A 144,179-nucleotide genomic window follows, 5' to 3' on the forward strand; every position below is an offset into this window, starting at 1 on the left:
TAATATAATTTTATTTCTCAAACATAATACGTAACTGTTTCAATATGTATAGTATAAATATTTTAGTTATTGATGCAATCCGAATAAAAGATCAATTCGAGTCAAAAAATATCAATAAAATCTACTATTTTAGTTTTGTAATTTGTTTGTTTTTTAAAAAAATTAATTTAAGTTTAAACCTTAAAATCCCTACTCAATTTGGTTGGATTTGAAAAAATACACCTCTCTAAAAATTCAGACAGAAATGAACAAACAATATCAATTAGTCATCACATGTTTCATATGATATATATATATAACTTATAATTTCAAAATTGAAAGTGTTTGTTAGGCATGGGATTTATTTTTTAAATTCTAATTAAATTAATAGTTAATTATTAGTAAGAAAACGTAAATATTAATGCAAATAATCAACAGAATGTCTTTTCTGGAAAAAATAATATTGGAAGAATGTTTAGATATTGCACCAACGCTTGGCCAACCATTTTTGAAGAAGCAAGTAAATGCCGAAAATAATGATGGGCATGAAAAGGAAAAATGAAACACAATTTTACGTGTCCGAATGTAAACGTTGAGTGCATGTGGTGGAACCAAATTTTTATTTTCATCATATTCAAAAGATTGTCACAAAAGATTGTGTGGCCTGCAATCTAGTTATACATCTCTTTCAGAATTGACATTTTCTATTATATGTTTATGTGATCAGTTGATGTAGTATTTTTTTTTTTGAGAATAAATCAAATATTATTCAAATAGGAAAAATCTAAATTCTTTACATTCATAACAAAATAAAAAGAAAATTTACATTTTCTAACCAACCACTAAATAATACACACATAACACACTTAAAGTAAAAGAAAAGTTAAGAAAATGTGATAAACAGCTATCAAACAGCTGTAAAAACGCGTCAGTAACGCGTGCCAGAAAAGCGTGCCAGCCACGCGTGTCAGCGTGTCGGAATTTTTTAAACAGATATCATTTATGTACTTTTTATATATCATTTATGTATCAAAACTTATTTAAAACTCAATTTCAGTTTTTATAATTTTATTTAGTTAATTAATCAACCAATTTCACTAATTAGATAATTTTACTGAATTTTTATTATTGGATGAATCTGTCTTACAAAAGAGAGTGACCATAAAGGTCAAAACTGGAATGCGACATATGGTCACGAAAGAGGGTGACACAGAAAGGTCAAAAGCTGGAATGTGACTTAAGGTCACGAAAGAGGGTGATCCTAAAAGTCAAAAGCTGGGATGTGACTTATGATAAAAAAAAAGTAGCTTTAAAGGTCAAAATAATTGAGCCTTATGGGATGATCAGGTAAATGGACTTTACCTAATTGAAGCTGGATAATTTTTGAAAACTTGGTGTTTTTGAAAGGGGTGTTGAACGAAAATTTTGAAATTCTTGATTGAAAACTGGATGGGGATTTGTTTTGGGTTGAAATATAGATGAAGATTTTGAAAATTTGATGATTGAAAACTAAAGATTAGGATTTATTTTGGATTGAAAACTAAAAATTTGAATTTATATTGAAAAGGTGCTTTTCAAAATATTGGATTTTAAAAAACGGGCATTGGGCCCTTAAACTGATATGCCTCAAACAGAAACATTATATCAGATATTTCCTTATAGGGAAGTAACTAGGCTAGAATGCATGTCGGCTGAGTCAAAAGGTATGGTAGTAACCGGCTTAGGTCCTCACAACAAATATATCTTTATGGGTCTTGTCAATCACGGGTACAAACAACTAAGGTACGAGACTCTGAGTGATGTTACTCCGTATAAGATGCTCTGGGCATTGGAGAGAATGCTAGCACATGAGATCAGCTATGAGCATCAAGACTAATAAAAAAGTACTCAGAGAGAGTAAGATGATAAGAGAAGTTCTAATGCAATGCAACATGTGCGGGATATATCTAGTAAATTGATAGGATCAATAAGTCGCAAGTCATGTGATCTTGTCCATAGAAAAACAGTTTAAAAATATTTTTTGGTTCTATATGTTTAAAAACAATTTTAATTATCCCGAGTGGAGTCACCAATATGAGTAGAGCAGGGGTCAAGCTGACCTAGACTTATGACGACTTCGGTCTGATTTAGTTTGAAAAAATGGAATCTCTACCTAGCATAGCTAGGAAGTACCTTTTCTACTGACTAAACAATCTCACGTGCATATGGCTTGCATGCAATTTCAAAAAAGTGCATTAACTGGATGTCTTCTTTATTGAGTCTTCTCAGCTATCAATTTCGGTTAATGGCTCTCCGACAAAGAATTTCCACATGGAAAAGGGGGGTCAAACAGGGAGATCCGCTTTCTCCAATGTTGTTTATTATGGCAGTTGAAGGGCTAAAAGCATTGATAGCTGAGGCATCTAATCAGCATCTTGTGAGTAAAATACATATTTAGGGATAATGCTGAACCGGTTTCTACCCTACAATTTGCTGATGATACGCTTTTTTAGTCCCCAACAATTTGAGCATACTTCAAAACATTTTGCGTCTCTTGAAATGTTTTTAATTAGTTTAAGGTCTATAGATCAATTACATAAATAGTTCCATTAACGGGAGAAATATTTTGAACCCTTCCCAGCAGGCAACTTAAGAAATTTTGAATTGTTTTATTGCCCAGTTTCCTATCACTTAGCTTGGCTTACCTCTTTCTCCTAATCTAGTCAAAGCCTCCTTATGGAAACCTACTGTCTCTAATTTCAATGCACATCATTCTTCTTGGAAAGGTAACCTTCTTTCTCATGTTGGGAGGTTGATTTTGATTAAGTCAGGTTTATGCATTTTGCTAGTTTATTTTATGGGTTCCCTAGTCATGCCTAATTCCATTATTGTTTCTCTCGATCGTTCTATGAAACACTTTCTTTGGTGTGGTTCTCATACAATGAAAGGTTTAAGTAAGGTGGCATGGTCCAAAGTTTGCACTTCTTATACTCATAGTGGTTTGGGCATCTCTGCTCTACGGACTAAAAACAAGTGCTTACTCCATCAGTGGATTTGGAAACTAATGGTTGAAAACAACAGTCTTTGGTTCTATGTTGTTGCTCAAAGTGGATCTTTTGGGGATTAACATGATTTTCAGTTTGCTATTGTTGCAAATTTATCTCATATTTGGAAAAATATTTTTAACTTGTGCATTAAAATCAAGTGTCTAGAATCTTTTTATTGATGCAATCTCTTTGCTGATGGATGTGGTATTCAGGTGAAATTTTTGGAGGATTTGTGGTTAGGCAATGTGATTTTCAAAGAGAGATTTCTAGCTTTGTACAGTTTCTCTACTAGTCTTTTGGGGTTTGTGGCTGCATACTGCTCTAATAAGACCGTAGTCTCTATTCGTTTGGCTGGAAACGGAGGTTGCGGTTGGGTGAACAGTTCAGCTTGCAGCAACTTCATCGGTCCTGTCATTAGTTCTCCTCAACCAAAACCATGACGGTGTGAAATGGGTGGGTAAACATCAACTGTGTGCCTTTTGTTAAATGACAGCTATCTTATTTCCTTCTACGGCGGAGCCTCATCTGACTAACAACCTCCTTGTCTCGACTATTTGGAAGATTAATCTGCCTCCCCACATCAAATTTTTCGGGTGGTTATTAGTACGCTACTTTGGTTGGAGAACTTGGTGTTTTATCTTTGTAAAATGTGATATCACTTGGGTCTCATCACCTTCGATAGTAAGTTTTTTTCCTTTTCTGGAATGATTGAGCTGTATTTGAATATAGATAATTATGGAGGATAATTTGATTTTTTTGTCTGTGAGAACTTTGGAAAGCTCGTAAGAGGAGAATTTTCAAGAATGAGTCAACTATAATTGAGTTCTTGGTTTATTACAGTATTTGTAAGTCGGTTTTGTACTATTCTTCTTTCCACTCCCAATCCCCTAATACTGGGAGTGAAGTTTTCAGATGCTCATATTGTTTCATTAAATCACATTGATTTGTTGTAACCTTTGGTTATTTCCCTTTCTCTTCCTGTGGTTGAAATTAACATCAATCTTTAATCTAAAAATTTAAATTTAAGATTTTATATTAATAGTAAAATTAATAGATTTTTATAAAATTAAATAATTATAGAAACTAATTTTTAATTAAAATTAACATAATTATAAGAATAAAGATCCAATCCAAATAATATATATTTATAAATATATGAATAAAAAAAATTGAAAGTTCATCATACACTATATTTTCAAATTTATTTACAAAAATTCTGTGAATTTTTAAAATTATATTTCATACTTGACCATCTAAACATCTTTATTTACTTTTAATTTTTATTTATAAAAATACTACATATTAAAAAAAAACACCAAAAAAATATTAAAATTACATTGCCAGACTCTGGTGATTGGTTGCTGGAATTTTAGCCAGACTAAAGTCTAACCGCGACGGTCAACACATGGTACGCACTATTTGCTATTGGATTATTGATTTTTGTTGATTTTTATGTATGATTGTTTTTTTTAAGTATTTAAAGGTGTATTTTAAGAGTTTTTTTGGTATTTTTTGGCATCAATATTTTTTTAATGGATTTTCGGCATACTATGGCCGAAAATATGTTGATAGTATAACTAAAGTAAACCGCAAAAGCTTAGTTAATCTCAGTTTCTTAAATATAAACCGAAAGTAAACAAAAAAACCGATTTAGCTTTATTTTTCTTTAGGTTTTTTCCTGTATTTTTTAATCTAAAAAATTATATATATTTTTTTTCAGTATTTCTGGAATATTTTTTCTTGCAAATATTTTTTTTCGGGTTGTTTTGAAAAGATCCCATAAATAATTTTTTTTTTTGAGAATCAATAGATAACGCTTTATTAATGATTAGAAACGGTTACAAGTTCATTAACCGGATACGGCAAACGACCATCAAAAACGCAATTCCTACCGAAAAAAATACCCCATTTGGCTAATGCATGAGCCATTTGGTTACAAGAACGGTTTGCATACTGAAAACTCACTTCACGACCTTCAGCTTTAGCCACACAGTCTTCCACCACAACCTGGATATAGTCAACAGCATCACTAGGTTTGCTAAGCCTATTTGCAACATTCAACGCATCCATTTCACACACAACCCTACCGAAGGTCAGCTCCTTTGACAAGCAAAGTCCAAAATGGACAGCTTTAATTTCGGCTACCTCTGCATTAACACAACCAGGTAATACGGACACACCACTGCGTAACACCGCACCTTCTGAATCCCTACAAACAGCACTCAGCACAGCTAACTTCCTATCCACCGAAATCGCTGCATCAGAATTGATTTTTAGTACTGACACCGGTGGGGGAATCCAATCATGAACTTCTCTGGTACTCTCTGACTGTGTATGCTTCACACTATTTCCAGTTTCCAACATAGAGGGGATGCCTCTAAATAATAATGCCAACGGGAGTCTGTTATTCTCAAAGACGATGTTATTACGATCATTCCAGATCGTCCATAAAGACATGATAAACAGCTGCAACTCATCACCCTTCAGCGAATTGCACATGATCAGAATCCATTCTACCAACGATTCACACTGATACCTATCAACTCTCAGGCTAAGTGGCGAACAGAGCCATATACCTCTCACCACCTCACAGTCCTTTAGACAGTGAATATCCGTTTCCACCTCGCCAAGGCATCGAGGGCATAAATCTGACAACGGAATCTGTTTCTTTACCAAGTTCGCATTGCAAGCCAGCGTGTTGTGAGAGATCCGCCACAAGAAATGTTTTACTTTTGGAGGAATAGAGACTTTCCAAATGTGTTTCCATATATCTGAATTATCAACCCCTCTTGAAGAGCCCGCTTCATCCCTTCTACTCATTTTAGCCGCAATATAGTAAGCAGACTTAACATTAAAGCACCCCGTTTTAGTATGAGGCCAAAACAATTTGTCCGGCGGCAGTTGATAGCTTATAGGAATCTGCAAAATATTATGAGCATCATCCTCTGAGAAAGCTTGCCTCACCCTATTCACATCCCAACTCCTACTTCCAGCGTCAATGAACGAACTAACTCGACACTCATCAGAAACATTCACAGCTCCAATCGGTTTCATAAAGCAAGAATTAGTAATCCATTTGTCATTTTTAACCAACACAGAATGGCCATTTCCTATACGCCAGGCGAGCCCCTCCATCAGCACCTTCCTTCCTTCAACAAAACTCTGCCAAACAAAACTTGCTCTCCGAGAAACCGGCGAATGGAGCACATCCACATTAGGATAATACTTGGCTTTAAAAACTTTTCCACATAACGAATCAGGAAATTGAAACAAACGCCATACTTGCTTAGCTAACATAGCTAGGTTGAAACCGGCGAACGAAATCTTCCTTTTATCCTCCACACCATTCCAATAAAATCTTGTAGTAGAACTTTGCAAATCATTGCAAACCGAAATTGGTAAAGCAAAACAACTCATCATGTACGTAGGAATAGATTGAATAACCGACTTAATTAACACTTCATGCCCCGCTTTTGATAAAAAGGACTCTTTCCATCCATCCATTCTTTTATGAATTCTATCGCGCAAGAATGCAAATATAGGCTTTTTCGATCTCCCAATCATCGTAGGCATTCCCAAATACCTTTGAAAATGCCCTACTTCATGCACCTCCAAAATATTGCCTATTTCAGCACGCACCCCTTGTTGGGTACCCGAGCTAAAGAACATTTCAGATTTTTCGAAATTAACTACCTGACTCGAGGCCCTTTCGAACAACCTGATAACATCCTTAATGTATTTGCATTCTTGCACCGTAGCCTTGGCAAAAAGAATACTATCATCCGCGAAAAATAGATGATTAATATTCGGACCTCCTCTACACACCTTCCCTCCCGTCAACATTCCACTCACCTCGCCCTTCCGAAGCAAAGCTGAAAAACCCTCCATACAGAACAAAAACAAATACGGCGACAGAGGGTCCCCCTGACGCAATCCACGCTGAGGCCGAATAAATCCATTCGGTTGTCCGTTTATCATGACCGAAAAGGATACAGATTCAACACACGCCATAATTAAACGGATAAAATGGTCCGGAAACCTCATCTTTCTCATCACTCCTTCAACAAATGACCACTCTACTCTATCGTAAGCCTTGCTCATGTCGAGCTTAACCGCAACCGACCCTCTTTTGCTCCTCGACCTCTTTGACATGTAATGGAACATTTCAAATGCAACCAAGGCATTATCCGTGATAAGTCTTCCAGGAACAAAAGCGCTCTGCGACTCATGGATAACGGAGGACAACACGTGCTTCAATCAGTTTGCCAAAGTCTTTGAAATCAGTTTGTAAATGACATTACACAGACTAATAGGCCGAAAATCTTTCATAGACGATGGCTTAGCAACCTTTGGAATTAAAACAATATTTGTATGATTCATGTTATTCGGCATAACACCATTCACGAAGAATTTTTTAACACAAGAGACCACATCTGAACCCACAACATTCCAATACTTGCTATAAAACAAAGCCGACATACCATCCGGACCCGGAGCCTTCGTCGGACCCATTTGCTTAAGCACCTGAACAATCTCTTCCGAACTAAATGGACTGATTAGCTCAGCTGCCTGGACTTCAGAGATATTCGAATCAATACAGTCATACACTTCCTCTTGATCCGTAGGGATAGACGAAACGAAAATCTTCTGGAAATAGTTAATAGCCACTCTCTTCACACCCTCTCCACTCTTCCATACATCCATCTCATCTTTAATTCGATAAATCGAATTATTTTTCTTTCTATTTGATGCTTTTTGGTGGAAGAATTTGGTATTTTTATCACCGCTCTGAAGCCAGTCCGCTCTTGATCGCTGTTTCCATATCATCTCCTCCCTTAGAAGCAGCTCGTTAATCTCCGCCTGAAGTTCAATGACCACTCCATTATGAGCCTCCTCACTGTCACTAACCTGTAATGCTTTAAGAGCTGCCATTTTCGTTTTTAACTGCTTCCGGATACTGCCAATGTTTATGTAAGCCCAATCTTTTAAGCAATTCCCACAATCTTTAAGTTTAGCCATAATATCAACATTGCCACGGTCCCCGTACCCCCACGCTTGCACAACACAATCATCGAATCCGTCTTGACGCAGCCACATTGGTTCGAATCGAAAAGGTTTCGAGGCCATTCTTTGGTTTTCCACCTTAGTACATAAAATGATAGGGCAATGGTCTGATTGTTGCCGAGCAAGATGAGAAACCTGCCAGTCCAAGAACAATTCCTGCCATTTAGAGTTAGCCAGAAACCGATCAAATCTTATTTGAATAAGTTGATCCCCCGCTCTCCTATTTGTCCAGGTGAAAGAATGACCTTCAAACCCCATATCCGCCACCCCACAGTCATCAACAGTTGAACGAAACTCATCCATTTCTCTCTGGTCTCTAATCACTCCCCCTTGTTTCTCATAATTGTACAGAAATAAGTTAAAATCACCAAACACCACCGTAGGACAACTCCTATCTTCACATAATCGTTTTAAAAGAGAACAAGTAAGATGTTTGTTTTGTCCTTCAGGCCAACCATACACGCCCACTCCCTTCCATCTGTAATCCCTCATAACATCTAGAACCGAAAACACAATATGGTTCTCAGAAAAGTCATCAACTGTAACATCAAGATTTTTGCTCCAGAATAACGCCAGACCACCCCTCCTCCCATAAGAATCAACAATAAAAGAATCGTACGAACCAAAACTTCTACAAATGTAGCCGAACTCACCCCGGGTAAGCTTGGTTTCCATTAAAAAGAAAATATTTGGGGAATTAGATTGAATAAAAAATTTGAGCGCCCGAACTGTCCAAGGATTCCCCAAACCTTGGAGGTTCCAACTGAAAATTTTCATTGCTTCCGGCGAGACTGCCTCGCAGTCTCCGCCGATATCTCGATGTTTCCAAACTGATCAGATAACCCATCTCTGACTTTCTTAGAGAAAAGATTAGCCGAAACATGACTCTCCTGGATCATAGCGTGATTTCGTTTGGAAGAAACCACTATACCCTCTCCACTTTTATTCACCTTCGCCCCTTCTCGCATGGATTTATTTCTGTTCCAGGTTTTCTTCTTACCACTACTCCCTTGTTCAATAATTTTAGATGAACTACCACCAGTTGGCTGTCCCTCCGTTAGGAGTTCCACACTTCCCTGACATATGTTAACCTCCACAAAACCGTCCATCTCACCCACCGAACTATCGCCTACTGCATGCAACTCCTGGACAACAGTGCCATGCAATACGTCCTCCCCTCCCACACCATCAGTAACATTATTCGCTGCTCCACCCTGATCACAAACTTCGACCTCATTAAATAAATTACGGCGAATATTCTCCCTATTTGAATTATCTGATGAGGTTGCACTTGGATATCCCTCTTGCCCTCTACTACCAGATCCTGTTGAGAATTTGCTACCCATCAACTTCCTTCGCCGTGGTGTTGCTCGAAGGCTAGGACCATATGGCCATTCTGACACCTCTATCTGCTCCGGCTTACCTTCACACTCTACTTCCATATGATCTAACATACCACACCAATAGCAAAAATTTTGAATTCGTTCATATTTGAAGGAAATCCAGCATTTATCGCCTAATGGATTGATAACTGTCGTACCCCGCATAAGAGGCTTCGTCGTATCAATTGCAACACGAATCCTGCTATAACGACTCCACTCAATTCCCTCATCTCCATCTCGTTCCACAACCTTGCCAATCTTAGCCCCAATTTTTCCCACTGCCGCCTTTCCCCTACAATTTAAAGGTAGGTCATATATACGGACCCAAATCGAACATTCATTCAGGAGAACCAAATTGGGCTTCATATTGCCTTGTACAGGTTCGAAGAGTATTAGCTGTTTATCAAAATGCCATGGCCCTTCCCGAATAATCCTTGCCCTATCTGGCCTTGAGAAGAATTCACAAATAAACAGATTGTCGCCGACATCCTTAATGTTAAACCCCTTTGCAAGCCGCCAAGCACTCAACAATGCGTTCTTCATATGGTTTAGATTATAGGGTTTATTCGTCAACAATCTCCCTACTACACAAAAGTCAGCCTTCTCTTCGATCACCTTATCCACCACGTCTTCAAGATTCAGAGCTGTTAGCTCCTCCTCTGTAAGTCTCAATTGGGCACACGCTTCCACCAAACCCTCGTCCATCCTTAACCTCCAACCACTAACCAAGCCTAAGATAATACTCACAGACGTACTCAGACGTAAAGATTAACGGAAAAACCGCAGCAAACTCCAGCAAAGGAGAGAAAACCCTAACCCTAGGAAGCCCTAGAATAGGAGAGAGAAAACTCCACAAAAACGGGAGAATTTTTATCCCATAAATAAATTAATAATGAAGTAACACATAAAATTTCTATATGAAAATTATCTTTTAATTTATGTATGATTAATAAAATAAATAAACAACACTCATGGTATATTATGTATGGATAATAAAATAAATAAACAATAGTTACAATACTCATGGCATATAAGAAAAATAGTATTTGTCAGGCGGTTTACTATTCTTCTTTCCACTCTAAGTTCCCATACTGGGAGTGAAGTGTCTCAGATTGTTTCATTAATTCATATTAATTTATCATAACCTTTCGGTTTTCTGTCTTTCACTCCTTGTGGTTGAGATAAACATCGATCTTCTATCTACAAATAACTTTAAGATTTTTTATTAAACTAATATATTTTTATGAATAAATAATTATAAAAAGTAAATTTAATTAAAATTAATATAATTATAAGAATAGAGGTTCAATCCAAATAATAAATACTTAAAAAAAAATGAAAGTTCATCATTTATTATCTTTTCAAATTTATTTTCAAAAATTCTGTAAATTTTTAGAATTATAGTTCATATTTGACCATCTAAACATCATTGTTTACTTTTAGTTTTTCTAATTTTGCCATTACATGCTACGCACGTGACTCGTAATATAACTCATCAATTTAATTATTAATTTATTTTGTTTATAATCAATGAAAAATTAATCAAAATTTTATTGGAATTAAAAATATAATACTTTAATTTATTATTTTAAATATTAATTGATGTTAATAATGTTTTTATAGCTTTTTTTTTTATAATTTGGGGAGGAGGGAGCGCTTGTGGGAGAAATCGAACCCACGATCTAGCAGTTTGCTGCTTAGCGCTTATACCATTTGAACTATAACTCATTGGTTAATGTTGTTTATAGCTTATTATAACCATACTAATGTATTGTATGTATAATTAGTATCAAACCGATAAAGTGAAAATATCTTTATGATTATATCAATGGGCAGAGATAAATTTTTATTTAGACTCAGTAAATTGCACCATCCGTATACTTAGCTTATCACAAAATAACACATCATTAAAATAATTGCAATCTTGTAAATTCGTTTGTTACTTATTTACATAGGAATAGTAATATTACAAGATTGTCATTATTTTAATGACGTGTCTACGGATAACGTGGTGGACTGAATTACCTAAAAATTTCTCATAAGCATAATATTATTGATATATTATACTTATGTTGTATTGAGTTCTGGTTTAAAATTTAGGTTAAATTAATAATTCCAGTTCCGTATATTTGCTCCATCATAACACTTTTAATTGGTGCTTAAAATAATAAGGATGATGTGTGTAATTTCTGTGATCTTATTTTTAATTTTTACTAATTAAATAGATGTGAGAAAATTATAATTTTTTTTACTAAATTGTTAAAATGAAGATAAGTTCCTTAAAAGTACTCTTACGTTTATTCTTTCATAAAACGATAGTATAGATTACCAAAAGCCTATAAAATAGTTAATTGGTTTGCAGAATATATTTTTTAAAAAATCAGTCAAATTTTATTTGTTTTCTTGGATTTATCTTCTTTAAGTCCTTATCCAATCAAATTCTTTGATTCTTCATCCCGATCAAAATCTAAGTTTCAGTTAGATCTATCTTTAATAATTAAACTAATATTTTTATTTATAATTAATTAATTAAGGGTTAATTTCATATAATTAAAATCACCATATTTAAACTTATTTTTATTTTTATCACATCCTTTAATTAATAATATAAAATTTATAATTACGTAATTGCTTACATAAATTTTATAGTTATTTAGAATTAAATGTTCTAATCAGACTAATGTCTAAATTAACACAAAAAATACCTTATGCTTACTTTTGTCTTATTGATTCCGATTGCCGAGTCAATAAATATTCACCGAATTTTCACATTCCTGATAAATTTGCAAAACAATAAAAGGTGGTGATTTTATTTGATACTTTTTAAAAAATGTGATCAAAATGAAAAAACGTATAAAGATTATAATTTTATATGAAATTAGCCCATTAATTAATAACTATAAAGTTTATAATTACATAATAGCTAAATTAGTTTAATTTGATTTGTTTTATTGAATTCAAATTTATGTTTTTATACAAGATAAATTCTTTCATGCTTTATCCAAACCAATTTCAATTTCAATTAATACTCTATCTTTAATAATTAGAACAAAATTTTAATCACTCCTAATGGCATCATGAGTCTCCAGCTCACTGCATTCAGCACACCCTTCACCATCCGTACTTTTATATAAAACTAGTATTGTCTTACGTGCTACGCACGTGGCTCGTAATGTGACACGCGAACGCTTGTTTAACTTTTATTTAAAAATAATATAAATAATTAAAGTTTATTAGTAGACTAATTAAAATTTTCAAGGGACCAATTATTATATTGAAGTAGTAAATAAAAAAACTTTTTAAAAAAAATATTATTCAATATAATAAGAGAATATACAAATAAAATTATATTTTATTAATTAAAATATCTAAAACATTTAACTTAAAAGAGATAGTAATGAATAACTTAAAAAAGTATGTAGTCTAAGCAAACAATAAAAATTATGAAAAATAGACAAATTTACACAAAGTATAAATGGTTTATATAGTGTTTGTCGATTATATTATTATACATTAATTATAGGAAATTATAGATAATCAAGAATGTACGTATTACATTTATTATAATTATATTAATACATTCTATATATAATTAATATTAAATTAATTAAAGTTTTTATTAAATTAAATTCTAACTTTAATTATCAAATGACAGCAATCCTAAATTTGCATCAAACACAAAAGCAAATTATTTATATGACCTAATAACTAAATATGAAATTATAATGTTGACATTGCTATTATTAGTGGTTAAATAATTGTTTTTCAGTATGTTTATAATTTTACTACGTAAACCAATAAAGCAATGAAAGTTAAATACCTTTCAAATACTTAAAACTTAAAAGCATGTGTTTACATGTTGTACGGTTTATATAATCTAATTAGCATTATTAATTAATTATATTAGGATTAGTTTAACCTAGTTAGTATTTTAGATATATTACAGGTAGTTTAACTTGGTTAGTTTTCTAGATATATTAGGAGTACTCTAATTAGTTTTACATGTTGTCCGGTTTATATAATCTAATTTTAATTAGTATTATCAATTAATCATATTAGAATTAGTTAGATATATTAGAGGTAGTTTAACTTAGTTAGTGTTCTAGATATATTAGAAGTACTCTAATTTAGTTAATATTTTAATTAATTAATTTTAAGGACGTTAGCGTAAATTTGCCTGTCCCCCCCCCATCCGTGCTTTTATATATAGTATAGATAGATAGATATAAATTTATAAAAATACTACATTTTAAAAAAATCAAAAAATAAAACACCAGAAAAACATCAAAATTACATCACCGGCTCTGGTGATTGGTTGTTGGAATTTTGGCCGGAAAATGTCTAACCGCGTCGGTCAACACAGGTATGAACTGTTTACCATCAGATTGTTGATATTTGTTGATTTTTATGTATGACTTTTTTAAAAGTATTTAAAAGTGTATTTTAAGAGTATTTTTGGCATCAGTATTTTTTAGTGGATTTTCAACATACTACAACCGAAAATATGCTGAAATTACAACAAAAGTAAATTAAGAATGAAGTAACACATAAAAATCGTATATAATTTTAAAAAAAAAATGCAAATTATCTTTTAATTTATGTATGGATAATAAAATAAATAAACAATACTCATGGTATATTAAAATTCCTTTAGTGCCCCTATTTATATAGTCAAAGAAGTCCAACCAATTATATCTTATGATTCGCATCTATTCTCGTTAAAAAAAACTACTGTATAAATCTCGGATTCTTCTCAACAAAAATCTACTAAGATACTCTATGACTTGGTATTATGGATAATGATTCTTAGGCTAAAAACTAGTAATTAACCTTCTAAGTAAACCTTATAAATATTTACATGTTTAGCATTAAAAAAACTGTATTTATTAATTGAAGTGTTTTTTTCGTTCTATTTTTTGCTATTTTGGACTTATAAGTAGCGTACTTACAAAAACCACTATTATAATTGAATTTGTTTTCATGCAGAGAGACAGACATTAGAGGGAAACCTTGAACGTGTGGCTTAAACTCTTACGCATGTAACTCATCTCAGATCTACAAAGCCACCATTAAACCAAGTTTTTAACTCTGTTTTTATATTTTTTAATTTTGTTTGAGTGATCAGAATGGAGAAGAACAGTGAAATAATGAGTGAATTTGAGGCACCAAAGAACATAACCATCAAAGGCATTTTGAGCCTGTTAATGGAGAGTATTGATGAGGAAGATGATAAAAGTGTAATTTCACTTGGGATTGGTGACCCTTCTGCTTACTCTTGTTTTCGTACTACTCCTGTTGCTCAGCAGGCTGTTATTCATGCTCTGCAGTCTGATAATTTTAATGGCTATGCTCCCACTGTTGGCCTTCCTCAAACTAGAAGGTATTCTTTAAATTTTTTTAATTTTTTTTTGAACTTTAAATTTGTTTTTGGTGATATTCAATTTGGTTTCTGGTGTTGCATGTTAATTTGGGCTTCTGGTTTAATGAATTCAAATAACTGTATTTGTTTTGCTTTTGTTTAATTGTCCAGTTTTTTGATATTTAGAGTTGAGATTATGATTAATTAAGGATTTTTATGATGTGGGTTTCTTTAGTTTAGCAATAATTCAATTTGGAATTGCTGTTAAAGTTTGTTTTAATATGTAGTTTATTTGCAGTTAAACTACTTGCTTCAATTTGTTTGTTTGTTTTTTCCTTTTTTTTTTATTTGTCAAATTGAAGTTTTAAAGTACTAAGAAATATTGTATCTTAGATTCTACATTCTCAGGTAGTGGCTGTGATTTTGTATCTGCATTTGGGAATTATATTGAAATTTACAGTTTATAGCTGATCGGATTTACTGTATCTATGTAGCACGGAATGAAAACGCCGAAACAGAAATGGTGAAATGATATTGTTATAAGAATAGCTTAAATATAGAGTTTTAGTGGATGAATTAACATTTTTTTTATTAAAAATTGGATATCAATAGAGAGTTTTAGAAGCTTTCCGGAAATGGAATTGAAATTCCGAATCTATGATTTAAGAAGTTTTCGTGTAATATAGAGTATATCCTTCAGTATATGACATTTTAAGTTGATTAATATGATTCTCTTATACAGGGCAGTTGCAGATTACCTATCTGGTGATCTTCCTTACAAGTTAACAGCTGATGATGTTTTCATTACATCTGGTTGCACGCAAGCCATCGATGTTGCTTTGTCGATGCTTGCTCGTCCTGGTGCGAATATCTTGTTTCCAAGGCCATGCTTCCCTATTTATGAACTTTGTGCCGCATTCAGGGGTCTTGAAGTTCGGCACTTTAATCTTCTCCCAGAGAAAGGTTGGGTGGTTGATATTGATGCTGTTAAAGCGCTTGCCGATCATAATACTGTTGGAATGGTTATCATAAATCCTGGAAATCCTTGCGGAAATGTATACTCTTACCAACATTTAAAAGAGGTTTGTTGTCTAGGACTTGGCATCAACTGTGATGCAAATAGATACTGAGACAGATTGTTGTATGGTCTTTTCACTTCCGCTTATCTTCATTAACGAACCTAATTTACTTGCAAATGGTTGCAGATAGCGGAAACAGCTGAAGAGCTTAAAATTCCTGTTATTGCTGATGAAGTTTACGGGCACCTTGCTTTTGGTAATAATCCGTTTGTACCGATGGGAGTTTTTGGATATATCGCTCCTGTTCTGACTCTGGGTTCTATATCAAAGAGATGGATAGTACCTGGATGGCGGCTTGGTTGGTTTGTTACGACTGATCCATCTGGAATGTTCCGGAATCCCAAGGTTGGCTCTCTTACATAATCACAGTTGCAATGAAACTGGAATGATGCATCTATTCACGAGATAGAACCTTTCTCTCTATTTGTCGGATGGCATGACATATACCGTTGTCTGCATCTGATATTTTCTGTTTGAATTTACTGAATATGCTCAAGCTGATTCTTCTATTGTGGCAGTAAACAAAATGTTACAAGGTTCCCTTGAAATTCTGATCTGTTTGCATTGTGCGGAAAGATATAATATATCGACTCATCCATTCTTCAATTCTTATATTCAGATGATTGAGCGCATTAAGAAGTACTTTGACATTCTGGGAGGACCAGCGACTTTCATTCAGGTATATAAATTCGCATATTTGTTCCATTTCACTCTCTCAGAATATTATCCTTTTGAATTTATTAAGTTGAAGTACGATTTCCTAGTAGATCAAACGGAAAGCAATCGAAAATACACAGAAGTTTTAGTATCTAGACATGCACTTTCTGGTTAAGCAGTTAACGGAATAGAGGCATTGGTGGAGAACCCCAAATCGTATTCCTCGACCTAATGCCTATGTAGTACATAAACACAAATGCTGATTCGTACAAGAATACAAGCAATAGATTATAAATATAGAGTCTTAAGAGTTACACAAGTGTTTCCGGAATCTGAATTGCAGGACTCGAGAAGTTATCATGCAACATAGCTCGTTAAAGATAAAATTTGGATAAATGGAGGATGATGCGTAGAATTAATAAATGCTGTAATTGAGTATCATCAGCTGTTTCTTATTCCATGCTTAGCCTTGTTATTAGTTGTTCAACCGAAGCATTTAGTGAAATTTAAATGCTTTTATTCAAGATGATAAGATCACAATATGCAACAAGATTTTATACACTCCATGATTCGTATACAATTCTTCTGATTTCATTTTAATTACATATTGGTCTCTTAGGCAGCTGTACCTTCTATTCTCGAGCGAACCGATCAAGCTTTCTACAAGAAAACCCTCAATATTTTGAAGCAATCTTCCGAGATTTGTTACGAAAAGGTTACAGAGATCCCTTGCGTCACTTGCCCGCACAAGCCTCAAGGATCTATGGCTGTAATGGTACGAGAAATGTACATTTTGTAATTTGAATTCATGTGATTACAAATTTTGTTTCTGATTATTGAATGGTTAATGCAATGCAGATAAAACTGAATCTTTCTCTATTAGATGATATATCTGATGATATTGATTTCTGCTTCAAATTGGCGAAAGAGGAATCTGTTATCATTCTTCCGGGTAAACAAATGATTATCTTATGGTTGATCCTACTTTATAAATTTTTCACACGTTTCAGATTTTGGTAGTTAATTTTGCCAATGTTGCACAGAAACTCCTCGAGTCCTACATTTAGACATTTTTCTTTTTCTCAAAACGCTTCTGAAACACCAAAACTCAATATTATAACATTTCTTGTAAAAAAAAAGTAGTTTTTCTGTTCTAGTTTCGGTGTTTCTTGTTTCAGCTATTATGTTTCGGTGCTGTATACTAAATCGTTATAATCGTTTGCAGGAACTGCAGTGGGGCTAAAGAATTGGTTGCGCATAACATTTGCGGTTGATCCAGTATCGCTTGAAGAAGCTCTAGGAAGGTTACAATCTTTCTGCGAAAGGCACATCAAGCGCATATACTAAATTTCTACATCATCAAATTCCGCTAGCAGTCTAAGCGATTTATCAATCGTTGCATTCCTATTTCGACAGCAATCAGATAGAAAATTTAGACCGTTAAACATGGATCCTAACCGGACACTGGCAGACAAGCACACAGAACAACTAGTTCACACAGTTTTTTTTTCTTTTTCTTATGTTTACTGATAGAACATTTTTCATCTGTTTTCTAATAAAGCAAGTCTGTTCCGAACATTGGAAGATATATAAATAAAACCTAATGCATGCTTTAAAGAATTTCAGTTTATAGCCATCAATGTAGCTAGTATAAATGCATGTAAGAGTATTCCAGTGCAGTACTATTTTAATACTAAATTTAGTATGAAGTAATAGTAAAATTTAATGTTTATTATAATATTCCAATTTTGACCGATGCACAATGTTAAAAAAGTGTTATAATTAGTATTAAACCACTAGACCAAACCCGTGTGGTCAATTTGTATTCATTTTTTGGGTTGGATTTTTTTGACATTTAGAAAATGTTCAATTATGTTGTATATATTTAACACTACGGGTGTAAATAATTTGGTTTCACTTGTTTAACTCTAATATTTTAGTCCTAAAACCAATAATACTGGTTTGAAATTTTTTGAAACCAAAACCAAACTATATAAATAACAAACCAACAAGTTTGTTTTGATTTGATAATTTTTTTTAAAACTTGTTCAAATCATAATCAAATAATTATTTTATTTATTTATCATAATGAATAAAAATTTATAATTTTTTAAAATTATTTATTAATCATAAAAATAATATATTTATTTATATAAGAATTATTATAATAGTGACTAATAAATAAAAAAAATATAATATTTTACACTTTATAAATTTTTTATATTTTATTAATATGATATCCTAATATCATAAAAATTAGCATTTATGATTATAAATTTAACATATTAAAATTATATATAAAAAATGTTTATCACATACTAAAATATGTTATTTTATAGAGTATAATAAAAAAAGTGCTAGTTTTTTTTATTTTTTAAGTTATAATATATACATTTTTAATATATAAATATGTATATATATTGGTTTGGTTTATTTTGGTTTATAATTTTGAAAACTGCAAATCAAAACGATAATTAATTCATTTTTCTAAACCAAAATCAAACCATTAGTTATTCAAACTTTAATTTTTAGTTTGATTTGATTGAATTGGTTTTACTTGATTGGTTTGAATTTTTTTTATACAGCCTATTTAATACATAGTCTGAAGTTTTACTACTTTTAAAATTTATTAAAGGCTTTTTTAAACTATGTATCAAAATATAAAGTACATATTCCAAGGATTAATTTTAATAAAATACCAAACGTTTGCGAATTTTATTACTTATAACCAAATCTTTTAAAATCGACTAGTGTAGCCCGTTTTGGGATATTTGAAACCTTTTTTAGCCATTCGTGAATCAAACCGAAAAATTTATCATTCGTGAATTGGCTAAACTAGCCGATTTTGAATAATATGGAATATTTGAAACCTTCTCAAGCTAAATCAACCAAAATCGGCTAGTTTGACCCGTTCTCGAATGACAATATTTTGATTTTTTTTACGAATGGCTAGAAAAAGTTTCAAATATTTTAAAATGGGCTAAACTAGCTGATTTTGAAAAGTTTGATTATAACCGACAAACTCTGCAAACGTTAGGTATTTTATGGGGATTAACCATATTTTAAATTTGTTTAAGAATAAACAAATTACAAAATTGAAAAAGTGGGTAAAATATAAATTGAAAAATAAAAAGTAGAATAAGTTTGACGATTTTGAATGCATGCTTGGGATATAAACTAAAAAGGCGGAAAAATGTAGTGGTATTTTTGAATAATTAATCCTTTTTTTTCCGTCATATATTTAACTTTCTTTCTACGTCTAATGTGATGCTGACACAGCAAAAACAAATCCATATTTGGTAAGAAAAGGAACAGAAAGAAAAACAATGCCGTTCTACCTGATGCCATGTGCACTCTCTTTGTACCAAACTCCAAAAACTGCAAGACAAACTGCTACAGGTTAGCTAAAATCACCTCTCACTCCAATTCAACACACACATATTATACTAGAGAGATTCTTAAATAGATTCAGTTCAGCACGTTATCTGTGGACTAAATCTATCATATAATGGCACGTCATTAAAATGATGACAATCTTGTAAATTCATTTATTATTTATTTACACTTTTGAGTAGTAATATTACAAGATTGCTATCATTTTAATGACGTGTTATTATGTAATAGACTTAGTCCATAGATGACGTGGTGGACTGAGTCTACCTAAAAATTTCTCACTATACTAACCATTGTTTTTAAATGGCCAATGAGAGCCTGTCCTGAATGATTAAGACGTTTTTAAGTGTATCAAAAAATTGTGGATTCGATCCACGTCTCGGTAACTAACATCTAACATGAGATCCTAAAGAGTCGACTTCCATCTTTCATAAAAAAATTTGCCTTTAAATTAAGCTCACTTCATACCACCAAATTATTTCTTAATTTCCACTCTTTGAAGACTTTTGTCTGTATTGTTCTTAACCCATCATCATTCATGGAGCATCAAGAATCAGGTAACTTTTTTCTTGTCATGGAGTAATAAATTTAGTTGTTTTCTTGATGAATTATGGTGCTAATTTAGTGTTTTCTGTCTCGAAGATGAAAATAGCAGCAGTGACTTTAAGGTTCATGTGTTCTCGTCATCTTCCGAGGTTCAAAAACACTATACTTTCTCTATATACTTGGTCATTAAATGTGCTAAAATTATAAATTTATTGTCTGTTTTGCTGCCTCATTTTTATTTAGAAAAAGAATCCAATTTTTAAACTTTCCAATTACCAAATTAGGTTTCTGGGTATTGCAATATCTAGCTGTAAATGAATTTGATCAACCTAAATGTCTAAAACCTCTCAAGAAAATATTGTATTTACAGAGATAAGTGAGTGTGATCTCAATTAATACTAATTCCAATATGGTTATGTGAATTCGTTGTGCTTGAATTGCTATGCAAGACAACCAATTTTTAGCTAGGTAGCACGGGCACATACACGGAAAACGGAATACTTGGACACGGAAAACAGGATATTTGGACACGGAAAACGGGATACTTGGACACGGATATATGAAAAAATAGTTATTTTAAGGTTTTCTATGTTAAAATTAGAGTTTCGTATCCGAAAAGTTTTCAATATGTTTCCGAAACGGAAAATGTTTGATTGAATGAAATGTCCGTGCTACCAAGATTTTTAGTGACCTTAATGTGGAGGAATAGTCTTTAAAGAGTCGTAACTTTTAATTAGGTTGAATTATGAGCCCGTTATTTATATGTTAAATCGAAACTGATTAAGAGATCTATATTAGTTACTGGATTTACCATAATCGGTTGATTTTTTCCGGAAAGTCTATCGTTTAAGGCACCTTGGCCATTAACTATTTGTTATTAATGTCTTCTTTTGTTAATTTGATCAAGTAAAGTTATATTGGATTATCTCTCAAATTCTATTTTATAGTTTTCTGTTTCGCTGCATTATGTCTACCTTTTTGAAATACCAAATCTGGATTAGTAGTTCTTCTTTAACATTGTTTTCGTATTTATTGTTTATTAATCACAGTTGCTTGAAAGCCTACATGAGAAGTTGAGTTCAGTGAAGAAACAGCCTTACCCTGCAATGTATTCCAGTGTATATGGTGGAATTATTCTTGACCCTGCAATGATGGTAATTCCAATAGATGATCATATGGTTCATCGAGGGCATGGCGTTTTCGATACATCCATTATTTTTGATGGGTACGATAAATGAGATCTTCCTGTCAATTTTGCATGCCATTGTTATTCTTTATCCAATTTGTGAAATAATCATCTCTGCATATCATTAATGCAGATATCTATATGAGTTGGATGCTCATTTGGACCGCTTTCTACGATCAGCGTCACAGGCAAGGGTATCCTCTCCCTTCCCTCGCTCGACACTTCGAAGCATTCTAATTCAAATGACATCGGTATCTAAATGCAAGAAAGGAACTTTGAGATTTTGGTTAAGTGCAGGCCCCGGAGACTTCTTGCTGTCACCTGCAAAATGCCCGCGTCCTGCATTCTATGCTGTAGTTATCGATGATGACTTCTCTCAGTGCAAAGAAGGTGTTAAAGCGATAACATCCACAATTCCGATGAAGTCCTCTCTCTTTGCAACGATGAAGAATGTGAACTATCTACCAAATGTCCTGTCCGTAATGGAAGCCGAAGATAATGGCGCATTTTCTTCAATTTGGGTCGATGATGAAGGCTATATCGCTGAGGGTCCAAATGTTAACGTTGCTTTCATAACTCATGATAAGGAGCTTATCTTGCCTGTTTTCGATAAGATTCTCAGTGGCTGCACCGCATTAAGACTTCTTCAATTAGCAACTAAATTGGTGGAACAAGGGCGGTTGAATCACATTACAACCGGTAATATTACTGCGGAGAAGGCTAAAGGAGCAGCTGAAATGATGTATGTTGGAAGTACCCTTCCCCTGTTGCCCATTATTATGTGGGATGAGCAACCCATTGGAGATGGTAATTACTATCTATCCTTCAATCAATATTTTGTGGTTATTAGGTTTTAGTTAGATGACCCTTTTGTATGACAGAGTAGCACATAAACATATGAATATAGATGTGCAAAAATCACACCAAACTGAATAGTCAACTTTGGTTTGAAAATATAAAATAATTTTGGTTTTTCGGTATCGGACATAGAAACAAATCAACTGAACCAGCTTAGTTGGTTGGAATTTCTGTCCTTATAAATTTGTTTTGGTTCGGCTTTGATGAAAACAAAATTTTAGTTTGATTTGATTCTGTCCGAACCAAATGCACAACCCTACAAATGACCATTGCTAAAGATGATGAGTTTTATATATGGTTATGCGTAAAGCTTCTCGCTATTATCTAAAATATTAGCGGTTTCTTGATAACAGGTAAGGTGGGGGAGCTGACAATGGCACTCTCTGATCTGCTATGGGACGATATGGTTACAGGTACCGGAATGCAGAGGGTGGCTGTTCCTTATGAGTAAGAGACTATAAACCAAAGAGTTCAGCTCTAACTTATCTTCCAATGTAACTTGTTGAACAACTCATGTTGTTTCTTCATTCTTCATTCAATAAATCAATTGAAGCTTTGCTGTGTGTGTGTGTTATCAATTATGATTTCTCAAAGAAAATAGAAGGGTCTTTTTTGTTTTGACATTCTGTCTTGAACTTACGCGGCACGGCCATTTAATTAACACTTGATTATTTTGATCAATAAGTGACGATAATTAGAGATAATATTTTTTATTTTTATGTCAATTAAATTCCGAATTCGGTTATGGTGATTCATGAATCGTTCATTTTTCAAAATTTAAAAATTAATTGACTTAAAAATAGATTTCATTAATTAAAAATGACTAAATATGAATTATTTGACTTTGACACAAATTTTGCGATGACTCTGTGATCATCATGACTTAAATTAGAATACTCATGCACATTATCATTTCGTGTTACCTTATTAAATTTTAGAAGATTCTTAGGTACAGTGGACGTGAATTTAAGATATAATTTAAGTGGTTATATATAAATATATATATATATAATCAATTTACCCCCTTAATTTAGCATAAATTATAATTCTCAGCATAAAAGTTAAAAAGACCCACAATTTTACCGTTTTGAATCGTTTAAGCCCCGCATTAGTTGCTTCACAACGTGTAAAATATACACATAATTAAAATCTTAGAAATAAGTTCAAAAATAACCTTAAAATTATTTTATTTTTCAAATTGCCATTTATGATTTTTAAGTCTTAGTTATAACCACATCTGTTTAAATCTAAAATTTAGACCCTTCATTTAAAAGGTTCGTACCATCAATTATGGCTGACTTTTTGGATAATTATGGTTTGAAAAATTTAAAAGTGCAAGAACGGCAGAGTTTTTTCAAAACAAGGCTGTTGATAAAAGTGCAATTATTTTCAACTGCTTCTCCAAGACGGCTTGGTTGTTTAAAGATTGTAATAAGAATTTTTTTATTCATGATTGGATTATTTAGAAATCCAAATTATATACTTTTTTCAGATTTTTAATGTTTTCCTTTATTTAAGTCGTAGTCTCTAATGTGCCGTCCTGATTGTGCCATTTTTTGTACGGAATCTTAAGTTTTGGTTTTCAGCCAGTTTTTGTGCCTTTTAATATACAAATTAGAGAAAATTACGCTTATGGGCTGAATGCGGGCTTATTTTACAAAAATGCTAAGACTTCTATATTCTTTCACCTATGCTAATTTATTTATTACATTAAAGTGCTGAAAACGGGATTATTTTATATGTTTTACGTGAATCATTTCTACCCTACACCTGTCACCTTTCTTTCTATTTCTCCTTCTCTTTTCCCTCTACTCACCCTACTCTCTCATCTCATTCCTCTGCTCATCTATTCATTCTTCTCTTGATCCATGGTGTGGTGCAAAAAAAAAAAATAACACCCATTAACCTAAATTGATTCATTATTGGTTCACAAATTCAAAGTTTCACGGCGACCACTTCGTCGTGTAAGATAGATTTTGCCAAATCCGCCTTCGCCTAGTAAATTAGTCTCAGAGAAACGATTTGTTTCTCTCTCTAGTTCTTCATAAGGCATATCTCTCGGCTCGGCGCTTTTGAGCTTTTTTATGACTGTCAGCGGAATTGCAGCGAGCTTCGCCGGAATAACCGCGGTGGCCTGAATCTTCTTTTATGTTTTGACAGTCATGTTTAGAAGGAACAACTTCATGGCCATTTTCTTTATATACAAAGAAAAGAAATAAAATTATAACAAATGGTAAAACATTAACTAACTAACTATATTAAGAAAAAATTGATCTTGAGAGATGAGTTTTGTTCAGTAAGCTGAATAATGAATAGGGTTCTCCTTAATTTTGATAAATATTGGAGTTTCTTTTGTACTGGTTATGAGAAATGGGAGAGAATGCAATTGAAAGTTTGTGTTCAGATGCTATGTATTGACTATAGGTATTCCCTATCAGATGTGTGTATAAATGATTAGAAAGAAAGAAAAGAGAAAAAAAAATTTGGCTCATTTTGCTTGATCTATAACAAAACACGGAAAAAGAGAACTCTCAATTCATAAAAGCCAATTTTTTCTCACGCGAGCAATTAAAAGATTCGTACTTTATTTTTTCATAAAGTTGTTTTTAGTTGATATTTGCATTTAAAGAAATATTTTTCCAGTTCTTAAAAATCTGTTTCAAAATTTTATATTATATATATATATATATATATATATATATATATATATATATATATATATATATATATATATATATATATATATTTATGATACATATTTAATACATTAAAAAAATTAAACCAACCGACTAATTCGATCCGTTCGTTTTTATATTTTGAAGATTTATTATAAATAGATTGTTGTCAAAAATTTATATTATGGATATATTTTCGATACATTTAATACATTTATTGTAGTTAATATGATAGGGTCATCTTCACAAAATATAAATAATGGCGGTGGTAGGGTTTGATTTATTGGTGTGTTATATTTATTTTATACTTGGAAATCTAAAATATGTTACTTTGTATTTTAAATATAATTCAGATCTCGTAATTAGATAATGGATACATCTCCAATACGTATTCGATACATTTTCGATACATATGCTATACATGTTTTTTAGTTGTATTTGCTAATATTAATTTTTAATATATAATTTATACATGATAGATATATCCTTAATAGTATACGCGTCATCTCGTCAATGGTGGTACCTCAATGCTTTCGAGATACATTTTTGATACATATCTGATACATCTAGGATACATCATCAATACATAGCAGAAACAACTTAAAAAATATTTATATATATATTATAAATAAATATATATGTCTTATAGATATATTTGTTAGATACATTTTTCATATACAATTAAAATATGATAAATATATCCTTAATACGTATTATTGATAAATATTTTATACAATTTACAAAGCATGTGGCATATTTTTATTTTAATATATGTTATAAATATATTTCAACTACCCGTAAATTATATATTCAACGCGTTATATATACAACTCACATACAAATACTATACATATACAATACATCGTTTATACGTATAAGAAATAGTTGAGACGCATAATGAGAAATTGTTGCAAATAAAAAGAAATTTTTTTTTTGATTTTCTAGGACTACACGAGACCAATATTCTAATTTTAATGCTAATGAAGTGGATAATATTGCTATGAGTTCTTTTTTGTGTGTATATATCATGTATATTAAAGATATTTATATCGAGTAACATATAAAGATGTTATTGATGCGTGAATTTCAATTAAAGTATGTGATAGGTGTATCTTTAATTAAAAATATATTATATATACACCTCAAAGACAATAAAATATCAAATAATATCAATAACATTTTGATATTATATATACACCTCATAACTTATTATTTTTATGCTTTAATTTATAGTGAATAGTAACATATTAAAATGTTATTGATATTATTTGATACGTGAATTTTAATTAAAGCACGTGATACATATATATTTTAATTTAAAATATATTATAAATACACCTTAGAGACACATAAATAATACATATTAATAATATATTTATTTATTTATAAATTTATGTTTGTTTTAGAAATATGAAAAAGTAATAATCAGGTATGTCCTTAATTCATATCTGATACATATCAGATACATAAATGATACATGTTTGAATAGTTTGACGAACTGACGCGTGACTGACGCCGGTTATGATGCGCGTGTCAGACGCATGTCAGACACGTTTCTGACGCGTTTTTGACCTATTCTGACGCGTTTTTGACTTTTTTCTACCCTACTCTCCTTGCAACGTGTCAGCTTCTTGTGGAGTATGTATTTGATGTAATTTTTTAGATTTAGTATGTACTGATGTAATTATTTGCCTGATTAAGTAATGTTGTTATTTTCTTTCTTTTTTTTATATAGTTTTGTCATTTTCTCTACAAATTATGCATAAAAAAATCTAAAATGGTCAACTAATAAACCTACATGGATTTAAATTTATTTAATTTTGGAATGATCAGTCAATAAAATTAAAAGTGAAAAAGATATATTAATTTAAAAATAAAAATTAGGGATTTGTTTGCACCTTTTTATTGTTTTAATCAAGTTTAGTTTTTTGTTAATTTGATTTGTTTATAAAAAAACAATTTGGAAAATTTGGGTTAATTAGGTTTGGTTTAATATTTGAGGCCAAATTTATAAATTAATCAAATCCACCGAATTAATCGAAATATATATAATATTATTTTTAAAATTTCAAGATTTAAGATCTATTTTACAGTTTTTATTGTGCTAACTTGATTGATAGTTGCAGTTTTTTTTTCTGGCTTGTCTTGGCAAGAATAATTGCTTTACATATTTCAATTTCAGTTTCAGTTTCATTTTCAAAGGATGCTTTTGGATAATTTAATTGTAAACAAAGGATCAATTCACCCCCTCAACTTGGCACAAAATATCAAATAAGTCATTATTGCCGTTTTTGGTCAACAAACTCAAAACTTGCAATTTCATATCAAAAAGCCCCTCCCCCAGTCTCACCCAAACAAGTGAACTACACTCTTCGTAAAAAAAGTGGAAAATTTTAAAAAGACCCTCAATCTTTTATTTATCTTTTAAATTAATCCTTAATAATTTTTAATTTTCATTTATATTTTTATAATTTTAAAAGTTTAATAATTAATTTAATTTTTAATAAAAATTAAATCATATTTTTCCCTTTTCTCCCCTTTCTCCCTCTTCCCAGCAGATCTTCTTTCTTCTTCTTTTTCTTTCTGGCCACCATTCGTTCTTCACCCGCCATACGCCTCCCCTATGAACGGATGAACTTCATCCCTCAAAGGGATTTGTTCATCCCTTTGAGCGATGAACAACGTAATTGTTCATCCATTTTAAGGGATGTACAGTTCATCCGTTCATCCCTTTTAAGGATGAACAACAGATCTGGTGTTCATCCCTCACAGGGATGAACACACATCTGGTGTTCATCCCTTTGAGGGATGAACACAGATCAATTTACCCCTAAAAGGGATGAAAAAACGACTGAGGATTTCAGTCTGGCGGCGGTAGTCGGCAGGATGGAGGCGGCGGCGGTAGTTTCCGATGAGATTAGGTTTAATTTTAATTAAGTTTAATTAGTGTTATATAGATTTTTAATTGTATTTAATTAATGTTAAATTGAGACTAATTAGGTTTAAAATTTGTAATTAGTTAATCCACTCTCTTTTTTATGTCAGAGGAGCTTTGTTGATACGAAAATGCAAGTTGTGAGTTCTTTTGATACGAAAATGTAAGTTTTTGGTCTGTTTGTACTAAAAGCGGCGAAATTGATTCATTTGGTATTTTGTGCCAAGTTGAGGGGGCGATTTGATCCTTTGTTTATTTAATTGCACTATATTTGAAACCTACATTTGTGTAATACCCCAAAATGTTTAATTATCTAATTGGACCACGTGTACAGTTTAGAGTCGCCAAAGTGGCGATATTGGAAAGTTTTCCAAGAATTTAAAGATAAATATATTTTAAGAAGGGCGGTTTTAGGAGAGTAATTATGTGGAATTTAATATTATATTTGAGTTATAAGTTGAATTGAAATTAAAAGAAAAAATATCAAGAAAAGCCCCAAAATGAAGTTCAGGGACTAAAGTGGTAATTTATACACTACGTCTCAAAAATGGAAATTTTAGGTTTTGATGGGAAAATATTAATGTCGGGATTCACATTATTTATTGGATATAAATGATACGTATAGTTATAATTAAAGTGTTTTGATTTAGCTATGGACTAAATCGAACAAAAGAAAAGTTTAACGGACATTTTGTAACAAATGAAGAAAGGAGGGATCAAAGTGGAATTTTTACCAAAATATATATATACACATCACATTTATCAGATAGAGAAGGAGAAGGATCCAAAAACGTTGAAAGTTCATCAATTATCTTCGGTCGTTCGCTGTTTTGTCGTTCGACGTTCGTTTCGGACGATTTTCGTGGCAATCTCTTCGGAATTGGAAGCTTTATCAATCCTAAGCTTCAAATCAAGGTAAATATCTCGAGATTTGGTGTTAAACTTGAAGAAGAGGGGCTGTTTTGGCAAAAATGTTACACTTGATTCGTATATGTCGGAATTGAAACGTTTATGATTGATTTCAAAGTGAAAAAGTGTGTATAATGTGTTTAAATGAATTGGGTATTAATTGGTATGATTTTTGGAGCCCCGGAAATTGTCTGAAGACGCCGGAAAACGTCGCACCCGATTGATGCATGACGTGCTGCACTTCAGCACGTCGTGCTGGTGCGCGACGTGTGCCACAAGGGTGCACGATGTGCACCACAGGAGTGCACGACGTGCACCAGTGAAAGGCACGATGTGCCAAGCTGGCACGACGTGCCCTACTTCGACCCCGATCTCCGTGGGACTTCCGTGAGTGAAAATTAGCTTTTGATAGCTTGATTTGGGTATGAAACTCAGTCAAATGTTTTGAAATGGATATAAAACATTATAGAAATGAATGTTAATATGATAAGTAAGAATTCAGTTAAGAAAGTTATATAATTCTCGAATACGAGGAGTAGTATTCGTTAAGTCGTAAGTGCGACTAAGGATCATCGAGTTTACGAGCAAACTAGAAGTGGAATCTAATCAACTTTAACTTAGAACTTAAAAGTATTATACATATAAACATGAAAATCCACGTCTAACTATTAAACGTTTTATCAAACACGTCACCGAGCAGTGGGGTCAGCAGAAGTAGATTAGTACGAGCATATCATCATATCGACTTCATTATAGAGTGGATAGCGGTCACAGTGAGTTGCACTTTACTTTTGCGTATTATATATTAAAGCTATTTTATATATACATGTATTGTTATACGCATCGCATTATATATGATTTGATTAAATGTTATATGTTTCTATCAAGTTTATATACAAGAACTAGTATGCGATCCGAAAAAACTAGCTACCTATTGGATGTCAATAGGCTGTGTGATCACCAGTATCGAGTCAGTCTAGTGTGTCTGCATATGAGAAATGATATGATATGACATGATGAATTTGATACGAGTGAGCACTCGGCTACGGTGTATTCTGGAGTCCCCGTATCTAGTGAGTTGGACTCACACTTTGGGATTAAGAGATAGGTCGCGATCGACGAGGCAGAGTGTGAACACTCCCGGGTCGGACCATTTGGATTAATATGATTTGAATATATATTCGTAAGTTGTGTTGCATGCTAGGATATTAGTTTCGAGCGGATCAAATACATGTTATATGTATTACTTTCATATTATTGTTTTATTTGAAATCAATGATATGTTTTATAATAATACCGTTAGTAAAATGCCAACTCACTCAGTATTTTTCCAAAGACTGGCCCCTCACTTTTGATGTCTTTCAGGTGCTTAGTGTCTGGACCTAGCTAGACGCCAGTTTTGGGATTCGGAAGTCAGCTACGTATGTATAGTTCATTGACTTCCGTAGTGCTGCAGTAGTGGTCCTGTGTCGACAGAGTGGTAGCCTAGACAGCAGTACATTTTGATTGTATATATTACTTGTTGTCCTGTTATATACTTTTGTAGGCTACGTATATGATATGTTTGTTCACGGCGCCAGATGCCGGTGATATGTCTGATACACTAACTTATGTATATAGTACCGCGAGGCCAGTTTGTACAGGGTACGGTAACTAGAGCCCGCGAAGTTATCCGAACAGTTAGTGTAAATATTTGATTATATGTTATATGTATATATTAGCTTCCTTATGTGAATGTATTGTATTATATTTGCGAAAAATTGATAGTGGTTTTAGGCTTGCTACGGGTTCCGGAGCTATCACTCCCGTTTCCTAGCGTCGGTCTCGGCTCAATAATTTGGGTCGTGACAATTTGGTAATATTATTATGAGGAAATTACAAGTGATACCTCTTTTTTCTTAAACTTTATAAAGATATGCTTAATAAAGTTGTGTTTGCAACCGTATGTGAATTGTAATTGTTATTTCAGATTTAAGCTTTTCTATGCATATCTTGACCATCCTCTCTTATTTCTTTAACAATATTAATTTCTTTTTTTTAATAATTATCAATTAAATTATTATTTTTCTTGTTTTTTTATCACTTGATTTAAATTTATTAGAATCTCAACATAACACACTGATATATGTTTTGGATTGGGTTCAAGAAAAATGGTCTTTATAGTTTTTTGTTTAATTGTTTTTTTATTTAACTTTTATAAAAAAAATTATCTATAAAAGTGTATATTATTATTTTTCATAAACAATTATCATTTTATTTTTGACATGTATCTTTTTATTATGAAACACTTGTTATTTTAGTTTATTATTTAAAAATAATTACAATATCATTTTTAATTATAAGAATTCTTATATTGTATCATTTATCATTAAACTGATTCCAATTCAGTTTTGATTACTAGATAATTAATTTTATTTGTTGGTTGCTCATTAGTTTTCGTTTGGTTTCTGTTGTGTTGCTTGATAGTTGTTTATTATAGATATTACTTACTTTATTTTATTGGTTGTTATTACCAAATAACACTATAAGTCCATTTAAACAATAGCAAAAATGTGATTAAAAGAGCAAACAATTGAAAATCTATAAAAGAGCAATCTAATAGTAGCAAACTGAAAGATAAAAGATCATGTCAAAAAGAGTTACCTTGCTTTAAAAATCAAATATGATTCTATATTTATATTTTCATTGTACATATATATATATAACGTAAATAAATAGTACATATTATGAAAATATTATTTATATCTTTTATTTGGTAAGAATATTTAATTAAATAAAATAAATAATATTTATAAATAAGAAAAGATAAAAAGAACTATATTATTAACAAGTGTAAAATTAGATGAAAAGTATTAGTAATATATAGTGATTTAATAAAATAATAATAAAATATAAATTAAAAAAAAGTTAAAGAATTAGAATGATAAATGTTTTAATGCATAGGACAAATGTTCACATATAAAAATAGATGAACAAGTTATAATAACAAACATAGTTAAAAAAATAATAACACTTTGGTAATTTCTTCGTGTGTGCAAAAGGTGAGTTTAGAATTCAAGACATATATCACATGTTAGCCACTATATCTTCAAATGGAGTATAAATGCAAATAACTTTTAGAAAAAAGCGTATGTATGTAACTTTTATGTGTTTAGCGTACAAATGCAAGCACATGAATCAAACTATGTGTTTATGTAAGGATCTCAAATAAATAAAGTGACTAAAATAAAATAACTCTAAAAGAAAGCCTAAAATAGAAACCTTCTTTTCATTATTTAGTCGAACTTGCAATTCAGTATATATAAATATTTATATATAGATTTCTTACTTTATATTAATGCGAAAATAAAATAACCAAGTTCTTCCAAAATATGAGGGATAAAAATAACAAAAAACGAGACAATATAAAGAATAAAAACAACATAAACTTACAATTGCTAAATACAAATCTTAAAAAGAATTGAGTTTTCTTTATCCTGCTCTCTCCCGGCGCATGTTAGTCTGACTAACGAACGTCGTTTCCAATGGCGAAGAAACAAGGGAAGAAAGCTAACCCTAGCAAGAGTAATACCAAAGAAACAGTAATAAGCGAGACTAGTGAAGAAGGAAAGCTTGAATCAGTAATAACTGATTTTGAGATTGAACCAGTAACTGATTCTGAAATTGCAGTACCCAAAAGGTGAAAGCCTGATTATATTGACACCCGAGTCCTTGAGATTCGCCAAGCTTGAAGATTAAAGAGAGATTCGTCTGAATCCTTAAAAATGCCAATTTCATGAGGACTCGGTGAAAGCGCGTTGCCAAAGCGTATCGCTAGAAATCTAAATATACGAAGAATCGTATCTAGAAGATTGAATATATGGATCTCTTTCCTATTCTGATACAAACTCCAATCTAGGAAGATAAGCTTATTCAGGAAGATATTCCTGAATAAGACTTCCTTTTGAATAAGAAATCTCTTTTCTTTTCAAACACAATCGTACTAAATAGGAATCACTTTCCTATTTGAAGTCTACTAGGTATTCTCTCAACTACTATATAAAGAGTTTGAGGTATACCTGAAAACACAATTACATTGATATACACAAAACGCTGCTCAAGCTTAAACTAACTTTAGCATCAGATAGTTAATCAGACAACCACCATCCGATTAGTTTCTACCCTTTTTTGCAAGTTTACTCATCGGATCAGAAGCCATACTCCATCAATTGGCGTCGTTTGTGGGAAAAAGCTTGAAAACTTCAAACTAAAAGGAGCTTTTTCCGAACTCATAAACAAAATTCTCATTGAAGGAATGACTTTTGACGGATCAAACCTCAAAAATAAGCAACCAATGGATCCAAAAAGCCAATACTAGACGCCTCGCAAGGTATAAACATCACTAAAACATCCAACATCACCAGAAACGATGGCCCAAACACTGCTAGAATATCCAATATCACTGGGAACGATGGTCCAAATATCACCTGAGAAAACAACACTAGGAACTTCATACTCCACATCCCAGTCCTAGACGCAACACGTTGGAGGAAGCAATCCCATAATCTTCCTAAATTTGGGAGGAAATAACGAACAAACCCCAAATGTGATATCCCCGAAAGTCTATTGTTGAGCAAAAAGCACAACTTGTAATAATCCGGAAGTCGGAATCGATCCCACGAGGAGTGAATCTAGAGCGATTGATGAGAATGAACTTTAGTTGCGATTCAATTCGTTTAGCAAAATAGACAATGGTTGAAGATCAAGTAAGATAAACCCTAAATGGGCACTAAACAACTAAACAATTCAAGCAACTAAAATAAGAACGAGTTTAATCAATAAGTAAAAGATGTCTAGGGGTTGAAATCATTCCTAGGTCATGCATACATGGTAATGGATGAATTGGTATCTAGCAAGGGCCGAGTTGTGCCTAGCGCACCGTTCCCGCTCTCTCGAGCCTCTAAGAACGACAAAATCAATCATCAAGTAATCAATTAATGCCTAACTCACTCTCGTGATACTAAACAAAACCAATTACCCAACATCAATTAATCAACAAACTCAAGGTCACCTAAATCCTAATCCACTCTCGTGGTATTACAATCTAGGCTTCTAATTCCAAAGTCTATTCACCTAACCATTTCTCAATGAGTCAAGCAAACACTAAATCAAGCATTAGATAGCTAGGCTAACACAAGCATTAGGAACTAGAATTAGAACAAGCATTTAACCAATCAAACATACCCTTTAACATAACAAGAAGGAAATCATCTCAACCCCCAAACATGGGGGATTAGTTACACATACCAAGAGCTAAATTAACAAAATGATAAATGGAAGGCATGGTTAAAGAGTACTTACAAGGAAATGAAAAACCCACAAATAATAGTTGTAATAGAAAATAAAACTTGTTCATATAATGAAGCTTCAAAGATCTCAACAATGATGGAAATATAAAAATCTGGAAATTCTATTGAAGAAGAAGACTAAAATTTAGAGATTTCTAAAATTAGGAGAAGATTCAAAAGTACACTAATGGAATAAAGTCTAGGAAAATCTTCTATACCTAAAATAGAGATAAGGCCCCTTATATAGTACTTACAAAAGAAGGAAAACGACAAACATTCATTTACACATGTGTTGGGCCCAAAATAGCAAATTAATAAAGCCTTGTTGCATCTTGAACTAAGATTTCCCCATTCCAGCAAGCCCAATCTCGAATAGAGCTCCTTGGGCTAAATGAGGAGCCCGATTCGAGCTGCCATTTTCTGCTCCGGATCTCGATCTTCAAACCTTCTTAACTCGGTGTAGAAATGTCTGATTAAGTCGATTCTTGAACCGTTGGAAAGCTTAGGACGTCTACTTTAACTTTCATGAAGATCACGAGTTCATTTGAGGCTTCTAGCTAGTCCAAATAGGTCAATTAGTGCCCAGGGGTCAGCTTTTCAGATTTGCAAATGAGCTTCCGCATCGCTTTTGTCGTCTTTTTCAACTTTTGCACCAAAATGCTTCCGCAATGCTCCTAAGTACCTGAAATACTAAAACACGTAATAAGGCATACGAAATACCATAAAACCGTGATAAAACGTTAATAAAGCATGCGGAAACGACGCTAAAGATAGGAGTAAAATACTCCTATCAAACCTCCTCACACTAAATCTTTGCTTGTCCCCAAGCAAGAAATGAACTTAGGCAAATAAAACGGTAACTAACCATGGCGATCTTGAACAAGTATCAACAAATGAACTCCTATTCAACAATGGCTCAAATGATATTGTCTAAAGTTAACAACCGCTAATGATGCACACAAGAGTTGAATGCACTTTTAATGACAAAATGAGATGACAATTAGACTACACTTGCATTGGCTTAAGGTTCTTGTTGAACAAATCAAGTCATTAAGGTCATCTAAGGGACATGCAATACTTGGTCAAGTGATAAGAGGGCAATCAAGGCATAGCAAACATAGGCATCAATTAAAAGCATATTAATTCTCACAAGATTCACTCTAACACACAAGTGTTTGGGGTGCACACAATTAAGCTCAAGAAAAAAAATGCTAATTCACCATAGGCTTGCTTTTAGTCCGATTCTCCCCTACTTAGTTCGGTAATCAATTGCTATCATATGGTCTTTTGAATGGGTTGTAACTTGGCTAGGGGTTAGGGGGTAGGTAGAGAAGGATAAATTGGCTACAAAAATTTGACTTGATAACTAGATATTTATTCACATTTATTTGTCTAACTTGGAATTTTCTTGCACATTTGAACTTCAACTTGATTTTCATGCCTTTTATTCAACTTTTCTTTTTACTCTTTTTTTTTTTGATCTTTTTTTTATTCTTTCTTTCTTTTGCTTTTCTTATTCGTCAAGTTAGACAAACTTCTTAATAGTTAAGAGTCATTCAAGTCACATTTTTGGGGTATTTTCAAAGGGTGAATTGTTGAAGGGATGGTGTGTTAACATGTGTTGCAATTTGAAAGAAATGGTTTAAGGCTCAAAGGGGTGACCTAGTGGTAAGGGTAGGCTTTTTAAGTGGTCTTAAACAAAATGGTGATCCTAATGCCATTAATCATTTAGCAATTGACACTCAACTATATAGTCTTAAATGGACACCAAGCAAGTTCTAGGAATATAGCTACACAACACACAAGAACTATAATCAAGGCTCAACATTTTAGAAAAGAATGTGGTGTTATGCACTAATTTAATTCCTATGTTCTCATGCCAATCATGCCCAATTTTATTCACAAATGACCAAAATTTTTCAAAAATTTGCACATCATGCATCCATATCCCAAAACAACTATCATGCTCACAATTGTTTTCACCAAAGAACATTTTCACCCAATTTCCATCAAAATTTGTCACATAAAAGTATTTTCGTCAATCAATCATCCTTGGAAGTTGCTCAAATTAGAAAAAAACACATTCATGCCATTAAGGATCGGGAGATGTCACAAGTTGATAAATTTCCAAATTCCGCCACAATCACAAACATTCAAAACATTCACTATCATGCTTAGAACAAAGATTCAGTGGAGGTGACTCAATAACTAGACTACTAACACAAACTAAAACAACAAAGTAAAATAAAACACACTAAAGCATAAAACAAGATAAATTTCAACTAACGACATACAATTGACTAACCCTCCTCACACTATTTTGAACTTAGTCCCTAAGTAAGAAATATAAAGCAAAATTGTATGAGTTGAGTTAGAGAAATGCAAATCTTGTTTTAGTCGAATTCCGGTGGTTCGGGCGATGGAGTTGGAGATGGATAAGCCGGCGCCCCCGGGGCATTGAAATAGTCACGTAATTTCTCCTCGTGGCGCCTTTGTCGATCATGAAGCCTCGTCATGCGATATTCCATACGTGCCCACATCTTGCGTTGATCCTCCATGAATTGGAGTTGGGCGGCTTCAAAGTCATTCCTTGTATCCACATTAGGAGCGGGAGGCTCCCATTGCACGCCCTCCGGTATTGCTCCTCCTTCGGCGCTTGTTCCGGCCGCATTTTTGTCTTTCCGTCGCACCGGATCTTTAGGTTGCCTTGGCTCTACTTCTTGTCTTGGTGATGCGCGCAACCTAGGCGGAATTGGCTCGCCGGGATGTGCTTCCACCCAATTATCATGCTTGTACTTTCCCACAACTCTTTCCTTCCGCACATACCCTCTGATGCTCAAGTGATCCATGTCTATCATTCGTGGCGGTTGAAGTTGATACTTGCTTTCATCAAACTCCGGATCTTTTCGTGCCAAAAACAACACCAACCATCCAAATCCTTTCTTCTTTTGAGCTTTAGGCTCCTCTTGAAGCAACTTTATCAACCGATACGCCAAATGCACTTGCTTCTCTCGTTCCGTTGAGTGATTCAAAGCTTGCAAAAGGAACAAATCCGACCGTGCTATTTTGTGATGCTCATGGCGTCCATAGAAGGTGTAGCCGTACCACTTAAGCAAGATTATGGTGGCAATATCCCGAACCTCTTTCAACTTGGAAAAGTGTGAGTCGTAGCTTGGTTTCCCCGATGCCATGTTCCATATCACGTTTGCATCAAAATCACCTTTATGCGACAATTCTTTCATCCCTAAGTCAGTTAACCCAAAATCTTGATACAAGTTGATCATGGAATATTCCCGCTCCTTGCCATCCAACCGAAAGGTTATAGAAGTGTCGGTGGTGGACTCAATTGTAGTGAAGAATTCGTATGTGAGTGCTTTGCATTGCTCATGCGGTATCCTTATCAACTTTTCAAGAAAAAGGAATTGAATGAGATCATCCAACTTCTCATGAATGCCCAATTTTTCCATAGTCATCCAACAAATTTCATACGCATCGGTGACACCAAATTCCTTAAGCTTCTCATAGCGTTCACCCTCACTAACCGATCGGATTTCGAAGGGTACCTTGTATTTCCGTGAGAGAGCCCCGAAATTGGTTGTTTTCCTCGATGAACGGATAGGTTGTGGTGGTAGTTCAACTTGAAATTCTTGCTCACTAGGAGGTATGGATTTTTGCTTGGAGGCTCGGCTTGCTCTTGTATTTTGAGACATTGTAGAGGAGGGAAAAGGGTGTTTGGAAGTGTGTTTAGTTTTGAGTTTGACTTGAGAATGGTGGAGATTATATCTGATCCTAGAATTGTGTAGCTCGAATCGAGCTGGTGTAGCTCGATTCGAGCTACATAATTCTGAGATCAGAATTATGTAGCTCGAATCGAGCCTGTGTAGCTCGATTCGAGCTACACAATTCTGAGAATCAGAATTGTGTAGCTCGAATCGAGCAAGCTTGCTCGATTCGAGCTCCTTCTTCAAGGGGAGTTCGACTTCTTTTTTTTGGTTTTTTTTCATTTTTCGCCACACCTACGCACCAAAACCAAACACACCGGACGTTATCTTGAACAAAAAGACATAAAATTAACAAACAACAACAAAACAAAACAACGCAAAAACAAAACAATATCTAAAAAATCTAAAGAAGGTAAAACAACAACCAACAAAAACATTAAATCGAACCTCTTGGGAATGCCTCCCAAGTGCGCTTGTTTAAAGTCGAAAGCTCGACCGTCTCACGGTGGACTCATGTAGGATTTGTGAAAGATATCTCATCTTCCACCCGATTCGTCAAGGGTCCAAGATATGGTTTGCACCGGTGGCCATTAACCTTGAAAGTTTCACCCTTGGAATTCTCCAATTCCACCGCACCGTGATTCGCCACATTCCGGATTTTGAATGGGCCACTCCAACGAGATTTCAATTTTCCCGGAAACAACCGCAAGCGTGAATTGTAAAGAAGTACAAACGAACCAACCTCTAAAACCTTTGGGGTGATGTGAGCATCATGCCATCGCTTCGTTTTCTCCTTATAGAGCTTGGCATTCTCATATGCCATGAATCGAAATTCATCTAACTCATTCAATTGAAGCAATCTCTTTCCCCCGCCTTCTTGAAGTCAAAGTTCAACTTCTTAATAGCCCAATACGCTCTATGCTCAAGTTCTAGAGGAAGATGACACGCCTTCCCATAAACAATACGGAATGGTGACATACCGAGTGGAGTTTTGTAGGCCGTCCTATACGCCCACAATGCATCATCCAATTTCAAAGACCAATCTTTCCGGGATCCATTCACCGTCTTCTCGAGAATTCTTTTCAATTCACGGTTCGAAACCTCAACTTGGCCACTCGTTTGGGGGTGATAGGGTGTGGCGACCCGGTGATGCACATTGTACTTCCTCATAAGAGCTTGAAATTGCCGATTGCAAAAATGCGAACCACCGTCACTAATAACCACTCTAGGAGTCCCAAACCGATTCACTAGCCGCTTAAGAAAACTCAACACCACTTTAGCATCATTAGTGGGCAAAGCCTCCGCTTCTACCCATTTCGAAACATAATCCACACATACCAAAATGTATTGGTTTTTGAATGAAACCGGAAAAGGCCCCATGAAATCTATACCCCATACATCAAATATTTCCACTTCTTGAACCGAAGTCAACGGCATCTCGTCTCTTTTTGAGATGTTGCCTACACGTTGGCACCGATCACAATGGTCAACAAACTCTTTGGCATCACGAAATAAAGTTGGCCAAAAGAACCCGCTCTCAAGCACTCTAGCGGCGGTTCTAGCCGAACCATAATGTCCGGTCTCATGACATGAACTCAAAATGGGCATCATTTCCCCCAAGGACACACATCGTCTCAACATTCCATCACCACATATTTTAAACAAGAAAGGTTCATCCCACAAGTACCTTTTAACATCGGATAAGAACTTCTTCCTTTTGTGGGATGTCAAGTCCGGAGGCATGACTCCCGATGAGAGGTAATTTGCAAAATCGGCATACCATGGTGTCTCCACTTCCCGAATCACCATAAGCGTTTCGTCCGGAAACCGCTCATTAATCTCCACACCAATAGGAATTGGTTCCGGATTCTCGAATCTCGAAAGGTGATCCGCCACCACATTCTCCGTACCCTTCTTGTCTCGGATTTCTACATCGAACTCTTGCATGAGAAGAATCCAGCGAATGAGCCTTGGCTTTGCATCTTGCTTAGTGAATAGATACCGTAAAGCGGCATGATCGGTGTATATGATGCATTTCGACCCAAGCAAATATTGTCTAAACTTGTCGAGAGCAAAGACAACCGCCAACATCTCCTTTTCGGTAGTGGTATAGTTGAGTTGTGCTCCCGCCATAGTTCTACTAGCGTAGTAGATCACATGCACCCGCTTGTCCTTTCTTTGCCCCAACACGCAACCCAATGCTTGGTCACTAGCATCACACATTAGCTCAAAAGGCAAACTCCAATCCGGAGATGAAATAATGGGAGCGGTCACAAGTGCCAACTTTAGCTTCTCAAAAGCATCTTGACAATCCCTTGTGAAGTCAAACGACGCATCTTTTACTAGCAAACTTGTCAAAGGTCGAGCAATCGACGAAAAATCCTTAATGAATCGCCGGTAAAAACCCGCGTGGCCCAAAAATGCCCGAACTCCTTTGACCGTAGTCGGAGCGACTAGTTTTTCAATAACCGCCGTTTTTGCCCTATCCACTTCAATTCCCGCCTCCGATATCCTATGCCCGAGTACAATGCCTTCATCCACCATGAAGTGGCACTTTTCCCAATTTAGCACTAAATTTGTCTCCACACATCGTGCTAAAACCCGCCTTAGATTCGCTAAACACCCATCGAACGAATCGCCAAACACGGAGAAGTCATCCATGAACACCTCCATAATGTCTTCAATCATATCGTTGAAGATTGAGGTCATACATCTTTGAAATGTGGCGGGTGCGTTAAATAGTCCGAAGGGCATTCGCCGGTATGCAAAGGTACCGTAGGGGCATGTGAAGGTTGTCTTCTCTTGATCTTCCGGGAGGATTAATATTTGATTGTAACCGGAGTACCCATCAAGGAAACAATAAAACTTGTGTCCCGCTACCCTTTCTAACATTTGATCGATAAATGGTAGCGGAAAATGATCTTTTCGGGTTACCTCATTGAGCTTCCGATAATCGATGCATACTCGCCAACCGGTTACCGTCCTTGTGGAGATTTGCTCTCCTTTTTCACTCTCCACCATTGTCATACCGCCCTTTTTAGGAACACATTGAATGGGGCTAACCCACTCACTATCCGAAATCGGATAGATTATTCCGGCATCGAGGAGCTTGACGATCTCTTTGTGCACTACCTCCTTTATTTTCGGATTCAATCTTCGTTGCCTTTGAGCCGACTTCTTTGACTCGTCTTCGAGATTAATCTTATGCATCACAATTTGAGGACTTATTCCTCGAATGTCGGAGATTTGCCAACCCATTGCTAACATGTGCTCTTTCACCACTTGCACAACCTTCCTTTCTTGATCCTTAGAGAGCTTGTTTGAGATGATTATCGGCAAGGTCTCATTCTCCCCAACAAAAGTATAACGGTGGTGTGGAGGAAGCGGCTTCATTTCAACTTTCGGGGGCAACTCCGAAGATGGTGGAGTCACACCATTGCTCTTATTTAAACTTTCCGGCTTCGGTTCATCCTCGCTAGTATATTCATCTTCTCCCAACTCGGAATGAAACGAAACTTGAGAGATTTGTTGAGGACGAATTTCTACCCTCTTTGCTTCGTTCAACAATTGCACATTCTCCCTGAGTTGCTCTTCCACAATCTCATCAATCACATCAATTCTCATGCAATCCTCCTCCTCGATGGCATTCCGCATCACTCTCTTCATATCAAACTCCACACTTTCCTCATCAATTCTCAAGGTGAGCTTGCCGGCATGAACATCAATGAGAGCACGCCCGGTGTTCATAAAAGGGCGACCAAGAATCATAGGACATTCTTTATCTACCGCATAGTCTAGGATCACAAAATCCACCGGAAAGATGAATTTATCCACTTTAACGAGCACGTCTTCCACTATCCCATACGGCTTTTTGAGAGAGTGATCGGCAAGTTGCAATACCATCGAGGTGCGCTTTACCGGTTGATCACCAAACAAAGACCTAAAAAGAAACAATGGCATCAAGTTAATACTTGCCCCAAGATCACACAAGCAATTTATAGCATTCATATTTCCTATAGTGCAAGGTATAGAAAAACTCCCTGGATCCTTAAGCTTTATCGGTAAGTTGCTTTTGATTATGGAACTACAATGCTCCGTGAGCGGTATTGTCCCACCTTGCTCCCAACTACGCTTGTTCATAATTATATCTTTCAAGAATTTTGCATATTGGGGCATCTCCCGAAGTGCATCCGCCAAGCTTAGATTGATTTGCAATTTCTTGAAAATCTCAAGGAACTTGTGAAATTTTTCGTTCCCTTGAGCTTTCCTTAACCGGCTTGTGAATGGAACCGGTGGTACAAACGGTGGCGGCGGCGGTGGCCTCACATAGGGCTCTTCAACCTCGATAACCACTTCCTCACATTCTATTGGTAGTTCTTGGCTTGAGCTTGCTACATCAACAACCACTTGAGGCTCATCCTCCTCAACAACATGCTTCTTCCCATTGGCTTTCTCAAGGTTTCTCCCGCTTCGGAGCTCTACCGCCTTAACTTGCTCTCTAGGGCTGTTTTCCGTAGTGGATGGCAACCCTCCTTGAGGTCTTCCTTGAAGCGAAATTGCCATTTGAGAAATTTGAGTTTCCAAATGATGGATAGTAGAAGCTTGATTCTTCTCCCTTTGCTCCATTTTCTCTAACTTCTCTAGCACTTTGGAAAGCACATTTCCCTCATCCGTATTCTTTTGTGGTTGGAATCCCGGAGGGTGTTGAGGTCTACCACCATAGTTGTTTCCTTGCCCTTGATGGTTATGATAAGGGCCTTGATAAGGACCTTGTTGTTGGGGCCTATTTCCTCCTTGGAAACTAGGACCCGCTTGTTGATTTGCTTGCACATTGCCTTGGCCCTCTTGATTCCTCCATCCGAAGTTAGGATGGTTTCTCCACCCCGGATTATAGGTATTCGAGTAAGGATCATTCCCTTGGCGTTGACCTCCCACATAATTCACTTGTTCGCTCCAAGTTTGACCCGTGGCATAACACTCATTACTTCCATGATTGAAATCTCCGCAATGCTCACAACCTACTTGGACATATGCAACCGGAGCATTCTGTGGACCCAGTTGCTTCTTCAAGGCATCAACTTGACTTTGTAAAGAGGCATTCATGGCTTTCATCGCTTCAAACTCCTTAGATTGGTCAAGTGTCATTAATTCCTTTTGAGCCGGTGGTCTTCTCCTTTCCGAGGACCAAGTGCTACTCACCATAGCCAATTTTTCAATCAACTCATTAGCCTCATCAAGCGTCTTTTGCATCAAAGAACCTCCCGCGGCCGAATCAATGGTAGATCTTGTGATCTCACCCAAACCATTATAGAATATTTGAAGCACATGTTCCCTTACAAGCCGATGATGAGGTACGTGCCTTTGGAGATCCTTGAACCTCTCCCAAGTTTCATAGAGAGATTCCCCCTCATATTGGTAATAATCAATGATGTCCTTTGTCAACTTCGCGGTTCTCCCCATCGGAAAGTACTTGTGAAGGAAAGCTTGAGCAAGATCCCGCCAATTGTGGATTGATGCATTAGGTAGTGATCGAAGCCACAAGCTAGCCTTGTCTCTTAGTGAGAACGGAAACATCCGAAGCTTGATTTGATCGGAGGTGACATTATGGAGCTTGAATGTGTCCAACACTCCCAAGAACTTGGCTATGTGTTCATTCGGATCCTCACTTGGTAACCCAAAGAATTGGCACCGATTCTCTAGGAGTTGAATCGTGCTAGGCTTGATCTCAAAAGTAGCCGCGGTGACCGGTCTTGCAAAGCACCCATAGGTAGCATTATCCACATCCGGGAGGAAGAAATCCCCCAAAGTTTGTCTTTGTGCTTGATGGCCTTGAACTTGAGGGTGATTGTCCCCTTGTTGCTCTTGCCGATTCCTCTCATCGAGTGGAGGAGGCGGATGTTGCCTCACTCCATCGTCTTGAGGGTGATAATGCTCCTCCTCATAGTTATCATCCCCATGTTCCATGATAACGGGTATACGATTCTCCCTTCTCACACTTCTTTCAAATCTCCCGAGGTTGTCTTGAAACGGTTCTAGCGGAAGATTGGCCCTTCGTGTATTGTGCATACACTATAGTTGATCTCCTACACAAACAACAACAAGCAAACCACGCGTAAATCCGGAAAGAAGCAAAAACAACAAAAGTGATGAAAACAGAAAATAAAGCTAACTCGACCGAACAATAACTAATTTCAATCAATCAATAAACACTCGTCACTCCCCGGCAACGGCGCCAAAACCTTGTTGAGCAAAAAGCACAATTTGTAATAATCCGGAAGTCGGAATCGATCCCACGAGGAGTGAATCTAGAGCGATTGATGAGAATGAACTTTAGTTGCGATTCAATTCGTTTAGCAAAATAGACAATGGTTGAAGATCAAGTAAGATAAACCCTAAATGGGCACTAAACAACTAAACAATTAAACTAACAATTCAAACAACTAAAATAAGAACGAGTTTAATCAATAAGTAAAAGATGTCTAGAGGTTGAAATCATTCCTAGGTCATGCATACATGGTAATGGATGAATTGGTATCTAGCAAGGGCCGAGTTGTGCCTAGCGCACCGTTCCCGCTCTCTCGAGCCTCTAAGAACGACAAAATCAATCATCAAGTAATCAATTAATGCCTAACTCACTCTCGTGATACTAAACAAAACCAATTACCCAACATCAATTAATCAACAAACTCAAGGTCACCTAAATCCTAATCCACTCTCGTGGTATTACAATCTAGGCTTCTAATTCCAAAGTCTATTCACCTAACCATTTCTCAATGAGTCAAGCAAACACTAAATCAAGCATTAGATAGCTAGGCTAACACAAGCATTAGGAACTAGAATTAGAACAAGCATTTAACCAATCAAACATACCCATTAACATAACAAGAAGGAAATCATCTCAACCCCCAAACATGGGGGATTAGTTACACATACCAAGAGCTAAATTAACAAAATGATAAATGGAAGGCATGGTTAAAGAGTACTTACAAGGAAATGAAAAACCCACAAATAATAGTTGTAATAGAAAATAAAACTTGTTCATATAATGAAGCTTCAAAGATCTCAACAATGGTGGAAATATAAAAATCTGGAAATTCTATTGAAGAAGAAGACTAAAATTTAGGGATTTCTAAAATTAGGAGAAGATTCAAAAGTACACTAATGGAATAAAGTCTAGGAAAATCTTCTATACCTAAAATAGAGATAAGGCCCCTTATATAGTACTTACAAAAGAAGGAAAAAGACAAACATTCATTTACACATGTGTTGGGCCCAAAATAGCAAATTAATAAAGCCTTGTTGCATCTTGAACTAAGATTTCCCCATTCCAGCAAGCCCAAGCTCGGATAGAGCTCCTTGGGCTAAATGAGGAGCCCGATTCGAGCTGCCATTTTCTGCTCCGGATCTCGATCTTCAAACCTTCGTAATTCGGTGATTAAGTCGATTCTTGAACCGTTGGAAAGCTTAGGACGTCTACTTTAACTTTCATGAAATTCACGAGTTCATTTGAGGCTTCTAGCTAGTCCAAATTGGTCAATTAGTGCCCAGGGGTCAGCTTTTCAGATTTGCAAATGAGCTTCCGCATCGCTTTTGTCGTCTTTTTCAACTTTTGCACCAAAATGCTTCCGCAATGCTCCTAAGTACCTGAAATACTAAAACACGTAATAAGGCATACGAAATACCATAAAACCGTGATAAAACGTTAATAAAGCATGCGGAAACGACGCTAAAGATAGGAGTAAAATACTCCTATCATCTATCACGAATTTCTGAAGAAGATGCTAGAAGCATTCTAGCTAACCTGTACAGAATGGCTGATGAAGCCCAAAAATTAAACAAGGCTCATGCATAAACCATGAAGTTGCTGAGCGACCAGTTCACCATGCCGTCTAGCCGACGCCGACAGAGAATGGAAACTGAAGGGAGGAATCCACATAATCAAGCAGCTACATGGGGAAATGATTAAACGGAAAGGAATAATGATGGACGCGAGATCCTTGAAAACGAGGAAAGGAGGAATGCAGACGGAGAAGACGCGAATCATGGGAAAGCCGCCTGGAACAAAAAGAACCAAGACGAAGCCAAAAACAGACTTAACTTAAGGAGAGAAGAGCGAAGGGAAAGAGAGAAGGAATATACTCCCGCGAAAAGCAAGAGGCAAGAAAAGGAAACTGGAAAAGCACAATCAAAGAAGAAAAATCAGGAGGATGAGGGTGAATCGTCCGAATCTCCACAAAAAAAGTAAAACCACATACGTAGCTGAGGAAGACCTTACAGAAAAAATAGCAAAAACACTAAAGAAGCTGAAAGCCGAAGAGCTAGATATAGATGACTTGAGGTTGAATGGTTCGCCCTTGTCGACCGAAATCATAGAGGAAACAATTCCCCATAGCATGAAGATGCCCATCTTGCCGATGTTCAATGGAGAAGGAGATCCGAGAGCCTACGCGTCTAGATTCTCAGCAACAATGGGCTTGTTAAGCGTTTCAGACGCAATCCTATGTCGGGTCTTTCCCACTACCCTGACTAGAATTGCCCGAAGATGGTATAACAAATTGAAGCCGAGGTCAATCAAGAACTTTGCAGCCTTGTCGACCGAATTCCTAAACAAGTACCTCACCAATATCCCAACCAAAACAACCTCCAACATCCTGAGATCATGCATCCCAGAAGTAGGCGAGACAGTGAGAAACTACATTGAAAGATTCAACAAACAAACTATGAAAATTAAAAACTTAAACGTCGACATGGCCACCGAAGCTCTGAGAGAGGGGACGCGATTTGGAAAGTTAGTAACAAGCTACTAGTTAACAAACCAACCTTCACGAACTTAATGTGAATAGCACAAAAGTAATTTGAGCTAGATGAGGGTCGAAGGGCTATTAGAGGAAAGGAGGCGAAGAGCGAGGACTCAAGAGAAAGACCAAGAGACAGACCAAAATCCAGAACAAATGAGAGACGCCATAGGCCGGAATAAAACAGATGATTCGCCCCTCAAAATATATACGAATCAAGGAATGATCCCCGAGACGACGAAAAAAACTACACACTACCCAACACAAGTAGGACAAATTTCCTGATGTGGATAAAAGAAAACATAAAGAATGTCCAATGGCCGCCCAAGATAAAAGTTGAAATCAGAGACACCAGGAAGTTCTGCAAATTCCACACCAGGAAGTTCTGCAAATTCCACAATGTAAAGACCTCAAAGTAGAGGTAGAAAGAATGACCGACTCGAGCGAGCTCTGGAAGTTTATCGCTAAGAAATCAAAAAGTAATGACCAAGGAGAGAAAAGACACCGAGACGATAAAGCAAAGAAAAAGGATGAGGAAAGACCGTTCAAAATTTTGGGAACAATTCACATGATCAATGGAGGGGGCCCTAATAGTTGGACCATCAGAAAGAAGCAAAATAAAGAAGTAATGAACATCAGGGAAACCCACATGCCCCGGTTATCTTTGATGTCGAAGATTACGATCATCTAAAGGCATGACATAGCGACACAGTGGTAGTAACAACTATCATTGAGAATTGGAACATGGAGAGGATTCTCATAGATGAAGGAAGGGTAGTAAATCTTATGATGAATGCGGCCTACAACAGCCTCGGCAGAACTGCTGCCAAACTACGCCGAGTCCCGATCCCATTGTCCAGTCCCAGAGGGCCATCCATTAACCCACTCGCCGTTGTGACACTAAAAGTCGTAATTGGCCCAGAAAGAGGAATCCACAAGAAAATCATGTCCCTATTTAACATAGAGGACATGGAGCTGGCGTACAACGCAATACTGGGAAGACCATTCCTCCACGAATCAGCCGCAGTCACAAACATCAGGGCACTCGCTATGAAAATACTAATGGAACATGGAGTGGTGATACTAAGGGAAGACCAAAATATCGCCAAGAAGTGTTACAACGAGTCAATTTTCGACCTCCAAGAGCAAAAGAAAGAAAAGAAGGAAGAATGAAATCAAATCTACAAATAACACATTTCCAGTATGGACTTTATGTCCTACCCGATTAAAGTTATAATTATCTTTATTTTATAAGCAAGTTTATTTACATCAATAAAAGTTTCTCATTCTTGCAAAATTATGCAATGAATAACACAAAAAGGAATAAGGAGCCCGAAACTCCAAGTAGGGTCCAACGCCAATAAAAAAATTATAATAAAAAAAATTTAGATTAACTCAAGGCGAAACGCCGAAAATTAAAAAGGAGTTCATATTAACTCAAGGAGAAACACCCAAAAATAAAAAAGAAAAAGAGTTTAGATTAACTTAAGGCGGAATGCCCAAAAATAAAAAGGAGTTTAGATTAATCCAAGGCGAAACGCCCAAAAAGAAAAAAGAAAACGAGTTTAGATTAACTCGACAAAAGAGTTTAAATTAACTCTCAAAAGGTAAAACGCCATGGACAAAAAAAAGCGGTATAAATGGAACAAAAACACGCCTAAAGGCGAGATGATAAAAAACATAAAAATTACATTCAAGATAATTTTACAGCAGTTCGGTCCTTTGCCATCTTGTTCATCAAAGCCTTGATCAAGTCTCGAGGATCCATTTCATTCACACCCGAAAAAGATCATTATGAGGATTTTGCTCGTAGACTCCATCAGTAACTCTTGTAGCCACGTTAGCATTAAATTTTCGGAATTTAAAACCGTAAAAGACTTTAAAAGATAATTATTGACAATGACATCAATATATTTTAAAAGTCGTGATAGAATTATAATTTTAAAAAAGTTCATAAATTTATTTATAAATACTATTTTTTGGGATAAGAATGTGTATAAAAATTAAAATTTAGATATCTTGCAAATACATCGTAAAATTAATTTTTCATTTGAAGATTAGTGAATGAAATTTTTCAGCTAAGATAATTCTGAGTAGTGATTTATGGATATTCAATTTACTATAAAAAGAACAAACTTTTATAATTAGAACTGGTCATAATTTTTTTCATGTTATTTTTTTATTCATTTGCGAAAAGGGCTCTGGTTCATATCTAAAAAAGTAAAATTTGAAGAAAAACAAATAAAAAGAATAAAAAATCAAAACTATGGCAGAATGCAAGCCTTTAGGGTTCTTAATAGGTTTGCCATTTGCTTTCATTTCTTTGGTTTTATCTCTCATTGGAGCCATTATCTGGGTTATTGGGTGAGTCTTCTCTTCCTTACAATTTTTTTATTTACATTTTTTTAGTTCAAAGAAGAAAATGCAATTTAATTCCTTAATTTTTTAATCATTAAGTATTGAAAATGCAAATAGACACAAATATAATATATTTTTTGAATTTGTATACATAAAAAAAGTTCTGGGAATTGAAGTAATATTGCTCAACCTTTTATTATTCAACTAAAAAATAATTACACTATTCATAGAAAAAGGAAAGAATAGTTAAACTAGTGGGTTTTAAACATTTTCATAATATGTCATTTCAGCGTTTAAACTCTTACTCTCTCCGTTCTTTTTTAATGTCCATTTAACCAATTTTATTTATTTACAAATAGTTGTGCATTTAGAAATTCCATGTGATATTAACTACTTATCTTCCAAGTTTATCCATCTCTAATAAATGACTCTATGTTTTAATTTAAAAGGCATTTACTAACTAATAGGGCTATATTAGTATTTTTCTTTATAAATTAAGACAAAAGAAGCACTGTCTTGGTATGTGCAATATTGGCTAAATGGACAACTAAAAAAGAACGGAGGGACTATTTCTTTTGGATTAGTGTTCCAATTTTTTAAAAGTGTATCATATGAATTTTTAGCTATTTTCTAATAATTGAATTAGCAGCAAAGCCAGAAATAAATTTAAAATTTACTAATATGGGTTATCATTTTAATTCCACAAATACAAGTGTATCATTATAGATAGAATTGTTATTTTTTTACTATTATGACGTACACTTTTAAATAAAATGGAATTTATTTTTATTTTTTAGTATATCGATAACGAAAAAACGACTATAATCATTTGTTTGATACATAGTAAAAAAGTTAGAGTACTAAATATAAAAAAGGCCTATTGGCGAAAAAAGATAAATCTTTAGGACTTGTGGCAATCTAAACCAAACCCTTTAATTTTTAGGCTTAATTTCTTAAAAAACTTCCACCTTGTATTTTTTTTTGTTTATACCCTGATCTTATAAAAACACCATTTGTACCCAATTTTAAGTTTTTATGTTTCATCTCTACCCAAAACACTAAATTGTACTCTTTTCATTTGAAAAAGAGTTTAAAACAATCCTTCACTTTTAACTTATATACTAATTAGATATTAATATTATTAATAGTACAAAAATATCATTTTCTTCAAAAAATTAAAAATAATAATAATTTTTTTTTTTTTAAAAAAATATTTCCGATTTTTTTAATTTTATTTTTTTTAATTTTTTTAACAAATATTTCCGACAAAAATTTAAAAATAATAATAATTTTTTTTAATTTTTTTTTTATTTTATAAAATTAAAAAAATTAATTAATTATTTGGATGTATTTGATTATTTTGTAAGTTTAAGGATTTATTTGTATTTTTAAAAATAGAAAAAATACTTCCTCCGTCCCGTTTAAGAAGGGGCAAATGACTTTTTCACATATATTAAGAAAGCATTAATTACTATAGTGTTTTCTTATTTTACCCCTATTTATGATAGTGTTGTATTTTGTGTATAAGCTTATAGTAATTAAGGCTTAATTACTTAAAAACCACTCACCTTAAACTTTTTTTTCGTTTATACCCTGACGTAGGAAAAAATTCATTTATACCCTGATGTATGTATTTATGTTTCACCTCTACCCCGAAGCACTAAATTAACCTCTTTTCATTAAGAAAAAAGTTTAAAATAGTTCTTCATTTTTAACCTAAGTTAATTAGAGTTTAATTATAAATGAATTGTTCTCTAAATGAAGGACTATTTTAAAATTTTTTCTAAATGAAAAGAGGTTAATTTAATGCCTCGGGGTAGAGGTGAAACATAAACACATACGTCGGGGTATAAATGAATTTTTTTCTACGTCAGGGTATAAACGAAAAAAAAGTTCAAGGTGGGTGGTTTTTAAGTAATTAAACCTAGTCATTAATTATGGAAAGAGAAAAGGGGGTAAAAAAGGAAAATTCATATAAATTGGCACAAAAAACACGATATGGCCTTCTTAAGTGGGACAAATAAAAATGGCATATGTCCCTTCTTAAATGGGACGGAGGGAGTATATTTTAAACTCTTTTTCAAATGAAAAGAGTAAATTTTAATGCTTATGGGTAGGGATGAAACATAAAAACCTAATATTGGGTACAAATGGTGTTTTAACAAGGTCAGAGTATAAACGAAGAAAAAGTGCAAGGTGAGATTTTTTTAAAAAATTACGCCTAATTTTTATAATAATAGTCAAATTGTATTTTTTTTCGTTGCAATAATAGCCAAACTTGCATTTTTTGTTGTTGCAAGTTTGACCATCAATTTGGTTATTATTGTAACAACAAAATACAATTTGCTATACAAAAATTAAAAGTTTTAGTTTAAATTGCAAAACTCGTAAAAATTTGCCTCTTTATTATAATAAGCCTATAAAAAATCAAAATTCAAACAAAGAACTAATAGATTTGAATTTTTTTGCATCGGATGTAGTTTTTGCTTTAATAAATACAAGAATTAATTAATTTACAAATTAATTATATTAGAATAACTAATTAAATATTGTTTTTATTTTTAATGGCAGGAGTGTATTGAGTTGTATCAGTCCTTGTTGCATATGTTGTGCAGGAATTGCAAATTTAGCAATGAGTCTTGTGCAACTTCCAGTGAGTATCATACAATGGTTTATTGATCTCATACCTTGTTGATATATGTAGAAACGTTTTTTTTATTAACAATTAGTTTTGTTCATGTATATAATTATTAACATTTGTAAAGTAATAAATTAATTGATCATGATGAAGACCACATTTTTGTTTATTTAGTTCAAAGTCTGTTATTCCTTTATCAGATTTAAATTCTCTTTTAGCTGTAATAAATAAAAGGTATTGATTAGTTTCTGTGGTAGGAGCTCAATTTTTCTTTTAAAAAGTTATGGTTATTGTCATCTCATTTAAGCCTCTTGATCATTGTTTTAAGGGTTAATTACAAATTAAATTACGAACTTTACCTAATTTGAAATTAGAATACGAAGTTTAAAACTTATCAATATTAGTAACCAACTTTTATTTTTTGGTAAATTGGTACACCGATCTAAAAAAATAACTGACATGGACATTATAATGTACCGCCACGTGTTGTTGCATGATTGGTCGGTGTATCAATTTGCCAAAAAATAAAAGTTGTGTAATACCCCGTAAAATTGAAGGATTAAATTATTCCACGTAAGGAATAATTTATGGGACCGGGAGAACGTAAATTAAATTTAAGGATAAATTTAATTTATAGTATCTCCAGAAATATAAAATAGTTATAGAAGTTAAAATATAAAATTTGGATATTTATATTTTAATTAACGGGAATTAAGAAATGCTTATAAATTAAAATAGAATAATTTATAAGTTCCGTGTGAATATTTTTGGAGTCAATATTCACGAGATATTTTTAGAAAGTTACCCCTAAAATTTTATAGAATTTGGAGATAGAAATTTTATTAAGTGGGTCTATTTTAGCCCTAATAAATCTTTAATGATTTATTAAAGATAAAATATAAGTCTCGTGAGAATAAAAATTACGTTTTTATTCTAATTACGAATTATGGAATTCGTGGTTAAAATTTCATAAAATTTGGAGTTCGTTGTCCGTTTTAGTTACGGACGAATATTTAATAATTTGGGTTAAAGTAACGCGTGAATACCTAGGGGCTAGTTTGAAATTTAACCAAACTATATATTATAAACATTTCAAATGAAATGTTTATTAGTTGCAGAACCTAAAACATTAGGTTTAGGTGCAGAGAGAACGACGACGACGGCACGCGATGGTAGGTTCGATGGTTTCGATCCAATTTCTCGTTTTTAACTCAAATTTCTTCGGTAATCCATTAATAATCGAAGTTATAACCGCTATTTTGAATTTGGATATATAGAAAATGGATTATATTCGAATATATAACGGTTACCGTATCGAATCGAACGTATACGTAATGATTTTACGTTCCGATAGTGAAAATGGATAGATTGGTATTTGTATATGCGTTTTGGATCGAAAAATGGGTTTAGCTCGACGAAAATCGGCCCGGGAACGGGGTTCCCGTGGCTGTGCGGCACAGCCACTGTTCGGACGCATAGCCTAGGCTGTGCGCACGCACAGCCCGACTGTACGAGCGCACAGTCTCTATGAGACTGTGGGATCGCACAGTCACCTGTGCGGACGCACAGGGACACTGTGCGGGCGCACAGGGCCTCGCGCCACCGCGTGTTTCCAACGTGCTTTCGCACGTCGGGTTCCGAACCAACGAGTTTTGAATTATTTTGAACGGTACGTTCAATAAGGACTAAAAAGAACTTGGACGTGTAAGGAAGTTCGATTAATTAAAACTTAGAGACATTTTAATTAGATTCTCTATTAATCAAAGTGATTAATAGTTAGAGGACTATGAGTTGAGATTAAGATTGAATTTAGACTAGATATGTTATATATATCTAGTAATGTTAGTATAGTCTATTATATAGAGTTAGAATTCATATTTCAATTGTGTTTAATGATTGTTTTCTAACTAGATCCGACGAGCAAGCAAGTTACCGAATAAGGAGAGTAGAGGGTGACCGAGAACTGTTTTGTGGATAACGGTTTTGTGAGTTCGCATATTTACTTTTGAATATTAATGCCAAAACATTTATAACTAAAAATGTGTTTGAAATTGCATTGCATAGAGTCGATTTGAAACCAATATATAGATCCACTGGAACGTGCTATCTATTGGGCAACAATAGAACTGTGTGATCACCGGTATTAATAAAACATTGCATTGTATACTAGTTGGGTTCTTTGGCCAGATGCTTGCAAAGCGGCCAAGACCTAACAGGTTATCCTGGGGAGCCAGTAATTTAATTTACGGCCCAACAAACCTTACACAGAGATAAGATGATTGTGATAACGTGAGTTCACATTTCATCCTGTGTTAAACAAGAGAGCACGAACTGTGACATTAATCACAGTTAACCAAATGGGGTTTCTCTTAGGGTTTCATTTGGATCGGTTATTTGGCTGCACAAAGTGTGTTTACATGCGATTTCTGCTTTTATTAATATGCTTGAGTAACTATGTGAATTCACTCATATTTGACCCCCGTTGATTTCCCTTTTCACAGGTAAATGATATTTTGACGTGACAAGACTTCCAATTCTTTCTCTGGAAGTTGTAACTAAATAAAGGTCACTCTAGAGCTGCAGAGTAGTTCTAGCTCCGAACAGTAGTTCAATTGTAAATGCTTAAACTCTGATATGAAACTACTGTCAGTATCATTTTGGGACAAAAGCATGTTTTTATAAAAAGGGCTTTTGCCAGTTGTTTATAAGAAACCTGGTTTTGATAAAAGTTTTGTGATTAATTAAGTGGCATGCTTAAACCAGTTACTTGACGTGATAACTGGTTTGCACCGCTGGCATTGTTTTTGGACAGGGTTGTGTCAAGGTGTGTGCAGTATACATGTATTACCCTGAGTCCATAAATGCGATTGCATGGTTTTGATTACACGTTTATTCGAAGGTTTTCAAATACTTGCGAAAAGAAATTGAGACCTTTTATGTTTTCAAAACGCGAAAAGTTTTTACTGTTTTCCTAGGCTTGCTACGGGTTTCGGAACAACCATTCCCATTCCCTAGCGCCGGTCTCGACACGAGTTTCTAAGCGGAAATCGGGTCGTGACAAGTTGGTTGGTTACTGACATTGTCAAGTTTAAAAGTTCATGTTGTAATTGCAAATAAGGGTAAAGTTCGTGATTTAATTTGCAATTAACTCTTATTTTAAAGAAAAAGATACTGGCAAGTACTTATAGAAGTGTGCATCGGTCAGTTCGGTTATGAGTATAGGAAAATCGATGGTGCAGGATAATGTAAAAATCAAACTGATAACTTTCAAAGCTAAAACTGAATAATTTTTAATCGAATTTTGTCGGTCGTTTTCGATTTGCTTTAGTATTTTAATTTGGAGTTAATTAGAGAAAACACGTTAATTACCCAACTTATTTAGATAAATACGCCCAACACTTTTAAAATTAAAATATACAATACAAACTTTCTAATTTAGAAATTTAACTTTTCTCTTTATATTTTTATACTTTTGAAATTGGAAGAATACGATCTCTGGTGATTGGTAAGATTTGTGCGTCTAGATTGTGCCAAAATTTTCGGCGTGTTTATCTTCATTCAAAATCTTAGGTCAGACTCAAGAATTTGGCATTTTTCTTCTGATTCTATTTCTTCTCAAATAAAACGGCAACTGAAGGGAAAGGAGAAAACACTGAACCGCTTCGACAGTGAGTATTCCTCTATAAGAAAGTGACGAACCGCTCCTCCAAACGACAGCGATGGTGCTCTGGCTATAACCGGACCAATTGGCGGCAGTGGAGAAGGAGTTAGAAACGTGCTTAAGAATTTGACATTTTCCCCCATCTAACTTATTGCCACCGCCGTTCTTTTCCGTTTCAGTTTCAAATCCGTTGTATTGTCGTCATCTCGTTTCAGTCATTTTTTGTTTTTCTTTTGTGTACGACGATGGTGATGTTGTGGTGGTTCGATTTTTTGGTGTTGAACAGCCTGCACTCTTAATGTTTGAAGAAATGCTTGTGAGAATATATATTTGATACCTGTAATGTTTTTGGGTATCGATTAACCAATAGATAATATTGGGTAAATCAATGGTTAACTTGTAATAAAATTTATTTTGAATATATCATTAATACAATCGTTAGTAAACTGTTGTTGAATTTTATTTTGTTATTAGTTAACCATTATTGCCAGAAATTGCTATATAGTGTTGAGTTCAGATTGTAATGTATTTTGAGTTTATTAGCTATATGTCTTTATTATAGAAAGAACTTTAATTAGCTAAATTATGTGTTAACTAATTCAAAATTTTTTAGCACACAGTTGATTATTATTTGGTATAATAAAGTGTTGATGAATTTTGTTTTTTTCTATTGTATTATATTTTATTAAATTAAATATTCTTTTATACTATCAATTGTATAGTTGGTATTATATTGGTAAACCAATAAATAAATCGTTTAATAGTATGTATAATATTTGGTTAGCTTTTGGTTAACTTTTCAAACACTAATGAACTGGTTTAAGTATATAGTTGGTTATTGTTTGGTTGACCATTGGATAACTAATTAATATATAAATTATATTATCGTTTTACTCACAGTTCACTAATGGAGTACTAAAAATAAAATTAATAATTTATTTTAAAAGGTATGTTTAAAATACACAATTCAAGTTTACCAACAATTTAATCATTCAGTATATAGTTGGTTATCGTTCGGTTGACCCTTGGATAACTAGTTAATATACTATATATTTATTAGCGACTAAAAGTAAAATTAATAATTTTTTTAAAAGGTACAATTTGTTTAAAATACACAATTCAAGTTCACCAACAATTTACTAACGATATATTTAAAATACACAATTCAAGTTTACCAATAAGTTAACCAACAGTTTACTCAAAATTAACCATTGGTTAACCAACACCAAAAACAATACAGATACTCATAAGCATTTCTCCAAACACTAAGAGTGCAACATCAAAATCAGACCACCACCGACGATGCTTTCTTCAAACACCTCAGTAACTCCTTTTTTAAACAAAGGATCACTTTACCCCCTGAACTTGGCACAAAGTATCAAAAACGTCCAAATTAACAAAACGGGATCACTTTTACCCTGAATTTGTAAAAAATGGTACAAACCCCCCCCCCCCACTCTCACCAAAGAGAGTGAGATACACTCTCCGGTTTTGATGGTGGTTTCGGTTTTCTAAGGTGGTTTTTGATAAAAAAAAATTTAAAATGGTCCTTATTGTTTTTAAACATTTTAAATTAATACCTAATAATTAAAAAAATAAAAATTAATCCCTTTAATTTAAAACTTTATATCACAAATTAACCCACAAATTTCATTACATACAACAAATTAACCCTTAAATTAATATTTTTAACAAAAATAAATTAATTTTTTTTAATTTTTTTTTTGAAAAAAAAAAACAGACCCGGGGTCTGTTCTTCTTCCTCAAGAACATTAGCCAAAACATTATCGTTTCATTCATCTTTAGATCTAAGACCTTTGGCAGCCATAAATACAACATAAAATCAAATCAGAATCTCCAATAATGGCGGCTCTCTATTTCACTCATGGCGGCACTAGTTTTTCTCTATAGCGTCAATAGTGTTCCTCTAAGCGGCAGCGACAACGATGGTTTCTCGGAATCGGAGGCAAACATACTTTCACGACCCAAATTTATGAGCCGCGACCGGCGCTAGGGAATGGGAGTGGTAGCTCCAAATCCCGTAGCAAGCCTAAAAACCTGTGTAAATTTTTTTCGCAAATCAAAACATATTTCATATATTAAAATACATGTGACCCCATTTACAAATAATATCAGAGTTAAAAACGCGTTATACAAAATTCTAGTTAAAATATCTAGACTACTGCGGACCGCTAGAATGAAAACCTTCTTTTTCTTCTTATACAAATGACTTCCGAGAATTAAAACTTCGGAAGCTTAACTCTTCAAATCATATCATACCATCCCTGAAAAATGGGAGGAGCAACGGGGTCAGTATAAAACTGAGTGAGTTCACCAAATTACACGCAATATCACATAAAGGGTTAAAACATTTGAAAACCCATTTTATATATAGAAAATACTCTTTTGAAATCATATTGCATACTTTATTTACTTTCCTTCATAAATCTTTGTTTATTTCATAAACTTATAGTTTATACGTATTTGGCATCTTCGATTTCTTATTATGGTGTTGATATTTTTCTTTCTCGTTTTGTTGCATTAGTTTTCAACAGAATCTTAAATCTTAGTTTATATCATCATGATTCTAAGTCGAATTAAATCATTGGCAAGTCTCTTGTGACTTGATCCTTATGGTTGGGTCCCGAGATAGTTCAACCGAGTTACCTTCAACCATATGGTACAGTCCCGAGATAATTCAACCGAGTTACTTGTACCATTTCTCAATCCCAAACGATCGATAGGAGTCCCGAGATAATTCAACCGAGTTACTCCTTAGACACGGGTCCCGAGATAGTTCAACCGAGTTACCTTCGTGTCTACATTCGGACTCTGCACCCTGCAGGTCTTTTGACTTAATTGTCGATTCATATGATTCCTATTGACATTTAATAGGAGTGTTTGTTCACATAGTGTCTCGATCTTGTTTCGTATTGATTCTCGATGTATCACACTTACTTTTTATTACGTATGAGTTCCGAGGATTATCATCGAGAATGGATGAGATACAGGTTCCGGGATAATTCTATCGAGTTCAACCTTGTATCTCAGTTCTTATTATTGGGTGTACCATAGTACAATTCTCATTTTACGTTTACTAGTTGATTTTGTATTTCTCGTTATGTTATATTGATCCTTTATGGACCATGGCATGCACATTACATCTACAAGCATACATCTATAACACACGCACGTATGGGTATTTATTATGTTTGATAGTACATATCGGAATGTACTATATTTCCTTATTCATATTTGATTCGATTCATGTCATTTTACTTTACCCATCCCCGGTGTCTAAACATTTATGTTATTATCAAAATAACACATTACGATAAAACATCATTTTCAAAGCATACATACGTATACATTTTAAAAACAAACATTTCAAATATATAAATATTCATATAGCTTTTCGTATTAAAATACGTAGCTTTATGAATATTAGCGAGTAATTTAAAGTGTACTCACCACTTGCTATCCAAATTCTTCAAATAAGCATGACGATATTTCGATCCGTTTGCCTCGAGCCTTATCGATAGTCGCTTCGTCGAGTCTATGCAAATATAATAATAGCAAGAATTAATAAAATTCTAGCTATTATTAACTTATCCAAAATTATCTTTCTAGCCAACTTCGGCTATTGAAAATGCTTACTTAAAATAGCCCGTATTCTAAATAAATTGAACATATCTATAGTCCACAACACCGTCTACGACTTTCATTTAGACTCAAACTTCCTTCGACATCTCTAAAGTCTCCAAAATCTTACTCAAAAATAGCTTCTTAATCTTCCCTTTTTAATTAATGTTTTTCGACCAATTTTGAGCTATTAAAACTGTTACTTAGAATTGTCCAAACTCTAAATAAAAATGACATTCCTAAAGTTTGGAATGTCGTCTACAACTTCCGTTGAGACCTTGGTTTGAAATTAGCGTTCGGAAGTGTCGGAAACTAGTTTGGAAGTTGCTACCTCAGACTAGTCTTATGGATTGCAGAATTTAGCCTTATGGGCTGCTGTGTTTGCAGCCCATTCTGCTGCTGTTCTGCCACTATTATGGCAGCAGCTATTCCGCACTTTCATTCTCAATATTATAACGAACAAAACGACACCAAAATCAACTCATTCCGACATTCCGTTAGCTCACAATCTTATTTCAAAGTTTGCTCCTTAAACATGTTTTAACTCATTTCTTTAACTCATAATTTCCACTTAACTTTAAATGCGTCTACCTCATTTTTAATCCGACTTTTCCGAAGTCGATATCCTTTTTAACTTCGATAATTCATACTTTACACCTCCGACTATCAAATTTATTTTTTCTTATAATTTTTCCTTAAAGTTAATTATTTTTCCAAAGTGACTAACTAGTCGACTTTGGACCGATAAACGACATGCTTACAAACAGCCAATGACCAAACTAATTGTGCATTCTTACTCATCAACATCCCGACTACAACTTTCATGAAGGACCAAACAACTTTCGACGTTCCAATGGCTGGCTGGGGACTGTTGAAAACAGTCCCCTGGACTGCCCTGTTTCTGGGCAGAATCTGCCCAGAAACAGGGTTGTCTGCTCTGGTGAGCAGTCGGTTTCTGCTCACCGGAGCAGACTGGTTCTGCTCGCCTGAGCAGAACCAACTCCTCCACCGTGTATTCCGACACTCTGGCTACCCATCGGACCACTTTACAACCACCATATCCGACCCTAACACTTCCAAAACCGAGCTCAAACATGACACCTTGACAGCTTTTTATGACAGTTTATAATTCAGCTTTAAACATCACAATTTCAATCAATCTCAGCCTATATCACCATCAAATATTCATGGTTCTAGAAATTATACCTTAGTTGATTTCTTAAGTTGATGACCGAACCTTGCTCCTCCAAGAACAACCATCAATTCTTTAAAATTTAGCTCCAAATCCATCACATGTACCTTATGATCATTAAACATACTAAGTTACTTTCATAGCTTCAAAAACCCTAACTTTTTCTATCAATATCCCATCAAAACTAATCATGGAACTTAACAATTATTAAGCTTACCTTGTTACTCTTTACTCCATGAATATTTTGCCTCCAAAATTCTTGAATTTGGTTGAGAAATTCTTAGCCTAGGGGGAGATGGAGTATTCGGCCATCAAGAGAGAAAAATGGAGGGTTTGGGTTTTTGTTTTGATCTTAATTGATCAAGTGATGGAGGTCAATTGAATCTCCTTCTTTAAGAAGCAAATGACATCATTAATTGGTTAAATTCCCTTCAAACTCAAAGGACTAAATGGTACTCTAACCAACGTACTTACTTTTAATACGATTTCGTAAAGTTACGAAATTTTGGCAAATATTCTTTGACGATAAATAATGAACCTTGTTGTATTATTTATCGATCCGGGTCCAATAATTTATTTATTTAAATTTCTTTTTCCGAATATCCAAATCCCACTTAATAAAATATTTCCGTCCAATTTTATGAATTTTAATCTTACATTCCATAATTGTATTTTACGATTTCTATCGTAAAATTTATTAGCTCGGGACTTTCCAATATTTTATTTTATTTTCTTTAGTCCCAATTAAATCCAACTTCTCGCAAAATAATTTTCCATTAAAATTATTATTTTATGATAATTCCAATAGACCCACTTCGGTCTAAGTCCTTATTATCCAATCTTAATCTGATATTCTCGTTCTTAATCTTTACAATTATGCCTCGTGGCACTATACGTAATACCTCAAAAATTTCAGTTATTACAATCTTCCCCCCTTACAAAAATTCGTCCTCGAATTTTCATAATCTCCTAATATCACTTAACCAATCCTTGTTCAAACCTTATCATTCACTTCCTTCCACACTTCCACTGCGATACTCTGATTAGTTATTCACTAACTGTTGACTTTACAATTAGGTTTATACGGTCATCTCGATATACTTATCGAGTAACTTCTTATGCTAACAATCCTAACCATCTTATTATTTCTTGATTCATAACTATTATGAATCAATTCTCTTTATTCGACCTTTCTGAACAACATATGTTTGTTCGTAGGGTTCTTATCCCCTGACGTAACTAACTTCTATGTTTGATTTCCTCATCCTAGAGGTAAACGTTCTTCGAGTTTAAACGTGGCCGCTATCACTTTACATGTTTGTAAAGTAGCGTCGTTGTTTTTGTATTTAATATACAAGACCGCTTTAGAGATTTGCAATCCAAATCTCGATATATTGCGATTCGCATTACACTACTCGTCATTCTATATACTTGTCGTGTTACATACGTATGTTTTCATATAGGCCTAACAAGGTGATCAGTCTTGTTCTATGCCTCTATATACAGAGTCTCTGTCTGAGCTTACTTACGTCAGAAAACTCATCCGTTTAAAATCACGATACTTTTCATTTCTCAAATCATGTCATAATTGTGCGCCGGTGTGATGACTTCTCTCATCACAAGAGTTGCAATGACACTCCTCTTTTTCATTTTCAAACATACACAATGTATATGATGCATGTCCTATTAGTGACTGCAATATGAATGTAGTGATGCAATTCTATTCGTGTCAATGCGATGTTTTTATGATTCGTGTCCGGGCACAATTATGTCTTTTCAAAACATTTTATTTCGATCAAATACTTTTCTTTTCATAAAACGGGATTTACGTAAGTTTTTTCTCGACATAAGACTCTGCACTATCTATCGATTATCGTTCTATCGTTCGCAATCTATATACATCTTTTGCATATGAAAAGATGTAGTTCTATCCGTCTGCTTCCGACGTCGTTTGAAAAGTACGTCCTAAGCATTCATGTTTACACTAGACTAGCTCAAAAGATTTAATCGCTATTGAGCTTCTAGCGTCGCTTCTACTATACGGTCTATTGGTTGTGTCTAACTAGAAATCGTTGCGACAAACTCCGTCTTTAAGGAAAACAGTTGTTCGTGATGCCCGTGGTATCGTACTACTCGGGATGTGGGCATTCCTTCACGTGGTAACCTTGTTGTCAACATTTGCAGACATATGTATGTCCTAGATTGATAGCTACTCGAGCATCTCCTATCGCATAGCGAGTGTATGAAACTTGCATAGTTGGAACTTCCTTGTTCCGACGACAAACTAATATTGCTAGCCCTTTTGAATGCTTTCCCTTATCTATCTTTCCCATAAATCCGACTATGTCGCCTTTCTTAAGTCTTGCGAGCATTTCGCTCAGCATAGACTTAGGAAACTTTACATCATTGAATCATAAGAAACTATTTCTATTCATAACAATCGATTACCATATATAAATTTCATGTATCGTATAAACTATCACAGGCTTACATACCTGTGAGCATATCACTCTCCTGAGTGATCGCGGCGCAAAACAATACCTATCTTATTCATCAATCATATAATATCCAATCAATCAATTCAATCATAGTCCATAACAACATTCTTCTATCATATGAGTCTCGAGAGTATATAACTCTTCGCAGACTATATATACTCGAAAGCGTATTGCTTACTCGAGTAAACACAAAACATAAATTGTGCTCATGCACATTCCTAACTTGACCCTAATAGCACATATAGGAGGGGACGTCTTTGTAAAATGATTGAAAAATCGATGAAAAAGATGATAACGTTCAAAAGACATGACTGGATATTCCTATAATCCGCAGTAGTTCCTATATATTGATCGACACTTTCCTATACTTCAATCATAAAAGAACAATGGCCTAGGAACACTAAACCATTGCTCTGATACCACCTTTGTCACGACCCAAATTTATGAGCCGCGACCGGCGCTAGGGAATGGGAGTGGTAGCTCCAAATCCCGTAGCAAGCCTAAAAACCTGTGTAAATTTTTTTCGCAAATCAAAACATATTTCATATATTAAAATACATGTGACCCCATTTACAAATAATATCAGAGTTAAAAACACGTTATACAAAATTCTAGTTAAAATATCTAGACTACTGCGGACCGCTAGAATGAAAACCTTCTTTTTCTTCTTATACAAATGACTTCCGAGAATTAAAACTTCGGAAGCTTAACTCTTCAAATCATATCATACCATCCCTGAAAAATGGGAGGAGCAACGGGGTCAGTATAAAACTGAGTGAGTTCACCAAATTACACGCAATATCACATAAAGGGTTAAAACATTTGAAAACCCATTTTATATATAGAAAATACTCTTTTGAAATCATATTGCATACTTTATTTACTTTCCTTCATAAATCTTTGTTTATTTCATAAACTTATAGTTTATACGTATTTGGCATCTTCGATTTCTTATTATGGTGTTGATATTTTTCTTTCTCGTTTTGTTGCATTAGTTTTCAACAGAATCTTAAATCTTAGTTTATATCATCATGATTCTAAGTCGAATTAAATCATTGGCAAGTCTCTTGTGACTTGATCCTTATGGTTGGGTCCCGAGATAGTTCAACCGAGTTACCTTCAACCATATGGTACAGTCCCGAGATAATTCAACCGAGTTACTTATACCATTTCTCAATCCCAAACGATCGATAGGAGTCCCGAGATAATTCAACCGAGTTACTCCTTAGACACGGGTCCCGAGATAGTTCAACCGAGTTACCTTCGTGTCTACATTCGGACTCTGCACCCTGCAGGTCTTTTGACTTAATTGTCGATTCATATGATTCCTATTGACATTTAATAGGAGTGTTTGTTCACATAGTGTCTCGATCTTGTTTCGTATTGATTCTCGATGTATCACACTTACTTTTTATTACGTATGAGTTCCGAGGATTATCATCGAGAATGGATGAGATACAGGTTCCGGGATAATTCTATCGAGTTCAACCTTGTATCTCAGTTCTTATTATTGGGTGTACCATAGTACAATTCTCATTTTACGTTTACTAGTTGATTTTGTATTTCTCGTTATGTTATATTGATCCTTTATGGACCATGGCATGCACATTACATCTACAAGCATACATCTATAACACACGCACGTATGGGTATTTATTATGTTTGATAGTACATATCGGAATGTACTATATTTCCTTATTCATATTTGATTCGATTCATGTCATTTTACTTTACCCATCCCCGGTGTCTAAACATTTATGTTATTATCAAAATAACACATTACGATAAAACATCATTTTCAAAGCATACATACGTATACATTTTAAAAACAAACATTTCAAATATATAAATATTCATATAGCTTTTCGTATTAAAATACGTAGCTTTATGAATATTAGCGAGTAATTTAAAGTGTACTCACCACTTGCTATCCAAATTCTTCAAATAAGCATGACGATATTTCGATCCGTTTGCCTCGAGCCTTATCGATAGTCGCTTCGTCGAGTCTATGCAAATATAATAATAGCAAGAATTAATAAAATTCTAGCTATTATTAACTTATCCAAAATTATGTTTCTAGCCAACTTCGGCTATTGAAAATGCTTACTTAAAATAGCCCGTATTCTAAATAAATTGAACATATCTATAGTCCACAACACCGTCTACGACTTTCATTTAGACTCAAACTTCCTTCGACATCTCTAAAGTCTCCAAAATCTTACTCAAAAATAGCTTCTTAATCTTCCCTTTTTAATTAATGTTTTTCGACCAATTTTGAGCTATTAAAACTGTTACTTAGAATTGTCCAAACTCTAAATAAAAATGACATTCCTAAAGTTTGGAATGTCGTCTACAACTTCCGTTGAGACCTTGGTTTGAAATTAGCGTTCGGAAGTGTCGGAAACTAGTTTGGAAGTTGCTACCTCGGACTAGTCTTATGGATTGCAGAATTTAGCCTTATGGGCTGCTGTGTTTGCAGCCCATTCTGCTGCTGTTCTGCCACTATTATGGCAGCAGCTATTCCGCACTTTCATTCTCAATATTATAACGAACAAAACGACACCAAAATCAACTCATTCCGACATTCCGTTAGCTCACAATCTTATTTCAAAGTTTGCTCCTTAAACATGTTTTAACTCATTTCTTTAACTCATAATTTCCACTTAACTTTAAATGCGTCTACCTCATTTTTAATCCGACTTTTCCGAAGTCGATATCCTTTTTAACTTCGATAATTCATACTTTACACCTCCGACTATCAAATTTATTTTTTCTTATAATTTTTCCTTAAAGTTAATTATTTTTCCAAAGTGACTAACTAGTCGACTTTGGACCGATAAACGACATGCTTACAAACAGCCAATGACCAAACTAATTGTGCATTCTTACTCATCAACATCCCGACTACAACTTTCATGAAGGACCAAACCACTTTCGACGTTCCAATGGCTGGCTGGGGACTGTTGAAAACAGTCCCCTGGACTGCCCTGTTTCTGGGCAGAATCTGCCCAGAAACAGGGTTGTCTGCTCTGGTGAGCAGTCGGTTTCTGCTCACCGGAGCAGACTGGTTCTGCTCGCCTGAGCAGAACCAACTCCTCCACCGTGTATTCCGACACTCTGGCTACCCATCGGACCACTTTACAGCCACCATATCCGACCCTAACACTTCCAAAACCGAGCTCAAACATGACACCTTGACAGCTTTTTATGACAGTTTATAATTCAGCTTTAAACATCACAATTTCAATCAATCTCAGCCTATATCACCATCAAATATTCATGGTTCTAGAAATTATACCTTAGTTGATTTCTTAAGTTGATGACCGAACCTTGCTCCTCCAAGAACAACCATCAATTCTTTAAAATTTAGCTCCAAATCCATCACATGTACCTTATGATCATTAAACATACTAAGTTACTTTCATAGCTTCAAAAACCCTAACTTTTTCTATCAATATCCCATCAAAACTAATCATGGAACTTAACAATTATTAAGCTTACCTTGTTACTCTTTACTCCATGAATATTTTGCCTCCAAAATTCTTGAATTTGGTTGAGAAATTCTTAGCCTAGGGGGAGATGGAGTATTCGGCCATCAAGAGAGAAAAATGGAGGGTTTGGGTTTTTGTTTTGATCTTAATTGATCAAGTGATGGAGGTCAATTGAATCTCCTTCTTTAAGAAGCAAATGACATCATTAATTGGTTAAATTCCCTTCAAACTCAAAGGACTAAATGGTACTCTAACCAACATACTTACTTTTAATACGATTTCGTAAAGTTACGAAATTTTGGCAAATATTCTTTGACGATAAATAATGAACCTTGTTGTATTATTTATCGATCCGGGTCCAATAATTTATTTATTTAAATTTCTTTTTCCGAATATCCAAATCCCACTTAATAAAATATTTCCGTCCAATTTTATGAATTTTAATCTTACATTCCATAATTGTATTTTACGATTTCTATCGTAAAATTTATTAGCTCGGGACTTTCCAATATTTTATTTTATTTTCTTTAGTCCCAATTAAATCCAACTTCTCGCAAAATAATTTTCCATTAAAATTATTATTTTATGATAATTCCAATAGACCCACTTCGGTCTAAGTCCTTATTATCCAATCTTAATCTGATATTCTCGTTCTTAATCTTTACAATTATGCCTCGTGGCACTATACGTAATACCTCAAAAATTTCAGTTATTACACATACTTTTTCAACCGGCGATGATCTGTGCGCCGGCACGATTTCGTCTATGGCAGCGAAATCTATATTCTTCATTTCTGGAAAGATTTTAATTGTAATCTTACAATTTGATTTTCACAGAAATTGTAGGAGAAGATTTGATTTTCAGGTGAGACTTACCTTATTCATAGAGATTCGTATTCTGTTAATTTAGAAAAGTTAATTTTGCAAAATAAAAGATGGACATTGTATTTTTCAATTTTAAAAGATAGCCCCGTAATTCTCTAATTATTGTTGTATAAGTTAGGTATTTTTCAATTTTTCTCATTAATTTGAGCCTCAATATAGGCCTTTTAAAACAAACATAACAAAATACAAAGAACTACAGATAACATATAATATTATAAGTATATTTATACAATTTATGTCCCATAATACAAATTTCCCAATGTCAAATTTCTTACTTCACAAATATACAAATAATATATGCAAAAAATTACATCTCTTATCTCATATATGTAATCAAAATTTATATTTTATTAAACTGATATAATCAAAAAAATTATTATCAGTTGACTATGTGACATCTAACAAATGAATCCAACACTCCATAACCTGATGGTGTAGAAAGGCAGAGTAGAACCGGAGTAGAGTATAACTGCAACACATCAGAAGGAGAAGAAGCTAGCAACTTCAAGCTGCTGTAAAGTTCAAAAATTAGAATTTAAAGACAACAAACCATTGCAAAAAGAAGACAAATTTTAAAATACAATTTAGTGATTTAGTGTATGATCTTTTCTTTTTATTTATAATGCGACCATATTATATATGATATTGTGGCTCTAAAATATTTCATTACTTCATTTTCTGCCTATGAAGACATTAGAAAATCTGAAAGTGGTGAAAAATTCATCATTGTCTAAAAAAAGAAATTTGCAAACAATTTTGAAAGCATAAACGTAGTTTAACAAGTATAGATAGCTTAAAAAGTTTGAAAGCATAGGAGAAGTTTAAGAGCATTTTATAAAATCATGGTAAAGTTTAAAAGCATAGGAATAGAATAGCAAAGTAGCAATGCAGTTTCTAATAAGATCAACACTGCTTTGAAAAAAGATAAAAGTAGTTTAAAAGCATAAACAACTCAACCACTTTCTAAATACTTTTAAAAACCAAGTAAGTAGTTTAAAAACAAATAGTAATACATCTTACATTAGTTTTGATTCTACTACAACAGTTTGCTCAGTTTGGATGTTTCAAAAGGGACAAGGACGTTATCAAAATTCAAATCAGATTCGTTTCAGAAGGGACTATGACATGGACATTTCAGTTTAGCAATTGACTTCCACATAACGGTCTAAAACAATAACTGCGACACAGTGTTAATATCGCTTATGTTTCCAACAGTAAAAAAAAGCAGCACTTGCTTGTTTAAAGTAGCAGGAGGACCAACATTTGACAATTCTGGATCAACAACATTAAGATAAAAAGTTCAGAACAAGACAGACTGCATATAATTAAAAATGATAAAAGTAGAGTTGACAGATTGAAGTGCATAACCTTGCTCAAATATTTTTAACTCTTCAATAGATTTGTCAACAACTAGAGGAGCATTTGATGCTCTCAACTATGATGTGCATAGATAAGAGCTTCCACTAGTTTAGGAGTTAAAACACTCCTAATGCAATCGAATACTCTGCCACCAGTACTGTAGGTAGACTCATACTCCATGGTGGAAATGGGAACATCAAGGATATCTCGGGGAAATATTAGAGAAAACTGGAAAGCGAACAACATTATGCTTCCACCACATTTACATATCAATTTCATCTTCATCATCTAACGAGTCCTCGTTATGATAGATACTAGTTCACTCTTTCAACAACTTGAGGTCCCCGTTACCCTCATATGTTGCTTGAATCTCGCTTTAATTATTTATTGAGGTTTTCTACTATCAGTGTCACAAAAAAGTTAAGGACAGTGACAACGGCTTAGGTAATGCCTCATTTAAGTTGTGTCAAGTTAGGTTGAGAGCCTAACTCAGAAACACTGCTCTCACCAACAGATTCATAGAGAGATTTTTACTCATTAAACAGTAAGGTTAGCTCATCAACAACTGAATTATACAAGAGAATACCTTTCAAATTCTAAACATGGTAGCCAAAGAATTATCCATGCCTTCTAATTTAACATCGGGATCAAACACATGCAAAATAAAAATAGCTTATTCATTTTGTTAAGATCACCCTAGTATTTATCAAACTTCAGTTTTATTTTCTCACTCAAAATTTTAACCTCTATACCATTACTATCAATATCACACATCACCATATTCAAATAACATAATTGTTGAACATGCATGTCAAAAGCAACATATAAAGAACCAAAAATGCCCAAAGTGACATTGTAAAAGTGAGAAAGACAATAAAAAAACTTCATAACTACCTCCCAGTCAAGAGAATCATGTATACTACCATTCAAATCTGTCATAAATGATGACTCATCCTCATCATATTTCTCAAAAGCTTTCTAAAACCAAGAAGCATTGGTAAGCATTAAGTAAATAGAGTTCTAGCATGTAGGCACATCAAGACATAAGCATTTTTAGATTAAGTTCCAACAAAATCGGCACCTTTTTTGAAATTTTTTTAACCTAGCAAGTTTGTTTCTAATATACCTAAACACTCTCTAGTTTTCTTAATAGACGCGTTAACATCTTTAATATGATCACCAACCACTATGAGCAATACATTGCATGTGAAAAAATTTCCCTTTAACATCCCTAGTTTCCCATGCAATCTATTTCTTCCTAAAAACATTTAATGCTACATCATTGCTACCAGCATTGTCCATAAGGATAGGGAACACATTTTTAACACCCCAATCAAGCACACAGTTTTCTAAAAACTTAGCAATGTACCCATGACCACTACAAGAATAAAAGAAATTAAAATGCTTATGCAAATTCCACCAATCATCAATCCAATGGCAAGTGACACACATGTAATTTATTTTGAATGTTAATTCATGTATCAATTGTAATGCAAACCCTTTGACTGTGATCTTTTTTAAAAGAATTAATTATAATTTTGCATTTGCAAACAGATTAAAACAATCTTTAGTCATAGTCTACCTAGAAGAAATTTTAAACCTATGACATGTAGCGTTCATCAGTTTCTTAAACAGCATGCCTTCAATAAACCTAAAAGGAAACTCATCTACGATGATCATATAATCAAAGGACTTTCTAGTAGTTTCGTGACTAAACTTCCATGCCCCTAAATTAACTCTATCTCGATCATTAACAGGTTGAACATGTTGAAGAGTTAATAGAGTCTGCCTAGTGTGTTTACTATGTGGATTTTTTGAACAGCCAATGTGCTATGATAGTTAAGGTCCCATTAAGTTTTTATGACATTGGTATACTCTAGTACAATATAAGCATTTAACACTAACTAGTACACTCATTTCATCATACATACGTTCAAAATGGTCCCAAACAGTAGACATATTGGACATTGGCTTCCTCTTTCTTGCTTACTCATTCTTCCTAACTACATCATGTTGAGCTTGAGGCTGTATCCTTGGCCACATAACTACTAACTCCATCACGGGGTGGTGTTAGATTCCCCTTATACGGTTGTGTATGTTTTTCCTTATCCTTACCCATGATTGTCGTGATATCGGGGTCTAATCCGTCACTGAATTCGCCATGTCATCCTAGTTGAACTCGGCATTGAGATCAAGTTTGCATGAAGTCGTCATTAGAAAGGTCGGTTTTTGTGCGAACCATAACGCGTTCTAGTGGAGTCGTTAAAAGATGTTTGCTGAAAACATCTCCCGAGCTCGAATTTTTTAATTTGTTTAATGGAAATTGTTTAGTCTTGATGCTTTAACCGAACCAGTATCCAGATTCACAAAGGGCTTCTTGGTTAACAAAGTTAACCTAAAAATCTATACGAATTAATATGGAGGTTAAGAAATTCAAACGAGATTAACTTTTAAATTTACCTCTAAGTTAAAAAAAAATCTGAGGATTGCGGGATAAAAAAAGCACAGGCCTTTAGTTTTTGATTGGTTGAGTGATAAAAAAATAATACAACTAAACACTGAGCTACTTATTGCCATCACAAGCTAAAAAATTCTAATTTGAGTCCGATTCCTATTCTTAATTAAAAAAAACAATCCTAATGAGATTTAATATTTTATTAAAGGTTGAATGGCTTGCGTGGCCTTAATCCTGGATAAGTCTATTTGATTTTTTTGGACTTTTACTTTTAAGCCGGTGTAAATAAGTAGTAATATTTTGCATATTCTTTAAATTTTGGTAGTAAATTGAACGTTTATTCTCATCTATACCAAATATTTGACTCTGTAAGCATATCAATTTCTAATGTTAGCTAATTGATAAATCACCAAACAGAATCCGAGCTTTAACGACCTGCACACCACAAGCAAACAGAGGTCAGAAGGAACTCCAGTAGGGGTCACCGGACGTTCACTCCGACGCTCAAGTAAGGTTTTGAGGTAGAGGAAAAAGAAGAAGAGAAAAGAAGTATTCTTAGAGTAGAAAAGAGAAATTACCTAGGGTTTGTCCTTAAACCCTCTATTTATAGTTAGGGTTTAAGGACAAACCTGCCTCGCTGGCAGGCTGTGAGCCCAGTTGTAATAACCTAAATTTTTGAGGTATTACGTGTAGTGCCACGAGGCATAATCGTAAAGATTAAGAACGATAATATCAGATTAGGATTGGATAATAAGGACTTAGACCGAAGCGGGTCTATTGGAATTATCGTAGAATAATAATTTAAATGGAAAATTATTATGCGAAAATTGGATTTAATCAAGACAAAAAGGGAATAAAATAAAATAATTTGAAAAGCCAGAGTTAATAATATTCACGTCAAGGTCCGTGAAATATTATTAATAAATGATCGTCAAGTTTCGTAAGTATACAAAATCGTTTTAGAAGAAAGTTTGACGATTAGTTAAGAATAAGGGTTAAAGTGCAAATTAGCCACTTTAAGGACTAAAGTGGACTTTTAACCACAAACTTCCGGAGGAAGTTGTGTTTTACTCTATTTTCTCAAGATAAGAAAATAATATCGGTAAAGTTGTTATTGATAGTCATTAAAATGAAAATTGGACGAAAAAGTGAGAAAAAGTGCAAGTTAGCTCAAAATGGAAATTTGAGCGTTTTTGGCCAAAATTGCCAAAATAAATTGTTGGAGGGTGATATTATAAGGTATGATACTATTGTTATTTATTTGGGAAATAAATAATACGGAATTTATTGAGAATCGAATGATTAAAGGATTAGTGGACTAAATTGGACGAAATAAAAGTTATAAAGTGAAAGTTGAGGAGGTGACAAACTCAAGGACTAAAGGAGACTTTTGCCTCACCTATTTAAGACACTTGCATATGAGTTTAAACTCAGCAAGCATATCATTTTCAGCTCCTAAAATTCGTCATTCACCCTTTCTCCATGGAAGAACATCAAGCAAATTTCAAATGGTCATAACTCACTCAATTTTGGTCCGAATTGAGCGATTCTTGTGACCACGGAACGAGGGAAGGATCCTCTACTGATATATAGTATCAATTTAAGGTAATAAGTTCAGTATATAATTAGGGTTTCAGAGTTTTTATTTCGGTTTTGGATGAGGAATTGAGGTTTTATGGTGTTTGATGTTCATAGGTTATTGAAAGCTTGAAGGGAGTATTTTGATGGTTGTTCATGGAGGAATTCATTCAACCAAAGGGTTATCCCATCAAGAAAAGGTATAAATTCAGAATTTTGGACTTTTGGTAATGAATTGATTGAATTGAGTGGAGTATTGGTTAAGTTTGAAGTTGGATTTTCTGGTTTGGTGTTGAATTGATGCTGTCTACAACTAGAATTTTTAGAAATACTTAGAAATGTTTGTTTGAGCTGGAATTTTTATATGTTCTGAGTATATGAGTTAAGTTGGTGTATAAAACATTTCAGAATTTTTCATGTTTCTGATATTGAGATAAAAATTAAATAGCACCTAGTGCTCTGTTTGCAAATTGTGTAAGGCTGCTGCTGTAAGTTAATTATTTGAGGACCTTAAACATATTAGTTTGGCCTAATTTTTGGAATACACTTAGAAATATATGCTATATAAGTGCCATAAAAGTTTTAGAGAAAAATATGGCTATTTGATAGGTTAATTGAATAAATCTTTGGTTGTAGTCGGTGTAGGCAGCCGTGCTATGCACAAAGATGGTTATGCGGATATGTGTATTATCATAGAAAAGTGGAAAGAAATGGTTTGAAATGAATTGAGTAAGTTGTTAGGAGATGGCTTAATCGAGGTGTGTGAATTATGTTGAGGTTATAATTCGGTATCAATAGTTAATCTTGTTGCGTAATAAGTTCTAAATTGAATTGACGTTTTGCATAAAATGTCTTGCAAACAGCGATATTGCAAGGGCAATATCTCGGGCTGTATGAGTCCAAATTAAGTTCCGTTTATTGGTACGGAAACTTAAGGATGTTAACTATAATTGTCTAAGTTTGAGTTTTTGTTGAATCGGACTCTAGGATGTTCATTTTGGACAGAACAAATTATTGTGCAGTCTGCCCTGCACTTGTAAACAGCTCCCAGGAAATAACTTATGAGCTAGTTTTCGACACTTTCGGGTGCGTTTCATGGTCCGAGACCTAAACGAAAGTTGAAGGCGACATTCTAAACCTTAAGAATGTCAATTTTGTTTTGGGGTCGGACTATTTTTAGATAAGAGTTTTGTTAGCCGAAGTAGACTAGAAAATTAGCTTTTTGATAAATTAATTATACTTAGAAATTTTATTAATTCGTAGCGTTATCGAAATTGCGTAGACTCGAAGAAGCGACTATCGATAAGGCTCGAGGCGAATGGATCGAGATATTGTCGTGCTTATTTAAAGAATTTGGATAGCAAGTGGTGAGTACACTTTAAATTACTCGCTAATATTCATAAAGCTACGTATTTTAATACGAAAAGCTATATGAATATTTATATATCTGAAAAGTTTGTTTTTAAATTGTATGCGTATGTATGTTTTGAAAATGATGTTTTATCGTAATGTATTAATTTGATAATAACATAAATGTTAAGGTACCGGGGATGGGTAAAGTAAAATAACGTAAATTGAACCAAATACAAATAAGAAAAGTACAGTACATTCCTATATGTACTAATAAATCGAATATCGAATAATATACAAGTATCAGATCAAATATGAATAAAGAAATATAGTACATTCCGATATGTACTATCAAATATAATAAATACCCATACGTGCGTGTGTTATAGATGTATGCTTGTAGATTGTAATGTGCATGCCATGGTCCATAAAGGATCAATATAACAAAACGAAAAATACAAAAACGTGAAATGAGAATTGTACTACGGTACACAAAATAATAAGAACTGAGATACAAGGTTGAATTCGGTAGAATTATCCCGGGACCTGTATCTCATCCATTCTCGATGATAATCCTCGGAACTCATACGAAATAAAAAGTAAGTGTGATACATCGAGAATCAATACGAAACAAGATCGAGACACTATGTGAACAAACACTCCTATTAAATGTCAATAGGAATCATATGAATCGACAATTAAGTTCAAAAGACCTGCAGGGTGCAGAGTCCGAATGTAGACACGAAGGTAACTCGGTTGAACTATCTCGGGACCCGTGTCTAAGGAGTAACTCGGTTGAATTATCTCGGGACTCCTATCGATCGTTTGGGATTGAGAAATGGTACAAGTAACTCGGTTGAATTATCTCGGGACTGTACCATATGGTTGAAGGTAACTCGGTTGAACTATCTCGGGACCCAACCATAAGGATCAAGTCACAAGAGACTTGCCAATGATTTAATTCGACTTAGAATCATGATGATATAAACTAAGATTAAGATTCTGTTGAAAACTAATGCAACAAAACGAGAAAGAAAAATATCAACACCATAACAAGAAATCGAAGATGCCAAATACGTATAAACTATAAGTTTATGAAATAAACAAAGATTTATGAAGGAAAGTAAATAAAGTATGCAATATGATTTCAAAAGAGTATTTTCTATATATAAAATGGGTTTTCAAATGTTTTAACCCTTTATGTGATATTGCGTGTAATTTGGTGAACTCACTCAGTTTTATACTGACCCCGTTGCTCCTCCCATTTTTCAGGGATGGTATGATATGATTTGAAGAGTTAAGCTTCCGAAGTTTTAATTCTCGGAAGTCATTTGTATAAGAAGAAAAAGAAGGTTTTCATTCTAGCGGTCCGCAGTAGTCTAGATATTTTAACTAGAATTTTGTATAACGCGTTTTTAACTCTGATATTATTTGTAAATGGGGTCACACGTATTTTAATATATGAAATATGTTTTGATTTGCGAAAAAAATTTACACAGGTTTTTAGGCTTGTTACGGGATTTGGAGCTACCACTCCCATTCCCTAGCGCCGGTCGCGGCTCATAAATTTGGGTCGTGACAAAGTTGGTATCAGAGCAATGGTTTAGAATTCCTAGGCCATTGTTCTTTTATGATTGAAGTATAGGAAAGTGTCGATCAATATATAGGAACTACTGCGGATTATAGGGATTTCCAGTCATGTCTTTTGAACGTTATCAATGTTTTCATCGATTTTTCAAACGTTTTACAAAGACGTCCCCTCCTATACGTGCTATTAGGAGTCGAGTTAGAAGTGTGCATGAGCACAAATTGTGTTTTGTGTTTACTCGAGTAAGCAATACGCTTTCGAGTATCTATAGTCTGCGAAGAGTTATATACTCTCGAGACTCATATGATAAAAGAATATCGTTATGGACTATGATTGAATTAATTGATTTAATAGTATATGATTGATGAGATATGCGATGCGTTACTAGACACGATCACTCAGGAGAGTGATATGCTCACAGGTATGTACGCCAGTGATAATGTATGCGATACGTGACATGTGTGTATATGAATGGTTATTATGGATAGAACTTGCGCTTATTGATTGGATGCTGTTTAATTTTGCTAAGTCTATAGTGAGTGGAATACTCGCAGTCCGTGTAAGTGGAATACCACAGATGACGCGAATCAACTGTCTCCTAAAAGACGTAGTTCTCACGATGTGTTCTGGTTAAATACAATCAAATAGATTGCGTAGTTGAAGAAAACATCGTGAAGTCCGAACGCTAGAAGCTCAATAGCAACCAGACCTTTTGAGCTAGTCTAGTGTAAACACGAACGCTTAGGGTGTACTCTTCGAACGACGTCGGAAGCAGACGAATAGAACTACATCTTTTCATATGCAAAAGATGTATATAAATTGCGAACGATAGAACGATAATCGATAGATAGTGCAGAGTCTTATGTCGAGAAAAACTTACGTAAAACCCATTTTGTGAAAAGAAAAGCATTTGATCGAAATGAAATGTTTTGAAAAGACATAATTGTGCCCGGACACGAATCATAAAAGCATCGCATTGACACGAATAGAATTGCATCACTACATCCATATTGCATTCATTATTAGAACATGCATCATATACATTGTGTATGTCTGTAAAAAAAAAAAAGAGGAGTGTCATTACAACTCTTGTGATGAGAGAAGTCATCACACCGGTGCACAATTATGACATGATTTGAGAAATGAAAAGTATCGTGATTTTAAACGGATGAGTTTTTAAACGTAAGTAAGCTCAGACAGGGACTCTGTATATAGAGGCATAGAACAAGACTGATCACCTTGTTAGGCCTATATGAAGACATACGTATGTAACACGACAAGTATATAGAACGACGAGTAGTGTAATGCGAATCGCAACGTATTGAGATTTGAATTGCAAATCTCTAAGGTGGTCTTGTATATTAAATACAAGAACAACGACGCTACTTTACAAACATGTAAAGTGACAGCGGACGTGTTTAAATTCGAAGCACGTTTACCTCTGGGACGAGGAAATCGAACATAGAAGTTAGTTACGTCAGGGGATATGAACCCTACGAACAAACATATGTTGTTCAAAAAGGTCGAATAAAGAGAATTGATTCATAATAATTATGAATCAAGTAGTAATAAGATGGTTATGATGGTTAGCATAAGAAGTTACTCGATAAGTATATCGAGACACTTTCACCTAAAAACAGTATTAGATGAATGATTGTGTAAACCTAATTGTAAAGTCAACAGTTAGTGAATAACTAATCAGAGTATCGCAGCGGAAGTGTGGAAGGAAGTGAATGATAAGGTTTGAACAAGGATTGGTTAAGTGATATTAGAAGATTATGAAAATTCGAGGACGAATTTTTATAAGGGGGGAAGATTGTAATAACCTAAATTTTTGAGGTATTACGTGTAGTGCCACGAGGCATAATCGTAAAGATTAAGAACGATAATATCAGATTAGGATTGGATAATAAGGACTTAGACCGAAGCGGGTCTATTGGAATTATCGTAGAATAATAATTTAAATGGAAAATTATTATGCGAAAATTGGATTTAATCAAGACAAAAAGGGAATAAAATAAAATAATTTGAAAAGCCAGAGTTAATAATATTCACGTCAAGGTCCGTGAAATATTATTAATAAATGATCGTCAAGTTTCGTAAGTATACAAAATCGTTTTAGAAGAAAGTTTGACGATTAGTTAAGAATAAGGGTAAAAGTGCAAATTAGCCACTTTAAGGACTAAAGTGGACTTTTAACCACAAACTTCCGGAGGAAGTTGTGTTTTACTCTATTTTCTCAAGATAAGAAAATAATATCGGTAAAGTTGTTATTGATAGTCATTAAAATGAAAATTAGACGAAAAAGTGAGAAAAAGTGCAAGTTAGCTCAAAATGGAAATTTGAGCGTTTTTGGCCAAAATTGGCAAAATAAATTGTTGGAGGGTGATATTATAAGGTATGATACTATTGTTATTTATTTGGGAAATAAATAATACGGAATTTATCGAGAATCGAATGATTAAAGGATTAGTGGACTAAATTGGACGAAATAAAAGTTATAAAGTGAAAGTTGAGGATGTGACAAACTCAAGGACTAAAGGAGACTTTTGCCTCACCTATTTAAGACACTTGCATATGAGTTTAAACTCAGCAAGCATATCATTTTCAGCTCCTAAAATTCGTCCTTCACCCTTTCTCCATGGAAGAACATCAAGCAAATTTCAAATGGTCATAACTCACTCAATTTTGGTCCGAATTGAGCGATTCTTGTGGCCACGGAACGAGGGAAGGATCCTCTACTGATATATAGTATCAATTTAAGGTAATAAGTTCAGTATATAATTAGGGTTTCAGAGTTTTTATTTCGGTTTTGGATGAGGAATTGAGGTTTTATGGTGTTTGATGTTCATAGGTTATTGAAAGCTTGAAGGGAGTATTTTGATGGTTGTTCATGGAGGAATTCATTCAACCAAAGGGTTATCCCATCAAGAAAAGGTATAAATTCAGAATTTTGGACTTTTGGTAATGAATTGATTGAATTGAGTGGAGTATTGGTTAAGTTTGAAGTTGGATTTTCTGGTTTGGTGTTGAATTGATGCTGTCTACAACTAGAATTTTTAGAAATACTTAGAAATGTTTGTTTGAGCTGGAAGTTTTCTATGTTCTGAGTATATGAGTTAAGTTGGTGTATAAAAAATTTCAGAATTTTTCATGTTTCTGATATTGAGATAAAAATTAAATAGCACCTAGTGCTCTGTTTGCAAATTGTGTAAGGCTGCTGCTGTAAGTTAATTATTTGAGGACCTTAAACATATTAGTTTGGCCTAATTTTTGGCATACACTTAGAAATATATGCTATATAAGTGCCATAAAATTTTCAGAGAAAAATATGGCTATTTGATAGGTTAATTGAATAAATCTTTGGTTGTAGTCGGTGTAGGCAGCCGTGCTATGCACAAAGATGGTTATGCGGATATGTGTATTATCATAGAAAAGTGGAAAGAAATGGTTTGAAATGAATTGAGTAAGTTGTTAGGAGATGGCTTAATCGAGGTGTGTGAATTATGTTGAGGTTATAATTCGGTATCAATAGTTAATCTTGTTGCGTAATAAGTTCTAAATTGAATTGACGTTTTGCATAAAATGTCTTGCAAACAGCGATATTGCAAGGGCAATATCTCGGGCTGTATGAGTCCAAATTAAGTTCCGTTTATTGGTACGGAAACTTAAGGATGTTAACTATAATTGTCTAAGTTTGAGTTTTTGTTGAATCGGACTCTAGGATGTTCATTTTGGACAGAACAAATTATTGTGCAGTCTGCCCTGCACTTGTAAACAGCTCCCAGGAAATAACTTATGAGCTAGTTTTCGACACTTTCGGGTGCGTTTCATGGTCCGAGACCTAAACGAAAGTTGAAGGCGACATTCTAAACTTTAAGAATGTCAATTTTGTTTTGGGGTCGGACTATTTTTAGATAAGAGTTTTGTTAGCCGAAGTAGACTAGAAAATTAGCTTTTTGATAAATTAATTATACTTAGAAATTTTATTAATTCGTAGCGTTATCGAAATTGCGTAGACTCGAAGAAGCGACTATCGATAAGGCTCGAGGCGAATGGATCGAGATATTGTCGTGCTTATTTAAAGAATTTGGATAGCAAGTGGTGAGTACACTTTAAATTACTCGCTAATATTCATAAAGCTACGTATTTTAATACGAAAAGCTATATGAATATTTATATATCTGAAAAGTTTGTTTTTAAATTGTATGCGTATGTATGTTTTGAAAATGATGTTTTATCGTAATGTATTAATTTGATAATAACATAAATGTTAAGGTACCGGGGATGGGTAAAGTAAAATAACGTAAATTGAACCAAATACAAATAAGAAAAGTACAGTACATTCCTATATGTACTAATAAATCGAATATCGAATAATATACAAGTATCAGATCAAATATGAATAAAGAAATATAGTACATTCCGATATGTACTATCAAACATAATAAATACCCATACGTGCGTGTGTTATAGATGTATGCTTGTAGATTGTAATGTGCATGCCATGGTCCATAAAGGATCAATATAACAAAACGAAAAATACAAAAACGTGAAATGAGAATTGTACTACGGTACACAAAATAATAAGAACTGAGATACAAGGTTGAATTCGGTAGAATTATCCCGGGACCTGTATCCCATCCATTCTCGATGATAATCCTCGGAACTCATACGAAATAAAAAGTAAGTGTGATACATCGAGAATCAATACGAAACAAGATCGAGACACTATGTGAACAAACACTCCTATTAAATGTCAATAGGAATCATATGAATCGACAATTAAGTTCAAAAGACCTGCAGGGTGCAGAGTCCGAATGTAGACACGAAGGTAACTCGGTTGAACTATCTCGGGACCCGTGTCTAAGGAGTAACTCGGTTGAATTATCTCGGGACTCCTATCGATCGTTTGGGATTGAGAAATGGTACAAGTAACTCGGTTGAATTATCTCGGGACTGTACCATATGGTTGAAGGTAACTCGGTTGAACTATCTCGGGACCCAACCATAAGGATCAAGTCACAAGAGACTTGCCAATGATTTAATTCGACTTAGAATCATGATGATATAAACTAAGATTAAGATTCTGTTGAAAACTAATGCAACAAAACGAGAAAGAAAAATATCAACACCATAACAAGAAATCAAAGATGCCAAATACGTATAAACTATAAGTTTATGAAATAAACAAAGATTTATGAAGGAAAGTAAATAAAGTATGCAATATGATTTCAAAAGAGTATTTTCTATATATAAAATGGGTTTTCAAATGTTTTAACCCTTTATGTGATATTGCGTGTAATTTGGTGAACTCACTCAGTTTTATACTGACCCCGTTGCTCCTCCCATTTTTCAGGGATGGTATGATATGATTTGAAGAGTTAAGCTTCCGAAGTTTTAATTCTCGGAAGTCATTTGTATAAGAAGAAAAAGAAGGTTTTCATTCTAGCGGTCCGCAGTAGTCTAGATATTTTAACTAGAATTTTGTATAACGCGTTTTTAACTCTGATATTATTTGTAAATGGGGTCACACGTATTTTAATATATGAAATATGTTTTGATTTGCGAAAAAAATTTACACAGGTTTTTAGGCTTGCTACGGGATTTGGAGCTACCACTCCCATTCCCTAGCGCCGGTCGCGGCTCATAAATTTGGGTCGTGACACCAGTGGTCCCAGAATTCGGTTATGCTCACGTGGAAGAATATCCCTGCAGGAGGCGCGGTTTGTTAGGTGTGTCAGAGGGAACATTCCTCACGTACCTGTCAGAAGATCTTCTGTGGTCCTAGGATCTGGTACACGAGCGTGTGCTTCTGGGCAAGACCTCGGAGCCCGGTCAGACTCTGAAGCTCGGATAACTTGGGGACCAAGTTATCATGGTTCTGGTATTTGAGAATGTCTCGAAGCTCGGGTCATATGGTCCGGTCTCTCGGTTTTATGAACCGGAGCTCGGATCGGGTTTGAGGCGAATATAACCCGGAGCTCGGATAGAATCGTGGGTCCAACCTTATCAGCCCTGAGTATCTCGGATTATGTTCGAATACTCGTCGATTCGGTGACCCCCCAAGTCGCATGATCTATAATTCTGAGAAGGTCGGACGTAGCTATCAGGTCGGCGAAATGCTTGACTTAGCGATGTTCGTTTCTGGCGAGGTTGCTTCGCCCCTATTAGATGTGCTACGTTATCACTAGTCCCCCCCCCCAGTGCATCGGATATTAATGTCCGAGATGGTGGTGTTCTTCGAGGTCTCAAGTCACGTGAGTGGTGGCTCGGTTGTCCTAGTGTTAACCGATTCTGACACCGAACCGCTTGTCAGAAGGATTAACTGGTGGGATGTGAAAGGGCCTGTCCTTTCGAGGTAGTATACATGACAGCTGTTTGAGATGGGTCTCCTGGATGGCGGTTGTGCCTCTGCGCACGTTTCAGCCACGTGTCTAGCAGTTATTGCTAGTGAAATTTTCTAGGAGGCGCTTTGAGTGGGAAGAGAGAGAAAAATTAAAGGTGTGTCCTTTCAATTTCCCTCTCTTTTTCAAGTATAAATTGCATTTTTCAAAATCAGATTAGACTTTTCATCTTCGTCTCTCTCGTTTTCTCTCTGCGCTAAAAAAAAACTGTGTGCTTTGATTTTTTTTCAGTCTTCCTCGTGTTTCTGAGTGTGAAGGTTCTCTGTTTTTCTCTTTGGCGAAGGATTATCTGGTGTTTTTGAAGCTTTCTGTTTCCGTTGCTGTCTACGCTGAAGGATTTTCCATTGTTTTTCGAAGGTTCTCTGCTTTATACACAAGTAAGTTTTCTGGTTTTCTTATTAAATTTTCGGTTCTTCGTATCTGTGATGACTTGAATGTTGTGTTTGTGGTGCTTGATTTCTGTTATTCGTTCCTTGCTTGCTGCGGAGGTTTTTCTAGGGATTGATACTTGTTTTTCCTTCTGTGTTTGTGTAATGTTTGAGAATTCCTTTTGTTTCCCAGAATTCATTGTTTTGCCTTGTTTCGTGGCAGTTGGTCACTGTGATTTTATTATTTTTGTTGTTTCTGTGTGGTTTGTTTGGGGTCTGGATTTCCAGATTTGGGAATTTAGGGTTATGTCCTCTGTTTGGGAGGCGTTTCTCCAGAAATCTGGAGGTTTCGTTTGATGTTCTTCATGTTCTGATGAATTCATCCCCTAGGAAACCCTCATTGATCCACAGTTTTAGTTTTTCATTCGTTCATTTTGTTTATTTAGTGAGACTTGCCTCATCCGAGCTTGTTTCCTTGTCTTTAGGCATGTCGGGTGAGTCATCAGATCGTGAAGAGGGGATGGGGTATGATGACAATGACTTGGGCACAGACGAGCCGTCTACTGAATTTTACGTAGTACGCCCTCGGCGCGATGAGGCTCCCGAGGTGGAAGAGGTGGGGACCTCTATTCCTGAACCTTCCCGTAAGGGAAAGGAAAAGAAAAAAGCTGGGAATGATAAGCCTGAGGACCGGGATATAAAGACATCGCGGTGTACGTTGGGTTTTTTGAGGGCTGTGCGAGCAACTTTCGACATCCCGGAGGAGTACGAGCTGTCGGTGATTCCTAAGGGGAAGAGGTTGAATGATGTTCCTCCCGAGAACACTATCATGCTCACTCTGGAGCATCTACAGTCAGGGATTCGGTTTCCCATTTCCGAGCAATACAAGAGGTTAAGCGATTATTTCGAAGTGCCTTTATCACAGATTCACCCCAATGGTGTGCGGCACTACTCCTGTTTCTTGAAGCTGTGTCAGCAAAACGGAGTTACGGACAGCATGCGACTCTTCTGCTGTATGTATCTGATGTCGTTGAAGGACCAGAGTCATTTTGCTTACCTGCGATTTCGGGGTGAGAGGAAAGATGTTCCCGGGGGGCTGGTCTCGGGGATAACCGACTCCTTGAGGAATTTCAAGGAGGATTATTTTCAGACTTCTCATCCTACGGCTTTCCAGGGGATGGTGACTACCTGGGTTGCCAAGTGCTACAAACCCGAGAAGTGGTTCCATATCCCCGGCCCTCTAGAGCGAGATGATATGTATAAGCTCCGGGATGCTGCTCCTGCTGGGGAAAAGGCTCATGCCGATGATCTGAGCCCCAAAGTTCCTTTTGACTATTGGAAGAGCCCGGCTCCAGCTAGTGCCGGTTTGTCTTGCTTATTTTCATTAGTTTGGTGTTTATCTTAGTACTTTGTCTTGTTTGGTATCTTGCTTGCTGTGTTGTGTTGTGCTTTTTCCTTTGTTTTGTTTTTTTTTTTGACTCATTGTGCCTTGGTGTTATTGCAGTGAACAGTCTGGATCCTGCTAAACTCGCTGGGAAGAAGCGCAAAAGGCCTGCTACCCGAGCTTCTACCTCGGTGCCTCCAGTTGTTCCCCGGGAAGCGGCTGATGCGGCTTCGGGGCCTCGACCAACGACGGAGAGTACAGCGGCCCCTGAGGCGGGTATCCACGTGGTCCCCCTCCGGGTCCAACTGCCTGGTGGTATCGAGATCCCACCTACGGCTGAACCAGTGGGGAACATCCCTTTCGTGGACCTGGGATCTGCCGAGACTGTGGTGGGGCCGCGAGAAGCTGAGGAGGTCCCCCAGGGGGGCGGTTCCAGTGCTCAAACCCCCCACTTCCGGATGCCGGATCTGTCGGACGTTTCGTCGGACTCCAGCACCACTGCTTCTGGGCCCAATGGTATTACTCGGGCGCGTTTCTCCGAGTGGGTCGGCCAGCATAACCCCGGGGTCCGAGTATCCATTCATGAACTGCCCATAGCGGGAGACATTGCTCGGGTGACGACTCTGCCCGAGGACGAGGCTTATTATAAAACTTATAAGCCCGAGAACTTGCTAGCCACCGTCTTTGCTCTCTGTATCCAGGTAATTTTTTAATATTGCTTGACTTGTCTTTTTGTTTTATTTGATTCATTTTTCTTGTTCTAAACAACTTTGTGTTTGCATTTAGGCGGCTCGGATGTCGTACCGGGCTGACCGGAATGCCAGCCAAAATGAAAATGACCTCCTGCTGGCCAAGAGGCTTTTACTTTCGGAGGCTGCCAAGGTCCGGGATGCTGAAAAGAGGGCTGGAGAAGCCGAGAAAAGGGCCTCGGAGGCCGAGAAGAGGGCTTCGGACGGGGCTTCTCTGGTGGCCAAATTGGAGGACAAGCTGAAGTGTTCCGAGGATCGCCGGGCCGAGGATTTGGGCATGCTGGAGAAACTAAGAAGCGAAGTAAGCCGGCTTGAGAATGAACATTCTGCGGCTAAGGATGACTTTGCCAAGCAACTGTCCGCCCTGACGACTCGGAATGACTTGGCGTCTAAAGGCCTCCGAGAGACCGTGGCCGACCAAAAGAAAAAATTGACCGAGATCACCAAGCGGGCCGAGGATGCGGAGGCCGAAGTGGCCAAGGGAGCAGCCCGGGAGGAAGACCTATACGAGGACTTCCGGCGGATGCTATACGTCAGGGAGGTTCAAGTCGGCGAGTTTGTGAAAAGCCGGTTTGGAGCCGACGTCGATGTTTCGGACTTCAAACTAGACGCGTTAGAGCTGCATCGCCGAGCTAAGGAGCTGCCCGAGGATTATGATGTGCCAGCAGATATCGAAGATTATCTGGCTGATGATCAGGGCCAGGGCCCGAACTAAGGCGGTTGTTATTGTAATTTTTGAACAATTTTTATCTTAATTTTTTGTTTTTGTAAGTTTGTAATTTCCGAATGCTGAGCTCTGAGCTCTTTTGTCACATCTTGAATATTTTTGCAAGGCTTGATCATTTTCCTTTGTATATATATCTTGTTTTTTACTTGTCGGTATGCCTATGTTTTCTTTTTATTTCAATGTTGTTTTCTTGAATGAATTTTCTGCCCTGTTTTGTTTCTTCGAAGATTTTGTCTATGTCTATGATAACATGTTTCATGAACTACTTGGCTCAGTTTTCGAGTTGGTTTTGTTAGTGTGACCTTCTTGGTTTTTCGTGGATTCTAGACTCAGAGTTGGGAGAAAAACGCTAGAATAGGTTCTTTGTTATTCTGAGATCAAGTTTAATCAAGTTGCTCGGTGTGAGCACTGCTGAGTCCGGATAGCCCGGGGTTGTCATTGCTCGCAGGTGGTACCCAGCCCGCGGGTTTCACATAGCCTGCTGGTGGCACCTAGCCCGTAGGTGGCACATAGCCCGTAGATGGCTCATAGCCCGTAGATGGCACATAGCCCGCTGGTGGCACATAGCCCGTAGGTGGCACATAGCCCGTAGATGGCTCATAGCCCGCTGGTGGCACATAGCCCGTAGATGGCACATAGCCCGTAGATGGCACATAGCCCGCTGGTGGCACATAGCCCGTTGGTGGCACATAGCCTGTAGACGGCACATAGCCCGTAGATGGCACATAGCCTGCTGGTGGCACATAGCCCGTAGATGGCACATAGCCCGCTGGTGGCACATAGCCCGCTGGTGGCACATAGCCCGTAGATGGCACATAGCCCGTAGATGGCACATAGCCCGCTGGTGGCACATAGCCCGTAGATGGCACATAGCCCGCTGGTGGCACATAGCCCGTAGATTTTTTACCGAGTAGATTGCTCGGGTTTTGAAAAAGACATGAATTCTTTTTAATCTTTTTTATTCACTGAGGGTAAAAACTTATGTTTGAGTTTTACAAAAGCCTAACTCAAACATAAGTGAAACAACCCCTAGGTACCTCGAAAATGAAAATAAGTGACTACTGATAGTATTTCCGAAGAACCTGGGAGTTCCAAGTTCTCGGGAGCACTCTGCCCGACATGTGTGCTATCTTGTAAGCTCCTGCTCGTCCGACCTCAGTGACTCGATATGGGCCTTCCCAGTTGGGTTCGAGCTTTCCCACTCCAGCATTTCCCTTAGCAATGTCTGCCCGTCTCAGGACCAGATCCCCGACTTGGAAACTCAGGGGTTTAACTCTCTTGTTATGATACTTAGCCATTCTTTGCTTGTATGCTTCGATTCTCAGCGCTGCCTGCTCTCTTCGCTCTTCCAACAGGTCTAGGCATAACTTCTGTTCTTCCTCGTTTTTGGCCTCGTCAAAGAACTGGACCCTTAGAGTTGGCATCCCGATTTCTACAGGTATCATTGCCTCACACCCATATGTCAAAGAGAACGGGGTGTTTCCTGTGCCTGCCCTTGGGGTGGTTCGGTAAGCCCATATGACCTTCGGTAGCTCTTCCAGCCACTGTTTATCGAACTCCCCCAGCCTGGCCTTATGCCCTTTTAGGATCGTCCGGTTGGTTACTTTGGTCATCCCATTGCTTTGCGGGTGAACTACCGAAGTGAAACGCAGGTCAATGTGCAAGTCGTTGCAAAATTCCTTGAAGGCTCGGCAGTTGAACTGCTTCCCGTTGTCGGTTACCAATGCTCTGGGTATATAGCCCGCTGGTGGCACATAGCCCGTAGATGGCACATAGCCCGCTGGTGGCACATAGCCCGCTGGTGGCACATAGCCCGTAGATGGCACATAGCCCGTAGATGGCACATAGCCCGCTGGTGGCACATAGCCCGTAGATGGCACATAGCCCGCTGGTGGCACATAGCCCGTAGATTTTTTACCGAGTAGATTGCTCGGGTTTTGAAAAAGACATGAATTCTTTTTAATCTTTTTTATTCACTGAGGGTAAAAACTTATGTTTGAGTTTTACAAAAGCCTAACTCAAACATAAGTGAAACAACCCCTAGGTACCTCGAAAATGAAAATAAGTGACTACTGATAGTATTTCCGAAGAACCTGGGAGTTCCAAGTTCTCGGGAGCACTCTGCCCGACATGTGTGCTATCTTGTAAGCTCCTGCTCGTCCGACCTCAGTGACTCGATATGGGCCTTCCCAGTTGGGTTCGAGCTTTCCCACTCCAGCATTTCCCTTAGCAATGTCTGCCCGTCTCAGGACCAGATCCCCGACTTGGAAACTCAGGGGTTTAACTCTCTTGTTATGATACTTAGCCATTCTTTGCTTGTATGCTTCGATTCTCAGCGCTGCCTGCTCTCTTCGCTCTTCCAACAGGTCTAGGCATAACTTCTGTTCTTCCTCGTTTTTGGCCTCGTCAAAGAACTGGACCCTTAGAGTTGGCATCCCGATTTCTACAGGTATCATTGCCTCACACCCATATGTCAAAGAGAACGGGGTGTTTCCTGTGCCTGCCCTTGGGGTGGTTCGGTAAGCCCATATGACCTTCGGTAGCTCTTCCAGCCACTGTTTATCGAACTCCCCCAGCCTGGCCTTATGCCCTTTTAGGATCGTCCGGTTGGTTACTTTGGTCATCCCATTGCTTTGCGGGTGAACTACCGAAGTGAAACGCAGGTCAATGTGCAAGTCGTTGCAAAATTCCTTGAAGGCTCGGCAGTTGAACTGCTTCCCGTTGTCGGTTACCAATGCTCTGGGTATATAGCCCGCTGGTGGCACATAGCCCGTAGATGGCACATAGCCCGCTGGTGGCACATAGCCCGCTGGTGGCACATAGCCCGTAGATGGCACATAGCCCGTAGATGGCACATAGCCCGCTGGTGGCACATAGCCCGTAGATGGCACATAGCCCGCTGGTGGCACATAGCCCGTAGATTTTTTACCGAGTAGATTGCTCGGGTTTTGAAAAAGACATGAATTCTTTTTAATCTTTTTTATTCACTGAGGGTAAAAACTTATGTTTGAGTTTTACAAAAGCCTAACTCAAACATAAGTGAAACAACCCCTAGGTACCTCGAAAATGAAAATAAGTGACTACTGATAGTATTTCCGAAGAACCTGGGAGTTCCAAGTTCTCGGGAGCACTCTGCCCGACATGTGTGCTATCTTGTAAGCTCCTGCTCGTCCGACCTCAGTGACTCGATATGGGCCTTCCCAGTTGGGTTCGAGCTTTCCCACTCCAGCATTTCCCTTAGCAATGTCTGCCCGTCTCAGGACCAGATCCCCGACTTGGAAACTCAGGGGTTTAACTCTCTTGTTATGATACTTAGCCATTCTTTGCTTGTATGCTTCGATTCTCAGCGCTGCCTGCTCTCTTCGCTCTTCCAACAGGTCTAGGCATAACTTCTGTTCTTCCTCGTTTTTGGCCTCGTCAAAGAACTGGACCCTTAGAGTTGGCATCCCGATTTCTACAGGTATCATTGCCTCACACCCATATGTCAAAGAGAACGGGGTGTTTCCTGTGCCTGCCCTTGGGGTGGTTCGGTAAGCCCATATGACCTTCGGTAGCTCTTCCAGCCACTGTTTATCGAACTCCCCCAGCCTGGCCTTATGCCCTTTTAGGATCGTCCGGTTGGTTACTTTGGTCATCCCATTGCTTTGCGGGTGAACTACCGAAGTGAAACGCAGGTCAATGTGCAAGTCGTTGCAAAATTCCTTGAAGGCTCGGCAGTTGAACTGCTTCCCGTTGTCGGTTACCAATGCTCTGGGTATACCGAAACGACACACGATTTGCCTCCAGAAGAAATCCCTGATCCGAGCTTCTGTTATGGTGCTTACTGCCTCTACCTCGATCCACTTTGTGAAGTGATCTACTGCCACTATCAAGAACTTTTTCTGCCCTGTGGTTGGCGTGAAAGGTCCCAGGATGTCAATTCCCCATGTTGCAAATGGCCAAGGACTGGTAATAGGACACTGCTCTGTGGTGGGAGCATGTCGGATGTTCTGATGCCTCTGACAGTTTTCACACTTCTTTACTATCTCCTCTGCCTGCCTGACCATTAGGGGCCAGTAGTAGCCCTGCAACACTGCTTTCTTGGCCAACATGCGAGGAGCTATGTGTGCCCCACAATACCTTCATGTATTTCTCTCAGAACATACTCCCCTTCCTCTGCTGTCAGGCATCTCGACCACGGGTGGGTGAATGACTTCCAGTATAAGACTCCGTCGAGGAATGCGTAGTACTGGGCTTGTCGCAAGATTTTGTATGCTTTGTCTCTGTTTTCTGGCAGAGTTCCGTCCATCAGGTAGTGGGCTATGCCTTGCATCCAATTTTCCAAAGGCTGAGTTAGAAAAATTGTTTCGTGGTTGTCAATGCTGGAATGCTTTTGAATTGAGAAATGGACCCCCGGTATCTTTTCGTTCACTGTTGCTGCTTTGGCCAGTACGTCGGCCTCTTGATTTTCCAAGCGGGGAACTTGTTCTATCACCCATTTTCCTCCGAGCTCCTGAATCTTGTTCAAGAAGAACTTGACTCTGTCCACATATCTTCTCATTTCTGGATCCCGAGCTTCAAAAGTACCCAGGATTTGACAAACGACCAACTGAGAATCACTTCTTATCGTTACATGCTCGGCTTTCACCACGTTTACCATTCTTAATCCGATCAACAGAGCCTCGTATTCCGCGGCATTATTGGATGCCGGGAAATCGAATTTTACCGAGCTTCGGAGTGTAACTCCGTGAGGGCCTTTCAAGACTACGCCTGCCCCCGATCCTTCCAGATTTGATGCCCCATCGACTTCTAAGACCCACCGTAGAAGTTGTTCATCGGGTTCCTCAGGTTGGTCACTCGCTGTGGTCTCGGCTATGAAATCTGCCAATACTTGTGCTTTTAGAGCCGGTCTTGGTTCATACCGGATGTCGTATCCTCCCAGCTGGACCGACCAGCTGACCAGCCGTCCCGACATTTCTGGCCTTTGCAACGCCTTTCTCAGAGGTTGGTTCGTCCGTACTACAATGATGTGAGCCTCGAAATATCTCCTTAGCTTTTCCGCCGCCACTTTCAATGCCAAAGCAAATTTCTCAATTTTTGGATATCTGACCTCCGGGCCTTTCAAGACCCTGCTGAGATAGTAAATTGGGGTTTGCAGACCTTTATCTTCCTTCACCAGGACTGCCGCTGCTGTCTCATCATTCACCGAGAGATACAAATATAAGATTTCCCCTGGCTCGGGTCTACCTAGCACTGGGGGTGTGCTGAGGTAAACCTTCAGCTCTTCAAAAGCTGTATTACACTCCTCTGTCCACTTGAAATTCTTTGTATTCTTCAGAATTTTGAAAAATGGCAAACATCGTTTGGCCGAACAACTCATGAACCTTCCCAACGCCGTGACTCTTCCGTTCAACTTTTGCACTTCTTTTACCGAGCTCGGGGCTTTCATGTTCATCACTGCTTCGATTTTCTCCGGGTTCGCCTCTATGCCTTTCTCCGAGATGAGGTGCCCGAGGAACTTCCCGGACCGGACTGCAAAGACACACTTCTCCGGGTTCAGCTTGAGATTGAAACTCTTCAGCTTTTCAAAAGTTTCTGCCAGATCCCCTGCGTGATCCTCGATCCCTTTGGATTTCACGACTATGTCATCTACGTAAACCTCGACGTTCTTGCCCAGTTGATCTTTGAAAACATGATTCATGAGTCTTTGATAGGTTGCCCCAGCATTTTTCAAACCAAAAGGCATCTTCTTGTAGCAATATGTCCCCAGATCTGTGGTGAAAGCTGTCTTTTCTTCATCGTACTTGTTCATCGGGATCTGATGATATCCCTGAGAGGCATCCAAGAAAGCATAGACCGCAAATCCGCACGTTGCGTCCACCAGTTGGTCGATGTTTGGTAGAGGGAAACTGTCTTTTGGGCAGGCATTGTTTAGATCAGTGAAATCTATACAAAGCCTCCATCTACCGTTAGACTTCTTGATCAAGACCACGTTAGCCAGCCACTCTGGATAATCTACTTTCCTGATGAATCCGGCTTTCAAAAGCTTCTCCACTTCGTCTCGGATAGCAATTTGTTTCTCTAGAGAGAAAGTTCTTTTCTTTTGCTTAACAGGCTTGCACTTAGCATCCATGTTTAACTTGTGCGAGATTATCTTCGGGTCTACCCCCCCAATATCCTCTGGCTTGTTGGTAAACTCCTCCACATACTGTTTTATCCGAGCTATGATAGCTTCTCGGTGCTCGTTTGGCCAATCTACCCCTAGTTTTACACACATCTCGGATCCCTCTATAAGTTCGATCGTTTCTAAGTTTTCACGGGGTTTCTGGGCCTTTTTCTCTCTGAGGAGTAGCTCCGGTGTATCGATGTTCATCGTTTCCACCGTGCTGCCCATAGTTGCCATGTAGCATTGCCTAGATAGGGTTTGATTTCCCCTAATAGTTATGACCTCGTTTTCCACTGGGATTTTCATCATCAAGTAACGAATACTAGTCACTGCACCTGTGCTATACAACATAGGTCTACCAAGGATACCATTATATGCTAGAGGCATGTCAACTATCATGAACAGTGAACGTACCTTCCGTGTTGGTTCCGCCAGGATTCCCTCTGTTCCGTCCTCCTGAGGTATTTCGATACCGAGCTCCAAGTCTAGCTCGACCATGCCTTCTGGGGTGACCGGAGCTCCTCCCAGCCCCAGGAGGGGAATGTTCACAGGTTTAAGATCAGTTTTGGATCCTCCCATCGACAAAAAGACTGACAGAGTCAACAAGTTAACCGAGCTACCATCGTCCACCAGCAATCGTTTTACCCATTTCGATCCAATGATGGCGGATACAATCAAAGCGTCTTCATGAGGAAAATCTACTCCTTTCGCATCCTCTGGCCCGAAAACAATGTTAGGCCATGGCGACCCCGTAGATACCGACATGACCATCATTTGCTTTTTCTTTCTACGTTTGCGACCATACTCGGATTCTAAAGTTCCTCCTGAGATAGTGTTGATCACTCCCGTGACTTGTGTTTTCTTTGATGGGGATTGGGCTTCCCTGCTCCCCTGGCTCCGACCTGACCGAGTTGACCCTCGTATTTCCTCGGTCTTGGCCCTCCTTGGCCACAACAAAATGTTGTAATCGCCCCTGGCAGACCAACTTGTCTATCTCACTTCGCAAACGTCCACATTCCTCTGTTTCGTGGCCATAACCATCATGAAAATCACAGAACTTGGATCGGTCTCCGTCTTTTACTAGCCTCGGTGGATAACGAATCTCTTCATTGTTGTGCTTGATCCAGGACAGAATCTGCTCCCTTGGAGTGTTAAGTGGTACATATTGTCTCGGTACCCCTGCTCGGTCCACGTATCCTTCAGTTCCTTCCCCTATACTGAAACTTGGCTTAGTACCAGGCCCCGTGCTTGGTGGACTGGTTTGAGCATTGAACGGCTTGTTACCCCTGTACCCCGAAGTCTCATTCAGAGGTCGGTACCGATCTTGGCTACGGTTGGATCCCTGAGTATTTTGCGTTTTACTGGGAACCGGGCTAGCCATTCCGTAAGACTTCCTCTGCCTTTCCTCATCAAGATTGATATAATTCCAAGCCCTGTCCATCAACTCGGTGTAAGTGTCAACCGGGTTGGTGATCAGGCTGTCTCGGAAGACTTGCATGCTGGTGTTATCTTTCATAGCATCGATGGCAGTATCATCGTTCAAGTCTTCTATCATGATCCCCTCGGCATTGAACCGAGCAATGTAAGCTTTCAAACTTTCTCCCTGCTTTTGAAAGCATTTCTTTAAATCACTGGATCTTTTCTTTCGCTCAATGCTCTGAGAAAAGTGAGTTTTGAAGGCCATGGCGAGCTCCCTGAAACTAGTAATAGAGCCCTCCTTGTGGTTCTGGTACCACTTTTGCGCTACATCGCTTAACATTAAAGGGAACACTTTGCACACCGTGGCGTCTGAGACACTTTGGACCCCCATGGAAACCTGAAAACAACTTAAATGAGTCATCGGGTCGGATTTACCGTTATATCTGTCAATGGGCGGATATTTAAACTTATCTGGAAATGGGTCATCCCATATAGCCTTTGACAAGGGGCTAGCAATGCCACAGGTAGTGAAAGGTCGAGACTCTGCCTTATGCCCTTTATGCTTATCCAGCTCGGCCTGGACAAGACGAGTAACTTCGTCACACAAAGTTTTCTGATGCTGTGACGCTGCACCCGAGCTGTGAACACTTTCTGCCCCGTTTCTCCTGACCGGTGGAACTCCTGCTCTCGCGGTCCGCAGAGGATCTGCCTCCGGGTCTGGTTCTCCCCTCCCCAAGCCAGCGTCTCCGCGCTGTGTCCCCGGTGGAAGATTCTCATCTTGCACCCCCTCCCTTCGAGGAGGAGGAGGATCATTCCGACCTTCGTCTCTCGGAAAAGGGTGATCATGCCGACCTTCGTCTCTCGGCAGAGGGCGATCGTGCCGACCTTCGTCTCTCGGCAGATTAGTGTCACGATGATCTTCGCCTCTCGGCGCTTGATGCTCTGTTGGACCCCTAGGTCTTGGTCGTGGGTGATCGTTCCGACCCTCTTCTCTCGGAGGACGACCATCCTGAAACTCAGCAGCTCGGGGTGGGGGGGCCACGGGGGTGGCCGAGGGATTGTAACTTGGGTAATACTGGGACATGACTGCAAAATGCATCTGCTGGGCCTGGTGCAGTTGGCGAGCCATGTATTCTAAATATTCTTGAGCTTGTAAGACCGCCGGAGGTATATCTTGCCCCGAAGTTGTTCCTGTTCCCATAGCCACCAGTGTAGCGTCTACCGGGAAGTTGAGTTGAGTGGGAGACAAGGTATTGTGGAGGAAACTCTGAGGCACGGTGGTTCCTGGGGTGGATAAGTTGGTGTGGCTTGCATCTGAAGCAAAAGGGTTTGCCCTAGGATAGTTTTCCAATCCATACAAAGGCACAAATCCAGCTCCACTGCCGGAGGCCATGGATCCCCCCACCTGAGCATTCGCCGGAGGAGTTAAGCCAGTGATCACAGAGGTCCGACCACTAGCTGACACTCCACCGACCAAGTTAGTGTCAGTAACCGTAGTTCCCAGAGGGTCTACCCTGTCCAAAACAGGATTATCAGCCATTGTTTCTTGTCAAGATCTGATCAGCAACGTCAAAAGAATCAGAGCAGAACAAGGGAATACAAAACGCTTCCCACAGACGGCGCCAAGTGATAAATCACCAAACAGAATCCGAGCTTTAACGACCTGCACACCACAAGCAAACAGAGGTCAGAAGGAACTCCGGTGGGGGTCACCGGACGTTCACTCCGACGCTCAAGTAAGGTTTTGAGGTAGAGGAAGAAGAAGAAGAGAAAAGAAGTATTCTTAGAGTAGAAAAGAGAAATTACCTAGGTTTTGTCCTTAAACCCTCTATTTATAGTTAGGGTTTAAGGACAAAACTGCCTCGCTGGCAGGCTGTGAGCCCAGTGGTCCCAGAATTTGGTTATGCTCACGTGGAAGAATATCCCTGCAGGAGGGGCGGTTTGTTAGGTGTGTCAGAGGGAACATTCCTCACGTACCTGTCAGAAGATCTTCTGTGGTCCCAGGATCTGGTACATGAGCGTGTGCTTTTGGGCAAGACCTCGGAGCCCGGTCAGACTCTGAAGCTCGGATAACTTGGGGACCAAGTTATCATGTTTCTGGTATTTGAGAATGTCTCGAAGCTCGGGTCGTATGGTCCGGTCTCTCGGTTTTATGAACCCGGAGCTCGGATAGAATCGTGGTTCCAACCTTATCAGCCCTGAGTATCTCGGATTATGTTCGAATACCCGTCGATTCGGTGACCCCCCAAGTCGCATGATCTATGATTCTGAGAAGGTCGGACGTAGCTATCAGGTCGGCGAAATACTTGACTTAACGATGTTCGTTTCTGGCGAGATTGCTTCGCCCCTATTAGATGTGCTACGTTATCACTAATTATTACTGTAATTTAGCTTTCAAACTACACAATTATAATCTCTGGAAACATAAACAATGTAATTTAACTTATAATTTATTATAATCGATGGCATTACTTTCAGAATTTTTAGGCTTTGTGTTTCGTGGAGACGACATGATAGTTTAAAAACTAGATTGATCCTTTATTATAAATTGATGGAGCTGATGTAACTTTTCTCTGAAACTAGTTTTTATCAGGTGTTATTTTTGAAGTATTTAGAAATACTAGTCATTTTATTATAATTAAAGTAATTGATAGAATTTGATTTGTTTTAACTTCTAAACATTGGGATTATTTTTTTATATTTCTTAGTAAATAAATTACGGCACATGCTTTTTTAAAAAACTAAATTTGTATTTGTATCCTTATAAATAATTTTAGTGGAAATGTTAATTCTAAAATTTCTCCGGAACTCTACACGTGAAAGTTTTTTTGCCTATTGCAAGTATCGCTCGAGGAGTATTTAAATTATAGCTATCAATTGTTAAAGAATAAATTTTTTAATCTACTAGATAGGATTTGGCAAAAATCCTTTTTGTGACTTTGATTTTGATTGTTAATTTATTAAGGAAATTTTGTGTATATCAGGCTAAAGTTCAAGAAAGAAAAACCATCAACAAAACTATAAAAATGTTGATGTTTATCTGGTACTTCTGTGTAGCGATACCCACAAAATTTGTTTCTTAGTTCACTTCTTTTCTCCTTTCTGCCATTGCACTACATTAGATCAATCACATCGTTCTAGTAATTTCTTTCCATTTTGTTTTTAAATATAAGAGGATATGACCATATCATGCAACTAAATGCATGTAAATAGAGTATTTTATGAATTGATATTTAAAAATTAATTTTTATTAAATAATTAAAAAAAAGCGTTTGTGAAAAGATTTAAACCACGACCTATCAGTTTGCTAGCCGGAGCTTATAACATTTGAGTTATAATTCATTGGTATAAATTTTTATGTTTTTAATATTTAAAAATTAATTTATTTTGTATTATTTTAAAACTGAGTCACTTAAGTAAATCAATTAGAAAATAATAATATTCATAAAAAAATTAGAAAATAATACATAAACAAATTCACATAGAGTAATTTATAAAACCAAATGGCTTATAAGTGCAAGTTAGGGGTGAGCATTATGTTTTAAACATAGCCGTATAAAATCTAGCCAAATCAAATCAATTTTTTTAGAATTAAACTTAATAAAACTTTTGATCCAAACATGTTGGTCTGCTTAATTTTTCGGATCAATCCGGCTATTCGATTAACTTGTACTAAAATTTATCTAAATCGTTTTTATATCCCAACCTAACTCGAACTCAAAAATTTATTATGCCAATTTATCCAAAAAAAAATTTATTATGCCAAATTTATCAATCCGGCTCAGTTATTTATTTTGGTATAAATTTTGCATGCTATAAGAGTATGTAGCATGAATTTATAACCAGAAACTGAACCGCTAGAAGATTCACTTGAAAATTCTTTCAATTATTCAGTTTCATTTTGATTATTGCACCTTTTTAATAGTATTTAGCACAAAACAATTGATTTTGTACAAAACCAGAGCGTAAATTTACTCAACTTGTCAAACGATATTGGACTTATGCATGTTTAATGATTGAGAGTTAAAGCCAATAGATGAGCCTTCACCCATTAATGATATGAACATCTTAGACATACTAAGAGATTTTGATAATAAAATATTTTGTCTATTCCTATTAAACTAAGTGGTAACTAATTTAAACCCACTTATATTTGAGTAGTTGTGTCGGAAATATGTATATTATTATAAATTGAATAAAAAAATGAAGTGACTTGTAGTGCCTAAAAGGATACTTACCAACCTTTAAAAAAAACTCTTTCTTTTCTTTTTAAACTCTCTCGTCTTTTAGAAATTTTAGCCGCAACATGAAAATGATTTTAGAAAAAAAAAATCAAAATCACTTCTTTACATTCAATTTTTTTTTCGAAATCTCGTATTAAATTTATTTTACGTCATAATCACATATCTGAGATCTGTTAATATTTTTTTTATGGATGTTTTATCCTTTTTAGTGGAATTTTGGTTCTTATCCACTATAATTTTGCTATTTACTTGATAGAAATATTTATTTATGGAGTATAAACCTGAAGTATTATCAGTAGATATTTTATTTCTAATTCATCGAAGTCATTCAAAGACCAGAAAGTCGATTTGTAATTTAAAATAACAATTGAATGGAGGGAACGGATCGCCATGTCATACATTATAGGAGTTCTGTAAACGCAATTGAAGAAATAAGATGTAATTTTTTATTATTTTATTAATGTTCTGTTATAATATTATCAATTTACTTAATATTTGATCAAGTCGTATTTTTATTTTTATAGTAATAATATTTTCATCGTTCCAAAGAAAAATTATGCTTAATACAAATTTATTAATTTAATATAAATAAATTTCAATTTTATTGTTTGTCACTTAAGCCAGCACAGCATAAAGTTCTACACTAAAACCCTACGAATGCACCTTTTTTTTCATAAAACATTATGAAACCTTTTTTTTAAGGAAAATTAAACTTATTACCATTTGAACCACATGATTTGGTGCATGTATGTAGTGGATTAGGGTTCAACTAAACCTCTCAAATTAGACACTAAACGTAATTTTGTCCCAAAATCTGATACTAATTATTGAATAGGCATCTTTCAAAACTATTTCATCAGTTAAATCAATGGAAATATGTCGTTTGGAAGGGTACACTCATCCCCACACTATGTTATGATAATATAGTGAATTTGGTGGGTATATAGAGCCTCTGTTCATGCACCTATGATAACTAATCCAAATTCATATCAAATTAGATCAAGGGTTTCATAAATATTTTAACATCCAAACCGGTGACAGAACCAGCGGTCACTAACTCAAAATTTAACCGGTAAAAAATATCAATTTGATGGTTGAATCGTCTGAATCTTACACCAATAAAAAATACAATTAGATTTATAGATGACATTTAAATTAAATAGATAAATATATTCAAATATATAGAAAATTAGTTGGTTTTTACAGCTTAATGTCAACCGTTAGACATGAAGTTTTTCCAGTTCAACCCGATTGTTTCTGATTCTCAAAAAATATTTAACTGAATTGACAGTCGGTTCATGTTCAAACCAATTATCTGGTCTGGTTTTGAAAATAATGGTTTATATGATATTTAATCTTATGTTTTGGATTTTAAACAAAAACATTACACAACACTCACTCAAAGCTTCTATGGATTCTTCTGCTCTAAGTACATGCATGAATGTTAAGCAAGTCAATTACTTGGACATGTCTCATGTTCTTGTCAGTATTTTTGCATATCTATTTGAGAAATTGATTCTATTGTAAACAGCTGCCAACTAGAATACAAGGAGAATTAATTAGGAGTTTGTATTTATTAAAACATTTAATTTTAATTTTTAAACTAATTACTATTTAAAAAGATAAGGATGTTGTTAATGCAACAAAACAATTTATGAAGATCAAATTACTAAAGGATTATGTATTAATCTTTTGTTTTCTTCAATTGCTACTATTTTTAAGTGGTAATTTCTTTTAATACCAAACTTTTACTTGTGTTCTCAGTTATGTCCAAATCATTCAAAATAGGACAGAGTTAGCCCATTTTCGAATATTCAAAACATTTCCTAGTTATTTTTTGAATCGAACCAAATTTTTACTTACTTGGCATCCACGTCATAGCTAAGTTAAAGAATTGTTGACGTTACAATGCCCCTGATCCAATCAAAACACAAATAATAAAACTCAAACCAAATTAATTTATTTATTATTATAAATTTTATATATATGAAAAAAAATATTAATATCTTTAATAATCTAATTATAAATTCCAATGAATTAGATCAATTTTTATCGTGAAAAAAATTATTCCAAAATTTTCAATCCTGCTGCTGGTTTTTCGCACTCCAGACACCACCCCAGTTCCCACTCCTACTATAACTCCGAGAAAAGACACCGCCGTTTGTTTTCTCCGAGTAGAGGAACTGTTCGACTTCTACAAATGGAGGAGAGGAATTGCGTTCAACAAACTCTCATCTCCTCCATTTAAAGAAGACGAATCTATCATCTCCTTCATTAATGCACTCCTTTAATGGAGGAGCTGAGATCCGTTCTACTCTCCTTCATTAATGGAGGAAACAGTAAGGTTGTCTCCTCCATTAATCGAAGAGCCGAATATACCTGCTCGTCTTTATCATGGTTGGAGAAGACGAGCAGGTCTCGTCTTCCCCATCAATGGAGAAGATGATTGGTGGCCAAATTGCTAGCTAGCAATCTCCGATAGGGGATCGAACAGCAGTTGGACTGATAGGTTTTTGAAAACACTATAAATTCAAATTTTATCAATAAAAATGATGATTTTGGATTTATTTAATTTTAAATAATATTTAAACTAATTATATATCTATTAAAAATATTTTTATAAAAATATAACTTAGGTTTAATTAAGTTATTTAGAATTCTAAATTAATTTTTACTAGTTAATTTAAGAAATATTAATTTTATAAATATGTATAAATTTATATTAATATAATTAATTGATTTGAGTTAAAAATTGGGTTTGATTTTAGTTTTGTTTTCATGTAGGTTGTCATGATGTTTGATTGGACGAGGGGGCGTTGCCACGTCTACAATTTGCTGAGTTGGTAGTTACGTGGACGCTAGATAGATTAATAATCAATTCGATTTAAAAAGTTGTTAAAAAAATTCTTAATATCTCAAAATGGAAAAATCCTACCGATTTTGAAAGGCTTGGAATATAATTGAGGATACAAGTAAAGATCTGGTATTAAAATTCATTTGCCCATTTTTAAAAGATGAATTTTGAGTCAGTAACTTATATTATTTGTAGCTATAACATATTATATTATTAAATATTTTTTTGTTATGAATAAATTCTTTTAGTAGGTCCCAAGATATAGCAAAAGACTCTCAACTCACAAGACGTGACTTACTTGAAGTTGCAAACTGCATATCTAAGCTGAAAAGAATTACAAACTACTCCATCAATTCTAATAGAGTTGTTCATTTTTTTAGTTTTGATCTCAAAACTCTTGTCTTCTAATAAAGTAGCAATTTTTTAAAGTCAATTTTTCTGTATTGTTCCCATTTAAAACCCACTAAGGAGCTTGTATTTATTGATATCTATAAATAAATGAGTTTTTTGTGATTATATTAAATAAGAGTATATATGAAGACGACAGTGATTTGCGCCCCTAGTCTATATGGTAATGGCAGAGGGAGAATCCCCAGCTATAAAGTAGCGGCAATGGATGAATCCTCGGTTAACCTAAGGATTGTGAAATTGTGGATAAGTGTGATTCAATGTGAATAGATGTGAGTCGAGTATTAGTGTTTTCCCCGGCTATATTATTTTGTTATACGTAATCACATTATTTTATTAATGTTTACATGCCTGCACTATACTATTACTAACCCAATCATATACCATAGAGTATATAATAAAACAATTAATAAAACATGTTCAAGCCAAACATGACATACAAGTTCATATGACCAAACGACACATCAAATATCGGCATTAACATGGTCTATTGGGAAGTGTTTTACTTTTCTCTACTAGGGTGTTATCTAGCTCTATGATGGATCACGCTGTCAAGTCTATCCATCAATGGTCTGAAAACTCAAAATTTATTATTCTGAAAATCCGAGTTCTGGCATGACCTCTTTCGGCTGTAAAATAAGACGGCTCCGAGTAGCTTTCGTCTTCTTGTGGGCTTGTACTTTATAAGTCTTATGAAGGTGGGGTTCCCTTACTAACTTTTTAACTCCATTTGTCTCTCTTACTTTACTTTTCTCCCAACTTGCAAGTTTTTTTTGCATTTATTTTGTTAGTACAATGGAGGTTCAAGGAGTAATCTAGGGATCCGGAACAATACGCTACACAGGATGCTTCATTCTTAGAGGCGGGTCAGGAGGTCCCATTTTTGCTGTGTTTTGAGCATCACATTTGCACTGGATTCCAGTTTGAGGTATGTTTTTATGAGCTTTCCTCTTAGGTAGATGTTTCAACTTCTTGGATGTTTGAATTTGCATTCGCGATTGCTCGAAAATGGGCCAAAACCACCATCAAAAAAGTGTATCGAAGGAGGGGGACAAGTTGGTGCCGCAGCCACTATGAATTGGCGCCACCGCCAGTGCTACTGGAGTCATGGTGGTGGCGCCAGTTCCTTTCCTGTGTGTGGCCTCTGACTGAATTTTGACTTCTGGGCCTACTTTCGTGGCATTCCAATACTAATATCTGATAAACTTGAGACTCTTATGGTTTCAAGATAAAGAGACGTTCCACGCTTCTAGTAATTTTGTTGATGCTTCATATTGGTATGTTCCTTTTCTCCTTGTTGTTTACTCGTACATAGATGTTGTAGATTTTGGTCGCTTAGCAGGTGCTCTGTGTACTATGACGAGGGTGAGTGTTAGTTCTTCGTTCTATTCCTTGATGGAGAGGTGGATGGATATGACCCATACATTTCACTTGCCGGTAGGGAAGATGACAGTGGCTCCATTGGATTTATTGCTCATTACAAGGATCGCCTTTTACGGTCAGCCAGTGCCACTCGATAGTGATTTGGCGACTTATGTTTGGCGTGATGAGTATATCCACGAGATGATGACCTTTGTGTCACAAGTGAAGTGGCATACTCTTTGGTATACTGAGATGTATGAGCATTATCAGGATTGTGTCTGAGGAACAGACACGAGATCGATCTCGTTGCCCGAGTCTTTCTGTTTTTAACCCGAGTTTGACTCTACCCCTTTGTGTATTACCATTGCTGGAGGACTTGGACCAAATTGCTTCATATGATTAGGGATCTGATGCCCTCAATTATCTGTACAGTAGCATGGACCAGGTTGTCCATAGGAATGGTTGTTCCGAAACCCGTAGCAAGCCTAGAACCTCTATAAATTTTTCGCAAATATAATATTAGATCATACCTGATGTACGATCCGTTTTCATAACATACTATAAAACATTACTCTCGTTTAACGTAACATAATTCTGAATATATATATATATATACATATATCTATATATATATAGATATATATATATCTATATAGATATATATATAGATATATAGATATATATATAGATATATATATATATATAGATATATATCTATATATATATATATATATATCTATATAGATATATATCTATATATATATATATATATCTATATATCTATATTATATATATATAGATATATATATATATATATATCTATATATATATATATATATCTATATATATATATATATATATATATAAGCAAAATACGTTTTCAGAAATACTAGTCAAGTAACCCTATCACTTAACGTACACTTCTTTTCTGAAAACCTGGTGTGGAAACACTGGAAACCAGGGACTTGTCTCGTTTGCCTTATCACATAGGCAGCCCTGTTTCAAACAACATCTTAGCCTTTACTATGATAATATGTTTAATAAAATAATGCAAACATCTTTGCATCTTAAAACCATTATATTAAACAAATTTAAATATACACAGCGAACCGGTTACATATAGTCGGCATATATAAAACATAATGTTTTTGCAGCTTAAAAACATAAAGCCTGACCTAGTTATAAAAGACCGATAACTAGATACATGATGCCAGCTATGGAGCCACCAAAATGGTATACACAAAAAACAGTGGATCCTATCAGAGTTTATGAACAAAGGACCACTAACACGGCTACCAACATATCATTCCTAAACTACTGCAACATTCTAAGGGTAGAAATCTATATATACATATCAAAAAGAAGAGCTTCCTTGAAGCAGGAGTGTGGAAGCTCGACTAACCCCAAAGCTAATCACTTGAAAATGGAAAACAACAACAGGGTCAGAAATATAAATATTTATGAGTGAGTAAACAGGTTTACAGTTAAATACCAAAATCGTATATATATAAATCATTTATATAATAAAATATTACTAATTTGTCTATCCAGATGAAACTCTAGTCCACAATTGTCCTAACTTATAAACTTGCCTAAAACCTTATATACTACAGAATATAAACCGTGAACTGAATCACTGTCATCCAATTCTGCACTTTGGTACCTGGACTGTAACTATGGTACTACCGTCTCAGATTTATCCATTACTAGGTATCTGGATTGTAACCGTATTAGTGTCGTCTCATGGTTTACCCATTAAGTCAGCGCCATAGATATCCCAATGACTTAACATAAAGAAACTTACCTCTATACCAATGATAGAAGTGATTCTAGTATTAGTGTCGGTGATCATGCAGCCCAATAGGTAGCTTGTTATAATTGATCTCTTTTGGCTATAAGTTTCTTACTTAGTGTGATTTCTGGAAAGTTGAATATTGATATTTAAAAGTAAACGCGTAAACTCACAACACTGCTATGTCTGCTACTTAGTCATGTAGTATGTGTGATAGACTCTCTGTGGTCTTGGTCTAACTTCTTGACAGTTGTCGGATCAAACACACAAAAGAAACATGATAAAACATCAATACATGTTTCCTATATAAACTTCTAGGTTCGGAAACCTAATTCCAGACAAAGCATACAATTACATAAACATATAACACTTATAGTCTCTTTCTTTTAAAATCATATGAACAATTCTCGCCTTGAGAAAAATTTCAAACTTCTCTTTAGAAGTCTTTTTAGGTATAGAAATACCTAAATAAAGTCACTTTATAGTATAGACTTGATTGTCAAAACAATTCACAGTCATATACTAATCATTTAGCAAAACCGATTGCTAAATGTTTTAAACCGTTTAAACACCCACTTTACCTCTTCTAAAGCCAGTTTCAACCGTTTGGTATTCCGATGATTCAAAAAGTTTAGGAATCATCGAAATACATACCAAGTTACTAGGCAAAACCCCTCATAATTCCCCCCGAAAGTCCTCTGTCAAAGCCCGAATGCTCCATTACCAAAGCCGTTGTGCGTCCGCACAAGGCTGGTTGTGTGTTCGCACAGCTGACTAGCTGCTCGTTTGTATAGCTAGTGATGTGCGTTCGCACAACAACTTCTGTGCGGGCACACAATTGGCCAGCCTTGGGGAATCCAATCCCTAGGCAATTTTGTCAAGCTTCCTTGGCCCGAAACGCTATAAAAACGCTAATTTAACATCCTAATACACGTATAAGCAATTAATTCATAATTTAATTGTATAATTTGATCAATCGGACCGATAACCGTTTATAAATGAACATATATTCAAAATATATCGAAATAAACCTAGAATACAGGATTAATACCTTGATTAATCGAGTAATACCATAAGAAACATAAGTTAGAATCGAAAATCGATCGATTCAGGTCGAAACCCTAGAATCGTTTCGCTGTGGAGAGGAAGCAGGTGAAATGAAATGTTAAAACCTAAGAAATGAAGTCTCTATACTTCATTTAGTTCAGATTTCAACATATATATAAGTTTGGTAAAAGTGCTTTTAATACTAGTTCAATCATGCACTTTAATCCAACTTCTTAATTAGTCGTCTGTAGCTCAAATGGAAACAACTTCCGAATTTCGAGCACCAAAACTAGCTTTTAACCATATTTTACTTAGAAAGCAAGACTAATTATAATTTTAATTAACAAAATAGTAATTTTACCTAATCCTAACTCTACCTAGTCTATCTTCTTCACACTCCTAATCTCACCACCTTACACATTTGCAGAAACCTGATCTAATTCAAATACTGAGTAAACCCTAGACTTAATTCACCTCTATAAATAGAACCCTAGGATAGCCTACTTATAGGTCGGGCCAGAAGCATAAAAATTGCAACACCTAATCCTATGAACTAGTGGTGGCCGAACCTCCCCCTTCACACACCAATCAATTACAACCCAGAATCAAACTAAATACGCTCTAACTACTCAAGAACGCCATTCTGCACAACGATCCGAAGTTGGATTCTACATCTGGATCACCATTAAATGAGCTAAGGACTCAGAACTGTACTTTTGAGGATCCATAAATTTCTTTTATCACTTTTTACTTTGTCTTAATAATACATGTTGAATTGTATGTATTGGGGTGCATGATTAGCTTATTTGATTGTTTTTGCCATAAACTATTATAAATGCCAAAAAATTTAATTTCAATATTCTTGCCACGATTGTTATGCAAATAGATTAGAAACATATTATTATGCTATTTCATCATGTTTTATAAAACCATGTCCAATTTTTGTTTGATTTTGATGTTTAGAAAACATCTTAGGACGTTTTATGCTTTTCTTTCCATGAATGTATTCTTACTCAAGCTGTCATGATTTCTCATCCAAAACATGTTCTTTAGCTTATTTAGGAAGTTTTATCAATTGTATATTGGTTCTAGTACATGCCAATGTGCTTTTATGTTTGTTTTTACGTGTTTTTGAGTATTTTTCATATAATCTCGAGCCAAACGACGAAGTCGCCCTCCGTGGAACAGTCATCGCCGCAAGATCATAGTGGCGCTGTCGCCACTATTTAGTGTCGCCGCCGGTGATAGGAGTAGAAATACTCCTATTTATAAGTCGGTATTTGAGTCGATATTTGCATATTATTTGTCATTTTTGAGTTTATTAGTGTCTTATTATCATTTTGAGTGTTTCAGAAAAATTATGCAAATATGGCGAATTTTGGAGTGTTTTTGGTATTTTCTAGAAGTCCCAGGGTCAAAGAGCGCTTTTGAGCGAAAGTTGGAATTGAGGAATGTAATTTGAGATCAAGTAGAGAGCTACCCGCTCGTACACTCCATGACAAATCAGTGTGCGAGCTAAAATAGAGAAGTTCAGTAGCAAAATTCTATGATAGAAGAAATTTGGAGATTGGCCTAAGTGTGGAGGTGTGCGATCACACACCTCAGTGTGCGTGTACGTTCGCACACCTATGCACGATCGCATGTTGAAGGAGTGTGCGAGCAAAAAGGAGGGAACACAGTAGCAAATCAAAAAAATATAGGTTTTGGCTAAGTAAGGGAGTGTGCGAACGCACACTCCATTACCCGTTCGCACACTCCCTGCAGGTTTTCGCAAATCGGACAAAAATGCTCCTGAATCACTTCTGAAAGCCACGAAACAGAAGGCCACTTTTGGGTTTTCACAAGAGAACGACCTAATATCATATTTTAAAGTTGGGAGCCGTATAAATACTAAATTGTAACATTGAACAAGGGTTCGCTTAATTTTGTATTAGACATAAGCCCTAGTTTAGTAGTTTTCTTATCTTTTCATTATCGAATTGCTTATTTCTTCATTATTCTGTCGTCAATTATTATTAGCTTACATTCGAACAAGGTACGATTGATATTAATTTCAGTATTCAGTTTAATTTCAGAATGAATTCTTTAATTATTGCTTTTAGTATTTTTATTATTCTGTCTAGCTAAACCCTTTATTGGGGATTGTTAATCAAATTATGTCTGTTTAATTAATTTGAACTTATGGGTTTTTATTCTTGATATGTTTTAATTATTGTGATTAATGCTTAGCCTAAATTGATCACGTAGTTTATGCCATGTGTTTTCGTTTTAGCTCGAGAGAGTAAAATTGGAATAGAATAACATAAGTAAGAACGTAAGAGTTAATTGCGCGAGATTGAATTAACGAGTGCGTGTTTTTCACTTAAGAGCCATTCAATTAGTTAATAATTAGGTTAATCATTGTGCGAGGGTGAGTAATTAACCTGTTATTCATTAGTTTTATGCTTTTGCCTGTAATTGCTGGAGAGAGAGTTTTAGGTGCTTTCGATTAGTACGAACCATATCAAAACAATACAATCCATAACCCGAATTAAGTAAACAGCATAACAAAGATTAATAATCTCTCCTTTTCTCATAATTATTAAACACCATTTTAATTACAGTTTTAGTTTACTTTATTTTACAATTGCTAAATTTTGTCTTTTAATTTATTCAAACAAACAAATTTCTCTTTCCGGCTATCCAAATCGAGTCTCTTAACTGGTTGTCTTTAGTTACTTTCTCTGTGGGTACGATATCCGGACTTCACAGTCTGTATTATAAGTTGGCATACGTACGCTTGCGTATTTTTACCAACACCCCGGCACTTTCTTTGACGTCGTGGTTTCTTTGTTCTTCATTCCCGAAATTGATTCCCTGATCCTCCAGACCCCGATTCAAACTTTTTTTAATATTTTTGGATTCGTTTGAACTCAAAATTGGGCCCCGTTTGAGCCTATGTTTATGTATTTAGTAGTATAATTAAAATATCTTTTGTAATGGGCATTCCCAAAGTATTTCACACCCCTAAGCCCAGATTTATAATCTTCCCATTCAACCGAGGCCTGAAGCCCACATTAGATGAAATTAGCGATTTCCATACGCGATTTTGAGTTTATCTAAACTCGGAATTGACCTCGGTTCAAACCAGTGGATCTGTATCGATGAGACGAATAACTTTTGTGTTCTGAACAAGTCCTTATTCCGACCACCTCGTCAGCCAATCATATCGCTTTCCATAAGAATGTCCAAATTCAATATTAACAGGCTAAAGGACTTTAATCACGTTAACTTAGTAATCAAATCCAATAAAATCTAGCAAATCACTTAGAAATCATAGGACTTTCATAAAATTGTAATTAGTGGTTGTATAGGCATTCAAGATGACTAATAATAAATTCAACTTGACTTATTCATCTGGTTTAGGGTTTTTGCATGCAAAATGATAAAGATCTGCCACTATCTGATACATGATAGAAACCACCAGGATTAGATGAATGTTTAGGAGTGCATGTTACATGTCTCACATGCCAGTCCAGGTCGAGTCATATGCGTGTCTTATGTGTTTACCGGTTTTAGACGTGTTTACATTTCCAATACTATATTCTTTGGCCTGCTATTGATTGTTGAGATAAGATAATCGTTTATGTCCCACCAATAAACGAAGTATTCGATAAGCCAAGTACAAGAGTTTTGGTAGTGTCTACGAACCTGGTCTTTTGGCCCGATGTAAGGTGGTCTCATCCATAAGCGTGAGAGATCTACCCAGTCGGTGTAAAAGACATTTCTTAGCTGAGCTTGGTGTCGACTCCATTTTAAAAACTTTTCCATATCCGAAGTCAGCCATATGCCTGGGCGAGCAGCCCCCGAGCCCCCCCTCCGCTCACAGCGATCGCATTGGGTTCTATAAATAAGGGCATCACGTTATCCCAGATCGTCACCTTTGTTTATTAATCTGTTTAGTAAAGAGTTAATAATTATAGAAAGTAATGAGTCTCATACTTACTTGATGGGGATTAGAATAAACATGTGGACACTAAAGGGTTGAGTGAGTCGAACATGTGATGCTAGATGACTTATACATTGTATTTCATTAAAGTAAATTTAATGTCATCTAGTTTATCATTATACATATATCCTTTGACTTGCGGCGACACTATCTTCTATATAGGTGATTACATTTTGATACTCTTAATTCCTAGATATTTCATGAGCTAGGATCGGGGGAAGTGTTGGCTCTAGTTAGTTGTATATAGAGGTAGGTGCTCAGCCAAGAAAGAATTCATTACTCCAGATGGGCAAGGATAAGATTCAATGCTATCTAGAATTTTTCTTGATGGATGAATTTCTAACCGAGAAAATATGACTTGTTTAGAAAGAGTTATAATACTAGAAAGTCATTTCTAGTAAAAGTTATATTTATCAAGAATTGGAATTAAGAGATGAGGTCATATGATCGGGACAATTAGTGTTTGAATAACAATGACACTAGTCGAGATCAGAATCTTATAATGAAGGGAATTATAGTTTACACTAATCATGAACATTGGTTAATGCATTGAAATATTCATTTCTATTTAGGAGTCACGATATGTTTCAAGACATCGCTCACAATATGTTTCTAGATGTCGCTTACGATTTACGAAAGTTGTTTCTTATGTCTCTAGCTGTCATTCAAATATGAACCTAGTTAGTCACACATAATACGGCGTGTAACCGGTTTTTTTACAAAAGATAAAATTTGAAATAGAAACTAGCATATCTCAAAAGTTGATCTAAATATGAAAACAGAGTTTAATTATGGACTAATTTATAAGAGTTATAATAATTAATAAGAACCTAATTATACTTTAGCCAAATTTAGTGCTTAGTGACTTAAGAATGACTAGTTATTGGAGTTAATCACACTTAGCACTAATATGAGTTAGTGGAGTAATCCTTGTAGGATTAGCAATAATTGCATGATGAAAATGAATTCAGACTAAATGTTAGTATATATACACATGTTCTTTATATGGCTACAATATGCAAGATATGTGTCTTATGGTGCATAGCTTAGGCTAGGTATGTGACATTAGACCCAACGCGCCTTAAAGAGAGCAAGAGCTCTTGTCTGTATAAACAAGTTGACTTTTCTTTCATTAGTATAATTCATACACAAATTCTCTCAACATAAGCTTATTCTTGAAAGAAGCTAAGTGTTTAACTAGAGAATGCAAGAGTTTCTAAAGGAAGTTGTTAGTTATTGAGAGTATTCACTTGAAAGAGTTCAAGTGGGACCTTTGAGAAAGATTAATATTGCTTAAAGTTGTTCAAGCAACAAGTTCATCAATCACTAAAAACTTGAAGAAGTTTTCATGCATCCGAGCAAGGAAGTTATCGTAGCGAGAGTTAGCCTTGAATCTATCAACAAGAGGAACTCAACTGGATCACTTCGGGTAAAGATTCAATAGGGAGCATACTCGTGTGGACGAGATTGAGGTCGCCATACTTTGGGAACTACAAGAATCATTGGAGTCTCGATATAGGTATTTTCCTTTGATTCTTAGATGATTGCTATTAAAACTAGATGATATGTTATTTCTACGTGATCGTATTGATCTGATCAATAATCCGATTGTTATTTTTATTTTAAATTGAAATATACAATCCGGACCCTCGCCCCCAAAGGTATGCCAATCCAATATGAACAGGCTAAAGGATTAACCACGTTAATTAGCTAAATCCAATCAATACCAACAAATCACCTAGAAATCTCAAGACTGCCATGAAAAAATAGTAAAAAGTTGTAAAGGTCATGCAAGATAACCAAATAAAATCAATCAAAGATAGAAACCCGGTTTAAGACTTTGTGCATGTAATCAATCCAGACCAGCCATATTTTTGTTACTTGTTAGAAACCTTTAAGGTTAGATGAATGCATATGAGTACTTGCTATTTCCGGAATCGAGTTATATAAGAGTCTAATTTGGGCCCCTTACTGCTTTTATATGTGTTTAAATTCCCGCAATGTATACTGTGAACTGCATGAATGTCAAGATGAGATAAAACGAATATATTTAGTAAAAGAAAATGTGACTAATAAGCCAAGTACAAGAGTGTTGGTAGAATGTCCATGAATCCGGTGTTTTGGTTCGGCGTACGATAATCTTACCCATAAGCGAGTGAGGTTATCCAGTCAGTATGAAAGAAATTTCTAGCTAAATTAGGTGGCGACTCCACATTTTCTAAAAGCATAGTCCGGAATGGAGTCCTACCATAAGTCTGGGCGTGCGGCTCTCGAACCCTACTCCGCTCACACAAAGACATCATTGTACCGAGATACTAATCTCGAACTGGGAGCACACACCAAGCATATAACATAGAAGATTACATTACAATAAAACCACTGACTAAAACACTCTGACACCACGCCCGAATATCTTGCTGAAGGAAAAAAGAATAATCAAATCTACCACGTCATCTTGGATCCTAACCAACTATGCCACATCACCACAAGTACAATCAACACTGTCACGTTATTACCCTATATAAATAGGTAAAGTCAAAGTTAATACTGTTAGATTCCATCTTAAAACCAATTGATATCAAGTGGAAGTGCCCAACTAATATTTATACACATGTCCATTCACACACACAATCAATGTGGGATTTCCCACTTCAACACTCCCCCTCACGCGTAGCGTGTCCGGGCCGAGTAACCAATCCCCCCTCACGCGCAATTCACGTGGGACGGGCCAAATTCAAATTGTGTGAATGGACAATGCTTTGATACCATGTTAGATTCCATCTTAAAACCAATTGGTATCAAGTGGAGGTGTCCAACTAATATTTATACACATGTCCATTCACACACACAATCAATATGGGATTTATCACTTCAACAAATACTATTTTTCTCACCATTCTCCTCCCTATCTCACTTCTTATTTTTTTCTCCCACTAAAAATAATTTGACGGTCGGAAAGATGTTCTAGAATCAACTTCTAGCGTCCTTCCTATCTGTTGTTCTTGCTATTTCAAGTTGACCTTGCTAACTCCTCAAGCCCGAGACCTTCTTCGATAACATAAAAATTATCAAATATCATAAAGAATAAAACATTTATTCATATTAATGTCAAAATAAATTTTATAAATTAAAATAAAATTCCATATTTTTTTATTTAAGTCCTTTATCCTTTAATTTAGTGATTATCATCAAATATAAACAGAAAGATTAAAATATTGATGAAAATGATAGCGGATGGCCATATCAATTGATTTTCAAATAAGATGACAAATGTTTAAATTATAGTATACATGAAGTGTCTGAAAATAACCATGCGTTGAATCATTTTAAATCAAACCCAACGGGTTCGATTCTCTTTTGCTAAATCAAACCTATTTGTCACTTACATGTAGTGCAACTAGCTTTCGCGTAAAACAGTTTGACTTAAAAATCACCAAAAACGACTATTTATTTGAACTTCTAGTAATGTCAAAACAAGTAAGACCCAACACCAATGTTTGTTTGAATTGTTGAACCTCATGGCAGCCAGCCACCGTCTATATGATGCATGCATTAATGATTGAATGGCCGTTTAAGTTAAAGTCAAATTCTACGATCAAATTCAAACTCTTGGAATTTCTTATTTCTAATTACTGTTTTAAGCGGAACGATTATAAGAATCAGTTCATAATTCAACCGATTTAATCTTACTAGTAATAAAAAAATATAAACTAAAATATTTTTATAATATTTTTTCCGTTTTTAATTAATAGATCACCTTATTATCTTTAACGTTTTAATTTATAGACTGTCTTATATTTTTGATAAATATTTTTAAAATTATAAATTTTGTTTACTTCTAATAAATATACATAATTATTCTAAATTGGATTAATTGCTGCATATTTTACTATAGAATAAATGTTAACTTCAATACCAATCAAAATATACAATGAAAAAAGAATCATTAATATATTATTTATATGTATTTTTAAAATTAAAAATGACGAAATTGGAAAAATAGATAAAATAACATAATTTAATAAACTTAATAATATATATTTTTTAACTATCGTGTTTGTCTAAACAGCCTATTATCTTGAGAAGGAGAGAATATCAAAAGTCTAAAACAGCAAAAGCTAAAGCACAATACTAACAAAAGAAAACAGCAAAACAATAGAAACCAACAGAAGCTGCAAAAAAAACTCAAACTCTAGAGCAACTAACAAACTTGAAAAACAGACTCAAAAAGGGACTAAACTTTTGTGATGCTTCCCAGGGTATTTCTTCTGATTAAAAGTTGTTTTATTTCTGGCTTCCAGATAAAGTAGACTGTTGCAATAAACCACAGTCTTCTACCCCTAGCCCTCTTACACTTCCCAGCTGCTCTTTTTTAAGAAAAAAACTAACTTCTCTATTTAAGGAATAAGACCTTCTATTAAACAAAAATTTAGTCAGAACTCTGGTCCAGATAAACTTTTTCGAGTCTCAATTGTTAGTTGTTAGTTATAGAGTCGTAATTTGAATTCACAACCTTTCAATGCGCTTAGAGACGCCTTAGCTATCCAGATTAGACCCACATTAGCAAGTTTTCTGCTTCACTACTACATAAACTACAAATATCTGAATCAACTATATAACACTTCAATATAGTTTATCTTTGATTAGAGCTTTTTTGTTCAAAAAAATATAGACTATAAAAAAATTAGATTATTTCAAATCTAATCGAATTCATTAATTCTTTTTAGTTCATTTTTATTTTTATATAAAAAAATTAATTTAAGTTGTAAATTGAAAAAAAAATCAAAATATTTTTTTATTCAATTGGATTTTTCAAACATACACATGCCTATTTTTACATATAGCAAAAGGCAATCAATGCTTCTTCTTTTTTCTTCTTTTCCTCTTTTGGAATTTTATTCAATTTTATAAAATTTTATTTGTATATATAATTGGTTGGGCATTAATGTTGGTCTTGTGTTATAGGCGTAGGACCCAAATGATGATATAGTGTACATGATGAAAAGAAGGTCGTGGGGCTATTGTGTTTCAAACATTACATATCATTGTTTAATCTACAAATATGAAACATGATTGGATTTTCATGACAAAATAATTATTATATCACCTTTCATTTTTCATTTTCAGAAAAATTGGTCCAAGTTCTATTAGCATCATTTTTAAACCAGGAAAAATCTTTTCTAAATTCTTTTAAATGTTTAACATGTTATTCTGACATTCTGATTCACTACATTATTAATTATATAAAAAATTTAATTAGTTCAATTAATTTAAAAATATTATTATTAAAGAGTGAAATGTCTTTCAATCTGTCAATATATGACATGGCAAATAAAGAAAAAACTTTAATTGAAACATAATGAAATTAATTGATAAATTATTGGATAAAATTTATTTGCTGCATTATTGATAAAATCAATAAAATTACTAAAGAATATTATTGTCCAATAATATAATAAATTATTTTAGTATTTCAATTAGTTAATTATATGCTATATAATTTTTTATTTTATCTACAATAGACACTAGTAAATAAATAAATATAAAAAAATTCCAAATTGTATCTAAAAATACATAATTAGGGTCGGATGATTTATGTTGTTACCGCAAATCACTTTAAAGCCCCTCATATTTATCATAATTCACATTTTACTCTCTCTTTTTTGAAAATCAAATTATTTGATCCTTCACTTTTGATTATATCAACAATTTAGTCCCTCCATCTATTTTTGATATTAGTCAACCTAGTCAAATGACTTAGGAGTAAATTAATTTCAAATTTGAGAGACGAAATCGTACATAAAAATAAAAGTAGGGGATTATATTGTTTTTTTTTAAATTAATTTTTTTTATTTAGTCTTTTAACTCGGTTGACTAACTCCAAAAATTACACGGAAAAGTAAATCGTTGATAAAAACAAAAGTGAGAAATCAAATCGTTTAATTTTCAAATAAAAGAATTAAATTGTAAATCATGGTATATGTGAGGAGTTTGAGGCTAATTGCTCTATTATTAAATATATAACATAAAAATAGAAAGAAAAAGATTATATATTAAAAACTCATAAAAATGGCCCATAAGGTATTAACTATATATGATCATGAGTAGGACCAACTTCACGTGAAGACCATTTGCTTCCATGAATACTTAATCAGCCGCCACTCTCCATCTCTTCATCTTTCACTTCTACTCCATTACTAGTACTATATAGTCTCCTTAAGGGACCTTAATTATCAACTATAAAAGAACAAATGAACCCACCAATTTCTTAACTCAAACACAATCAATTCATATTACTTTTTTCTCTCCCAAACCCTAAAACTTAGCCTTCATTAATCATGGATTTTTTCCATGCTCAAAATCAACAAAAACACACACCAAAACATACTAACAAAAAGAGGCTAACTCAAGACCAAGTAAGGCTTCTTGAGAGAACTTTCACCAACAATAAGAAGCTTGACCCTGAGCTAAAGCATCAATTATCAAACCAACTAGCGGTTCCACCAAGACAAATTGCCATTTGGTACCAAAACAAGAGAGCTAGATGGAAGACACAAAGCTTAGAGCTTGACTACAACACATTGCAAGTGAAGCTAGACAATGCATTGAATGACAAAAGGAGATTAGAGAGAGAACTTATGCAAATTAAAGAAGAGTTAAAGAAATCTCAAGAAATGGTTTTTGCTCTCAATCAAGGATTACTATTTCCAAATCCTCGCTACGTTAATCATCATCCTCATCATCCTCTTCGTCAGCATCGTTCGATTATTAATAATGTTTCGTGTAACTCTTCGTGCGATGAAGGTGGTAGCTCTAGCTTGCATAATGAAGAGGTGAATGGTGAAGTCTTGCAACTTGATGAGCTTTACGCTTGTTTTATCGGTTCTGGCGGCGGCGGTGGCGGCGGTGGTAATGGTGATGGATCAACTTGGGGTTAGTTATAAGACCCGTATTCCGATTTCAAGTTGTTTAGGCGTATAGATGAAAGATTTGAGTAAATGAAAAAGTCTCTCTTTCTAAAATGTATGAAAGTTGACAATATCTTATCTTAATTTCACTAATTGTACAATTTGATATGTATTCTTTGGTGTTTTCAATAATAAATTAAGAAAATTATATATGTAAGGTTTTGAAATTTCACTTTATTTTGTAGTTTATTCAGATGAAGTCGAAAATTGGATTTTTAAATGTATCATGTTGTACACTAATTAAGCAAAATTAAAATTAGGATAGAATTATTGTGAACTTTTAAAATTAGATGAAAACTATCAAAATAAAATATTTTAGTTAGAACTGTGAAAAAAATCAAAATGAATTGAAATTTTATTTCTATTTTGTATCCCCCATTTTATGATAATACATTGTAATATAATTAAGAGGAAGAATTGGTGATTTGTAACTTATGGTTAGGGGGTATCGATGTTAATGAAATCCAAATTAGAATTAAATGGGTTGTGGCCTACTTCTCAATATAATCTTAACTTGTTTGACTTAAGAGTTCTAACTAAAGTTAATTTAAAGAATTGATATTTTAAATTAAAATCTATATTTTAAATAGGCCAAACCTTCAAAAAAATATCAAACCTTTGCGATTTTTATCAGTTATGAGCAAACCTTTTAAAATTAGTAAATATAACTCGTTTTTACATGTTATAGCTATTTTTGAACCGGTTCGATTTTTTATTGTGATTAAATCTTTTATTTTGATACAACACGCAAATATTTGATTTTTTGGTGTTTACAATAATAAATTAAGAGAATTTATAGATGTAAGGTTTTGAAATTTCACTTTATTTTGTAGTTTTACACATATGAAGTTGAAAAAATGATTTTTGAATGTATCATGCCGTACACTAATTAAGTAAATTTAAAAGTAAAATAGAATTATTGTAAACTTTCAAAATTAGATGAAAACTATCAAAATTAAATATTTTAGTTAGATTTGTAAAAGGTCAAAATAAATTGAAATTTTTATTTCTATCTTGTATCTCCTTTTTTAGGATAATACATTGTATTAATTAAGAGGAATAATTGATGAATTGTAACTTGTGGTTAGGGGGTGTTGATGTTAATGAAATCCAAATTAGAATTAAATGGGTTATGGCCCACTTCTCAATATAAGCTTAACTTGTTTGACTTAAGAGTACTAACTAAAGTTGATTTAAAGAATTGATATTTTAAATTAAAATCTATATTTTAAGTATAAATTATATTTAATTTATAAAATAAAATAGTATGAAATGTAATCATTATTTAATAAAAATAAAATAGCTATTTTTTATTTATTATGACTAAAACCATGAAACAATTTTTTATAAAATTATTATTTTTGAGATAAAGTAGGATATATCGTCATTTTATGCGGAATAGTTTGCCATGAACTAAACATGATTAAAAATTTCTTTGATTTTGCTTCGATGGCATTTGCAAGTGGAATTTGTGTACTTGGCACGTAGTCATTTGATTGGATGGCTGCATTAAGTTACACTTCACTACCAGAACTGTTTCAATCTTCATAAATGGAAATAGACTTCATTTTGCAAATTCATATTTGACATATCTGTGTGGGGTTTTACTTTGACCTTATGGTATTAATTTTTGGATGAGTTCGACATCCATATTTGACATAAATGCACGCTCGGCATTTTTCATTTTAAACAAGTTTCACTTGATAAAATATAGACTTGATTGTAAAAAAAAACACCAAATATATACGTCGTGTGTCTATTATAACCAAACTTTTAAAAATCACCAGATTTAGCAAACATTATATATTCTGTTTTTTTAGCAATTTTTGAATCGAACTGGTTTTTTTGACATCCTGTCGTCCATGTCATTGCCAACTAAGCAATTGGCTGACATGACAACTGACAGGTTTAAACTAGGTTTGGCTATAACTGACACAGAATGTATAGTTTTGGTATTTTAAGGTGAATAAACTTAGTTTAAAAATCAAACTAATTTTTAAATTTAATAATTAATAAATTAATTATATTATAATTTAATAAAATTCATATATATTTAAAAAATTAATATTTTTTATTTAACGCTAATTAAAATTAATCTAATTTTTTTACTAAACTTGATTCTAATAAATTTGTTTTATAATATTTTATGGATATATAATTAATTTAAATTCTATTAAAAATAAAAAATATCATATTCATCTTAAAATTTATATTTTTTCAGTCGTCGGTCCGTCAATGCCGACGCCGTTTGAGAGCCAATTGTTTGTCTCCGACGAATAACCTGAGAATAATGTACACAATGGCAGACACCTATTTTCCGGACATGTAAAAAGTGATAAGAAACTGAAGCATACAATGCTGATTTTTAGAGAAATTCGTCTGAGTGACGAGTTATCGATTCGGTTGTTTAAATTCAAGCGGGCACGATCAGTGCATTACTGCGAACTTGAGGTATTAAAACATTGTTAGCCGTAAATAGTCTATAAAAATCCAAAGAAATTATAGTTTAAGTCCAAAAATTGGCCTAATTATAATATTTTAGAAGTTTATGAGCCAATTTGCAAGTTTGGCGGACTAAAATTTACCATATTCAAGAACCCATAGGATCACAGAAGTCTTTGTTGATATTTCTAGGCACCAAAATAACCTTTTAGTGCCCTTTTACTTAGCCACCATGATTAAATACGAATTTAAATAAATTAAAAGAGGTTTAACTAAATCCTAACTCATAAAAACATATCATTTCACGCACTTTCAACCATCTAAAACTCTAGTAAACCCTAAACCTAATTCACCCCAATAAATAGAACCCCTAGACAGCCTAGCCAAATTAAGGTCGGATCAGAAGCACAAAAATGCACACATAAACCCTAAGAAAACCCTAGTATTAGCCGAACCCTACCACACTATCACGCATACAGAAACACACCAAGAAAAGGAACAGGCGAGAGACCATTCTGACTTGCCTATAGAACAAAAGCTGTGATTCTAGTGGAAATTGGAATGGCAAGCCCAAGAGTAAATTATATAGAGAAATCATCAAACGAAGCAAAAATAAGACTTTACCTCGATTTGCTTGAGGAAAGAAGAAATCAAGTAGAAATCTGAGCCGAGGCGTACAAGCAACAGGCTGCTCGGTACCACAACAAGAAAGTTAAACCAAGAACATTCTAGATATGAGACTTGGTTTTAAGAAATGCTTAGATAGAAAGAGGAAACGCTAGAGTCAAAAAAAAAACTCTATCCCAATTGGGAGGATCCTATATTGTCGAAGAAATAACAAAAAAAGGCCCTACAAGTTGAAAACTTTTTTTTTAATTAGTTGATTATAAATTTAAAATAATTTATTTGGATATTATGATGTTAAAAAATATATTAAGTGAAAAATAATTGACATTTTGATGAAAGAAATTTAATGTAAACTACTCATTATAAGAGTGTGTATATATTTTATATAAGATGAAAGTTAAGAATACCAATTTTGCCTTAGTTGTTAAGCACTTGGACTTTTTAACATCAAGAGGTCATGGATTTAAGTCCTATAAAGAGCAAACTATTTCTTTATTTTCTATTTTAAAGTTTGACTTACCTTAACCATTGGTTAACAGTCCTTCACCCCGGCCGGGGTGGCTGGTCGCCGGAGGATTGCCGGTGGTGGTAAATAGGTTGGTCAAATCAAGACTCACATTTGCCACGTGTCAACATCTTATTGCTTCAAATAGAGACCAATGAGATGTTGACACATATACGAGATAATATTGTCCTCTTATTACTAAAATATGCTTATTTGAAGAATTGAGGTATAAATGAAAATATTTAAAAAAGTTAGATAGATTTTTGCATAAAAAAAATTTATGAGATAAAAAAAAGGTCTAATCACTCAAAAACATCTCACCTTTAGACTTTCTTTCAGTTCCACCTTGACATTACAAAGTTGTCAATTTTATCTACTTTTGAATTTTCCGTTTTCAATTGTACCCCCAATTTGGCAATTTTTGAAATTTTTTTACTTCAAGGATGAAATCATCCCAATAACTAAATTTAAGGATAAAATTATATTCTTTTTCACTCAAAAAAGTACAAATTAATCCTTTAACTTTAAAAATTAATAAAAAAAACCAAAATCAAATTAAAACTAATTTAATTTTTTAATTAATATTTCAAATGAACTAAAAACGACATGAACTAACTTCCGACTTCGAATTTGTCACCGTTTTTCTCAAATCCGCTATTGGACACCTCAGACCCACTCTCAAGCCACCGCCGGAAGACGGCTCATCCTCCATCCACGGAGGATGAGTCCAGATTTGGTTCGTCTTCCCCATTCCGAATCAGTTTTGGTTTGGGGCGGTGCGATTTCGGTGTCCGATTGTTGCGGGATTATCGGAGGCGTTTTGATGCCAGAATGAGTTTAACAATTTTTTAATTTTAAAAAAATTAATTTTTTATATTTAATTAATTAATTAAGAATTTTGTGAGAAAATAGTATTAGTGTCAATTTAGAATATAATTTAAAAATGAAGAATTTATTTTAAATATTATATAAGTGAAAAGAGGCCAATTTGAAACAGTTGAAAACGGAAAATTTAAAAGTGGGTAAAATTGATAATTTTTTAACGTTAAAGTGAAATTGAAAAAAATCTAAAAATGAGGGATTTTTGAGTGATTAGGTATAGAAATAAAAAAAGTCTCATTTTAGTGGATTTGTGTACTTTTTTTTGCCAAAGGAATTTGTGTAACCCGAGTAATTTGCTCCATTAGAAGAATTTACACCTTATACCATACAACCTATAAATATTTACAAAAATAGAAGGGTTACTTTCTTTTTACACACTCTCTCTCTTTTTTTATTTACATAAATTCTAATTAAACTTTTCTTATTTACATGAATACTATGTTTTACGAGAAATTCTTATGTGAACCTATTTCGCCACGTAGAATTATAGCTCATCTATTGAATGGATGACACTTGTTGTAATTAAATACCATAACCAATCAATAAATAGCATTTAATTCTAATTAAAATATCACTAATTAATAATGCTATTTATTGATTGGTTATGGTATTTAATTACACCACATGTCATGCATTCAATGGATGGTTCATAATTCTACATGACGAACTAGGTTCACACAAGTATTTCTCATGTTTTACCGTTCATTAAGAAAAGCCACAACACCAAACCAGTAACCACGATCTCTAACTTACCTTTTAAATCATTTTCCTTTTTTCATCTTTTATTCAGATTTCATCTTTCCTTTCTTTTCCATCTTCATATTAGGATTTAGATTCATCTTATTCGGTTTTTTCAATCTTTTCATTATGTTGTAAATATATTTAAGTTTGTTTTTTTGATATTCAAGCAAAGAACCACAGAGTCATTCTTTTCTCCTTCTCCGGTCAAGTAAAGAACGGAGGCAACAAACTTTCTTACGCAGTTCCTCACCTTAAGAATAACCACCGACAGATCCAATTGCACCGCCGCCACCTTTTCCACATGTGGCTGTTTTTTTTTTCAGATTTGATTTGCAGATTTAATTTAAAAAATAAAAAGTTATATACAAAATTAATGAATTGTAGTGTATTATTGGATTGTATATGAATTTTGTATTAAATGTATATATAACTTATATACAGGTTATTGCACCATGTGTCCCAATTCTATACAAATACTTTTTATATTTTTGCTGAAAGATTATCATATTTGGTTTGCAAATTTATCATTTTCACTTGTATTGTTAAATTTTGTTGAATAAAATCCGCATATTAACTGTATATTAATAGAATATTTATTGTATATAAATGATATGTTCTATACAATATTGCATTTTATATATAATTTCTTGTATGTAGAGAAAAAGTTAAAGTTGGTGCAAGTTTTTAGAAAACAAACTCAGATCTGTAATTTTAAATGATTTTTTTAAAAGATACGGTAGTATATTTAAATAAGTTTAAATATATCGTATTTTTGTAAATAAATTTTTATAAATCTTATTTTTGTAAAGTGAACTTTCATACATTTTTTTTGTAAATATTTTTTTGAGGAAATTACACCATTTACCAAAAAAAATGAAAATAATTACAAAACTACATGTTGACTTTTTTCATTTACAAAAATATTAATAATATTTACAAAAGTACAAAAAAATAAAAAATAATATCAAACATACGGTGTATACTGTGCGTATAATGTCAGTATACTAATAAACTAACATTATACATACTGAGATTTTATTAATATTAAATAAAACTATACCAAAATTACATCAAATCGTTTACTAAAAATTAAATTAATAATATACCAAAATTATACCAACAGTATACTAAGAGTGTACACATCAAAATATATTGAAATTTTATTATTACATCAACATTACATCACATCACATACTAAATATTAACCTAACGATATATTAAAATTATACCAACAATATACAAATTCTCTAGTTCATTACCAACTATAGTGAAAAATACATATAAAAAAATATACATGTTATCAACTAGAAAATATATATAAAAATTTATAATTGATATACCGAAAATATACTGAAATTATACCAATAATAAACCATATATTATTTTTAAATTATCTTATTTATAGTTTTAATATTCTTAAATTATACCATAATTATAACGACATTATACAAATCGTACTTTTGTAATTAATTTTCATTTTTTGATACTTTTGTAATTAATTTTAAATCAGTCGTATTTTTGTAAATAAAAAAAAATACAAGTATTTTTGTAAATATTTTTAAAATTTTAGATACTTTTGTTATCGTCCCATATTTTTTTTATTTCTTATATTTGTGTAAAAAAACTCTGTTATTTAAGAGTCCAGGCTCTGACAAAGGGGTCCGACCCTAAAATAGCCCGTGCATGATAGGGGACTTTTAAAACGATGCATTTTACGTGCGTTTTGACCACACACTTGCAATTTTGCCTTTCCCTCCCAAAATTCTCCCTCCAAATCCAAAATAGCACTGATAAACCAGCGGCTCCTCTGGCGAATCCAATCAGTCCTACATGGCATCAACCTCAGCTCCACGTGGCGGTGATGTAGCCACAAAAATGAGAAACGCGGCTTCAACGCTCGCCGACGGTAACCAGACGCTCCGTACAGTGAGTGTGCAGATAACTGTAGATTAGACTAACTTAGGGTTTATTTTTTTGTTATTATTTTGAAAATAATTATGTTGCTGTTTTTGATTCAGGAAATGCTCAAGTCGTTGATTATGATGAAGAAAATGGCAGTTGATTTCGAGAGTGATCGTGATTTTGCAAAGGTAAAAGCTTTCTGTGTTTCAGATGTTTTTTGTTTATTGTTTGTTTTCGGGAACTTGAACTTGCGTAGCACAGAAACGGAAACGAGAAACAGAACGACATGGAAGGGACACAGGAAACAGCATTTTTCTAAAATGAAAGACGCTAACATGGGAGATACATGTAAATAATAAAAATATAGGATATATTTACAATATTAGAAATTATAGAATGCTATATTTATTAAATTTTATTTAAATATTTGTGCCAGTTGATAAAATAAATTAAACCCCATAAAAGATAAGATTTACTGTAGATGATGTAAATAAGAAAATTTTGGGTAATTGATAAAAAATAATTATTTGTTGAGAATTTCTTAGGTTTTTTTCACAACCATCTATTTTTTTTATTTACCGAAACGTTTCCTATTTGAGTTTTCGAGAGTTTCCGGTTTTCAAAATGTTTCCGAAACGAGACACACAACTTTGTCGAAGTTTCCATGCTTCTTAGCTTGCTGGTGAAGATAGTAACAGTTGATTTCGAGAGTCATCATGAATCTGCGAAAGGCGTTTTCAATTTAAATGACAATATCTTGTTTGGTTAATTGGCTTCTGATGACTCCGATAGCAACTTGACTATACCAAATTGGCGATTAAAATGACAAATCTTTAGGTGATGATAGATAGCGATTCTTGATTTTAGGATCTTGAAAACTTATTTAGAAGTTGATTGTTATAGGTAAAGGAACTCGAAGATGCGGTTGTTCAGTTACTTGAGACTTACGAAGACTGTGGATATCAGTCAGCAGCAATTGAATCAGTTGCAAACAAATATGAGCTTCGTTCTGACTCAGAGGTGCTTAGATAAAATGGTTACTTGCTTTAGTTTGTGTTTATTTCCCATCTTTCCTGTTTAATGATTTTGTAATCTGACTTATTGCTGTTTTTAATGTTTTAATTGCAGTTAACTGGTTTCAGGAAGTTGCTTCAGGCTGAGTTTAAGAAGATTAAATCTAGCTCATCAACTGCTTTGCAGGATCATATGCTTTTACGTCAGTTTAGAGAAGCTGTCTGGGTAAGTTTTACAGACATTTTAAGCAAATTTAGTGTTGAACCTGTTCATAACATGTTCGGATATCCCCAATTTCACGGTATGAAGATTGTTGTCCTTAGCTGTTAGTGGCTAATTACTTTGCATTTTTCTTAACTGAAGATTAAAATCATGCTTCTTATCTGCAGAATTTTAATATTCTTTGTGTACTAACTAACTTTATATGTGATTTAGTATTATTTGGCAATAAAATCATCCAAAATCTACACAGTCGGTACTCGGGTTATAAAAATGATGCTTATTGCTCTAAAAACTGGGGAAAAGCACTAGCATAAAAACAATGCTATAAAAAGCAATATACTCGCTAAGTCAAAAAGTTATTGTGTTGTTTTCTTGATTGTTAGGATTCTCTTGATGTTTTGTTTAAAGAGCCTGAGTTGTTAATATTCTGGATACTGCATTGCTATGACCTTTGGGTTTGTTGTTATTGTATTAATTTTTAAGCTATTTTGCTTCCTGTTAATACGCATGAATAGTCTAGGTTAGAGGGCAGAAAATGAAAGTTTTTCTGTAGCAGTATTCGCAGGTTAGGTGAGTCCTTAATAGGATATTAATGCATGGGCTAAATTTTATTGTGTTTTAAGGGTATTTTACAAGCAATATATATGCTAGACTTTTTAAAGCAGAGTTCTTAATGGACTCTAAATACCATCTCAGTTGTGGTTTTGAGTTCTTACATTTACGTGCAGCTCAGAAGCCATTAGCTTCCCTGAAAAACTTGAATTGACTAGGCAAGGCACTCGATTTTATTCTTTGACTTTTTTTTAACTCTGTATCATGCTTGACAGTGATTAAATCATAAAATGCTTAATTACAGTTTATGGATTCTACTTGAACTTTTGCTTTCTGAATTGAATGCGGCAGCCAAACACAAGATGTTAATCAAATCCTTCTTTCTGCTTAATATTTTTTAACCTCAGTATTTGGAATTGTGTCTCTGTTTCTGGAGAGAAAAGGTTCTCTGATGATATGAAATTTTTGTCATCATCCCTGATTTCTATGTGAAATTATTTCAGTTTCATGCTGTTCTTTTTTGGCCTCGTATGGGTTTGTTGGCTGTCATTGCTGTTGCTGCATAGAGAAGTATTTTTATAGGGAGAAACTAAATTTGCCTTTTGATGTGTATTTTTGGTTTGACGAAAAGCAATTCCAATACATCTATTAATAACTTCTAATTGCGTTGGCACAACTGTATAAAGATATGCATGGCAAAGCAGTTTGAATGGCAATGACGAATTATCTTTAAGTACATGAGTATATTCTCTCCATCTCAAGTTGATAAACAGTCTAGCACAAATACAAGTATTAAAAATTGAGTTATCTATGTTAAATGAGTTAATTTGTAAAAAAATACCACGCTTACCTCTATTTAATTAAGTGGTTTTCGACAAATAAAATAAAATTAAGTGGTGACGTTGTGTCTTCTAGTGCATTTTGTTTTCTTTTTAATGCATTCTATTAATACTTAATGAAGGCATACATAGTATTCAATCATTTATATGATAATCGAGTGCCTATAATTTGGGACAAAAATGATTGAGATAGTGTCTACCAATTTAGGGCTGAGATTGTATATAACAGACTAACAGTTGCATACATCTGTAAAATTAAGAAAAGACATCAAGTAAGGAAATGCTTGTATGGATAAATTGTTCGGTCTAGAGTTATGTATCTTTTACCGGTTGCACTTGCTAGGAATGTTTTCGTAAGTAGATTGCGAGGTCAAATTTTCTCAGAATATGTTTGTATGTATGTACAAAAGAAACACACTCCTTTGATAAAAACTAAGAAAATAAATCAAATGAGGCTACTCTAGCTGTATGAACTTGGTATTTGCTGTAGAGCTATATATCTTCTAATAGTTGCACTTGTTAGGAATATTGTAATAAGTTGGTTGAGGTTACACTTCCAAAAAATATAAATCTAAAGTACTTATAAAATCGCACTTTGTTTTATAAAAGTATAATAAAAAGGACTTTGGACTAAATTATTAATGTTTGAAGTTTTTACTTATTAAGTTGTGCATTGAAACCATTTGAATTTCATTTTCTCTATCACTTCAGTTCTGATGGTGATTCATGTAAAAATTGCTAATAAAACAATGTAAACTGAATTTTTAAAAGAATAAGGCTCAATGAGTAGATGTTGATAGGGCTAAAGTTTAAACTTTAATTTAATTAAGCTCCAGCCGAAATGACCTCTAGGAGCATTAATAATAGTGTCCACTTTGATATAATCTGTTAAGAGAGATGGCAGTATTTGGTTTTCTGTAGTGATTATTGTCACCATATTTACTTTGCCTTCAGAATGTTCACCACAGAGGGCAGCCAATGCCAGGCGAAGAGCAGGAAGACATTGTAATGACAACTACCCAGTCAAACCTCTTGAATATGAATTGTCCACTGACTGGAAAGCCTATTATCGAACTCGCAGAGCCAGTTCGCAGGTAATGTATTTTCGCTTGGATTTATGTTTCTTGTTTCTATTTATAACTTGACTTTGGTTTTCCTGGGTTAACTGTTAAAACTATCAGCTAGTGTTTGAGACGTGTCATCTGTATTAATTTGAGCCGAAGGAAAATGTATATGCTTGTGTTACTAGACATGGAAGGTGAGTAAATGGTCGGTTTAGTTCGGTTAAAACCGGCCAATTTAATCAAAATCAATAAATGCCGTTGAGAGAACAAAGCGGAGCAGCTTTATTGCCGCTTTTGTTCCGTTGCAGGCAAATAGCAAATATTATTATGTCTTTCATTTTACTCTTTTGCAAGGCAAATCTCATCTCCTGCAATTGAATGAAAAATCTTACATCTTAAAAAAGAAAAAAAAATCATAATCACCTTACTTATCTCTTTAACTGAACCAACCTAATTAACCCAATTAACCGAAATCAAACCAACCAAATTAACTGAAATTTTTATATTATAGAACTGAACCGATCAAATTAGTCGGTTAATTCGGTCAAGCCGATAAAAATATGAAGAAAATAATTAAAAAAATGAAAAATATTTAGTTAATTCGGTTAACCAAATTTTGAGACTCTTTAACTGTAACCGAATCAACCAACTTTATTAACCGAACTGAACCGATCAACTTAACCAAAATCCTTAATCAAAGTAAATGGGTTAATTTCGTTTTAATCTTTTCCTCACCCTTTTATGTGCATATCTAAATAGATGCAGGATGTTTTTCTTAGCATGGAAGTTGCTGAAAATCTGTGTTTTCTACATTTGACCGGAATATGTTATTGTTTGGTTGGCTGTGACAATTTCTCGAGTTCAGGGTCAATTTAACTAAATATGGTGTAGTTTTAGGCAGTGTAGTCAAAAGCGCGCGCCTCGTCGCTTAAGCGCTCAGGCGAGGCGCTCATGGAGGCTGTCGCCTTTTGATGCTCCAGGCGGCAACAACAGACTGAGGCGCGCGCTTCAGGGCTTAAAGCGGTGGTCGCCGCTTTATCTTCTCCATCGCTTCTGCGCTTAATTTTTTCTTAGATTAGAATTTTTTTCAAATAGGAAAGTAAAGAGTCACCTAACCTAATCACTAATCACGTGATTTTAATATATCCCACTATTATTAATAACAGCTGTTGACTCCTAGTAATTCCCACTATTATTGATTCTTTTAATTTAATTTTAAATATGTATTTGACTCTTAGTATTCCACTAAGAGTCCACTATTTATACAATCTTTATCCTAATTCTTTATTAAACAAAAAGATAATAAACATCACAACAACTAACAATTCTGAAGATCAAAATCAAAGGTGAGTTCAACTGAATTATCTTCTCCTTTTCGTTTTTTAATTTATTATAAATAAAAGCTGTTTTAACTAGAGTATAAAACTTCTACATTTCTTCTATTAAAAACATATAACAGTTACATTACCATGCAAATTACTATAAGTGATTTGGATTTATGTTGCTTGCTATTATATTTATAATTTTATGGTTTAAAAATATTGCGCTTTAATTCGTTAAAGCGAGCGCTTTTTTACTGCTTTGCGCTTTAAGCGATATGAAGACATATCGCTTTGAGTGCGCTTTCGCCTTTGACTACACTGGTTTTAGGAAGATGCAAGGATTGGTAAATGCAAATGCACTATGCCTTCCAAGTTGTCCCCATGTTTTCCTTTATCCTTACGCCATAATTTAAGTCTATTTATTTCTGTTGAATTGCTTCCTCTGTCATTCTGAATTCCAATATGGAGGGTACTGTCCATGGCAAGTTAGTTGTATATAGGGATGTGCATTTAGTTTAGAAAGAACCGAACCAGACCAAATGTACATGATAATATGATATAACATATTTCAAATTAAATCTAACCGAACTAAACCGCTCAGTTCAATTTATTTTTTGTTTCAGTTCAGTTTGTACCAAAAGTAGACTGATTTTTTTTTAAATTTCAAAATCAAACCAAACCGAACAGAATTGAATTCTGTGTTTCGGTTATTTGGTTTGGTTTAGTTTTTGCACACCCCTAGTTGTATAAAACATTGATCATCACTTTCTTATTACCTTTGTGTAGTGTGGAATGCCATCATATTTATGAGAAAAATGCGGTGATGCAGCACATAAAAACTACGAGAGGACAAGCAACATGTTGCATAGCAGGTAACCAGCTTGTGTTTTAAGTTTCAAATTTCTGTGGCAGTCCACCTCATATATTTATTTTATTCCTGTCAGGTTGCCCTAGGATTCTGCAGGCAGCAAAATTAATCTGTGATCCATTATTACTTGTTGAAATTGACGAACTGCGATCTTCGAATAGACAAACTGCTAACGTATTTGAGGATTTCACTGACCTCAATGAAGACGATGACTGATAAGAGTATGAGCTAAAGATTGCGTTGTACATTTATTTATTTTCTTATAGGAAAAATAGCTATATTATCTAGTTAGTATTGTACAAACCTCTGGAGGAAATGTAGGCAAGAATGAGCCCTGATGTCCATTATCTTGCAAGTTTTTCTGATTCAGTTTTTTTATCAACCAATTCAACCGGCAGGTCAGTCCGGGTCAACTTGTTCAACTGGATTTTTGGTTTTTGGGGTAAATTGGACTGGACAACAGACCCATTCAACCGGCTGGTCCGGTCCGGTTTTCTAATGAGAGGTTTGATCTTTATGTCTATATTCATTTATTGGCACAGACGAACTACTAATGAAGAAATGATTGAACAAAAGGCAGTATCAAGGTATTTGTTAAGATTATATTCAATTCTGTTTCATACAGAAATGGGAACCCAAAAAACAAAACCAGGGACGGTGAAGCTGCAGTATCTGACTAATTTATGTTTGGCAATTCTAATTCTTCATCAACAGTACAACAGAAATAAAAAAAAGTCTATGTATTAATCAATTGGCAAAAGGTACAAAAAAACCATTGAGTTTTTTCAGTTGGTACAAATAGCCCATTGTACTAAAAAAAGTACATATAACCACCTGAACTCGATTTTTTTGGTACAAATAACCCACTGCCGTTAAAAAAATCTTAGCTCCATTAAGTTTATATGTATGAGGTACAAAACAACCATCATACTTTTCAAAACGGACAAATATAACCCTATAAAACATTAAATCTTATATTTAATTTTTTAGACAGTTATATTATTACCTTAATAAAGGTATGTATTCATTATAATTTTAAAAAATACCATGTAAATTATATATATATATATATATATATATATATATATAGTATTTGAAATATAAAAATATTTTTCATTCACTAATGGCTTATATATATTGTTAATTTTTACACATTCTTAAAATATCTATTTATTTACTAATATATTATAAATATATAATAATATTAAATTCTTAAAATTTAATATGTATAATATCAAATACTATATCTATAATTTATTTGGTATACTTTAAAATTATAATGAATATATACCTTTATTAAGGTAATAATATAATTGTCTAAAAAATATATATAAGGTTTAATGTTTTATAGGATTATATTTGCCCGTTTTATTGAGTTCAGGTGGTTATATGTACTTTTTTTAGTACAATGGGCTATTTGTATCAACTGGAAAAATTCGATGGTTTTTTTGTACCTTCTGCCTAATCAATTTCTTCAACTCGTTTAAAAAAAACAGCATTTTTCAGTTACCCCTTAAATTTATACGCAATGAGCAGTTAACCGTCCGTCCCTTGAATTTGTCGATATTTGTAAATTAGATAAAATGAATATCTGGCTTAATTGATAGAAATAATATTCGAATTAATTCATAAGAAAAGAATATTAAATCCGACTGGGATTACTAAAAGTAAACTAGTTACAATGAGTTATACTTCAAACAATATAAGCATCAGACAACAATTGTTAAGTCGTCAGTTCAAATTCTTTCTGAAGCGCTCCCCTTTTCGAATTATAAAAGTGTACTCGATAAAAGAAAAATCATTTGTTGATGGAAATAATATTCAAATTATCCATAAGAAAAAAAAATTAAAAACTGATTGGGATGCATTACTGAAGCAGTGAGTGAAAAACAAAGCAAAAGCAGAATCAAATAATCAAAGAGTAAAAGCAATAATGTCATTGGTGAGGTTCATTGCACCATTTAGCAGCAACTTCATCTTCCAAAAGCACCCACTTAATTCTTTTCTTGCATGCCAAACCCTCCCTAAATTCAACCATTTGGTCACTAAATGCGCCCAATTTACCACTTCTTCCTCTACTGGTGATACCAGTAAAACATATAGATGGAGACCCATGTGCTTGTATTTTACTCATGGCAAATGCACCAAGGTACTCCTTCAACTCATTTATGCACGCCAACTGTTTGATGAATTGCCTCTTCCACATTTGTTCATAGATAACGATGAATTTGCGTTGAGCTTTGCTTATGTTTTGCACATGCTTGTGTAGTTAAGCTACTTATGTGTTTCGAATGTAATGTACTTAAGTATGCATCTTCAAATTGAACAATGTATAGTATGCATCTCTTGTAAGCACCTCGAATGTCGAAAATAGCTCTAACGCCTTGAAAATGCATAAAAACACAAAAATGGGACGGTGTTAAATAGAAATGTAGACGTTGAGTTGTTCTCTGTCCTTTTTATGCGTTTTCGAGACGTTAGGTTCATTTTTAAGAACCGAAAATATATGGCGTGCTTACAAGAGATGCTGAGTATATATTAGGGTCATTTTTGCACCTTTTCCTTTATGGTCTATTAAACTTACCCAATTGATTTACACTATTGTTTATTTTACTGTTATTTTAGGTTGCTCCATCATGTTTTACATTACAACAACCCAACTCAATTAAGCTTTAATCCCATGTTTTGCTTTAGTGTTGACTTTTGTTTTGTAATCTTTATAATAATCAAGATCAAATTATTGTTTTGTTTGTATGCAATGAAATGCATTACATGTTAGTATATGTCAATTGCATAAATTTGAGATTTTAAAGTGTTATTTTAATAAAAGATTACCATGGCATTCAGATGGATGATGCTGCGCACCTAGAGGTGTTTAATCATGATTGCTCTAGGGACCTCCCAGTGAATCCTGCCGATTTTGAACGCAAGCGTCCCCAAGATTTTGATTTTTTCTTGGTCTTTGATTTGGAAGGGAAAGTTGAGATTCTTGAGTTCCCTGTACTCATAATAGATGCAAAAACCATGGCTTTTGTGGATCTGTTCCACAGGTTAATCTCCTTTTTTCATGAACTTGGTTATTCTGATTGTACTCTCTGGTTTAGTTTTGGAAAGATTCACATTTATATATCAGGAATTGAACTTATACATTTTGCACCATTCTTGTGAATCTGTACGAAGATAATCTATATGCTATCAGCATAATGTTTTAAACTTCCTTACTTTGTATACTTATAGTTTCTAATTGTCTTTACAGGTTTGTCAGACCAACTGCTATGAGTGAACAAAGAATAAATGAATATATTGAAAACAAATATGGCAAGTTTGGGGTTGACCGGTATGCTTTTTTTTACTTGTATCATCTCATGCTAATGAAACATCAAAATAATGAACTTTGTTTTGGTTGCTCCTTGTGCTTACTTGTTTTCTAAATAATAAAAGTCGGTTATCATTTGAAGGCTTACTAGCCTTTGGTCAACTATACTACTTATTATATGTTAAGAGTATCATTGATGCCGACAAATGGTTAAAAAACGTATACCATGGGCTCTGTTTTTTTCCTTTTCTTTTTTCTGGTGAAGAGCCTATGTTATGGAGCATTAAGCCAGTATTTTCCGGAGCCAGTTTGTACAAAATGAATACTCTTTCTTGACTAATTAAGATCTAACATAAAGTACATTGTGTGCATCATTTAGAGACGGCATACCATCTGCCACCATCTCCTATATTGTTCAGCCTTGTTAGCCGTTTTCTGCTACTTTAGTTTCTACTAGTCTACGACACATTCAAGAATGCTAGAATCTCCTTATAATTACTTTGACAAGAAGTACTTTGTTTTATGTCAAACTTAACAAATAACTACCAAAGGAAAATTATGATGGTATTTAATTATGGATTCAGGGATATCTATTTCCCAGGACATGGAACCTAGCAATTTTAGATGCAAAGTCAATTTGGAATTTCAATAATTATCTATCTTCAAAACTGACCAGATATGATACTTATATACTATTTTGTTTTATATATTGGGGTTTTGATATCTTAGTTCTACCATTCATATGCAGAGTATGGCATGATACTGCTCTCCCATTTAATGAAGTTATTCAGGAATTTGAAGCCTGGTTGACTCTTCACAATTTGTGGGAAAAGAAGCACGGTGGATGTCTTAATAGGGCTGCATTTGTTACGTGGTGAGTCTGATATTTTTTGGATAAATATACCTTCTAGATTGTGTAACAAGGGCATCTGTTGAAATTTGCATATGCTAAGCTAAAGCTACGTTTTATGAATGACTAAACAAGAAAATATATCTACATTTGATGTTTGTAGAGCTTCAAAACAATAAAATGAGATTCCATTTATAATCATTTTCAGTTGAGTTCAGAGGTAGAACTCCTTTTGTTGCTGGCTGATGTGTTTCTTTCACCCTTAACAGTGGAAATTGGGATGTGAAAACACAGATCCCGCGTCAATGTGCAGTTTCAAAGGTAAAGCTTCCACATTACTTTATGGAGTGGATAAATTTGAAGGATGTCTATCAAAATTTTTACAATCCAAAACAAGAGGTATGCCCACTATATTTTTCGGATTTTCATGATTCATTGCAAACCGGCTTTTGTGCCTTTTTCTCTTGGTTTAGGATAATGCAACTTAAGATTGATGCTCGCCAATACCAGATTGACATCAAGGTAAACCAAAGGGGCAATTTAGAGCATGAAAGTGATACAACACAAACTAGATATGTTTTTCTCTTTTTCTAAATTTCCCTCTTCCCTCCCTATTAAAACAATTTCGAAACCCAAGTTCTTTTTTTTTCCATTTTTTTCTTTCGGGACTGGTGGATCAGTCGATTGGAATTTGGAATGAACCTGTCTTTTTCTTTCCTCTAGAAGGGACTACTACTTTCTTAGTCAAAATTTAATAAGAGAAGAAAGCATAGAAAAGAATAATTTTGATTTGAGGCTTTGCCTTTACGATTTCAGTAAGCAAAAAAGAAAACGAAAAAATTCAACGCTATAACAACATTCCCAATCACTCAGTTTGATCCTTGCGTAAGGACTGCACGTGTACCTTCCATCTTTTTCTAGTCTCTTGGTTTTAGGGAGTGTGAGTAACTGAGTCCTGCCCCGGGAAGTTGCTTTACAGGATCAAAGTGGGCTTTATTCAATGTAATGCTTTATGCTTTGTTGGTTCAGCTGGATTTCTTATCCAAGTTTTAAGATTGTGTATCTGTTTCTTCTTCTTGTCAACTAGATCCTTAGTCATTACTGAGCTGAAAATTTATGCTTCACTAAAGAGTAGAGAAGTTTTGTAGCTTACTTTTGATTTGATTTTTTCGACACTAGAGTAAACCAAAGTGACAATTCGAGGAATGAATCTGAAGGTTTACATTAACCGAATCAAATCCAGATAATTGCAAATTTTGGTTAACCGAACAGAAAATTTATATAAATGCTTGGCATCATTTGGTTTTTGCCTTTGTATGAATGACAGGCGAGAGGAATGAGGACAATGATGCAGCAACTGAAGTTACCAGTGCTGGGAAGTCACCATCTTGGAATCGATGATACCAAAAATGTGGCCAGAGTTTTACAAAGAATGGTTGCAGATGGTGCAGTTATCCCAATTACTGCTTGGAGAAATCTTGATTCTATTGCAAATGTTCATTTTCTGTATAAGAACCGCATTTAAAAAATGCTAACTCTATGGGAGGCTATTCCGATCATTAGTTAACTAAATCAACCAAAACAATTAAATGTCATATTCTTTTTGTCGCGGACCGCTTCTGCATTGTACTAAGCATAGTTTAGAGGCGCGCCTTAGGCGAGAGCCCCTCACGCGATGGCCATGGAGGCCCCAACCGTTGAAAGGCGGGCGACTCCCATGAGTTGCGCAACGCCTCTACCTCGCCTCAATGAAACCCTAATTTTTTTTATTTTTTTCCACTGTCGATGTTTTTTATTTTCAAATTTAAGTGGAACCCTTTAATTTCCTCACTGTACACCCACTCTATCACATTTTATCATCTCACTTCAACCTATCACAAGAAACATAAATAGTTAGAAATAAACAAAAAGAATGCAATAAGAAATAATCTGACCTATTGATTCAATAAAACAAGACAACATAATGGAATCTGATGCGGAAAAATATTTTTTAAGGGTTAATTACATATAAAATCACCAATTTTACACATTCAACCTTCATATGTGGAATTCGGCGTGTTCTGCTACATCACTTTCCGTTTGCCCAGTTAGCTTAAATTTGTCATATTTTAAAACGGTGATAAATTTGAAAGGTGGTGGTTTTATATGTCAACTTTTAAAAAACGTGATTAAATTGAAAAAGGGTGTAAATGTGGTAATTTAATATATAAAAGATGTATGCGAAATAGGGGTGGGCATGACAGGGCTGTCACGGGCGTGACACGGCGCTGCTGATTTCATTTTTTCTATTTAAAGGCCCTTATTTCGACCTAAATCAGTTTTTAACAATTCTAAAAAAAAACCCTAAAACGGCTAAGGCTTATATTTTACTCATTTCCACACTCCTTCCTTCAATCTTTGATCTTTGGTAAGTGTTTTTAACATTTTAATCATGGTTTAATTGTTGATTTGTGATAGTTGTGTTCATGGGTTCAATAGCTATTATATTTTGATGATTGTAGGCTTGTTCTAGACTAATAATTTCTGAATTTGTAATTCCATTGGCTTTCAAGAGGTATATGTTTCCATTTCCTTTGTGTTTTGCATAGGCATTGCTTGGTTGTTGTTTTGGATCCTTATATTGGGTGTTGTGGCTTATTATTTCTGTTTTACTATGTTTTCAAATCTGAAAATTTATATTAAGATTTGGTTTCAGCATATTGTTGTTGCTTGTACCTTGGGTGATGCGAATAGATAGTTAGGTGTTAGAGCATTTTGATAATTATGCTATACCATTGATCTATTTGTTGTTTTTGAATTGTTTAAGTGGCTGAAAATATTAGACCTAGGGCTGGTTTAATATAATAGAATTGTTACTTTGGGTGTTCATTTGTTTGGTGGTTTAATTGTTAGTTTCCGAGCTTGTTTTGCTTAAGTTTGGATTAGTTTAGATGGATTGAATGTCTTAGTATGTAAATGGCTTTCTAGGGATGTTTTTGGGGCTGTTTTGGTAGATTTAAATGTGTTGATCTTGTTCTAGATTGTTTAGTAATCGATTGGTGGAATGGTATATAAGTTAGGTTGAGTTTCGCTATTATTTAATTGGTTGTTTGATCTATTATTTTATATATGAGTTTGTATGTTTAGATGTATTTAAAATCAGTATTGATTCCATTTAAGGTGGCTTATTAAGTTGTAGATAATTTGGATGAATTTTCCAAGTGTTGTTAAATTGTTTAGCATGTTATTGCTAGTGGATTTTCGGTTGTTAAGCTTTTATTGACTTCTTTGTTTTCAAAATACTCATTGATTTTATTTATAGATTTTCGGATTTAAAGTTGATTTTTACCTTGGTTTATGTTTGGGTCGGTTTACATTTGGGTCGCCCGACATGCTGTGTAAGCGTGTATTATGGTTTTCGGCTAACACACTATTTTGGGAATTTACTTGGTTTTAAGTGTTTTAACTAAGTTATATAAGAACTTCAAATATTGTTTTAAGGCGAGAACTCATTTAAGCTTAACTTGTTAAATTTCTTTAGTGCGTATGTGCGATTTACTTTGACTTGTACATTGGTTGTGGTTTGAGATGCTAGTCCTATGTGGTGTCTAATATTCTTAGAGTTAGGGGTTGTATGGATTTTAATTTATCCCTTATTTTTAGACTCGTCGCCTGCTCGTATTTCGAAGTCCCCACATAATAAGTTGCTTGCCAGGATTTTCACGTGGTTTCGCAAGCAGTGATTTGTGTCGCTATTTATCGCTTTATTAAGTAACTTATTTATTTTAGTATATAAATATTTTCGAACTGTTTTGAATGATTATGAAACTGTATTGCAACGAGCTACTCGATAGGCATTACTAAGTACATTGGATTTGGCTGACAATATGTCTAGCTTACTTTGAGATTGACGAGGATTTGTTCCCGTTTACTTTAGATTTCATTTCAATACTGTTTTCCATGGTGCAATATATATATATATATATAGTATAAAAGGATTTATGGTTTTAAAGGTTTTAACTTAATAAATGTAAATAGTATTATGAACTCATCTCAATATATTTGACCACGTTGTTTTCCCCATTTTCCAGGTTTGTGAATTGAGAGCTTTTGGTCGATCTCCAATTTCTTTCATACTTCGTAGGTTCCTTTATTTTTATTTAAAACTAGTCAATTGTTTTACACTCTTAAACCGCAGTAGAACTAGTTTACCTTTTTGGGTTAATTATACTTTATTTTGTCGGATTCGTCCGGCGGCTCTATTATGTTTATTGGCATGTTATACTCGGAATTTAGTTTCTCTATTATAAGGCATGTTGTTGGAGTCTCGGGTTTGAGCCGAGCATTTGGTGGATTTTTACCTAAATAATTCCTCTTTAAAAACAATATTCTCATTTAGTGCCTCTCCCATGAATCTGCAATTATGAATTGCGGATTCACCCATAAATCTGTAATTCACAATTGTGGATTCCCTTTAATTGTAATTAAGGGGACTTAATTTTGATTCCCTGCAGGAAATCAGTGATTTCCTATTGGGAATTAGTGATTCCCTGATTCCCAACTAGGAATCAGTGGTTCCTAGTTGGGAATCATTAAAGCTATCAGAGGTGTCCGCAATTATAAATTACGGACACCTCTGCATATAAGGGGCATTTGGGCGTGCTGAAAATGCACACCCAAACCCACTTCCTTCAGGTTTTTGTCCAAAAAATTCTTCTTTAAAAACAATATTCTCATTTAGTGTCTCTTCCATAAATCCACAATTGTGAATTGTGAATTGTGAATCCGCAATTCACAATTGCGGAGTCCCCTTAATCACCTTATTAACAATTAATCAGGTGATCAAGCACCAATCTGCTTGGATTGGTGCCCCCAATGATTGAGGAGACAACTTTTATCTCCCCAATGATTGCAATAATAATTTTGGTTAATAATTGAGCGATTTATCATTGACCTGAATTATAAAAAAATAAATATTCAATTTTAATATAAACCAACTTTAATATAAACACATTTTAATATACTCTATATATACTTAATAATATAAAATTGATAAAAATATAAAAAATTTAAAAGCTAAATTTTAATAATCTATACTATATATAAAAGCACGGATGGAGGGGAGTGGGACAGACAAATTTACTGAATAATCCTTTTCAGTTTACTACTAAATAAAGGTTTTATAGTCATTAACTAATTAGTTATTTAATTAATCACTATTGTAATTAAAGTCCTAATTAGAATAGGTAGCTAAATTATCTCCAATTTAGTTTTTAGTATGTAAAAAATAACTAAATTGTCTTCAAATTAGTATGAATACCTATCTTTTAATTTGATTAAACTACAAAATTAAAATATTGTATTTGGTCAATATATTATTATTTAAATTTCTATGTTATTATTTTTAAAGATATTATTAATAAAATTAAGTTAATTATTTAATTATTGTTATTATAAAACCAAAAGAAGAATAAATTCAGTATGAAAAAAATTTAATAACCGAATATATTATATTTACTTTTACAAAAATTCTTTACTAATTTAATATTAATTATAAATAAAAAATTGATATAATTATAATAAATTTACTAATATGTTCATTGACGAGTTACGTTACGAGCCACGTGCATAGCACGTAATTGCGAAACTGGTAGTAATAAACACAAAAATAATATTATTTTAAAATTGTTTACAAAAATTTTGGTATAAAATACAATAAAATTGTTTCATGTCGTCACCCTGCTGAGTCTGTCGGTGGCCCGAGGTATCAGTCACAATATTATAGTCTCCATCATCACCCTCGTCACTGTCATCTTAGTCGTCACTGTTATTCGTCTGTAGCACGGTCCGGCTGGTCAGTGACTGGAGCTGGCGCAGTGTCGTGGAGATCCTGCGAGGTGATGTCTATGTACAAGGTAAAACTTGGAGGCGTGAAATGTTGCAACTGATGTGCGGTAAACGGCTCAGCCGCAAGGTCTGCACTAGTCAGCCACGGCTGCGTAGACGAGAAATACATATGTGACGAATCTTGAGCCCAAAGGGACCCTGAAGCATGCAGCTGATGTGACATCGACGCCCGTGCTAAATCAGGAGGGTCGGGATAGTAGAAGAGATATGCAACAAAACCAGATTGTGTCGGTGTACGCCAGGCAATGTCTGGATGCGTCGGCGGTGTAGGCCATAACTGATCTGACTCTGGTTGAGGCGGCGTGCCTAGAGGAGTATATCCCATCTCTCACAAAAATGATTCAAAAGACGGGATCGGCGCTGGCGGGACCTGAACGATGTAATATATTAGATAATAGACTAAAATACAAGATTATAAATTAAAAAATATAATAAAGTAACTCGAACCTGTGACTCATATGGATGAGGTGGATCCCGAGTGGTCGTAAATGGCGTATGCCTAAAAAATTAGTCAAAATATGACATCGCACAGGCGGGACATGAAACAGTGATATCGGGTAGCACTAAGACTGAGACCATAAAATACGAGTTAACAAATTAAATAGTATATTAAAGATCATCACATATGATGTCTGGGGTGTCGCCCCGGAGGTCGACGCGTTATGTTGTCTTGGCCCGTAGTCCGACTGGGGTATGTCCAAGGTCCCCCCTGCTTCAAAGTGAAAGAATAACGCGGGATAGGGTCCAGATTGTCTGGACGAGGCTGTGGAGGCACTCTGGGGGGCTGTCGACGGCGTCCTCTGATTGAGCTTAAATTAACCTGGTAGGCAGGGAGTGGAGGCAGCTCGTATGGTGGGTCTGCTGGCTCGTGGGGGGGGGGGAGTGTGACGCCCCTACGCTCCTCCCAGGTAGCAAGTTGAGAACTCTGTGCACCTGCCCGAATCCTGCGAGTGGATGAAGACGAATGAAATGTAAATATTTTCATTTAAAACAACACGTGCACTAAATTCGGCCTCTGCACCCTAAAGTGTAATCCATCTCCAGCATCGACACCTATACCAATCCGTGTAGTGTGAATGGTAGTGGGGTGGGTGCTGAAGCTGTCGGCCCTAAACCACAAACGCATTTCTGTTGTTCCAAAGCTGCACCCTATAGTCCAAATAATCTGCAAAGTTGCTGGAACCCCAATAGCGGACGTTTTGTAGGGCCTCATATAACAAGGAACGAAACGGAATGGGCTGAATTAGCCCGAACTACTGAAGCACCCGGTCCGGCTGGTGCCACCTGAATTTGTTATAGTAAATGAGTGGGACTCGCGCACGCCAGAGATGAGCCCCATCCATGTTCTCTTGAGGATGGAGCTGAGAATATTGTCTGAATATGGATGCCACCGGATCTAGACGAAAAAATTAATTACATTGTCATAATATGGGTAATTAAGTAAAGTTAAACTGCAATTACTACAAATTTTACATCCTCATATCGCAGCCCATCCCAAATTAATCTAACGGGTGGATGTTGTGCCTGGGGACTGGCCGACGATCCCTAGGGCCGCCCCACCTGTTAAAACAAAAAATAATAAATATATTGATTAATGAATAATAGTACAAGTGAAGATTACATTTTACTAGTAAATACGTACCTGTCACCCAAAGGTAGATCCGCTCTAATATCGGGGGTCAGCAATCGGGGACGAAGTGACCTCAGTCGCTCGAATGCCCATAGCTGTAGAATCCACAGAGGACCTCTAATGTTACATATGCGCTTGTAGACCCGCGTAGAAATGCACATCTCATGGTACAAGTGTGCCAAAACTGTCGATCACCAGATAATAGTCTGTAAACCCTCTAAATCCACTAGAACGGTCTCCCTAATAGGAAAACACCCCTATCCTGCCAATTGTCCACCCTGTCTCTAGTTACTGCCGTCCCATCAATGGGGAGTCCAATCAGGATCGCTGTGTCCTGCAAGATGATAGTGCACCCCCCATCTGGAAACATGAATGTATGCATCTTCGACCTCCACGTCTCCACTAGGGCAGTAATAATGGACATGTCGACCCAATACTGTCACATCCTGATGAAACCAGAAAGGCCCGTCCGGAGGACTCTGGCCTAGATGTGTGGATCTATCGCATTAAATGAGCGCAAACCTGCACTAGAACGAGAGCCTAGGACAGTGATGTCATCCTAAAAGCAAAATTTTATGGCAAAGTCAGAGCTTCAGTGAACCAATTAAAAAATTAATGTGGAAATAATAATATAATATTGCTTACAGGGTGATCCCAAATGTGCGACAATATTAGGATTTTTAGTATTTTACTTCAAGTTTGTGAAGCACAAATCGTCGTACATTTGGGATCACCTTGTAAGCAATGCTATATTATTATTTCCACATTGATTTGTTAATTGGTTCACTGAAGCTCTGATTTTGTATATAATTTTGCTTTCAAGATGACATCACTGTCCTTAGCTCGAGTTCTAGTGCAGGTTTGCTCTCATTTGATGCGATAGATCAATGTATCCTGACAGGATTCCTCTGGACATGCCAATCTGGTTTCATTAGGATGCAACAGTATCTGGTCGACATGTCCATTGTTACTGCCCTAGTGGAGAGGTGGAGGCCGGAGACACATACATTCATGTTTCCAGATTGGGAGTGCATTATCACCTTGCAGGACATAGCGATCCTGACTGGACTCCCCATTGATGGGAAGGTAGTGACCAGAGACAGGGTGGACGATTGGCAGGATAGGGGTGTTTTCCTGTTAGGGAGACCCGTTACAGATCTCTCGCTCAGAGGGTTCATCTTAGGTTGAGGCTGGGTGGTTGTATAGTGAGTTCGGTGATTTTAAGCAGTTACTAGCGCATGCTACAACTGAGCATGTTGATGGGATAGTTAGGGCCTACCTATGGGTTGCTATGCAGACTTTATGCTTCGCAGACCTGAACAGTGGCCATTTGGGTTTGAGGATTTTATCCCTTCTAGTGGATTTAGAGGGTTTACAGACTATTAACAGTGGATCGGCAGTTTTGGCACACTTGTACCATGAGATGTGCATTTTTACGCGAGTCTACAAGCGCAGAAGTAACATTGGAGGTCCTCTGTGGATTCTACATCTATGGGCGTTTGAGTGCCTGAGGCGGCTTCGTCCCTGATTGTTGACCCCCGATATTAGAGCGGATCTACCTTTGGGTGACACGTACGTATTTACTAGTAAAATGTCATCTTCACTTATACTATAATTCATTAATCAATGTATTTATTATTTATTGTTTTAACAGGTAGGGCGGCCCTAGGGATCGTCGACCAGTCCCCAGGCACAACATCCACGCCATCAGATTAATTTTTGATGGGCTGCGATACGAGGATGTAAGTTTTGTAGTAATTCAGTTTAACTTTACTTAATTAACCATATTATGACAATGTAATTAATTTTTTTGTCCAGATCCGGTGGTAGCCATATTTAGAGATATTCTCAGCTCCATCCCTCGAGGGTACATTAATGGGGCACATCTCTGGCGTGCGCGAGTCCCGCTCATTTACTATAACATTGTCGAGTGGCACCATCCAGACAGGGTGCTTCAGCAGTTCGGGATAATTCAGCATATTTCGTTGCCCGCCTTACATGATGAGGCCCTACACAACGTCCGCTATCGGGGGTCTAGCAGCTTTGCAGATTATTGGACTATTGGGTGCAGCTTTGGAACAACAGAAATGCATTTGTGGTTCAGGGCCGACATCTTCAGCACCCACCCCACTACCATTCGCAATATATAAACGGGTATAGGCGTCGATGCCGGAGATGGATTACACTTCAGGGTGCAGAGGCCGGATCTAGTATACGTGTTGTTTTAAATGAAAATATTTACATTTCATTCGTCTTCATTAATATTATCATTGACGGTTTATTGTATCTTTTCACAGCGCAATGTGCAGGAGATGACCCATGTTACAGTGGAGACCAGTTCGAGCGCCACTCGTAGGATTATGGAAGGTGCACGAAATTCTCAGCTTGCTACCAGGGAGGAGCGCAGGGACGTCACACTCCCCCCTAGTAAGCAGACCCACCATACGAGCTTCCTCCACTCCCTCCCTACTAGGTCGATTTAAGCTCCAATAGAGGACGGCGTCGACAGCCCCCTAGAATGCCTCCACAGCCTCGTCTAGACCATGTGGATCCTATCCCGTAGCCGTTATTCTTTCATATGGAGGCGGGGGGGGGGGGGGGGGGGGGGCTCAGACATACCAATCGGACTACGGGCCAAGACAGTATTATGCGTCGACCTCCGGGGCGACACCCCAGGCATCATATCCAAAAGTTTGATTAACTTTGATATACTATTTAATTTGTTAACTCGTATTTTATGGTCTCAATCTTAGTGCCACCCGATGTCATTGTTTCAGGTCCTGCCTGATGCCGTATTTTGACTCATTTTTAAGGCATACGACATTTACGACAACCCGAGATCCACCTCAGCCATCTGAGTCATAGGTTCGAGTTACTTTATTATATTTTTAAATTTATAATCTTGTATTTTAGTCTATAATCTTATAAATTACATCTTTCAGGTCCAGCCGGCTCTCGATCTTGTCTTTCCAGTCATTTTTGGGAGAGATGGGATATACTCCTCTAGGCACGCCGCCTCATCCAAAGTCAGATCAGTTATGGCCTGCACCGCCGACGCATCCTGACGTTGCCTGAAGTACACCGACAGTCTTGTTTTGTTGCAAGTGTTCTAATATCCCGACCCCCTGATTTAGCACGAGCGTCAACGTCACATCAGTTGCCTGCTTCAGGGTCCCCTCAGGCTCAAGATCCGTCACATATGTATTTCTCGACTACGCAGCTGTGGTTGACCAGTACAAACGTTGCGGCTGAGCCGTTTACTGCATTAGTTGGAGCATTTCACGCCTCCAGGTTTTACCCTGTACCAGACACCACCTTGCAGGATCTCTGCGACACTGCGCCATCTCCAGTCGCTGACCAGCCGGACCGGGCTACAACGATGACAATGACGATTCAGATGACAGTGACAAGGGTGATGATGGCGACTATAACATTGTGACTGATACCTCGCGCCACCGATGGAATCAGCAGGGTTACGACATGAGGACCTGAATGCGGCGACAGGCACAATTTCGTGATTAGTTTTGTTATATTTTATACCAAACTTTTTGTAAACAATTTTAAATTAATATTATTTCTGTGTTTATTACTAATATTAAAATTTAGCTTTTTGATTTTTAATATTTTTATTAATTTTAAATTATTAAGTATATATTCAAATGTGTTTATATTAAAGTTGGTTTATATTAAAATTGAATATTTAGTTTTTTTATATATAATTCAGGTCAATGATTGGGCAATAAATTGCCCAATCATTAACCAAAATTATTACCCCCAATCATTGGGGAAACAAAAGTTGTCTCCTCAATCATTTGGGGCACCAATCCAAGCGGATTGGTGTTTGATCACTTAATTAATTTTTAATCGGGTGATCAAGGGGAATCCGCAATTGTAAATTGCGGATTCATGGGGAAATCCGCATTTGGGGGAGTCACTAAATGGAATATTGTTTTCAAAGAGAAATTATTTGGGCAAAACCCATCAGTTTGTTATTTAAATGTTTATATATACTGTTAGCTTAGGTTGGAGTCTCGGTTGCCCCCGAGCATTAATTTTGTGCAGGTTTAAT

General features: G+C 35.2%; 9 protein-coding genes, 3 long non-coding RNA genes and 1 other non-coding gene across 18 annotated transcripts in view; 9 read left to right on the forward strand and 4 right to left on the reverse strand.

Moving 5' to 3' along the window:
• Window positions 1–14,337: 14,337 nt before the first annotated feature.
• LOC126670685 (probable aminotransferase TAT2) lies at window positions 14,338–18,166 on the forward strand. The gene is made up of 7 exons (XM_050364496.2): window positions 14,338–14,831; window positions 15,553–15,892; window positions 16,016–16,234; window positions 16,509–16,568; window positions 17,166–17,321; window positions 17,405–17,498; window positions 17,772–18,166. The coding sequence occupies exons 1-7, from the start codon at window positions 14,578–14,580 to the stop codon at window positions 17,891–17,893; spliced, it is 1,245 nt and encodes a 414-aa protein (XP_050220453.1). The 5' UTR covers window positions 14,338–14,577; the 3' UTR covers window positions 17,894–18,166.
• Window positions 18,167–20,365: 2,199 nt separating this feature from the next.
• On the forward strand, window positions 20,366–23,092 carry LOC126670636 (D-amino-acid transaminase, chloroplastic-like). Its single transcript, XM_050364413.2, has 5 exons — window positions 20,366–20,496; window positions 20,582–20,634; window positions 21,535–21,710; window positions 21,805–22,478; window positions 22,883–23,092. The coding sequence occupies exons 1-5, from the start codon at window positions 20,478–20,480 to the stop codon at window positions 22,978–22,980; spliced, it is 1,020 nt and encodes a 339-aa protein (XP_050220370.1). The 5' UTR covers window positions 20,366–20,477; the 3' UTR covers window positions 22,981–23,092.
• A 20,343-nt stretch (window positions 23,093–43,435) lies between these two features.
• On the forward strand, window positions 43,436–43,542 carry LOC126670811 (small nucleolar RNA R71). The gene has a single exon (XR_007638807.1). It is a non-coding gene; the product is annotated as a small nucleolar RNA R71 (small nucleolar RNA).
• Window positions 43,543–49,090: 5,548 nt separating this feature from the next.
• LOC126670512 (signaling peptide TAXIMIN 2-like) lies at window positions 49,091–52,087 on the forward strand. The gene is made up of 2 exons (XM_050364263.2): window positions 49,091–49,256; window positions 51,822–52,087. Exons 1-2 carry the CDS (start codon window positions 49,159–49,161, stop codon window positions 51,943–51,945), a joined length of 222 nt encoding a protein of 73 aa, XP_050220220.1. The 5' UTR covers window positions 49,091–49,158; the 3' UTR covers window positions 51,946–52,087.
• A 5,486-nt stretch (window positions 52,088–57,573) lies between these two features.
• Window positions 57,574–59,157, reverse strand: LOC126667822 (uncharacterized). The gene is made up of 2 exons (XR_007638295.2): window positions 59,021–59,157; window positions 57,574–57,834 (listed from the first exon to the last, which is right to left on the reverse strand). It is a non-coding gene; the product is annotated as an uncharacterized LOC126667822 (long non-coding RNA).
• A 13,421-nt stretch (window positions 59,158–72,578) lies between these two features.
• LOC126667820 (uncharacterized) lies at window positions 72,579–75,738 on the forward strand. The gene is made up of 3 exons (XR_007638293.2): window positions 72,579–72,675; window positions 72,766–72,848; window positions 75,271–75,738. It is a non-coding gene; the product is annotated as an uncharacterized LOC126667820 (long non-coding RNA).
• A 2,376-nt stretch (window positions 75,739–78,114) lies between these two features.
• On the forward strand, window positions 78,115–81,244 carry LOC126667819 (uncharacterized). Of its 3 annotated transcripts, XR_008790048.1 has the most exons (4): window positions 78,121–78,350; window positions 78,441–78,523; window positions 79,606–79,690; window positions 80,946–81,244. It is a non-coding gene; the product is annotated as an uncharacterized LOC126667819 (long non-coding RNA). The 3 variants fall into 3 exon arrangements; XR_007638291.2 differs by lacking the exon at window positions 79,606–79,690 and having other exon boundaries at window positions 78,138–78,350; window positions 80,946–81,140; XR_008790047.1 differs by lacking the exons at window positions 79,606–79,690; window positions 80,946–81,244 and having other exon boundaries at window positions 78,115–78,350; window positions 78,441–78,620.
• Window positions 81,245–86,347: 5,103 nt separating this feature from the next.
• On the reverse strand, window positions 86,348–86,834 carry LOC126668257 (uncharacterized). Its single transcript, XM_050361463.1, has 2 exons — window positions 86,553–86,834; window positions 86,348–86,446 (listed from the first exon to the last, which is right to left on the reverse strand). The coding sequence occupies exons 1-2, from the start codon at window positions 86,832–86,834 to the stop codon at window positions 86,348–86,350; spliced, it is 381 nt and encodes a 126-aa protein (XP_050217420.1).
• A 2,486-nt stretch (window positions 86,835–89,320) lies between these two features.
• On the reverse strand, window positions 89,321–91,672 carry LOC126668258 (uncharacterized). Its single transcript, XM_050361464.1, has 6 exons — window positions 91,168–91,672; window positions 90,937–91,113; window positions 90,577–90,882; window positions 90,361–90,507; window positions 89,858–90,267; window positions 89,321–89,713 (listed from the first exon to the last, which is right to left on the reverse strand). The coding sequence occupies exons 1-6, from the start codon at window positions 91,670–91,672 to the stop codon at window positions 89,321–89,323; spliced, it is 1,938 nt and encodes a 645-aa protein (XP_050217421.1).
• A 22,994-nt stretch (window positions 91,673–114,666) lies between these two features.
• On the forward strand, window positions 114,667–115,600 carry LOC126667818 (homeobox-leucine zipper protein ATHB-52). Its single transcript, XM_050360911.2, has one exon. It carries the CDS (start codon window positions 114,819–114,821, stop codon window positions 115,416–115,418), a length of 600 nt encoding a protein of 199 aa, XP_050216868.1. The 5' UTR covers window positions 114,667–114,818; the 3' UTR covers window positions 115,419–115,600.
• Window positions 115,601–122,312: 6,712 nt separating this feature from the next.
• On the forward strand, window positions 122,313–128,951 carry LOC126667816 (E3 SUMO-protein ligase MMS21). Its single transcript, XM_050360905.2, has 7 exons — window positions 122,313–122,571; window positions 122,664–122,735; window positions 123,451–123,567; window positions 123,676–123,786; window positions 126,129–126,268; window positions 128,347–128,432; window positions 128,505–128,951. Exons 1-7 carry the CDS (start codon window positions 122,476–122,478, stop codon window positions 128,642–128,644), a joined length of 762 nt encoding a protein of 253 aa, XP_050216862.1. The 5' UTR covers window positions 122,313–122,475; the 3' UTR covers window positions 128,645–128,951.
• Window positions 128,952–130,182: 1,231 nt separating this feature from the next.
• On the forward strand, window positions 130,183–134,198 carry LOC126667815 (uncharacterized exonuclease domain-containing protein At3g15140). 3 transcript variants are annotated; one of them, XM_050360903.2, is made up of 6 exons: window positions 130,183–130,577; window positions 131,276–131,478; window positions 131,685–131,765; window positions 132,493–132,618; window positions 132,864–132,915; window positions 133,922–134,198. In XM_050360903.2, the coding sequence occupies exons 1-6, from the start codon at window positions 130,362–130,364 to the stop codon at window positions 134,117–134,119; spliced, it is 876 nt and encodes a 291-aa protein (XP_050216860.1). In that variant the 5' UTR covers window positions 130,183–130,361; the 3' UTR covers window positions 134,120–134,198. The 3 variants fall into 3 exon arrangements, with proteins under 3 accessions (XP_050216860.1, XP_050216861.1, XP_050216858.1); XM_050360904.2 differs by lacking the exon at window positions 133,922–134,198 and adding an exon at window positions 133,068–133,914 and having other exon boundaries at window positions 130,187–130,577; XM_050360901.2 differs by having other exon boundaries at window positions 130,199–130,577; window positions 132,864–132,993.
• Window positions 134,016–144,179, reverse strand: part of LOC126667817 (3'-5' exonuclease-like) — a 20,572-nt gene continuing 10,408 nt past the window's right edge. Inside the window, exon 2 of one of the 2 annotated variants that reach the window (XM_050360910.2) lies at window positions 134,016–134,465. In XM_050360910.2, coding sequence (XP_050216867.1) covers window positions 134,451–134,465 — 15 coding nt within the window. In that variant the 3' untranslated portion in view covers window positions 134,016–134,450. Of the gene's footprint in view, window positions 134,466–138,696; window positions 138,851–144,179 lie in introns of those variants that run through there. The other variant, XM_050360909.2, reaches the window with a different exon arrangement.

Source organism: Mercurialis annua, linkage group LG2 (genome assembly GCF_937616625.2).
Source record: "Mercurialis annua linkage group LG2, ddMerAnnu1.2, whole genome shotgun sequence".
Lineage (NCBI taxonomy): Eukaryota > Viridiplantae > Streptophyta > Magnoliopsida > Malpighiales > Euphorbiaceae > Mercurialis > Mercurialis annua.

Bases quoted from the DNA above. Each gene is read 5' to 3' on its own strand.
- LOC126670685 (XM_050364496.2), top strand. From the start codon at position 14,578: ATGGAGAAGAACAGTGAAATAATGAGTGAATTTGAGGCACCAAAGAAC. The intron at 16,235-16,508 runs GTTGGCTCTCTT...TCTTATATTCAG, and splicing joins GAATGTTCCGGAATCCCAAG to ATGATTGAGCGCATTAAGAA. The intron at 17,499-17,771 runs GTAAACAAATGA...AATCGTTTGCAG, and splicing joins ATCTGTTATCATTCTTCCGG to GAACTGCAGTGGGGCTAAAG.
- LOC126670636 (XM_050364413.2), top strand. The intron at 20,635-21,534 runs GTTCAAAAACAC...TATTAATCACAG, and splicing joins TGTTCTCGTCATCTTCCGAG to TTGCTTGAAAGCCTACATGA. The intron at 21,711-21,804 runs GTACGATAAATG...TCATTAATGCAG, and splicing joins ACATCCATTATTTTTGATGG to ATATCTATATGAGTTGGATG.
- LOC126670512 (XM_050364263.2), top strand. From the start codon at position 49,159: ATGGCAGAATGCAAGCCTTTAGGGTTCTTAATAGGTTTGCCATTTGCT. The intron at 49,257-51,821 runs GTGAGTCTTCTC...TTTTAATGGCAG, and splicing joins GCCATTATCTGGGTTATTGG to GAGTGTATTGAGTTGTATCA.
- LOC126668257 (XM_050361463.1), bottom strand. From the start codon at position 86,834: ATGACCAAAGTAACCAACCGGACGATCCTAAAAGGGCATAAGGCCAGG. The intron at 86,447-86,552 runs GCAGCGCTGAGA...TGAGACGGGCAG, and splicing joins TGGAAGAGCGAAGAGAGCAG to ACATTGCTAAGGGAAATGCT.
- LOC126668258 (XM_050361464.1), bottom strand. From the start codon at position 91,672: ATGAAAATCCCAGTGGAAAACGAGGTCATAACTATTAGGGGAAATCAA. The intron at 90,883-90,936 runs GTTTGAAAAATG...ATGTTTTCAAAG, and splicing joins CTACAAGAAGATGCCTTTTG to ATCAACTGGGCAAGAACGTC. The intron at 90,508-90,576 runs GTTGTTCGGCCA...TCAAGTGGACAG, and splicing joins GGCGTTGGGAAGGTTCATGA to AGGAGTGTAATACAGCTTTT.
- LOC126667818 (XM_050360911.2), top strand. From the start codon at position 114,819: ATGGATTTTTTCCATGCTCAAAATCAACAAAAACACACACCAAAACAT.
- LOC126667816 (XM_050360905.2), top strand. From the start codon at position 122,476: ATGGCATCAACCTCAGCTCCACGTGGCGGTGATGTAGCCACAAAAATG. The intron at 122,736-123,450 runs GTAAAAGCTTTC...TGATTGTTATAG, and splicing joins GTGATCGTGATTTTGCAAAG to GTAAAGGAACTCGAAGATGC. The intron at 123,787-126,128 runs GTAAGTTTTACA...CTTTGCCTTCAG, and splicing joins AGTTTAGAGAAGCTGTCTGG to AATGTTCACCACAGAGGGCA.
- LOC126667815 (XM_050360901.2), top strand. From the start codon at position 130,362: ATGTCATTGGTGAGGTTCATTGCACCATTTAGCAGCAACTTCATCTTC. The intron at 131,766-132,492 runs GTATGCTTTTTT...ATTCATATGCAG, and splicing joins GGCAAGTTTGGGGTTGACCG to AGTATGGCATGATACTGCTC. The intron at 132,619-132,863 runs GTGAGTCTGATA...CACCCTTAACAG, and splicing joins AGGGCTGCATTTGTTACGTG to TGGAAATTGGGATGTGAAAA.